The sequence below is a fragment of the Thermobia domestica genome, unplaced genomic scaffold, assembly GCF_964235325.1.
Source record: "Thermobia domestica unplaced genomic scaffold, izTheDome1.hap1.1 HAP1_SCAFFOLD_271, whole genome shotgun sequence".
NCBI classification, from domain to species: domain Eukaryota; kingdom Metazoa; phylum Arthropoda; class Insecta; order Zygentoma; family Lepismatidae; genus Thermobia; species Thermobia domestica.
This window is the reverse complement of record NW_027655986.1, coordinates 98247-242425: the sequence shown is the minus strand read 5'-3', so window position 1 is coordinate 242425 and position 144179 is coordinate 98247. Positions and strand designations below refer to the sequence as shown.

General features: G+C 36.7%; 1 protein-coding gene across 1 annotated transcript; it reads right to left on the bottom strand.

Annotated features, from left to right (window-relative positions):
* Positions 1 to 38253: 38253 nt before the first annotated feature.
* On the bottom strand, positions 38254 to 94911 carry LOC145676653 (protein tiptop-like). The gene is made up of 3 exons (XM_081747497.1): positions 94577 to 94911; positions 56567 to 56915; positions 38254 to 43613 (listed from the first exon to the last, which is right to left on the bottom strand). The coding sequence occupies exons 1-3, from the start codon at positions 94602 to 94604 to the stop codon at positions 40421 to 40423; spliced, it is 3570 nt and encodes a 1189-aa protein (XP_081603623.1). The 5' UTR covers positions 94605 to 94911; the 3' UTR covers positions 38254 to 40420.
* Positions 94912 to 144179: the final 49268 nt, after the last annotated feature.

Below are 144179 nucleotides of genomic sequence, written 5' to 3'. Positions count from 1 at the left end.
CTTTTGAAATCTTTTAAACAGCAGGCGGTCTATTGTTCCGACCCGCACCAAATACGCTCGAGCTGACGTTTTCTCAGCGATTTTATTGGTTTCGCGTTTATGATTAGCCATCTACATTTAAATACATGGTCAGCGTATTCCAAGAGTACGCATGAGCAATAAATACGCTTTGCGATCGCCTCAAATAGCCGGGTACTTATACGTCTGCTGTATCTTAGGTCCAAAAACTACATATGTAACCTACATTTTTTTCTCAGTGTACCCCTTTATTTTATGTTAGTCAGTTCATGTAGATTTATATATAGTTAGGATTTTGATAAGGATATTGTTTATTAATATATGAACTATGTCTTGTCTTGTTTCAGCTAGGAACAAAGATTATCATTTTGAATTCATCTTTCTCAACTTCATGCTCACGTCATTAATCCGACGTCATTATCACTTGGCCTCACACACATATTACCATTCTTGTATCACCTTAGTTGACTCTCAGGCTCACATCATTTCGAATTAGAAATTAGGATTTAGATTTCTGGGCTTTCTGCATCTATGGCCATTTAGCCCATCACGTATGAGGGATCACGTCTCTCGGCGATCACACTATCCGGGGAAAAGGGAAGGAAGGAAGCGGCTCTGGGTCCTATATGTTAAATACCATCCTGGAGAGGAAAATCCAGGAACCCCCCCCCCCTTCAGGATGGCTGGATTGGAAAAGCTTTTTATACTTTTTGGACACTGGGACACATTATTTTGAAATCAAGCTCATGAAAAAAAAAAGTTTTGGGTTGGAGGTTTCCCCTTCCCCATAGAAACCGACGTTATTTTTTTTTAAAAAAAAAAGACGAAAATTTTCGTTTTTTAATGATTTTTTTTTTTTTTTTGCTCAAGCGCTACTTTTGTTTCAATGTACTGTATTCAACAATTAAGGAAATAAGTTTACAACAACCAGTATTTGTGACTTTTATCCTCAGTCCAAGGACTGTCGGTGTTAATTGGTTTTCAAAACTAGCATTACAGTTGTCACCTGTAAGTCTAAGTTATACAACCCACATATCACAAGTGATGTTTTGTTTGCCTAAACATTTTCTCAAGTACGTAGAAGTTATATACCTTGATTTACGTATGTGAAAGGAAGCATTTGTGCACCCAGGTTGGTCTATACTTTTTGTCTTATCTTGGTGTCAGACAGGAATAACCTCCCAAACGTTGTCGGTGTTGTTTTGAAACACCCTGTATTTTCAAGATAATGTCATTTAAACGTTCTCTCTGCTTCGACGGGTGGAATGGATTACTCTGGATTTACTGATCGAAAAGCTCTCCCGAACGGAAACGGTGATGTGAACTGACCGTTCAGATTATGTGATCTCTGCGCCCCTGCCTCCTTGGATTATGATATTTCCTCTGGCAGAAGTATTGGCCGCGGTATACCAGTGAGCTAGCAACCTGTAAGAGGTAGCCTGCGGTTCTGTGTCATATTGTCTGTATTATTGTTAATGTCTTATGATGCTCCCTGCCGAGCTAACGGATAGATAAGTAGACCACCAGTGATTTTTGATGGGAAAAGTAGCTCCTTAAACCTATAAAGGTTGGCCACCATTGTTCAAGTCTCAGGCTTATGAAAATAAACCACAGACAATTACTGAACTGAAAGGGAATGTTGAACCAGGGGCGGATCCTGGGGGGGGGGGCGATCGGGGCTATTGCCTTTCCAGAAGATTAAACTTTTATTTTAGATATAAATAAAACCCATCCCAGAGTTTGGAGCTCTTAAAAGTAGCTCTAAGCAGCAGTATTACAACCCACCGCCCTGCCCAGAAGTCCGTCCTGGATCCGTCCCTGTGTTGAACGCGGCATTGCGAATTTACCACGCAATATGTTTGGGAAAAAAAAGTGATACAAAATTGCATTTTCAGATTTCATTCCACCTACCGAAATAGAGGGGGTCATTTGAAATGAAATATTTCAGTTCAACGTCCCACGATTATGCTCTTTTAGGCTAACGGAGACAATGATTAAAGAAGGCAATGATAACGGAAGAACTGGTGGAATGAGAAAGTGGAAGGAAACGGAAGTATCTCGAGAAAACCCACGGACACGATGTTGTGCACCACAAACTTACTTGATCGGGAAACGAACCAGGAACCCCATGCACCAGAGGTAAGCGTTTCATCACTAAACCACCGTATCCCCTAGAAGGACATTTGAACATTGTCTTCAAAACATAAGTGTCATCGATTGCTTTTCACAATAAAAGAAAAAGATTTCATTATCATTTATACTTTACTTTCTGACTCATTTTAAAGTTCTGATGATTTTTTTTAGATTGGCAAAAATATGTACATGTTTGTGCTTATGGTAAACAATAATTCAAACAAAATACAGAAAACTTTTGTATAAGAAAAGAAGCCGACAAAAGACTTATATTTACATACATACATAACACACGCAAACATATTTGTTTCTCTGCTGTTGATTAGTCTCTTTTATGTATTGTGTCCATTCACAGAAGGCGTTCTTCAACTGTTTTGCGCGCTAAGCGACGGACATCGCGATTGCTTTTAATGCAGCGCCATCTGGTCGTGTTATCTTCTTGACTAGTCAGTAAATCATAGGCAAAGTTAGACAGGCTGTTATTAGTTATTATGAGGCCAGAAAGGTTGTCATATGGCTCTTGTCATTTTCAAACATGGAGTCTTGACAGACCAGAAGAAATATATTTAAAAACGGGAGGAGAGAGAAATAAATGCTCCGCCCACGAGAAATAATAGTAATAAAAAACGAAAATGGAAATTCCAAGTTATAGTTTTGTGTCGATTGTTCTTTACCCCAAAAAAATAAAAAACTATTTGGATGTCTGATTGTGCAAGAAAAAAGTTTTATTTTCTTTTTAACTTTCAAAGTATACAAAACATTACAAAATTTTTATACTAGTTTATGTCCTGTTTTGTTATGCACAGTCAGCAGCAAAAATGAGGGAAAAAGAGTCACGTAAGAGTGACAAATTCATTAGAAATTAGAACCAATCTATACTTCCGGTCTACTAGTACCTCTATCGTTAGACGAAAGTCTTTGGTTTCAATTCCGTCAGCTCTTCAATCAATATTCTGTTTTTCCATTAAATCATCGAATTGGTCTTGTCTTATTCAAATGTTTTCTCAAAGAAAAGTTTTAGCTCACACTGTAAAAATTATACGCAGAAGGCGGATCTAGAAGGTGAACACTGGAAGGGCCAGTCAGAATCCAGACTGGCAGGTATATCATAAGTTTACTATAAACTTCCAAAAATATGCAGAGGGGTTGGACAAAAAAGTCTAAAACGTTTGCAAAAGTGTGAAAATCATACCTAGTATGATGTGGGGCCTCCTTTTGCATTCAAAACAGCTTGGATCCGACGTGGAATGGAGGTATACAGCTCCTGAATCGTGGTGTGTGGAATTTAGTACTATTGTTCCTCCAAAACATGCTCCAGTTCCTTAAGGGATGCTGGTGGAGGGTAATGAGACCAAACACGCCTTTCTAACTCAGACCACAATGGCTCAATATTGTTCAGACCTTGTGATTGTGGAACCCAGGGGAGGTGTGATAGCTCCTGGTCATGCTCCTCGAACCATGATTTCACCGATTTTGCAGCGTGACAGGGTGCCAAATCATCTTGGTAGATGCCATCACCATCAGGGAACAATATTTGGGCCATGGGTAGAACCTGTTTCCCCAAAATGGCCTCATACGTCTTAGCGTTCATCATTCCATGCAGGTCTATGATGGGACCTGCAGAAAACCACGATATCACTGCCCATACTATAACAGAATCAACACCATGCTTTACAGTTCGGAGCAGACAGTCTGTATTATAGGCCTGCGACGGTGTTTTCTATACGTAAACACGACCGGTTGTTGGAAACAAGGTGAAGGTTGTGAAAGGCCCTATAACAGTAAATGGCCAAACTGTATGTGAAGAGCCCCTAAAGAGGATTTACTTGAGTAGAGTATGACCTAGTTTACTATTTTATTGTGTTAGTGGGATGTATTTTAGAGCCACCACTACACAATGCTAAATTAATTAATACTTAGTTTATATTTTTTTTATTGAATATAGGGCTGAGTACTGAATTTTGAGAATAAGCTAAAAGATAGAATGCAGGAGCTGTGGAGCTGATATTTGATCATTAGAAGCAAGAGAGTAGCGTTAATGGTTACATAAAATTTTAAAAGAAAATAAAAATAAAAGAATATACTGTACTGCCAATGATACCGAAAAGGTACACACTTTCTATTTTTTTTTTTATTTTCGTTATTACATTGCTCCTGTGTCAGTACTTGGGTTTTAATTTTTCTTCCTGTGCACCGTTAGGAAGTGACAATACATACAGGAAACATTGAGAAGTCCTTTATACAATTTTAGCTGAAAAAAAACATGATATGGTACATTTAAAAATTAGTGTACTTACCAGTTCCAGAACCATGGACAATTTAGGTATGAACTAGCCATTTGTGTTTTGAGAGTATTTAATAGCAATATTTGAAGATAAAAAAATGGTATAATTTTGTTTGAATGACTTGAACACATTTTATTTTACACCTTTTTACTGTGCACAGGGATAATTTCCAACCTTGTGTATGTTTATGCATATATTTATATATATATATATATATAACTAGAGAAGTTTTACTTAATAAAATGTTTATCCAGTTGATGTTGATATTAGTTTTTAAGCGATTTTAGTATAAAGTTCGATTAACTAGGATTTCCACACAATTTTAATATTTTTATGTTACTGTTTTTTAAAAGGAAAAGTCAAAGTTCACTAAAAACTACATATATTTTAAAGTCAGGATTATAGTCCGTTTTTAGTCCTCTGCAAACACTGTTTATTTGGTACAAGATGTTCTTAGAACTTTTAATTGTTGATGATTAACCAACAGCTTCATTTTTCTTGACGTTAACGATTTTTTTTTTTACACTGTGTGTGATCCGCCAAAGATGTGTTATGTAAAGCAACACATTATCCTCCCCAAAACCAAGGGAGCTACATTGCCCTGACAATGTCTGGTAGGTGCTAGTCTTTCAACTCCCAGCAAGGTTGAGCACTTTTTTTTATATTTTTTTTTAAAGAAAAAAATGTTAATAATACTTTGATAATACACACTGAACTTGTAAAAATATAGCACTGGTTTACTGTATTTAGTTTATGTTTATCGTTCTTATCTTGCAGAAGCGGCGATTTAATATTTTAGAACACATATTGTTTTTTTTTCACGAATTATCTTACTTTACGTGTTAACTATTCTCTGGCTCAAGCACCTCCCTCCTCGAAGACTTCTTTTTTCAGATTTTACCCTATTTTTTTTAGTTTAAAACCGGAGAAGTGCTTTGCCTCTTATGTTCACTCCAACCGTTTTTTTCTCCCCTTCCAAAGAATTTGTTCAGAGCCGCTCCACAGGCAGATTCCACCCTCGCTTCCGATGGTCACTGTCCTTGAGGCGCTGTTAACGAATTTAGTTTTTGATGTGGTATATATATTTTTTTTTAAAATAAAGCAAACACTTTCAAGTTTGTATAGATATATAACATACTTCAATTTATGTTTTAATTTTCTTTTCCTTAACCATAATAATATTAAACACTCATTTAAGTTTTACTATATAAATTAAAACAATATTAAAAATAATAATTACAAAAAAGAAAAAAAAACGGCTGGTTCGGTTAACTCCCTTTTGCCTCTCCTTTTACATGATTAAACAAAAACTTCGCTCTTTCAGCTATGTGTGTGTGTGTGTTTGCTCTGTTAGCAGTCTGTTAAAACAGAACCAAGAGAGTTTTCAAAAATTATTTGGACACATACTAATAGCATAAAAAAATGAAAAAAGAATGATATATTAACAATAAGGTATGGTGTTCCTATAAGGTAAATTACCTGACGTCAATATTTATTGTTCAAAATTGAGAAAATTTCCCAACGTGCGGTAAGCACATGATTTTTTTCTGCACCAAAATCTGCTCCCCCTTCCGCCGAATTCGCATGAAGGGCTCTATATAGAGATTTTGAAGAAATAGCGAGATAAACTGCTTTTGTTGTAGGGAGTTGCTTTTAAATTTCAATTTTAATTTTATTCGGAAATATTTCCAAGAATAATGTTTTATATTTACTTTATACAAAATTAACACATTACCTTAAACTTGTTCTGTGATTACATAATAAACAAAAATACAAATTTAAATATAGATATGCAAATAAGATAATTTACATATTAAAATATAACAAAAAACTACTGAGCACAAACTGCCCTTCACAATTCCCCCCTTGGTAATGTGGAATGTGTTTACTAACACAGAACACATTTCCAGAGAAGTGCACATTTGTTAGATGATAAACGTGCTCCACACTCCATATAGATTACTAATTGTTACATAAGAAAAACACAATTAACAAATCAGAGAAGCACTAGAAGAGTACTTCACTATTTCTATCCTTACTAATATACTAACAATACATAACGAATTAATGATATACAAGAATTATTCAAGGAAATGCGTAAACGATTTTATTTTATAAATACAAAGCTATTTTCAGGCATTTTACACCTAATTTGACTTTAGGATACATTATAATATAATTATGTTACAATATGCGATAATACTATATAGATTCTTGTCACTCTTAATAGTTTTGTAATTACATCACATTTTCGGTATTTCCCACCACCTGATTTACTATTGTTTCTTTTCTTTTAATGAATTTTTTTAATAGGTAGGCATTTTTCTTCATTTTGACTTTATTTGAAACTGGGTCAGCCAGTGTGTACATATTTTTCCCTGACGTGCCTACAATACGCCAGGGCCCCGAAAACAGCATCATGAGCTTTTTGGAAACACCTGCTATAGCATTTGACCTAGGAAAAATTTTGGCCAGTACAAGTTCACCCACTTGGTACATGATGGTACGATGTGACTTGTCAAAGTACTTTTTTCGTGCAGTTGCATTCTTTGCTAGGTTCCTACCTGCAATTTTAATATAGTACTGCACATTATGGCGTCTTTCCATTTCAGGAATTTCGAAGATTTTTGCGATGTTTCTGGACATGGATTGTCCAAAATGACATTCGTACGCAGAGACGCCAGTGGTCAGGTGTTTCGCTGAGTTTAGGCATTTTTTAACTTTATCCAGATATTTGGGCCACATTTTTTGATTTTCATGACAGTATTTCCGGAGTAGATGAACTGTTGCCTTTATTGCCACTTTTGCCATTTCTCCCTGTGGATAATAGGGAGTGGACATGATGTGCTTGATGCCCAAACTGGATATTTCTCGCTTCCACTGCTCTGCGGTGAACTGAGAGCCTCTGTCCGTGAGGACTAGTTTTACACCGGGACTCAGTTTTAAGAACTTCTTAAGTTTTCTTATTGCTGTGGCAGTGTTTGCCTTCCGGCAAGCATACAACGCTACTAGTTTTGAGAATGCATTATAGAACACTAGTATATAGTTGACACTGCCTATGCCTTGTGTCAAAGGACCACACCAGTTGATACACACTAGGAAACTTGGGCGGTTTACTACCACAGGATTGAGTGGTCCTGGAAGATAGCAGTGTGGTGGGTTTGCTTTCTGGCAGACGATGCAGGATGCACAGAACTTCCTCACAAATGCACGCATTTTTGGCCATACAAAATACTCTGACAGAAGTGGTAGTAGCTTACTGGCCGACATGTGCCCCCGATCTGAATGATAATAATCGAGTAGAGGAGCTACTAACACTTCTGGAATGCAAATACGGACTTCCTCTTTGTTCCGTTTACACAGACGGCCGCTTAAAAGCTCGTAATGGTGACGATTTTCTCTCACTCTGGGTGAGTCTGTGTTTTTTTTTCAGATCCTTTTTAATCTTCCCATAAGTGGGATTTGAGGATTGCATTTTTGGCAGAATTGTGATGAGTTTTCGCAATTCGCACGGAACCTTCGTAAGAATCGCCATTAGGGATTCTTGTAAAACTGGTTTTTTACACACCCTCAGATTTTCCTGCAAGTGCGGAGGGTATCTGGAATGATAGTTACTAATGTTCTTACTTGATTTTACGAACTTGAATTCGAAGTCCAGGTTTGAGAGCGTTAGAACCCATTGTGAGATTCTCTGGTTTGTAAGTTGACAGAGCAGGATGAATTTAAGGGCCTGATGGTTGGAATGAATTTTGAACTTGTGACCAATCAAGTATTGTTTGAATTTTACTACTTCATCAATAAGACCTGCAAACTCCTTCTCGGTGATGCAATAGTTCCGTTCAGCGGCGTTGAATACGCGCGACGAAAACCCAATAATCCTTATATCATCATTTTTATCTCGTTGATATAGGAGTGACGAACACGCAAAGTCGCAGGCATTACACTCCAGAATGAGCTGCTTGTTTGGCAGAGGTCGTTTTAACACCACTTCCTCCTGGAATATATTTTTTATTTGTTTCATGGTTTCCTGATGACAAGGTTCCCACTTAAACTTCACGTTTTTTTTAGTAGGCCGAATAACGGAAAAAGAACTTCTGAGTACCTTTGATTGAAGCAGCGGTAGTACTGACAATATCCAATAAATGATCGTAATTTTTTAACGTTCTTAGGTGTTTTGAAATCGATTACCCGCTTCACTTCCTCCGGATTTTTTCCGATACCGTGCTGAGAAAGTTGGTACCCAAGTATGTTAATCTTTTGACGAGCAAATTCGCATTTTTTTAGTTTGAGAGTTAGGCCACCTGCTGTTAATAAAGCGAGCACTTCGTCAAGATGACGCATGTGCTCATTAAATGACGTATCTCCTATTACAATGTCATTTACATACTGACCACAAAATTCTTTCACATTTGGTTCAAGAATTGAATCAAGAGCACGTACACACGAGGCTAAACTCTGTTTAGTGCCAAACGGTAACTTTTGGAAAACATAAGATATTCCTTCGTGAAGAAAGCCCAGATACTTCTGATCACTTTTTTGCACCTTGATCTGAAGGAACATTTTTACCCCATCAACAGAGCTAAACCACGACTTATTATACATGTTTTGCAGTATAGACAGAGGTGGAATTGGGCGATTACATTTTGAACTCGATATTTTCCCTAACGAACGTCCATTAATGCACACCCTCACTTTACCGTTGCTCTTAGGCGTTACTATTAATGGATTGGCAAACGATGTGGCTTGTTTTTGGATGATTCCCCAGGCTAGCCATCGATTAATTTCGTTAGCTACCTGGTTTTTGTACTTCACTGGGTATGGATACATTTTAGCTTTCACAGGATGTTTGTCCGTTATCTCGATTTTGTGCTCATAATTGGATATGCACCCAGGCTTGATATTGAAAAGTGCCTGATGCTTTATTAACACTGCTTTTAATTTTCTTCTTTCTCTTTCTGTGAGATCAGTGTACTTGTTGACGTAGTCTTCTATTTCTGAGATGGATGCACGGGTTTGGATTTGCCTTCAATTGGATGGCGAAAACACATAAGTTGCCAGCTCTTGTGTGGTTGGGTATCTTCCCTCCAACCTAAGCGTTCGAATGACCGTGTCTCTTACGGGCTTACTTTCCTCTAGGGCTGCTATGTACATAGGCATGGCCTTCCGTCTTTTGTCTGACGGGTAATTTTCATTTAAATACACATCCCCTAACTCCCCAACTGGAACCCAGGTGCTTTGGCAATCCATCTCCCACTCCAGACAGCGTACGACTAAGTCCTTTGAGTGACAGTTTATTGATTTAAATTGTATTTCTACATCATGTGGATTGGTAAGATGTAGAGTCCCTTTGTTATAATCCAATATGGCACGTGAATCGTTGAAGAAGTTCGAACCCAGAATAAGCGAATGATTTAGACTGGACACAATTATTTCCACAGTATGAAATATTTTTCCTTGAATAACAAGCTCTAGCATCGTCTGTCCCACTAACGCAGCAGCTTTACTGCCAAAAGCAGAGGTTACTCTAATATTATTTGCGGGCAAAAATGCAGGGGGAGGGTGGTTATCCTTTACTTTATTCCACAGTTTTTGGGAAATTGCGCACACGCTGGCTCCTGAGTCTAGTAGTGCGTTTACTGCTTGTGCAAATACTACTATGTGAATCTCGGGGAGCGATATTACATTATTTGTAGGCATAGGTTTATGGCTCGTATCTAACAAATCTTTAAAAATAGAGTTCGCTTCTTCAAAAATATTCCTATCAATGTCGACATTTTTGCCATTCCTACTTAATAATGAAATTTTACTAGAACTAGCCTTTCTAAAGTGTGTACGATTGATAATCTTTACACAAGTTTTACAATTTTTCTTCTCATTTAAATTTTCATTTACGGAAATTTCCTTCACGGCGGTTTCTGGCTCGTCAATCTCAATTTCTCTCTCATACACATTTTCTCTGTTATGCACATACTTGGGATCTGTTTTTGAAGACTCAGTCGGGGTATACACGCACGCATTTGACCTACCGTCCCCACAAGCATGTGCAGTTACACCTCATTGACGAGTCGACGGTGATGCTCGACTATTTATATCTGGGTTGTTATTTTGGTTGTGGGTAACAGTTTCTTTGCTTTGGTCATATGTCTTTAACACATGCAGAGACTCGTCCCCCCTGAAGGCAGTTCTCTGCTGGCCGGGAACAGGTCTAACATTACCCCTCTGACCTCTTGCGCGACGTGTTGCATTCCTTCTGTTACCATTCTCTCTACCTCGTGGGTGTGATACACCTCCACTCTCGTTGCCACGGTTACGAGATGGGCTGTTTCTTAAATGATGTTTTTTTGGTTGTCTCTGGTAAGGATTCCGGTTGTTTCGCCTTCGCCTGTTTTGCCTTTGAGACGAATGCGAATGCGTACCACTTGGGCCTGGGGAGTTTTGTGACCTGCTTTCATAATTGATTTTTAACATGTTTACTCCCTTCCTATTATAAGTGAATGACTCGCGGTCTCGCATTGAGGTTTCTAACTCCTGCACGAGAGTCAGCAGGTCAGAGATATTTTTAGGCCGGGACGAGACGACTGACTTGAACAACCAAGGTGGTAATTGCCGTGGGAGAACCTTGAGGAGGGTTGATTTGCACATACTAGGAGACAAAATACTGTTTTTGTGTAACAGGTTGAGCAGATAGTTGGATGGGGATTTATGCAATCGTGAGTTATAGTGAGACGTAAGAATGGTTGCACGCAAGTTTGCGAGACGTTCCTCGCTCAAATACGTCTCGCGGAAGAGGGCAACAAACTCGTTATAACTTTTTATCTTTGCTGCAGTGACCTGATACCAAAGTGCTGCCGAGTTTCTTAAGCATTTTGACACTAGACTAAGCCTCAACTCATTAGGTACACCACTAATCTCGAAGTAGCGGTTTAGATCCACGAGGAAGTTATGAGTAGAAGTTTCGTTTTTATTTCCTTGATAAATTGGTAGTGTAAGGTCCCTATGGAGGAATCCTAACGCGGTTGCCATATTTACACCCTGTGCCTGGTTGCTAGGAATGGTTCTTGACGTAGAAGGTTGCGCGTTGGTGTTAGTCTCGCGGGCGTCTACTACGTTCCCAGGTTGAGAACCCAGCAAGTCGCGTCCTGAAGAGATCTGCTGGGTTAACGATGGCGAGATGGCTCTGGGTGACCCAGCTGACAATGTGGCGATTCTCCCATCCACAAGTTTAGCTGTTTCACGCTGCACTGACTCTTTCCACTGAGCCATTTTTTTTCCAGCTTTTTACAAACATCATTTACAGTTTCTTGCATTCGTTGAATGCTCCCATTGCATTCAGACCTAATCTCTTCCAGAGGCGTCTCCTGCTGGAATTTTCCCCTTATTCTCGCTATCTGTGAGGTGAAGTTCACCTCAACTCTCTTCACTTCCTGGCTTATTCTTGTCACTGAGTGTTCTACACCTGCCACTCTCTCTGTGACACTGACAGTGGTCTGCTTTACCCGGGACGAAACCTGCTGCAACGCTTCCGTTAGTTCACTGTAATTTTCATCTACTAAATTGGCAACCCTGTCTGAGTTTTCTTGTACTTGACCTATCTTAACGTTAGTCTCATTGATGTGGGAATTTAACTCCCCCTTGGTGGATTCTAACTGCGATCGCAATTTGTTAGATGTGTTCTCAATGCGCTGAACGAGTTGGCGTTCACTACTTTCAAGCTGTTCTTGAACCATATTTAACCTGCGCTCAAGCCTGAAGTTGTTAGTCTCGATTTTTTCTTCGAGACGCTGATTGCTTTCACGAGACTCCCTTCGCACCTGCTCTAAACCTGATTCTAGTTTCTTTGTACTAGATTCTAATTTCTCCTCAAGTTTCTGGTTACTCTTTTCCAGGCTCTTGGTATCCTGCTTAACCTGTTCAATTCCTGCTTCTAATTTTTTTTGACCAAGAAGAATTTGTTCTAAAATTGCTGTTAAATTTAGTTTCCCTGGATCGCTCGCCCCTACGTCTGAGCCATTAGTTTCTTTTGACTTTCCCCTGGGTTTGAATCCAAGACCACCAGTGACGTATTACTGATACTGGGAGGGGGGTTGTTGTCTCTGAGCTCGGACACGTCAGTCTCGACATCAGAGTTTGCGTCACCTCTTTGCGCAAACTCTTCGTTTTTTAGTTCATCCATTCTTTTAGCAATCGAACGAGTGACTACCATTAAACTAATAAAATTTGCAACAAATTTAACCTCCCCCCAAAATGTATGCCTGAAACTCTAATTACACAGAATAAACTATTACAAAATATACACCAAATAAACAAAATAACTCTATTTCTTCAATATTCTTGGAATCGTTATGGGAAACATCAAACACACCGAAAATTTTAAGCCAAATAGTGTTGATAAAGCTGACTTTTTATTCAATGTCACCGTAGTATAAGATGAACATTGAATTGCCCCACGCTGGGCGCCAAAATATTGTGAAAGGCCCTATAACAGTAAATGGCCAAACTGTATGTGAAGAGCCCCTAAAGAGGATTTACTTGAGTAGAGCATGACCTAGTCTACTATTTTATTGTGTTAGTGGGATGTACTTTAGAGCCACCACTACACAATGCTAAATTAATTAATACTTAGTTTATATTTCTTTTATTGAATATAGGGCTGAGTACTGAATTTTGAGAATAAGCTAAAAGATAGAATGCAGGAGCTGTGGAGCTGATATTTGATCATTAGAAGCAAGAGAGTAGCGTTAATGGTTACATAAAATTTTAAAAGAAAATAAAAATAAAAGAATATACTGTACTGCCAATGATACCGAAAAGGTACACACTCTCTATTTTTTTTTTTTATCTCCGTTACTATATTGCTCCTGTGTCAGTACTTGGGTTCTAATTTTTCTTCCTGTGCACCGTTAGGAAGTGACAATACATACAGGAAACATTGAGAAGTCCTTTATACAATTTTAGCTGAAAAAAAACATGATATGGTACATTTAAAAATCAGTGTACTTACCAGTTCCAGAACCATGGACAATTTAGGTATGAACCAGCCATTTGTGTTTTGAGAGTATTTAATAGCAATATTTGAAGATAAAAAAATGGTATAATTTTGTTTGAATGACTTGAACACATTTTATTTTACACCTTTCCACTGTGCACAGGGATAATTTCCAACCTTGTGTATGTCTATGCATATATTTATATATATATATATAACTAGAGAAGTTTTACTTAATAAAATGTTTATCCAGTTGATGTTGATATTAGTTTTTAAGCGATTTTAGTATAAAGTTCGATTAACTAGGATTTCCACACAATCTTAATATTTTTATGTTACTGTTTCTCAAAAGGAAAAGTCAAAGTTCACTAAAAACTACATATATTTTAAAGTCAGGATTATAGTCCGTTTTTAGTCCTCTGCAAACACTGTTTATTTGGTACAAGATGTTCTTAGAACTTTTAATTGTTGATGATCAACCAACAGCTTCATTCTCCTTGACGTTAACGATTTTTTTTTTTTTTACACTGTGTGTGATCCGCCAAAGATGTGTTATGTAAAGCAACACATTATCCTCCCCAAAACCAAGGGAGCTACATTGCCCTGACAATGTCTGGTAGGCGCTAGTCTTCCAACTCCCAGCAAGGTTGAGCACTTTTTTTTATATTTTTTTTTAAAGAAAAAAATGTTAATAATACTTTGATAATACACACTGAACTTGTAAAAATATAGCACTGGTTTACTGTATTTAGTTTATGTTTATCGTTCTTATCTTGCAGAAGCGGCGATTTAATATTTCAGAACACATATTGTTTTTTTTTTCACGAATTATCTTACTTTACGTGTTAACTATTCTCTGGCTCAAGCACCTCCCTCCTCGAAGACTTCCTTCTCCAGATTTCATCCTATTTTTTTTAGTTCAAAACCGGAGAAGTGCTCCGCCTCTCATGTTCACTCCAACCGTTTTTTTCTCCCCTTCCAAAGAATTTGTCCAGAGCCGCTCCACAGGCAGATTCCACCCTCGCTTCCGATGGTCACTGTCCTTGAGGCGCTGTTAACGAATTTAGTTTCTGATGTGGTATATATATTTTTTTTTTTAAAATAAAGCAAACACTTTCAAGTTCGTATAGATATATAACATACTTCAATTTATGTTCTAATTCTCTTTTCCTTGACCATAATAATATTAAACACTCATTTAAGTTTTACTATATAAATTAAAACAATATTAAAAATAATAATTACAAAAAAGAAAAAAAAACGGCTGGTTCGGTTAACTCCCTTCTGCCTCTCCTTCTACATGATCAAACAAAAACTTCGCTCTTTCAGCTATGTGTGTGTGTGTGTTTGCTCTGTTAGCAGTCTGTTAAAACAGAACCAAGAGAGTTTTCAAAAATTATTTGGACACATACTAATAGCATAAAAAAATGAAAAAAGAATGATATATTAACAATAAGGTATGGTGTTCCTATAAGGTAAATTACCTGACGTCAATATTTATTGTTCAAAATTGAGAAAATTTCCCAACGTGCGGTAAGCACATGATTTTTTTCTGCACCAAAATCTGCTCCCCCTTCCGCCGAATTCGCATGAAGGGCTCTATATAGAGATTTTGAAGAAATAGCGAGATAAACTGCTTTTGTTGTAGGGAGTCGCTTTTAAATTCCAATTTTAATTTTATTCGGAAATATTTCCAAGAATAATGTTTTATATTTACTTTATACAAAATTAACACATTACCTTAAACTTGTTCTGTGATTACATAATAAACAAAAATACAAATTTAAATATAGATATGCAAATAAGATAATTTACATATTAAAATATAACAAAAAACTACTGAGCACAAACTGCCCTTCACAAGGTCGATTCATCGGACCACATTACGTGTTTCCACTGCTCATGAGTTCACGCCTTGTGATCCTTGCACCACTGGATACGCCTCTTCGCATTTACTGCTGTGACCAGCACTGGCGCAAATCCCGGGGGGGACGAGGGGGACATGTCCCCTCCAATCTTGGACCTGGAGGGGACTGTCCCCCCCCCCAATAATCTGATTTAAAAAGTGCTTTTTCGGATAAGTGTCATGATTTGTGTCCGACTGCCCCAAAGGAATATAAGATGAAATTGATTTCTCTTGGCTTTTCCATTAAAAAAAAAAAAAAAGAATCGTATTCTGTAGCATTTCAAACTGAACTTCGTGCTGTAGTGAGTTCAGTAGTCTCATCAATATGTATTAATTCCACTTCCGCTATTTGGGCACAAATTGCAATAAATGCCAGAGGAGGATATGCCCCTCTCCTCATGCTGGAAAGTTGTCTCAGCTGTAGGTACGGGCACAAATTCCGGGGAAATAGGGAGACATGCCCCCCCCAACATTGGAACTGGAGGCTCTCCCAATAATCCGATTTGAAAAGTGCTTTTTGCAGCTAACTGTGATGAGTTGTGTCCGACTGCCACAAAGGAAAGTGAGATGAAATTTATTTCTCTTGGCTTTTCCATTTTTAATGAAAATGAAGGCGTGCGACTGTGCGTGACGTAACCTGATATGAAATCTTATCTCCTCCTCTCCCCTAGGCTCTAGCACACGAAGAGTATATAGACTATCTAATGCCAGTAGAACCCATCTTTTCAGTAAATGCGCATTTAATCTATTTGTAGTATCAGCCTAGGCATCTACTCATGCTTCGTAAGCTAACTAACTCTATAGTCTATGGAACCCGGAGGTTCAATGCCGCGTTCACAAAAGCTCTCCACTGACTTCTATTCTTAGCAAACTGGATCCAGTTTCTACTTTGTATTCCTATCTCTGCGAGATCCATCTTAATATTGTCTTCCCATCTGCGCCTAGGTCTTCTTAATAGTCGTTTTCCGATTGGTCTTACCGCTAACACTTTGAAAGCGTTCCTACTTTCTTCCATCCTGGCTACATGTCCTGCCCACCTAAGCCTCCTAGACTTGATGACCTTAACAATGTTTGGTAAGCCGTATAATTTACGTAGTTCGTCGTTATGAAGTTTCCACCATTCCCCATTCCCGTTCCTCTTGGTCCGAATATTTCTCTCGAGATCTTGTTCTCAAATACTTTCAGTCTATGTTCCTCCCTCAGAGTAAGCGACCATGTTTCGAAACCATACAGAACAACAGGTATGATTATCGTTTTATACATTTTAAGCTTAAAATCCCTCGACAGAATTCGCGACGACAAGAGGTTTTGAACTGAATAATAACACGAATTCCCTGTTTTTAGTCGACATTTAATTTCTTCGTGAATATGGTTTTCGTCTGTTAATATTGATCCTAGATATTTGAAAGAATCCACTTTATCAAAAGTATTATTTAATATTTTAACACATACATAATTTGCCGTATTACGGTCCCGACGCACTTCCATGTATTTAGTTTTCTCTGCATTTACTTCTAAACCCATGTCCATGCAAGCGCGTCTAATAAGACGTCTGCATTTCTTTCTATTTTTCTCCTATCATCCCCTACTAAATTTACATAATCAGCGTACGCATAACCTGGTGAACACCGTTCAGCTCTAGGTCCTGGTTGCTATCTTTGATTGTCCTTATAGCGTATTCCAGGACAAAGTTGAATAATAATGGCGACAACGCATCTTCTTGTTTCAGGCCATTCTTAACGTGAAACCTCGTGGCCAAAAATTTTCCTACCCGGACTTTACTTTGGGATTCATATAACATGCCTTAATTGGTCTAATTAGCTTTTTCGGTATTCCAAATTTTGTAAGAACGTTGTACAATGTTTCTCTCCTAACCGAGTTATAAGCCTTTCTAAAATCAATAAATAGTTGATGTATCAGACTATTGTATTCCCGCTTGTTTTCGAGTATTTGGCGAATGGTAAATATTTGGTCGATAGTTGATCGATTTCGTCTAAATCCACACTGATAATCTCCAAAAATTTCATCTGCGTTTGGGGTCAATCTTGCTAATAGAATGTTTGAAAGGATTTTATAGGATGTTAACAGAAGAGATATGCCTCGATAATTATTACAGTCAGTTTTGTCGTCTTTCTTGTGGATTGGAACAATGATTGATTCTTCCCACTCTTGTGGCAATTCTTCCTTGTTGTAGATAAGGAGAATGAGTTTGTGTATCTTGTTCCACAATTTTTTGCTTCCAGCTAAAATTAACTCAGCCGGAATTTAATCTAAACCCGGAGATTTGTGTTTCTTTAATTTCTTCATAGCGGTTTCTACTTCTATTCAATTGGCTTCTGGAATATGTGGTTCTGCGGTGTGTATCTTCCTTTCTCCACGCAGATTAGTTTTTGTCTGCGTGTTAAGCAAATCGTCAAAGAAATCTTTCCATCTATTTAAAATGCTATCTGTATCAGTGAGAACTGTTCCAATCAGCTTTCTTTCATATATAAGAACGAGGTTGATAGCCTTTCTTAAATTCGTTGATCCCTTTATACATGTCCCGAATGTTTTTATTTTTACTATTATCTTCAAGTTCCTAAATTTTAGCTTTCAAAATATCGCGTTTCTTTGTTCTAAAAGTTTTGGAAGTTCCTCGCCTGATGTCTACGAAATTTTGTGTAGTTATTTCATTCGGATTTTGTAACCAACGTAATTTTGCCTGTTTTCTCTTCTCTGCTAGTTCGAACCATGGTTTGTTCCTACGTATTTCCGCGTGTCCCAATTTTTCTTTTGAGAGAGGATGTTTCGTAAGCAAAGAAAAGAATTCAATTGCTGGAATATTTTTCTCTATAATCTTAAGGTTACATCTGTTAAGTAAAGAGTATGACATGCGTCAGATTTCTGAAACGATTTCTGTAATGTTATTGAGATTATAATCATTTTGCTCAAAGAGTATTGTTGCGTCATACATAATTGATATTCTTTCTTCATAGTTTTGGGGAAGTCGTCATTTATATTATTATATTACTATAAAACAATTTTAACGTGGATCTTTGTGGATGCCTAATTAGAAACATACCAATTATAAATATGCATGTATTCAGATTTCAGAATGTTTTCACGGCATTGATTTGTAATACTGATATGTACTACTACTTCATCTACATCACCTAATATATAATATACTCTACAACAGTTGATCAGATTCATCTACCGTAATATGAGTTTCATCTCCCTTATCTAGAATAAGCCTCAAATCTGCCCACCTTCCAATGTTGAAGACAACCAATGGCATATTTAGGATTTTCTTTCGAGGGCTATGCCCAACACAAGGAAGTGGGCAATTGCCCACCTGAGTTTGAGAATTAAATATATTTTAATTTATGCATAAATTGAAGTTATAATGGCCAGATCTACAGATCGATAAATCCTATATGATATGATACAAAAATTTAGAAGTGAATCAACCCTTTATGCTATTCATACAAGAAAAAGAAAGCATCCTCTTGGCCGTCCTAATTTCCCGGGCTAATTATTCCCCCGTTTTGATTTTCTTTAATTCAAACATTTCCTTCTTTTAAAAATAACTAAACGATATAATTGTTCCTTTGTTATAATAACTAAAGTCCTGTTATGATATCCGCGCAAGTTGGTGTGGAACACTAGTTTCGCTTATCAACTCCTCTTAGTTTTGGTGTTACTGATGACGGCCAACTTGAATCACAACTGACAACGGTCGATAAAGTATGATAGGCGAAATGAAAGTAGTAACGTCAAGAAAAAGAAACAGAAAAATAGAAAGGATGACAGAAAGAACAATTAAGGACGCAGTTCTTACATGGAATGAAATTTGACAAATACAGTATTATTTGTGAACAAAAAGCATAAGAAAATGGAAAGTCAATGACATTCTTAGAAATAGTAAGAAGGATTATTGTTGTACGTGGAATGCGTAAAACTAACAAATTATTTCGAGGGGAGAATGATCCCGATAGCCTGCTAAATACGTCACTGAAGACAGTTCTGCTCCCCTGATCCTTCACAGAATTGTTTTTCAACTTCATAAATATTTTGAACATCGCTTATATATATATATATATATATATATATATATATATATATATATATATATATATATATATATATATATATGGGAACGTCTTACCCGTCCCCCCCAATGTTGAAGACAGATTTGCGCCTATGGTGACCAGGGGTTTGGCGATACCGGCCCTGCCATGAATTTTCATTTTATGAAGTTCCCGTCACACTGTTTTCGATGAAACCGGGTTTTGTAGGCCGGAATTGAGTTCAGACATGATTTTGATTGCAATGGACTTCTTTTTAGCTGCTACAATCCGTTTTAATGCCCTTCGGTCACTGTCTGACAGGATTGTCTTTCGACCACTGTTGTGCTTTGGAGACGTCGTTTGTCCATGAGTTGTGTATACCCTCGTGACATTGGACACAGTGCCTTTCGATACCCCCACAATGTTCGACACTGTTGCCACTGAAGCTCCAACCAGACGGGCACCAACGATCATGCCTCTTTGGAAGTCTGTCAGGTTGCCCATTTTACCGCACCACTTTCACACCACGACACTCACAGGTGAACTGGTTAATGCTGACGGAAGAGGATGGTCTACATGACACATTGAAAACAAAAACAAAAACAAAAACAAAACAAAAAAAAAAGATCGGCAACCGCAACACGTGTTGTACAGTGGAGGGCCAAACTTACGTGTCCTGTATGAATTGTTTTTAGCTTTTTTGGTCTATCCCCTGTATATAATAGCTTTAATTATCTTTGTTACCCAAAAAAACTGAGGGGAAAGGGACTAGACCGCCCGGTTCCAGGCTAGATCTCACTGATTATATGGTTACATTTACTGACCGATTACTGTCAATTCTAGCTGCCAAACGATTACTCTGAAATTTACGTTATTACTGTAAAATTAAATGGTTATAGGTCATAAAAGGCCATATTTATGCCCTATTACCATAAGTTTAACATTAATACCGTAAATTTTAGGGTAATCGTTTGGTAGCCAGAATTGACGGTAATCTGTCAGTAAATGTGACCGTAATTGTTTACAATGCACTTATATATACATATTGGGTGAGCTAGAAACATGGCTCACCTCTAAGTTAAGTGAAGGATCTTATTGTGTATTGTAGACAGTAGAAGTAGATAATCACAAGTGATACAGGAACACAATTGCACCATCAGCATGTGCAATAAGCCACTACATTTTTGGAACCATGTTGAATTCTCTGATGAACGGGCTGACTTCTTTTTTTTTTTTTTTTTTTTTTTTTTTGCCTATTGTCGGACAGTGGTCGATAGTGATTCTGGAAGCGACTTTTAGACCATGATTAACCACAATTCTACCATTCTAGGATAAAATAAGATGACGTAAGTGTCATGGTGTAGGGGAGGGAAGTTTAGAAAGATACTCTTGAGTAGATTCAGCTTTTGCAATGGACACATCATTGCTGCGAAATATATGAATTGTAAGATGGATTGCAATCATCCTCTCAAACAGGTTAATTGTTACGGTATGCCATCATGGATGACTGGCCACCATATCATAGGGCAAAGCTAACCATCTACTAGAAGGGAGGGAAATAAATTTCAAGCTTCTGCTGCGCCCCGACAATACCCGGACTTCAATCCTATAGAAAAAATGTTCTGCTTATGGGCACACAGACTTGAGATTAAGTAGTACTTATTTGACGTACTCAGTGACGAGAAACAGTAGTCGTCATAAGATATTGTCGGTGATTCTGTGAACCGGAACGTAGTAATGGCCACAGACTCATTTTGCGGGTGCCTGTTAGCTCATATCAGCTCAGTCTATGCATTTCGTTTTTATATTACCTTGGTCGTAGCTGTAGACAAAATGCCAACCCTGGCAACATTCAGGTTTTGCGCCTAGTCTTTATTTATCAAATTCCAAACAATATGAATATAATGGCATAGTAAAACATAGTTGACCCCTGGTTCTATTCAAAGGTGCCCGAACTCATGAGGTCGGCTCTCATGAGTCCGGAACTCACACTTACTTGACCTCACCCTCGCGAAGTAAGCGTGAGGTTGAATGACTAAGAGTTTAAAATCATAATGTGAGCATGATGTTGGGATTGGCGAAATGAGCCTGAGGTCGAGTGAGCGTGATGGTGAAAAGGTGTTGTGAGTGTGAGTGTTCGAGTGAGCATAAGGTCGGAAGGATGTTCTGAGCGTGAGTTCAAAGTGAGATTAGTTCAAAGTGGTGGTATTTGTCCTGACCCACACTATCTATCAGTCCCGCCTCCATGTTTTCTAAGTTTCAAAATTCTGAAAGTTCAAAGTAATAGTACTAAAATTTCTTTGTGTCAATTGTTTAGAATTTACAAAGAAGATAGTACCTACAGAAATAGTGGTTATGGTTAATGGAAGAATAATTCCCACCCGGAAAGAATACGTCTTCAAATCAATTATGACGTTCATAGGATGGGGTGAAGTACTGCACAAGAATAAAGATAATTCAATAAACATTGGTTAGTTTACAAATTGTATTTTGTATTTTTCTTTTAATTACGCAAAAGAATTGTAACATTATTTCATTAATTTGTACAATATTAAAAATATTGCAGGGTAGCACAATTAGTACCTTAACATTTAAACGCCCATTGACGCAACTGCTGCGTCAAGGCTTTAAGGTTGGTGTAAAGGGACAAGTTTTGCCAATAGATGTCACTACAGTCTTCGTATCTCTCTCATGTATTTTTTATCTTTCACGAAAATTTACAATTTCTGTCACAAATTTCAACCTAGAGCCTTCAAATTTTTCGACAAGGAACTTCATAACCTATCGAAGGCAACAATCCGTGCCGATTTCCTTATTTAGAATTTTCTTCATTGTTGAAAGAGTTATATTGTTAAAGGTTTGGATATCCCTTTCAATAAACAAGCCATTTCAACAATGAAGAAAATTCTAAATAAGAAATCGGCACGGATTGTTGTCTTCGATGGGTTACGAAGTTCCTTGTCGAAAAATTTCAAATCTCTAGGTTGAAATTTGTAGGAGAAATTGTGAAATTTCGTGAAAGTTAAAAAATACATGAGACAGATATGAAGACTGTAGTGTCATCTATCTGCAAAACTTGTACCTTTAAATTAACCTTAAACCATGTCAGCTCAGCTACTAATTAAGATAGGAACATAATTTTAATATCAATGTGTTCCTGAAAAACGAAGCTTTCTGGCGATGTGTATTTATATGTGTGTGAGGTACGGTCACCCACATAAGTACCTGGACCCCAAGTAATGGAATTATAATAGTTTCAGGGGTCCAGGTACTTATGTGGGTGACTGTACAACCGGCAGGGGGGGTAAAGTTCGTGTTTAACTCTTTTGCATCAGTTTTTTTTGGGGGGAACATGGTGGTTCAGTGGTAGAGCGCTTATCTCTGGTGCACGGGGTTCCTGGTTCGATCTTAGGTTAAGTTTGTGGTCAACATCGGTTTTCTCGAGTACTCCCCTTTCCTCTCACACTCTCATTCCACCAGTCCTTCCGTCATCATTCATTTCCTTTAACCATCGTCTCTCTGAGCCTAAAGAGCATAATCGTGCAACGTTAAACTAAAAGATCTCAGATAATCTTTATCAATATCCAATACATCCTTAAAATTTTATAATGTTAGCTATCATAGCTGCTCAGGTAATCTTGACCAATATGCAACACATTCTGAAATTTTCATAAACTTGTTCAACATAGCATCTAGTTAATATTCACCAATATCCAATTCATCCAGAAAGTTTTACAATGTTATCTGTCATAGCAATGCGGGCAATGCTCACTAACATCCATAACATTCTGAAAGCGTTACAATGTTATCTGTGTAGCTCTGGGAATTTCATTAATATGCAACATATCCTGAAAGTTTCATAGTATCTTCTGTCATAATACCTTAGGTAATATTTACCAATATCCGATTCATCCAGGAAGTTTTACAATGTTATCTGACATAGCAGTGCGGGTAATGCTCACTAACATCCATAACATCCTGAAAGCGTTACAATGTTATCTGTGTAGCTCTGGGAATTTCATTAATATGCAACATATCCTGAAAGTTTCATAGTATCTTCTGTCATAATACCTTAGGTAATATTTACCAATATCCAATTCATCCAGGAAGTTTTACAATGTTATCTGACATAGCAATGCGGGTAATGGTCACTAACATCCATAACATTCTGAAAGCGTTACAATGTTATCTGTGTAGCTCTGGGAATTTCATTAATATGCAACATATCCTGAAAGTTTCATAGTATCTTCTGTCATAATACCTTAGGTAATATTTACCAATATCCAATTCATCCAGGAAGTTTTACAATGTTATCTGACATAGCAGTGCGGGTAATGCTCACTAACATCCATAACATCCTGAAAGCGTTACAATGTTATCTGTGTAGCTCTGGGAATTTCATTAATATGCAACATATCCTGAAAGTTTCATAGTATCTTCTGTCATAATACCTTAGGTAATATTTACCAATATCCAATTCATCCAGGAAGTTTTACAATGTTATCTGACATAGCAATGCGGGTAATGGTCACTAACATCCATAACATTCTGAAAGCGTTACAATGTTATCTGTGTAGCTCTGGGAATTTCATTAATATGCAACATATCCTGAAAGTTTCATAGTATCTTCTGTCATAATACCTTAGGTAATATTTACCAATATCCAATTCATCCAGGAAGTTTTACAATGTTATCTGACATAGCAATGCGGGTAATGCTCACTAACATCCATAACATCCTGAAAGCGTTACAATGTTATCTGTGTAGCTCTGGGAATTTCATTAATATGCAACATATCCTGAAAGTTTCATAGTATCTTCTGTCATAATACCTTAGGTAATATTTACCAATATCCAATTCATCCAGGAAGTTTTACAATGTTATCTGACATAGCAGTGCGGGTAATGCTCACTAACATCCATAACATCCTGAAAGCGTTACAATGTTATCTGTGTAGCTCTGGGAATTTCATTAATATGCAACATATCCTGAAAGTTTCATAGTATCTTCTGTCATAATACCTTAGGTAATATTTACCAATATCCAATTCATCCAGGAAGTTTTACAATGTTATCTGACATAGCAATGCGGGTAATGCTCACTAACATCCATAACATTCTGAAAGCGTTACAATGTTATCTGTGTAGCTCTGGGAATTTCATTAATATGCAACATATCCTGAAAGTTTCATAGTATCTTCTGTCATAATACCTTAGGTAATATTTACCAATATCCAATTCATCCAGGAAGTTTTACAATGTTATCTGACATAGCAGTGCGGGTAATGCTCACTAACATCCATAACATCCTGAAAGCGTTACAATGTTATATGTGTAGCTCTGGGAATTTCATTGATATGCAACACATCCTGAAAGTTGCATAGTATCTTCTGTCATAATACCTTAGGTAATCTTGACCAATATTCAATACATCCTGAAAGTTTCATGTTACCTGTCATAGAATTTCATGTTACCTGTCATACATCTTGTAAGTTTCTTATTGTTATCTCTCAAAGCAGCTCAGCTGCTCAAGTAATCTTCACTAATAGTCAATACACCCTGAGAGTTTTATAACGTTTTCTGTCCTAGCACCTCGAGTAATCTGCACCAATATACAATTCATCCTGAAAATTTTACAATTTTATGCCATAGAAGTTTCGATAATCTTCACCAATATATATAATACATCCTGCAAGTTTCATATAGGTATACACACGAGCGTCTCTGGCGGGGGCCACGAGGGAGACGCGTCCCCCCAATATTTTGATGTAAAAAATATTCAATATTCTATTCTAATTTAAATTTTAATATTGACAGAATAACATATAAATAATAATAATTATATTTATTTGGAATATAATGTTCAGGCTGTGAAACGATTATAACAGACTTCTTGATATATCTTAGGGGGTCCGTAAAAGTAAGCAGAAAGGTAACAAATGAAATCGAAGATAATAAACAGGGTTGGGCTAGGTAGTACCATTTAAATCACTTTCTTTGGTGCCCCCCCCCCCAAATTTTACATGCCAGAGACGCCAATGGGTATACAAATCTGTAAATTTGGTTATTTGCTTAATTTTACTCTTTTCTTTTAGATCCTGTACCTTCCCATAAGACTTGTATTACCTATCACTCTGCAAGTTGGCTACCTGCCTAATTGTACCACTTCATCTAGTGTTCAAAATACTTCCAAAAATTCCTGAGTGATAAATTGAAAATTTAAACGCACCTTATCCAAAACTTCATGATACGAGATCTTGCTGAAAGTAAAATTCGAACCTCTACTTTTGGATTTGTATCCCAGAGGTATATCTTCAATTTTTTTTAACATTCATATTTTTTTTTTTAGATAATGTAGTAATTGTATATACAATTATTAAAATAGTAATACTTTATCTAGGAGTAGGAATAATTTAATTATTCCAAATCCTGTTTTTTTAGGTAGTAAATTATATTAGTTATAGTTATAATTGTTTATTGATCAACGTAAATAATTTCGATATTGTCCCTTCTCAGGTAATAAGGAATATGTTGTATGACGTGTTTTGTTTTTAACTGTACATAATGACGAATTGGAACCGTATTCATGTGAGCATGAATAACTGTATAACTTCGTTTGAGTATTGGCTTGTTATATGATGGTATTAAGCCCAATCGAACTAGCACGATGGCTCAGTGCTAGAGCGTTTACTTGTGGTACGAAGGCTCCCTGGTTCGAACCCAGGTCCTTCGAGTATATGGTGGACAACATCGTGTCCGTTGATTTTTTCGGGGTTCTCCTGCACCTTCCCCCTTACATATCATTCCATCAGTTCGTTTCATTATAATTCATTTTCATTAATTCAACCGGCTCCGTGATATACAGGCATAACATGGAACGTAAAACTCAAAGATTTAACTTATAATTCGAGCATTCTACTGAATAACGTTGAATATCACATTTTGGAATGTGCTGCGTTAACAGTGGAATAAGTGTTTTACGGAATATGACTGACATATACCGAAAGATTTTGTTTTCCATTGCACAAGCGACGACACAAGTTCTGTACAGAGCATAACTCACATAAAAGGCTTGTTTCTTCATTGCTCAAGTGATGGTAAGTTCTGTGCGGAATATGATTGACATGAAAGGTTTATTTCTCCGTTGCCCAAATAATGACACAAGTTCTGTACAGAATACGACTATTATCAAAGGTTTGTTTCTCCATTGCACAAGTGATGACACAAGTTCTGTACGGAACTGACTGATATGAAATGTTTGTTTCTCCATTGCCCAAATGGTGACACAAGTTCTGTGCTGAAGCATAATTGACATGAAAGGTTTGTTTCTCCATTGTCCGTGGAATTACACAAGTTCTTTGCGGAACAACAAAAAATTATTTCTCCGTTGCCCAACTGAAAACACAAGTTCTGTTCGGAACATGAGTGATATGAAAGGTTTGTTTCTCCATTGCCCACGTGATTATACAAGTTCTTTGTGGAACACGGCTGACAGGAAAGAATTGTTTCACCGTTGCCCAAGTGATGACACAAGTTCTGTACGGAACATCACTGATATGAAAGGTTTGTTTCTCCATTGACCACGTGATTATACAAGTTCTTTGCGGAACACGGCTGACAGGAAAGGATTGTTTCACCGTTGCCCAAATGATGACACAAGTTCTGTACGGAACATCACTGATATGAAAGGTTTGTTTCTCCATTGACCACGTGATTATACAAGTTCTGTGAGGAACATGACAGATATGAAAGGTTTGTTTCTCCATTGCCCACGTGATTATACAAGTTCTTTGCGGAACACGGCTGACAGGAAAGGATTGTTTCACCGTTGCCCAAATGATGACACAAGTTCTGTACGGAACATCACTGATATGAAAGGTTTGTTTCTCCATTGACCACGTGATTATACAAGTTCTGTGAGGAACATGACAGATATGAAAGGTTTGTTTCTCCATTGCCCACGTGATTATACAAGTTCTTTGCGGAACACGGCTGACAGGAAAGGATTGTTTCACCGTTGCCCAAATGATGACACAAGTTCTGTACGGAACATCACTGATATGAAATGTTTGTTTCTCCATTGCCCAAATGGTGACACATGTTCTGTGCTGAAACATGATTGACATGATAGGTTTGTTTCACCATTGTCCGTGGGATTACACAAGTTCTTTGCGGAACAGCAAAGGATTATTTTTCGTTGCTCAAGTGATAACAGAAGTTCTGTACGGAACATGAGTGATATGAAATGTTTGTTTCTCCACTGCCCAAATAATGACACAAGTTCTGTGTGGAACATGACTGACACGTAAGGCTGTTTTCTTCATTGCCCAGAGTGATGACACAAGTTCTGTGCGGAACATAGCTGACAGGAAAGGATGGTTTCTCCGTTGCCCAAGTGATTACATAAGTTACGTGCGAAACACGACTAAAATGGAAGGCTTAACTGGCAAACTGGTCTCTGAGCAGAACAATGCTGTAGTCCAAGAACATACGTTAGATTTTCACCGTTTTTTTTCGAACTGTCTTAAATGTGTCATACTGTATTCGGTAGAATGCTTCAATTGGAGAAAAAATACTGTATTTTCCAAACTTTTATGTCCTCAAAAAACTTACTTATCATCCTAAATTTTTGTGATGAACAAATACAATTTAAAGATTGTAAATAGACATCAAGCAACGGATATTGCATACCACGGACGATTTTTGGAATCAAATTAACTGCATTATGAAAGATGTTCTTTGAAATGAAATGAAACCTTTAAGTTTAACGTCTCACGATTATCTCCATTAGGCTAAGGAAGACGGATGATTGAAGCTAGTGAATGATAATGGAAGAATTGATGGAATGAGAACATGGGAGGAGACGGGAAAACTCCAAAAAAACTCACGAACACCATGTTGTCCACCACAAATTTATTTAGTCAGGGATCGAACCACTGCCCAGAACCGTAGCCGGCTCCCTAAATTTTTAGTGGCCCCCTCTAAAATTTTCACAGTAGGCTTGCAAATGAACTATATTTTTTGATCGGGTCCCCCTAACTTTCACCGGCCCCCCTACATTTTCGGGCTGGCTACGGGCCTGCCACGGCCCCAGGCAACAGGAGTAAGCGCTCTATCACTGAGCCACCGTGCCCTTTCCCCCACGTAGAAGCTTCAAATTTTGTATAAATATTCTCTATTTACGCTAGGCTTACAATAAGAGTGTTACAAAAATATCAACTTGTATTCTAAGCCAGTGATTTCCAACCTTTTTTGAGTGACGGTACACTTTAACTGAACGCCCATGGCATAGCGACATATTTGTTTGACTTTTATTATTAATAATATAATATTACAATAGCATAAGTCTATAAGTTTCTAAAAAAACTAATGATTATCAAGTAATACTAAGTATTGTTCCTGCCACTGCACTGACGGCGTTAACTGGCATATTTTGTCTCCGCAACACCCTCTACAGGACGGCGCAACATACCGCTCTAAGTTACAGATGATAAGACAGTATTTTGCGAGATAAAGGAAAAAGAGACTGGATTTTTATTTATTTAGGGTAACTGAGGGGAAGTTCGCCATCAAAATGTCATTTTTTTTTTGTCTTCTAAATGAATTAGGCGAGAAGGACAAAATTTATCCTATACATGAAGTAGTCATTGTACAACAGTATGTTGTATATTTTTACTTGTAAATTTGGGCCATAATGCATTTTAAATAGGTACTAGGCTGAATCGGCTATTAGAAGAAGAGAAAGAAAAAGAAATAATATAGTTATAAGGTTAATATATAAAAAGATTATTCAAATGTTTTTATGTAATCAAAAATCTCTATGTCGTCGTCATGACAACAAAAATAAATAGAATTATTCAGTTAAGAAGACAGACATCTTGAAAAAGTGTGTATAAGTAAAACGTACACTTCTTCATCACATTTATTAAACTAAGTGTATAAAAGGTAATTGATGTGTTTTAATGCCTCAAAATTAAGGTGAATAAGAACCAGTATCGTTATAATTGTAGATTATGAGGAAAATAAAATAAACACTGTCTTACTCATATTTATGCCGTAATATTAAAAATATATGAAAATGAGGAAAAGTTGCGAACTTCCCATCACATGCTGAGAAAATGGCCATATAACCTATATGTCATGTTATCGTCACTTTGAGTGTATGTAGGCCTATGTATAAAAGCAGTTACCAAAGACAACAAAGCGTAGAAGAGCCACAATTACTACGAAAGATAAACGACTACTGAAACATACAATATAAGGATATATAATTACCATGTTTCAAAGGATACAATTGAAACATATTACAAAGGTAAGCGTAATTCTACAAATGTATGCGACCTTAATAAAACGCTCTTTTAATAAGATTCTGAATCGGAAGCAAATGCGTTACCATTATCGCACATTGTGCACAAACCACACCATTTTATTGAACCTTAGTCGAAGTCCGCATGAAACCAACTAACCGAAATTAAGCATTGGTACCAATCCATTTTTATATACCTTTGAAATTGAAGTAATCATCTCCATAGTCACCGCAAAATGTTGACTTGATCCGTTTAGCTTTCCCCACTCTCTTCTTTATTCCACTACATTCTGGTTGCTGAAAAGCCATTGTACTTTGATTTCTGTCTTGATATTTTTTACTCCGTACTGTTGTTATCATTGGAGTCTAGTTTTCCCCCACACCTTTCTTATTACTGGATTTTGTCGCCGTACACATGTTCTTCCGAGTTAAAAGAACAGCAGGCAAATTTCTTAACTTCCACATTCGCCATAAACTCCATATTCGCCACATTGTACGTTACTCTGGCAAGGGCGCCCATGTTGTGGTTTCTAAGGGGAAGGGGGCAAGTATAAGCGACGTTTCAAAAATAGTTTCAAATTTTGCTGTAACTAATGTAAAAATTCTATTGGATTTTCGATATTCTGAAGTACAATTTCCTCTAGGGGGACGAGCGCCCCACCTTGCCCCCAATAATGGGCGCCCTTGTACTCTGGCGAACTTACCTGCAAATGCATAGTCGAAAGAACACAACGTTTGTTTACTTGTACAGTACATGCACGCTTTCCTAAGCAAATCTTTTCACAACATTATTACAGTTTATTGTTACGATATTAATAATTACCAGGACTGCATATAATTCTTATGTTACAAACAAAAAAGAAAAGAAAAAGAAAAAGAAAAAAGAAAGAGAGAATTTTCAACGTACTACTGTAATTCTGCGACTTTCTTTGCCATCCGTTTCGACGTAACTGCGCATTAGAAACTGTACTGTTTGCTTGTTAATTTGCTCAACACCTTGTAGATGTCAATGCAAACAAGGCACACGTTACTCGATTTTTTTTAGCAGCATAAGTGAGTGTTTCCAACACATAGGTTTTATTTACGACTACAAAAACCACAATTACGGCGAATTTCCCAGCATGGCGAACATCCCTTCATTTGCCCTATATATTTTTTCCCACGTTTTGCAAACCGTTAGTGTATCATCTTGAAATTCTGTATAAATGTTCCCCCATGTTATATCATAGGTTGGCGATAAGTTAAAATTATACACAATCTGAATTCTAATCAGGAAAATGTGGGTAAGGTTGAAGCAGTAGCGGACCCAGAAGTATTGTTTGGAGGGGGGGCAAATCGACTTCTGGACGATTAATATGCGCTTGAAAAAACGGAGTTTTGCATCAAATTGAAATATGAAGTTAGTACAATAATTTATATTATAGGTCTATAGAAAGGTAGTCTTTGGGGGGGGGGGGGGGAAGTGATCGTTCCTACCTTCCTTCCCGTGGATCCGCCAGTGGGTGTAAGTAACTTCAGTGCATCAACAAGTTTTGTCAAACAAGACCCGTGAACTTTTTCTTTTCTCCGAGGAATGTGTATTCTGTTAGTTAAAATTATAATTCTTCGTTACTTACCAGTAGGGACAATTTTATTATTATTGATTGATTGTTCTTAGATCATAATCTTGAAAATACTAAACTTATTTGCAGTGCTTTGTTTAATATTATAGCTGGCTGTTTAATATTGACTTTTAGTCAAGTGATGTGAGGTTGATCGATGCTATGAATCCAGATCCAATCATAGTTACTCTCAGCTTTCTAGTCTGAAGTCACCAATTTCTTTATCGAAAAATTCAACTTGCCTTCCAACACTAATCTACACTGAAAATTTTACCCCTCCTGAAAACGAGGATCAAATCGAACCCAGGACCACTTCCGTTACACCGCTAGCCGTGGGAATAATTTCAATGTTTTTGATTGTTCTGTGTCAGATAGTTGAGTTGAGTTTAGTTTAGCGTCCCTTTCAGCAGCGAGGCTATATGAGACGTGGACCTACTGATTAACGTGGAATCCGAACCACATGAGCTCCCGCCGGGAATCGAACCCGGGTCTCCCACGCCATCTGTGTCAGATAGTATATGTATGTATTGAATATATTACATTTTACATATATATGTGTAAATACATTTTCTATGTATTTACACATATTTTACACATCATCCTTATTAGTTCTTTTCTACTTTTTGTATTCCTAGCATCATTTTCTTTGTATTATATTCTTGTATTCACATATCTTTCTTATAATTTGTCTTGTATTTGTAGATTGTCCTTAGAATTTTGCATACTTTCTTTTATTGTAATTTCGCTCATGTATTCTTTTATTTGCCACTTGTTAAATGGAACATATAGCTCTGTCAAGGGCATTGAAATAAATTAAATAATCATTTAACATAGATTGTCTTCTCTTGGGTCTATTTCTAGTTTCAAAGGTATTAAACATATTAGGCCTTATGCAGAGTCGTTTCGACATGATTAGCGTTGTACTAAAGGCCTGACTACTGCAGGAAACATATGTTAGTCGAACTGTTTAGTACGGCACTAATTACCCGTCAGAAGGACTCTACATAATGCCAAATGTGTTAAAAAAATATTTCATTATTCTCTCACGAGCATCAGCGTCTTGATTGTTCCTTTTTAATAATATATTAGTCAATAAATAATTTTAAAATTCATGTGTTTGTTGTGTAATTTTAATATTATATTACTTATCGTCTTTTTAAAAAATATTTTGCCTTATGCAGAGTCGTTCTGACGTGTGATTAGTGCCATACTAAAGCGTTCGACTAACATATGTTCCCTGCAGTAATTAGGCCTTAAGTATGACGCTAATCATACGTCAAAACGACTCTGTATAAGGTCTATTATCTTCATTTCTGAACATATGCAACATTTTATTGGATTAGAGTTCAGTGTCCGCTTCGGTAGTGAGGCTATATGAGATGTGGACATACAAGTTCGTAGGATCCGAACGACAAGAAAAGTGAGCTTTGTGGTGGACAAACACCGCGTGCATGGGTTTTCTCAGGATTCTGCCGTTTCCTTCTACTTTCTTCATTCTACCATTTCATTCATTTCTCATAATCGTCTCCTTTAGCCTAGCCGGCATAACCATGGGATGTAAAACTTACAGATTTCATTTTCTTTTCCGAACCACAAGAGCCAGAGGCGCATACGCTAATCACATACCTACGCAAGGGCGCCCATCAGGAGGGGGGCAAGATTGGGCGCTCGCCCCCCACTACAGGAAATTGTACTTCAGAATATCGAAAATCCAATAGAATTTTTACATTAGTTACAGCAAAATTTGAAACCATTTTTGAAACGTCGCTAATATTCGCCCCTTCCCCTTGGAAACCACAACATGGGCGCCCTTGTACCTACGAGGGAGATCTTTAAATATTTTATGTTATTGCCAAATATGATCAACTTTCTTAAGCACCTTTTCTAAGCTAATTAATTACCAACAAATTATTAAACATTTGAATACTTTTGTCAGGACCACCGATTGCTTCCTCTTATGTTATTTGACTGATTTACGAAATATTAAGGTAATATATTTGAGTATTTTGTCAGCATTATTAATTGTTAAGTTCCTCTTTCTTTACTAATTTATTTACAACTGAAATACTAAATATACATAATATTTTATCAGCATTGTTGATAACTCTTCCTATTCCATTTGATTGATTTATGAAGTATTAAATAAATTTGAATTTTTAAAAAATCAATTTCTTGATTTTGCCCTTTCTTAGCTAATTTACTAATCTACAAAACAGTACACATTTTAATATTTTTTTTCAGACTCTTGATGATTTTCTTGGCTAATTTATTAATCTACTAAATATTTGAATACTTTCATCAACAGTCATGGCTGTCATTCCCTTTTAGCTCACTTACTAATCTACTACATATTTACAATATTTGGATATTTTTGTTGGGACTTTTTTTATTGATTTATAAACTATTATTTAAATAAATGTGATTAATTTATCGGCAATTTTAGTCAATTTACTACTAACTTACGAAATATGAAATACGGTATATGTTAATAATTCTGTTGGTGTCCTTGAATGTTTACTAACTTATATTAAGTATTTTGTAGCTCAATAAATTAGCTAAGAAAAATCAATGAAGAATGCAGATAAAAATATTCAAATACAATAGGACCGTAGTTCGTTTGGCACTAGCAGTTAGTCAGTTCTCAATTGTCTAGAGTAGTAATTAATCAGTTCCTAATTGACTAGAGTAGCAGTTATTCAGTTCCTAATTGAATAGAGTAGCAGTTATTCAGTTCCTAATTGAATAGAGTAGCAGTCATTCAGTTCCTAATTGAATAGAGTAGCAGTTATTCAGTTCCTAATTGAATAGAGTAGCAGTTATTCAGTTCCTAATTGAATAGAATAGCAGTTATTCAGTTCCCAAATGACTAGAGTAGCAGTAATTGATCGATGTAAACAATATGTTATGGTGTGATCCGTGAACAATACGTTCTAAGAAGAGATTTCATTTGTAAAAGATTTAGACCTTTATATATTTATCTCAGTGGTAGAGCGTTCACCTCTGGTGCTAGGGATCTCGGGTTCAAACCCTCCTCACGCCAAGTGAACTTTGTGGCGGACAAACACCGTGTTCGTGGGTTTTCTCGGGGTTCTCCCGTTTCCTCCCACTTTCTTCATTCCACCATTTCATTCATCTCTCATCATCACCGTCTCCTTTAGCCTAACCGGCATAACCGTGGGACGTAAAACTAAAAAAAAATTATATATTTATAATGAAGTAAGCTTACAATGAACATTTTCATACTTCTTAAGTAGTACATACATATCATCGGATCTCACTTCGATGGGCTTTTCCATCTGACGAATAATGAAGGATTAACAAAATCTAAAGGATTAAACAAGAATTTTAGGAATGATCCGAAAAATGGATCAAAAGATTGGAATCTTGACCAATAATTAGTTTTTGGATCAGGGCCCAGAAAATTTTTGAACGGCCCCTAAATAGAGTTTTCGTAGTTTTTTACGGAATAAACACATCATGCTGAGTTAATTGACAGTTTAAGTTTGGCTACACTATATGTAGTTCCCCAGAGATAAGGACAATTTCCTACAAGAAAATTTTTGACTGAAACATAATGGATCTTTTGATTAAAATAAATACGTTGATAAATTATCAACTTACAACATTAGTTATGTAATTTATATGTTATTCTGTGCTTGAAACATGTTTTTACGCATTGAAAATGACGTAGGATACTTTGAACATCTGAATTAGGTAAATAATTCATTTGAAATGCACTTTTGGCTAGTTACTTATGATCCACCTTGTGAGTTTAATAATTTGTGTATCAATAAATTAACGAAAAAAGCGTCACCATCAAGAATGCTGACAAAAATATTCAAATATATTCAATATTTCGAAGACTGACAAAGCTGGAAAGAAATAACAATGAAGAATGCTGACAAAACTATTGAAATACGTATATTACAAATGCTAATCTAAAAAATAGTAAGTATATTTGAATTCTGTCAACATTCTTGATTGCATTGATTTACGAAATCTATTCAATACATTTGAATATTTTATCAGTATTCTTAATTGAGACTTCCTCGGAAACATATTAATCAACCAAAGATTAAATATTTCATTACTTTTATCAGCATGCTTGGTTATTTTGTTAGTTAATTTATCACCAAAATTATTGCAATATATTTGAATGTTTTATCAGCGTTCTTGATTGCCCTCTCTTCGTTAATTTATTAATCTACAAAATATTGCAATATATTTGAATGTTTTATCAGCGTTCTTGATTGCCCTCTCTTCGTTAATTTATTAATCTACAAAATATTGCAATATATTTGAATGTTTTATCAGCGCTCTTGATTGCCCTCTCTTCGTTAATTTATTAATCTACAAAATATTGCAATATATTTGAATGTTTTATCAGCGTTCTTGATTGCCCTCTCTTCACTAATTTATTAATCTACAAAATATTGCAATTTATTTGAATGTTTTTCAGCGTTCATGATTACCCTCTCTTTGCTTTATTAATCTACAAAATATTGCAATATATTTGAATGTTTTATCAGCGTTCTTGATTGCCCTCTCTTCACTAATTTATTAATCTACAAAATATTGCAATTTATTTGAATGTTTTTCAGCGTTCATGATTACCCTCTCTTTGCTTTATTAATCTACAAAATATTGCAATATATTTGAATGTTTTATCAGCGTTCTTGATTGCCCTCTCTTTGCTAATTTATTAATCTACAAAATATTGCAATATATTTGAATGTTTTATCAGCGTTCTTGATTGCCCTCTCTTCGCTAATTTATTAATCTACAAAATATTGCAATTTATTTGAATGTTTTTCAGCGTTCATGATTACCCTCTCTTTGCTTTATTAATCTACAAAATATTGCAATATATTTGAATGTTTTATCAGCGTTCTTGATTGCCCTCTCTTTGCTAATTTATTAATCTACAAAATATTGCAATATATTTGAATGTTTTATCAGCGTTCTTGATTGCCCTCTCTTCGCTAATTTATTAATCTACAAAATATTGCAATTTATTTGAATGTTTTTCAGCGTTCATGATTACCCTCTCTTTGCTTTATTAATCTACAAAATATTGCAATTTATTTGAATGTTTTTCAGCGTTCATGATTACCCTCTCTTTGCTTTATTAATCTACAAAATATTGCAATATATTTGAATGTTTTATCAGCGTTCTTGATTGCCCTCTCTTTGCTAATTTATTAATCTACAAAATATTGCAATATATTTGAATGTTTTATCAGCGTTCTTGATTGCCCTCTCTTCGCTAATTTATTAATCTACAAAATATCGCAATATATTTGAATGTTTGATTGGCATTCTTGATTGCCCTGTCTTCGCTAATTTATTGAACAACAAAATACTAAATATATTTGATTTTTTTTAAGTTCTTGACTGTCCTTTCTTAGCTAATTTATTAATCTACAAAATATTAGTTGTACAAAATTTAATTTTTTTAGTACGATAAGTGATCGTTCTTTACTAACTATGTTATCCTTGAGCCTTGTTTCTTTTCTTTCTTTTTTTTTTAAGTACACTACCTCTTTATTAAAAGTTTTCTACTCACACCCGTAGACGCAAATTTTATTAATGAGGTTGGGACAAAAGTCTACATGAGAGAAAGAAAGTAGGCGTTTATTTGGAGCAAAACATTTTCCATATATGTATAAAGAAGTTTTCAGAGTGAGATGGGGTTTTAGGGGCTGTTCAAAAGTTTTCTTGTAGGTCTTATATCTGGAGAACTACATATGCTGTAGCCAAACTCAAACTATCAGTTGAGCTCCTTCGTGGCTAAACGGTTAACGTACGCGCCTATCGCGTGGGAGACCCGGGTTCGATTCCCGGCGGGAGTTCATGTGGTTCGGATTCCACGTTAATCAAGTAGGTCCACGTCTCGTATAGCCTCGCTGCTGAACGGGACGTTAAACTCAAAATCAACTCAACTCAAACTATCAGTTAACTCAGTATGATGTGCTTATTCCGCAGAAAAGGCGAAAACTCGATTTAGGAGCCGTTCAAAAAATTTTTAACCCCTGATCCTAAAACTAGTTATTGGCCAACCAAGATCGCAATCTTTTGATACATTTTAAGTCTTCCTGAACTTCTTCTTATCTATTGAATAATGAACTTATCTATTATCTATCATAAATTGAAATGCTGAAGGGGGATATGCTAGATATCAGAAACAGTTACAAATTATAATTTAAAATAAAGTGGGTTTTAAGCTTTGTTAAAATAAATAGAAAGTTTTAAATATTTTATAACACCTAGGCTTCTCATTAAGAAAAGGCCAATCCCCGAGGTTTCGAAGTATTATACAAAGATCTTTAGATTTTTATCATTTTCTAAAAAGTAAGAAATTATTCCCACCAGGCAGAATTTTAATGATCGATAATACAAGAAAGGGAAGATACTTGCATCCAATGGCGGCTTTTGATAGAGGTAAAACAAATTAAATTTTATAACTAACATTTAACGAAAGAAAACTTCATACAACTTCACAAAGCTGAATACAATAACTACGGGGCGGCGGTAGCTCAGTGGAAAAGCGTTCACCTCTGGTACTTGGGCTCCCTGGTTCGATCCCAGCTCGCGCAAGGTGGACTTTGTGATGAACAAACACCGTGTGCATGTTTTTTTTCAAGGTACTTCCACTTTCTTCATTCCACCATTTCATTCATTTCTTATCACCACCGTCTCCTTCAGCCCGTAACCGTGAGACGTAAAACTCAAAAATTTCATTTCATTTTTTTTCTGAACGCAATAAGTCGTACATTTATTTAGCTTTCTTTCCTTAGATTTTCATGACTTTTTTTTTTTTTGTCGATCTTACGCACCCTTCCTCCCAACAGCCGCCACCACTTCTATTGAAGCTTCCCACTTGATAACTTTCGTTGTGATTTCAAAAGGCTATATATAGTATCCGCGTGACGGGATCAATAAATAGTCTCTGTTAAATAAAACCACAAGGTTATGTAACAAAAAGGAAGCATACCTATTCAAGTTTGATCAAAAGTGACAATGCGATTTCATTTGTTTTTGATTTTTTTTTACAATAAGATTCTTGCATATGTATATATTTATATATATATATATTTTTACATAAAAAACAACGTTTTCCAAAACATAAAAAGCATTAAATATTAGATTAGAATAAAATATTGACAAGAATTGAGCAGGGGGAAAAATTACATTTGAGGACATTTTTTTTACACATCTTATTGAATTAATTTTACAAAAAAAGGGGATGTATGTATAATCATAGAATAGTAATAATAAAAAATGAAGATTTTTTTTATAATTATAGATATATTTTTCCAGTTTTGTTGCTGTTGTAAAAGTTGTTGACACACAGTGGTAATTATTACTGTTAAAACACTGATCCAGATTCGTAAATTGATAAATACCTTTCTTTTTCTATCTTCTGCACGCTTTCTTGTGAAATGTCCTTTTTCATTTGTTCAAAGTCTTTTGTGATTGTTCATAAAATGGACTAAAGATTATTAATTTAACACAGTAATTTTGTTTTTGTTCGTCGACAATTTTAAAAATTTTACAATTTGATTTTTGTTTGTTTGTTTTGTTCTTTGTTGTTGTTGTGAATTTTGTTCTGCTTGATTTTTTTGTTTGTTTTTGTTTTGAGAAGTATAAACAAACAATACCACTTTGTCTGAAGAGATCAACGTTTGTAATAAATACCTGTTTTTTTATAATCGTAATGATTTCTTTTACAATGTTCTTTGTATACATGATGTATATATTTTTAAATAACATTATAGTTTTAAAAATGCACAGCCACTATAATGTATAAGTATACGTCTTTTACATTGTATACATCTGTTGAAGCAGTATCACCCTTTTGTTTACAATAATACTGCTTTTTGTTTATTCTTCTTATTATTAATAATAATACATTTTATCTCTTTTTTAAATATATATTTCAACTATCGAAGAGGAAGATTTTTTTATTGATTTATTTAGAAGATAAATTCAGAAGGATAAAAAGAAAAAAGATATATATATATAGATCAGTATTTTTTTACCTTGTAGATTTTTTTTACATTTTCTTACACATGAGCGAACGTTTTTTTTTACAAAAAAAGAAATCACCGGGAATTCTTTAATATATTTATATATGTATAATAGATAAAACATTCACACGCTTTTTTTTCTTAAAATCCTTTCATACTAACAAAACAATCGCGTTATCACGAAAAAAAAAATACAATCAATCACACGTAAAACAATCAGTACATACAGAATCAAAAAATGTTTTTTTTTTCATACACACATGCATACGCGGACAGGCACGCACTAATAATAATAATAATTATTATAATAATATTAACACACGTGAGCAGTTCGTCAGTGATGATATTTTTTTTAATGCGTCAATTTTTCGTTTATATATATATATATAATATTTATATATAACAAACATTATATTTGGAAACAAAAAAAGAAAAATGGAAAAATTGTTTTGAGAACTTGGTTCCAGCACATTATATCACTACATACAATTTTTTATATATATATTTTTTTCTTTTTCATTAGACTATTTTAACAAGGAAAAAATGTTGCAAATTACTCACAAAGATTTTTTGGTTGTAATTTTTGTTTCACCTTATTTATTTTGTTTTTTCTAATGACGTCATCACGTTCTTACTTTTGTTTGTTCGTTTCTTTTTTTTACTAGCAAGATATGATAGAATCACATGATACCATGCGCAGAGGACCACAACTGCTATGCTTTTAGTCCTTGCACAATCACATATTTTTTTTGTTAATTATTACAATATATATATATATATATATTTTATACATATGTACTTATACACCATCCAGAAGGAAGTATTATTATTATTATTACTTTTTCCGGTGTTGTTTGTTTTTGTTTGTTTTAAAACATTGGGCGGGGAAACATGATTTGTTTTTTTGTTGGATACACTGGGATACGTGGCACACATACAGAAGAAATGAATATTTCACAATCAATCAATCTCACTTTGCGGGGGGAGGAATCACTCAAATACGCACACATTTCTGGATTGTTTTTTTAAATTTTTTTGGCCTATTTACACCACACACACATATATATATAGTTTTTGATATAAGTTCTAAGTACACATACGCTTTCTCTATACATATTTACTTGATAACTGTTTAGCAAGTTCAGTATACTTAAGAAACTTTGAATGCGGACTTTCTTCAAAGTTACCTTGCTGCTGGGGACTCTTGCTACTCGAACTTTTGGTACCTGGCTGAGCTTTGAGCGTTAAAGGGTCAGGAATTGCGCCATCTTTGACGAAATGCATCTTAGAGAGGTGATGACGGTACGCTCCCTTAGAGATGAACGGAGTATCACAAAATGCACACTTCATTATTGAGTCTGTCATCACAGCGTCATTGCATGCCCAACTAAACGCAAGAATGGCCCCCGGGGTACCTTGATTTGCTGGGTAATTCGTCGCTGATGTACCCGGTCGACTGGCATGAGTTTCAGTCTTGTCACAGAGTTTCTGCAGCGCTGCTAAAGGATGACTACTACCCTCTGACGTTGCGCCCGAGAGATTATCGAACATAGATGACAACGCATTAAGACTGCTGGTTGAACCTTCTGCACCACTTCCTCTTGCAGGAGATTCACTTTTAATTTTATCGCTACGTGGAGTCCCTGTAGATCTTTCACTTCCCGTACTGTGGCATGGACTAGGTATACTTGATTCACCCCCTCCACCTCCTCCCCCACCACCGCCCCCATCACCTGCTGACGACGGCTGCTGTAGAGATGGACTTGGAGCTGCTGAAGACGTCGTTGGTGCATCGACTGCGGCGCTGGAAGTGGCTTCTATCGTCGGTTCTTCGTCGACGTCACGACCACCAGCTGCGTCATCATCATCGTCGGTTGTCACTTGAGGTTCTGACAGACCATCCACTGCATTTACACTTCTTCTCTCTCCTCCTCCTCCTCCTCCTCGACTCGTCCCATTGCTGTGGAAGCTGCCTCTGTCATCATCATCGTCATCGGCTACAACCTCTTCTTTTATAGACACCATTTCTGGTTGACTCCGTCTATCGCATCCGTCCGCGGCGCTTTCCGCATCTTCACCAACTGCACTACTACTACCGCTCCCGACAACAGTTTCTTTTTCAACTTTGATCACTGGAGAGTCCCGTTTTTCAGGAGTTACACGAGGAGTTAAAGGGCCTTCTGGTGGTAACGGTTTGAGGTCTATTGGCTCTGGTTTTTTCTCTGGTGTTAGCACTTCCCCCCTTCCCCTGTCGGATACTGAACTAGATTCACTACCGCTTCTCTCCCGCCGATAGTGATGCTGGTAACTTCGAAGGAGATTCATCGTTTGAGGATCGACAAGAGGCTTTGTATAGTCCACACTTTCATCAATACCTAGTCTTTTCAATATACTTGATCCCATAGGGGCACCTCCGAAGGTTTGTCTTGCGCGAGAATCAAAACTTTTCTCTATTAACTTCTCAATGGCATTGAGTACTGACGGAGAGCTCTCACTGTCCGATGCAGCACCTTCGGATCGAACCTCTTTGCCTGTTTCTCCTCCAGAGATCACCGGCCGAGACACCAGTTCTCCAAGATCTTCGTTTCGACTACCACCGCCTTCGGAATTCACAACATTTTCCACGCCACTGGAAAGCAAAGCGTTCTTTAAGAGGTTTCTTTGGTTCCCCACACACTGACGGATGTGTTCCACAAAGATTGGAGTTTCGATCTTCTCTCCGCATTTCTCGCAGGTAATTCTACCCGTGTTCTCCCTCCCTTTACCTTCCCCGTTCTTTAACTCGTTTTGCGCCCTCTCAAGTTCCAGTAGCTTTCGAACGGGCAGTGATTTCTTTCGTTTTTCCCTTGTTTGTCGTCGTCTACCGCCACTCTCTGTTATTGATCTCATGATGTGTTCTTTGTAATGGGAGTTCTTCACCATGTGATTACTAAGTTCTTTGAGGGAGCTGAAAGCCTGGTCACACACTTTACAGGTCAACACTGCGCTTACATGACTTTGGTTAGAGGCTTTGTCGTCGGCAGACTTCCAAGAAATAATCTGCTCCTGAGATATAATGTTCGTGTAGTGTTGTGTCTGTTGCATATGCGCCGTCATTTCTGCTAGACTTCTAAAACTCTGTCCGCACCACATACACTTAAGTATTTGCCTCGTCTGTTCAGCACCTTTTCCTAACCACACATCCTGTCCTCGCACTAATTTTCGCGGTAGCGGCATTGTCTCTTTAATGAGGAGGTTCAAGTCTGCTGGACTGGGTTTCGAGGTAGCGGGGGTTGGAGGTTGAGACGTCGGGGTCGGCGTAGAAGAGGTAGTTGGGGGCGGGACATTCACGCCACAGTGCTTCGCTTCTTTCATATGAGCTGTCATTGCGGCTAAACTGGGGAAACTTTGTTTACACCACACACACTTAAGAACATCTTTGGCCTGTTCCGCTCCTTTGTTCAGCCAATGGCTTTGCCACGCGCTATGTCGCCCGGCCAATGAAGATCGGAAGACATCACTTGCTTCGCCACCCAACTTACTTAGTTCACTCATTTTCTCTAGCGCTTTCGTTGCATCACTGGGGGTTGGAGGGGTTGGGGTATAATGGCTGGAACTGGGACTCTTTTCTAGTTTAATTTTACCATTCCAAACTGGAATATCAACATTGCTGCTCGCTACATTTCCTGTCGAACCACCACCAGAATTGACAGAACCGCTACCGCCGCTGCTTATGCTAGTTGAACCAGAATTATTTGCAGTGTTCTTAGGTGACAAGTTCGGGGGTGTGAAGTATGGGAAATGTGGTGTAGAGGCGGACGTCCCCCAGGGGGAAAGAGGCTTAAAAGCCGGGTCAACTCGCGGCGTTTTTCTAGCCAAAGGGCTTTGAGATGAGTCCTCCACGAAGCCTCTTTTTCTTGGCACAGATAGGTCCAGAGGAATTTCTCCCGTGGGACCAGGTGTTTGTGGCACTGGGGTCGCTGGTTTGCTGAGATTTAACACTCCCATCTCTTCTTCGCTCTTCTTTTTTGTGCTGAAATCCAGGACGGTCTCAGTCGTCGGGACCAAGGCTAGGGGCAGCACCGGTGGAGACGAGGAGGTCACCAACGGCGAAACTGAACCACGTGAAAGGGCCGGCAACGGTGACGTCAGCGGCCGCAGGTAGGTCGGGGGCGGAGCTACTGGGCTGCCAAGCGTTACGGAAGGCGTGGCGCGGGAAAGGACGCCCCGCCCAGACTCAGAACCCAGCGAGTCCCGCGAAGGACAGCGAGGTAAGGAGTCTCTGGATTCCCTTGACGGACAGCGGGGACTACCAGCTTCCCTGAAACGAAACGGAGAAATAAACGAGAAAATTAATCAATACAATACACAGATAATTAGCACGTCAGAATATATATACATTAATACAAAGTACGTACTAAAATATTATCTTAAATAATATAAGAAAAAATTAAACAATAAAAATGACATATGAAAGAATACAAGGCACATAATCTTTCTCATACATTATGTCTTGACATTCGCCACTCAAATTATAAATTAGGTCTTTTCCTAATTAAGCAGTCCTGGTAAATTATATTACTGGAATAGCATTGTGAATACGTGTTCTATTCATTTAAATATATTATTATTACATTACGTTTAACCTTACAATTAATATTCTATTCTTTCGTTATACCATTTATTTTCAGACCTTTTTAGGCAACATATAATTAAGGGAAGAAATAGTGCAATATATATATTTTTCAAATGTATATTACGTTTCTTTGTTAGTGCAAATTTATTGCTTTTATCTGTACTGCTTATGCTGTCATGACGCACTGCAGAAAATATATATATTTATATAATATATAACAGAATATACGGCGTTATTTACTAAATCCTGCGTCTTTCAACGTGTGGGTCGCGAACCACTTGTTGAGTCTGTTTGTCGTGTCCGCATACCGAACGAGGGGGAGGGAGATAATAAGATTTCCTAGTAAAATTACGTTACGTAAACGAATGTTAGAAATTTTCCTTTATCTTGTGTAAAAATTATACGAAGTTCGCAAATTGCTTTGTTTCTCTTTACAAGATAAATATGGAACTATTCTAATACGAAATAAGACCTATGTGTTTTTGTAAGTATCAACTAAAATACAATTGTGATAACATATATGTGCGTAGGACATTGTAATGCATATAATATGAAATATCAAACGATTGAGCCATTGTGCCTTCTGTGGACTACCAGAGTTTCTCCAAAAATTTAGGAAATTATCCATTTTTAGAAAGGGGAACTTTATACACATTGTCCTAGCTTGGACTCTCGGTGGGGCACAAATATAAATTTGGTGTTCATAAAGCATTGACGAAAAATTCAGGGGCGAGATGAACGAGTGAATAATGAGCTCTCGTGTAAAAAGAAGGTCGAGTTTAACAGCTCCTACACTATATTATATAAAGGGGTAAAAATGGATCTGAAAAGTAGGGGACGCATGACGTCACAATTTTCCCCGTGCCTATCTTTGCCCATTGTAATTAATTTAGAAAGCGGAGGACACTACAGATATTTTCTGGAAACGGAAGGACATATATATGCACAGTTTCCTGTTTTCAGGGATGTATACTTGTTTGTTTCACAGAGCGACAATCTTCTGAATAGTTCAGTCGAATAGTAACAATAGACTGAATCAATCTTCAGAGAACAATCCGTGTAATTTTCGATCATTATTGAGAATAATTTTATTTATATACTGATATCGTGTTTCCACTAACAAACCCTCTCACCAACATACGGGATGAAATATCTATTAAAGGAATAGACGGGATTAGTGAATACTAGTTGTTAGTTCATTAGAGGAGGCTACCGTGGCTCAGTGGTGATAACAGTTCACTTCTGGTGTGTGAGATCCCTGGTTCAACCCCAACTCGTACCAAGTGAGCTTTGTGGAGGACAAACATCGTGTGCGTGAGTTTTCTCCCGTTTCTTCCCCACTTTCTTCACTCCACCATTTTATTCTTTATCATATCACGTCTCCTTTTTGCCGACACCGCATAACTGCGAGACAAAAAACAAAGATTTCATTATGTCCTACATTGGAAAGATAAAGGAAATGCATTGCTATTTATTTACATAGACCCATCTTTACGGCTCAGTTTAATTGTGATGGGAGCTCGATGGGCAGCCCAACACATTCTCACAGACATCCATCCGGTAAGATTTTGGATTCTTTAAAAAATTATTTTATTTAGAGATACCAGTACCGAACAAAAGGAATTTACTAAACTGAGGAGGAAAAAAAAAAAACGGATATTACAATCCTTCAGCAAAAAGTAAATTTTGCCCTGTCTTCAGCGATCTGGTCTAACGTAAATTCTAACTCATGTATACAGGGTGTTTCAAAACAACACCGACAACGTTTGAGAGGAGATTCCTGACACCAAGATAAGACGAAAAGTATAGATCAAACTGGGTGCACAAATGTTTCCTTTCGGAGTTATAGGCTGGCGAAAACATGAAAAAATGAACTTCTATAGCTCAAAAACTATGGGACCTACCGTAGTCGGGTCAAGACTTCACTTGAGAACTACTATATGTACCCTAACCAAATACCCAAGTGTCAGAACCCTGTGGTACTTATACAACAATTTTTATGGAGGGAGTTTGGCTACGGGCATTTAATCTGAAGTACTCACCAACTACCTCTATAAAAATCAGTGCAGAAGTACCGGAGGATACTAAAACTTCGATATTTGGTTGGCCACATATTAGTTCCTAAGTGAAATCTTGACCCGACTACGATAGGTCCCACAGTTTTGGAACTATGGACCTTTAAAGTTTAATTTTTCATGATTTCGACATTCTATAACTCCGAAAGGAAGCATTTGTGCATTATGTTGGTCTATAGTACTTTTTGTATTATTTTGGTGTCAGGAATCACCTCCAAAGCAGCACTGTTTTGAAACACCCTGTATAAAGTGTTACGCAGGGAATATTAAGTTAGCAGGGCTAAGGTGGACAGTCTTTTTATTTCAAGTTTTAAATACATAGGAAAGAGCTAAAAGATACAAAAACCAAAAATCTACAAATAGTATTTCCAGGAGACAAAGAGGCTTGCTTACGAGACGAAACGAGACAATATATAAAGTTTTCTCGTCTCGTCTCGATTCTTGCAAAATTATTTCTCGTCTCGTTCTGTAAATTTATGCTCTGATTTTTTTCTTAATTTCAAGCAGAAGTTTTCAGTATTTCCGCACCACCAGAGGTCCACGAAATGTGTGATATAATAACATTTAAACTATATGTATTATTTGAATATAATATTTAATGATTTCCACATCTAAGAAACGTTGATAAATGCTCTTCACTGTGTTCGTTTGTGCATCATTTATCAATTCATAGTCTCTATGCCAGCGTTTCTCAATCTTTTTTTCCCTTTGGACCACACCAAAGTACGTTTCAAATTTTCGCGACAACCCTGATTTTGTGACTTTTTTTTCCCTATATGTAAAAAAGCAAACACATAAAAATACATGCAATGCATTTTTTCTTTTTGTTGTTGTGGAACGACTATGAGATACAAATCTCACAAACAAATTACATAAAACTCTTGAATACAAACATGTTAGCATAAAAGAAACTTATGACTCTTAAGAGTCTTCATCCCGGCGAAATTAAAATACCGCTAATTTTACAGTAATTATGTGATATCTTCAAATAGATAAAAGGTAATCGAAATGTGGAACAAGAGCGCCCTAGCCAATATTATTTTACATGAGAAACCGTTATCACGACTCACTTATCTGCTTTCGATTTCGAGCCATTTTGAAAATCGGAATTTATTTTCGCGTTTCTAAACAGCGGAAAACGGAAAGCCACTAGGTGACTTGTGATAACGGTACTTCACGCAAAATAATATTGTCTCGGGCGCTCTTGTTTCACATTTCGATTATCTTTCATCTATTTGAAGTTATCACATAATTACTGTAAAATTAGCGGTATTTTAATTTCGCCGGGATGAAGACTCTTAAGCAGGAATATGAGAATGAAGTATTACCATTAGAAATATAAATAGACTTCATACTAGCGAGATATTTGTCCCCGGCGATTTTATTTTGGACGAACTCTTGATAGACACATTCTCATTTCCAGTGTTTCTTTCCAAAGCAAAATGAATTGCGTTAAAAGCAAAGTTTCCAGCTTTAAACTTGGAAGACAAGGGTGACATCAAGTCGATCTGGCGATAATTTTTTATATTCTTCTAAAGATAATTTCTTTGCGGAAGATCTTATAAAGACATTAAAAATCTCGCGACCACACTAATATGTCACGACACAGAGGTTGAGAAACGCTGCTCTATGCTATGAATCATATAACACCAACACCGTGTTTGAAGTCTAAGACGTGGGTGATCAAGTCTTGCCCAGGAAACAAGAAAAAAAATCTAATCTTGGAAAAAGGAGACGAGAAATGTGATATCTCTCGTCTCGTCTCGAATTTTTAAAAAAGTAGTTTTGAGACGAGACAATAAAACTTCTCGTTTCGTGCGGGGCAACGGTTGAAACAAGTGCTGTAAGGCTGCCACATCTTGAGGTGTTGTGAAAGTGACAGCTCGTCTAGGAAGGTCTCTGTTTCTAATGGAAGAGCTCTGTTACGTCTCGTCTCGTCTCGTCTCGTTTTCATGACAACATCACCTTACAAACGTCTTGCTCACACATAACTATAAAACAGCAATCATCGAATTTTAAGTTCTCATCAATTTTGCTCACACTGTTTCTTGTAATACTCTTGATTCGATTTGATTTTGACTTTAGCGTCCCGTTCAGCAGCGAGGCTATATGAGGCGCAGATCTACAGTTTAACATGGGATCCGAGCTATATAAGCTCGCGCCGGGGAATCGAACTCGGGTTTCCCCACGCCAAAGGTGCGTATGCTAACCGCTTAGCCACGAGGGACGTCTCTCTTGGAATACTTTACGTAAATGGTCTCATGTAAATTGGTAAGTATAAATTTGAAAAAAAAGCAATTAAATCGTTGGTTAGACATTCGTTTCCAGTACCGATGCTATATGAGACGGGACCCATTCTGTTTAATTACAGTCCCCCAAGTCAAGTAAACCTAGTGTTACCCACGAAGCAAAAAGTATCTTTTTAATTCGAAAATAGACGAAAAATTACTTTAGTCTTGATGGCAATGCTGCTTTAGTGTTATTACACGATTCATAATATAAAAAACATAAAAAGATAAAGTGATCATATGAACGTAATGAAGAGAATTTATCAAAGTTTGAAGATACTCAAATCATTACACAATATAGTTCAATAGTAAATATTACTTCGTGTACATCTTGTAGAGACCTGCACGGGCCGAATTTTTCGGCCCGAGCCCAATCCAACCCGAATGTACGTAGGCCTGGCCCAGCCCGGGCCCGAAAAGGTCTGGAGATTTTCGGCCCGAGCCCGGCTCGGCCCGATAGGTTTTTTAAAATTCATGGCCCAAGCCCGACCCGGGCCCGATAAATTTTCGAAGTTTCATTTTGTAACATTTTCCTAGACCAGCGTAGGCGCACGGGAGAGACATACATTAGAAACTAGATCAGGGGAGAGAGAATCGAAAGGGCGTACACTAGCCAGTAGACCAGTGGGGAGAGCTTTAGTTGGGTTCTTATGTATCACGAAGGTAACGAAAGATGTGATCCACTCTATCAATCTGGCTTTCGAAGTCAGAACAATAACCCAGACTTTAATCATGTAGAATTAGCGGGTGAACAGATAATTATGCAAGGGGGCATTCCTCACCGCACCATTTGCCTATAAGAGAACGGTATTATAGATCCCTACTCGAAAAATTCTGTTGGTGTTAGTATATAGCAAATACTATTTTCTATAATAATAATAATAATAATAATAATAATAATAATAATAATAATAATAATAATAATAATAATAATAATAATAATAATAATAATAATAATAATAGAAACTTAGGCACCCGTCAGATTTTTTTAAAAACATAAAACAATCAATACCTTTTCGTAAAAGTTATTTATTGATGTATGTTTCGTGAACAAAATGTTTTTTTTTTAAATTTATTACTCCTAACATGAAGAGGAGAAAGAGAGTGGGGAAATCGTTTGAAAAATTCCCTTCAGCATACTCCTACAATCATTCAAGACAGGGATACATAATAAAAATGACTATAATATATATATATATATAAACCTACAATGTCTTTCGAGAGACCGGCCATTACAGAGGAATACCATCACGACAGAACAAAAATAATTTCCACCTATTACTCGGAGACGCTACATACACACAGTTTTGTTTTTTCCGAATCGGTGGGATGAGTATCTTTTTTGCTTCTTCTCTGCACCCTGAATTACTTACTTATTTTTACGACTCCATATCTTTTCTTCTTTTCTTGACTCTTTCTGTACCTTAAAAAAAAAAAAAAAAATGGTCGCTTCAAGAACTCGAAAGAGCTATGTAGCAATCTAAGTCTGCTCATATATGCCTTTTATAGATGTTTCTCCCCTGTTTTTTTCTCCTCACGATGCCTTTTGCATTGCTTCAGCTTTGATTTTTATGGGGTCTTTCAACTGCATTTAAACTGTCGCCGGAAGTAGCTACTGCACATTCTTAAAAAGCATCCAAAAAGATTCACAGTGTTGTTTTTATATATATATATACAAGTATCATCATAGTTGTTAGCTATATATTATTGCAGACCCTCACTTGTCATCAGCTATCTTTCTTTTTTTTTTTTTTTTTTTTTTTTAATCTTCAAAATAACAATGGCCAATAATATCAATCTTGTTGTTTATTTATATCCATCCGTATTTCCATAAAACTTCCTGTACGTTATGTATTATACTTTACAATGTACCGGTATATTAAATGAAAATATTAACTATATTAATATACCAACGCCTAGAGATGCCCACGGGACAAAAGTTGAAACCATCTCGTCTCGAAACGAGTTGAGTTGAGTTTAACATCCCGTTCAGCAGCGAGGCTATATGAGACGGGAGCTACTGATTAATGTGGAATCCGAACCACATGAGCTCCTACTGGGAATCCAACCTGGGACTCTCACGTAAAAGGCGCGTACGCTAACCGCTTAGCCACGGAGGAGCTCTCATCTCGCCTCGTAGGCAATTTGATAAACGTAATTTTCTTTTCTCTTTTTTCTCTTTCTAATAGGAAACGGTTATTTTAATAGATGCCACTACGTTCGTTACCAGTTGCTTGCCTAATGCTAATTTAGATGCTGCTACGTGCGTTATTAGTTGCTTGCCTAATACTAAATTAGATGCAACTGCGTTCGTTATCAGTTGGTTACCTAATGATAATACTCGTAGATGCCGCTACGTTCGTTACCAGTTGCTTGCCTAATACTAAATTAGATGCCGCTACGTTCGTTATCAGTTGCTTGCCTAATGCTAATTTAGATGCTGCTACGTGCGTTATTAGTTGCTTGCCTAATATTAAATTAGATGCCGCTACGTTCGTTATCAGTTGCTTGCCTAATGCTAATTTAGATGTTGCTACGTGCGTTATTAGTTGCTTGCCTAATACTAAATTAGATGCCGCTACGTTCGTTATCAGTTGCTTCCCTAATGCTAATTTAGATGCCGCTACGATCGTTACCAGTTGCTTGCCTAATGCTAATTTAGATGCCGCTATGTTCGTTATCATTGCTTGCCTAATGCTAATTTAGATGCCGCTACATGCGTTATTAGTTGCTTGCCTAATGCTAATTTAGATGCCGCTACGTTCGTTATCATTTGCTTGCCTAATGCTAATTTAGATGCTGCTACATGCGCTATTAGTTGCTTGCCTAATGCTAATTTAGATGCTGCTACATGCGTTATTAGTTGCTTGCCTAATGCTAATTTAGATGCCGATACGTTCGTTATCATTTGCTTGCCTAATGCTAATTTAGATGCTGCTACATGCGTTATTAGTTGCTTGCCTAATGCTAATTTAGATGCCGATACGTTCGTTATCAGTTGCCTGCCTAATGCTACTAGATGCCGCTACGTCTCATATAGGTAGATCCACGTTTCACATAGCCTCGCTGCTGAAAGGAAAACTAAGCTGAAAATCAAATTAAACCGTTCTTAATTTAGGACCTGGATAAAAGAAAGGAAGAAGAAAGTTTCCATAACTACTCCATTGTCATGCCGTATGGTTATCCTTTGCTGTTATGTGAACCCGCAACACCGAAAGGTAATGCTGATTGTGTACATATTAGGCATGTTTAGAAAAGCCAAAAGTGTGGATACATTTTCACCCTCTGGAATCCCTCCCCCAAGACGAAAACGAAAAGAAAAGGCTTCGTATCCGAGCAGATCGGATGATGCTCTACACGGGTACCAGATATGGTGCCTTCAGGCCACTCCTTGCTATGTGAAAGGCTGATGACAGACAGACACACTATTTTATTTTTTTATTAAAGATTTCATAAATCAACACGCTACTGTAATTGTACGCTTGGCAGCACGATATAAGTTTTAAAAAAAGATGGAGCGATATTTTGATGCAAATACACTGTATGTAGTATTCTACGTATATTGCTATTTCATTTTACGTAACACTACCTACGATTGAAACAATTTTGCTTCGGAGTCGAAAGCTCTGAAGCACGTGTCAGAAATGGCATTCCCTTTTATTCCGCACATTGTTGGAAGAAAAGATAGAAAACGAAAAGAAATAAAGAAGAAATAGTTCCCCCCATTTTCATATCTTTTTACCCTACTTCACTGCCCCGCCCGGCCATTCTGCCCCCGTCTTCGCCTATCACAAAGAAACAAAACGTGAAGGAAAAAGGAAGAGAAACTGTTTTAGTTTTTTAACTTGTGTCTGAGAGAAAGACGTCTGTGCATACTATAATATTTAACTCTTCCTCAGGGCCATTATCGTAAATCAACACAAACATTCCGTTTTGAATTTGCAACGAAAGAAAGGGGGCAAAACAAAAGGGAATGAATGAAGGAGAGAAAAGAAAAAAACACCCGTCGCTAAGTTGGGTGAATATGGTGGAGGAACCTCTTATACGATCAATTTAACGCGAAATTCACAATATTTCATCAGAATGACGTCAGATGTCACTCCTATCTGCATCCAAACAATGGCGGAGAGAGTTCAAAAAGTTATTCTTCTCTAGAATAAAAATTACATCGCAAACATACCTACGTTTTATCTACACCCAAGCCATATATGAGAAATTAGAACTAGTTTAGATTTTTTTAAAGTTTGTTTACCTGTGTTTTTGCTGTGTATTTACTGAAACATTAGTGAAATTTAAAAAGCATCTATTTTGGCTGTAGATAAATTTTTGATCTCGGATTCCACAAACACGCCTCATCTAGTGATGTGCCAAATCCTTCTGAAACCTAAAAATCGCTGTTTGGAACGAAGGCATAACCTTCTTTAACGTTCGCTCAATTAATATCGGCAAAAATATCGTCCTTAAAACAAAGTTTCCACAAGCCTTCAGCTTGTCTCTAAATTGTCTACACACTTATTGACATCTCTTGGCATCAAGTAGGAAGCAGTACAGACAGCGACAACTATTAGCCTGACTACGAACTATTGCGAATTAGCTTGACTGCGAACTATTGCGAATTAGCTTGACTGACAACTATCGCGAATTAGCGTGACAGAACTATTGCGAATTAGCGTGACTGAAAACTATTACGATTTAGAGTGACTGAGAACTATAGTGAATTAGCGTGACTGGGAACTATTGCAGATTAGCGTGACTGACAGGCTGAGACATCTTGCGTTTGTAACAAGAATTAAAACATATCTACATGTTTTCGTCCATAGATGTTTATGCAACCCGCAACTCTTAAATATTTTGCAGTTTGCATAATAGCGCTACTCAAATAATTTTGTAATAAAAATATACTTTTCACATCTCATCCACTTTACATTCCAAACGAAAGATTCTATGATATATTAAAATATTAATTCATATTGCATTCGAAGAGATGATGTAAACATCTAATCAAATTTTAAAGAAGCGCTAGTATATAGTGGCAGCACGTACCCCTTATTTTTCCCATGTATTTTGTACGTAGCTGGAATATTCAAAAAGGTTTAATCAAATTCAAGAGAAGAATACTGAAAATTTATCGACAAGGGCAAGTTGAATAAATAATCAGAGTATAATTCAAAACATTTTTTTGTTTATATCTTGTTTCTTTCATTGTTGACATTATTGGGATCATGTTTCTGAAGAGGAAAGTGCACGGATCAACAAAAAAACATCCAGAAACTACACGGATTATTCGCTGATCACTTATTCAACTTGCCTTTCGGACAAAATTTGAATATTGATCTCTTGAATTTCATTGCATCGTTTGGAGTATTGTCGCTTTGAAACATAGGGGATTGATTATTCTTTGATTCTTGATTCAAATTGTCTTTGGAAAACATTTGAATATTGATCTCTTGAATTTGATTGAATTATTGTGAATATTTGTCACGCTCTACAAGATACATTGAAAGACAGAAGATTAATCTCTGATTCTTTATTCAAATTGTCTTTGGAAAATGTCTGAATATTGATCTCTTGAATTTGATTGAATTATTGTGAATATTTGTCACGCTCTACAAGATACATTGAAAGACAGAAGATTAATCTCTGATTCTTTATTCAAATTGTCTTTGGAAAATGTCTGAATATTGATCTCTTGAATTTGATTGAATTATTGTGAATATTTGTCACGCTCTACAAGATACATTGAAAGACAGAAGATTATTCTCTGATTCTTTATTCAAATTGTCTTTGGAAAACGTCTGAATATTGATCTCTTGAATTTGATTGAGTTATTGTGAGTATTTGTCACGCTCTACAAGATACATTGAAAGATTCTTTGATTCTTGATTCAAATTGTCTTTCGAAAACATCTGAATATTGATCTCTTGAATTTGATTGATCGTTTTGAATATCGTCGCTCCCTAGAAAAATACATTAGAAAGATAAAAGGTACAATGTTGCCATCTATTAATCTAGTCAAGTCTTTACACTTACCTTAAGAGTCTTCATCCCGGCGAAATTAAAATACCGCTAATTTTACAGTAATTATGTGATATCTTCAAATAGATAAAAGATAATCGAAATGTGGAACAAGAGCGCCCTAGACAATAATATTTTACATAAGAAACCATTATCATGACTCACTTATCTGCTTCGGCATTTATTTTCGCGTTTCTAAACAGCTGAAAACGGAAAGCCACTAGGTGATTTGTGATAACGGTACCTCACGAAAAATAATATTATCTAGGGCGCTCTTGTTCCATATTTCAATTATCTTTTTATCTATTTGAAGATATCACATAATTACTGTAAAATTAGCGGTATTTTAATTTCGCCGGGATGAAGACTCTTAATTTTAAACAGAGGTTCCAGAAATAATTAAGATTGAAATATGCTATTTGTTTAGCACTATCATTAAGAACAGATCTTAAATCTAATTTCCCGCCGTATGTTCTTATAAATATAACAGAGTATTTTCGTGTTATACGGGAGTAAATGTACAGGCAGACTTCTGATCAGCATAAATATACCACACAGAATTCTGCTTTTTAAATGGAATATGTGAGACAGGGTACACAGATCAAATGAACCATTGATAATATTATAACATGGATCATTGTTAAGTTACGTATCACTTGTCAAGAAATTCAATTGATACTAAAATACCAATGACGTTGTCGTTGTTAATAATAATAATAATAATAATAATAATAATAATAATAATAATAATAATAATAATAATAATAATAAACTCATGACTAAAGACTGTAAAGAGGACCATGCAAAACGTACGTGGAACGAATGGCCTTACGTTTACGATCGTATACTAAGGATTAAGGTCGTATAATAAGTACTAACTTCGTATAATAATTGAATCGTTTTAATACGGATTATGATCGTATAATAAGGATTAAGATCACATAATAAGAATTAGAATCGTTTTAATAAGGATTACGTTCGTATATTAAGAATTAAGTTCATATATTAAGTATTAAGCTCCTATAATAAGAATTAGAATCGTTTTAATAAGGATTACGGTCCTATAGTAAGAATTAAGTTCATATAATAAGGATTAAGTTCATATAATAAGTATTGAACTCGTATATTAAGAATTAGAATTGTTTTAATAAGGAATAGATCATATAATAAGGATTAAGCTCATATAATAATTATTAAGCTCGTATAATAAGAATTAGAATAGTTTTAATAAGAATTACGATCGTATAATAAGGATTAAGCTCATATAATAATAATGAGAATCATTTTAATAAGTATTACCGTAGTATAATAAGAATTAAGTTCATATAATAAGGATTAACCTTATATAATAAGAATTACGATCGTATAATAAGAATTAAGTTCATATAATAAGGATTAAGTTCATATAATACGTATTAACTTCATATAATAAAAAATTACGATCGTTATAATAAGGAGTACGATTATATAATAAGGATTAAGCTCATATTGTAAGTATTAGAATCGTTTTAATAAGGATTACGATCGTATAGTAAGAATTAAGTTCATATAATAAGGATTAAGCTCATATAACAAGTATTAAGCTCGTATAATAAGAATTAGACTCGTTTTAATAAGGATTACAATTGTATAGTAAGAATTAAGTTTAAATAATAAGGCTTAAGCTCATATAGTAAGTATTAAGCTCGTATAAGAATTAGAATAGTTTTAATAAGGATTACGATCGTATACTAGTAATAAAAATTAAGTTCATATAATAAGGATTAAGCTCATATAATAAGTATTAAGCTCGTATAATAAGAATTAGAATCGTTTTAATAAGGATTACGATCGTATAGTAAGAATTAAGTTCATATAATAAGGATTAAGCTCATATAACAAGTATTAAGCTCGTATAATAAGAATTAGACTCGTTTTAATAAGGATTACAATCGTATAGTAAGAATTAAGTTTAAATAATAAGGCTTAATCCTATAGTAAGTATCGTATAGTGAGAATTAAGTTCATATAATAAGGATTAAGCTCATACAATAAGTATTAAACTCGTATATTAAGAATTAGAATTGTTTTAATAAGGATTCCGATCATATAATACGGATTAAGCTCATATAATAAGTATTAAACTCAAATAACAAGAATTACGATCGTTATAATAAGGATTAAGTTAGCTCGAAAAATCCAAGGATCAAGAAAAAAGTCAAAGTGTATATTGTGCTGTACAAACACATACAATGGATTAATAATAATAATAATCACTCACCTTACTGGTAAAGAATCCGGAAGAATCACTGGAATAGGTGTCAAAGGAATTCCGTTTATGCTTGGACTACTCGCTCGATTGTTACTGGTACTATTGTTACTGGCAATGGTGCTACAATTGTTGATAGTAGTAATGATAGTAGTAGTAGTGGTAGTAGTAGTACTAGTATTGTTGATTGTGGTAATAACGTTGCTGGCTGTAGTAGTGCAAGGAGCCACTTCACTCTCCTGTTCTCCGCTATCATCTAGTGGCGCTGGTGTTTCTTCACTAGGTTCCACTTCACCTTCGCCCGGAGTCAACGCAGCTTCGTCACCAAGTTTTGGACTAGCGGGTGAACCCTCTCCTTCGCCTGAAAAATACAAAAAAGAGAAGAAAAAGCATTAGAACTAAACTCTCACACCTTTATTCATGTACCCTCCCTGACTATACGCCCCTGCCAACCCGTTCTCCTCTCTATCTATATTTTTTTGTTCTTTCTTTCTTATTCTTGTCTGTGGTAGTTTCCCTTCATTTCCTGTTCACAAAGAACCAAACGATGCGAACCAACCTTGTAATTACCCTACGGGAGGGGTTAATTTTAATTAGGAGAACGGTATCAACGCCTTCACCGCGTCTATTTCTGCTTGAACAGATAGCGAACGCTCTCTCAAGATGGCGACGCGATCTGCAAAATGCTTTCTGAGTCATTTTTTGTCACTGCACAGTTTAGCAAGCCAAGTTTTAAACCTAATTTATTTTAACTAATGAGAATGTGAAGAAAAAAAAAGCGAACAATCACATCTAAGAATAGTGGGGATTATTTATCGAGTAAATCATACAATATTCACATAATTTGTTAAAGGAAAGATGTGGTTATAAATGGCAGTAATATTGTATTTAGTGTATAGATAAGTGTATGACATATGAAGATATCTTCTGAAACTCAGACGTATACTGCTAGTAACAAAAACAGTGTAAACTTCTAAGGGTCGTCCGAATTTAGGGAACAGCACCGAGGCTATATAAAACATGGACCTAGAGTTTAAAGAGGAATCATTGCGGGAATCGAATCTGTAACCACGCTCACCAAATGTAGCTGTGAATTGATTTATGCGGCGTATTACGTAAGTCGGTGAACGGAAACACTGTTGCTGTGCTACGCAGTGACGTAAGAAAGGGGAGAAAACGAGGTTTGTGCCTCGGGCGCCGGATAAGGGGGCGCAAAACTGGACAAATATGTATTTTTACTATAAGGCAAGGAAAGGAGTTTTAGCAAACTATAGATAATAAAAAATTACCTCAGGAACTTAACAGGACAACAACGACTCACCAACCTTAGGATCATATCCATAGAGCATAAATTAGCTTCAAAGCTATCTTTTGAGGGCATGGTAGAAACCTTTGCAGCTAAAAGAGACGGCAAAGTTAAACTTTAGTTCCAGCTTTTTGTGTTTTCATTTAACTTACATCGATTTAAGAGATTTCTAAAATGTCCGAATACAGGGCCGGATCCAGGATTCTCAGACGGGGGTACACCAATAACTACCAGTACATTTGAATTAAATTTATTTATTTTATTTTATTTTATTTTATTTTATTTAATGCCTTTAGGCATCTGTGATGTGAATGAAGAATTCCTTTGGAAATTCTGTGTGTCTGCTCTAGATGAATTCTTTTTCTTCAACCTTCAGAAAATCGGCTTAAACTATTGATTTTGCAAAACTCACTGCTAGCTTCTCCCTTTAGGTAGTGTATATTTACAACGAAGGGGGGGTGCACGTGTACCTTTTCACCCCGCCCCCCTAAATCTGGCCGTGTCCGAATATAATACTCGAGACAACAGCTTGACAGTTTGTCGTAAGTATTCTGTTCTGAAGTAACAGACTGTTGATTATTCTACACATATGCACATCCCGATATAATTCCAAAAACATTGTGATTTGCAGTTATTATGATCAGACTATAAGAATATGTCAAACACATGATATTCTCAGATTATTTGGCAATCAAATACTACCTTGTATTAAAAGTTAAATTATGTATTGCAATTTTGAAATCAAGCTTTACCACTTGAAGAAATAGAACAATTACTGTGTGATGCTAATGTCAGGTGGGGTCGAGGAGCCTTTTTGGTTTTGTTGTTCAGAGGGCTGGGGGGGGGGGGGGGCTAAGGCGAGTTCTTGCCCCGAGCGACAACTCACATAGTTGCAACGCTGGTGCTACGTTCGTAACTATCGACACTGTTTTCACCATGCACACTTATTAAAATAAAGCGTAAACTCCAACTCTGGATGCTGTTAAAATTCGAATATTCCAACAGTATTAATTTTTCGAACAGAGAAAAAAGTTTCAAATAACTTTTAACAGCACTATCTGGACCAGTAACGTTTATTACCGACAGTAGCGACACCGTACGATGTGGGTGTTAAGCTTTTGATTCGCCATAGTCGGAGACGCCTTTGTAGTGCTTGGCGTATAGGCTAACATAGAAAATAAAATGTCAAGGAATCTTAATATTTTAATGTCATTATTGGAAATATTGTGTATGTTAACTTTCAGTTTTGAAAGGTTATCCAAGTTTGTTTTTGTTTCGATTTTGGTATTTCACTTTTGGACGATTATTCAAGTTTGTTTTTTGTTTTGGTATTTCAGTTTTATAAAAATTAGTTTTCCGTTTTAATTCAAGTTTTCTCTGTGAATGTTGTTACTGTTAAATGTCTGAAAGGTTTTCTGTTAATGTAAGCATTTTGTAATTGTGTTTTATTGTTAACAAAAACACATTGCATCGGACCAAGGATCAGGGCCGTGCCGTGGAAAATCAGCTCCCGGGGCGAGAGTATACGACGGCGCCCCCATACATATATTCCAAGCAATATTTCCTATCTTTTTCCTTTTATCTCTCCAATTTTTCGCCCCCTTTACTTCGGCGCCGGGGCCGTTACCCCGCTCGCCCCCCTCCCGACACGGCACGGCCCTGTCAAGGATGTTCCAAAGTCTCAATTTCAAAGTCAATTTTAAAGAAGTACCAATCCCGGTTGACAATATAATAAATAACAAAAGAAAATAGAAAGATAGAAACCAAAACCCATTGTAAAAAAAAGAAGAAAAAGAAAAAAAACCTGAGAGAAAACAATTGTTCACAAAACCGAAAAACGAAACGAACACAAACATTCAATGCACACGGAAAGAAAAAGGGGAAACACGAGAAAATCCTACAATATAATATAAAAAAATAAAAAAACAGAATTTTCATTTTATTGGCGTATATTTTTCTTAAAAGAAAATGATAATAATAATAATAATAATAATAATAATAATAATAATAATAATAATAATAATAATAATATAATAATAATACTGTCATGACAAGAGAGAGAGGAAATAATAGTAAAAAAAGTAATGCTACCACCAGACCGGAGAAAAAACTCCCGCGCGCGCCTCCAGGCGTATTCTAATTGGCGTGAAAGACCATTTCCGTCACGTGTTTAACGTTACAAGACGCAAAAAGGGACTAGAAACAAGAGATGGCGCTGACAATGATTTTGATTGACAAGTGAAAAGAGCACCCATCAACATTTGAAGACATCGCACTATCTTGACGCTATTTAATGAATCTAGATAATTTTTTTTTCTTTGACGCTCTTTTATTTCGCGCCTTTTCCTTTGTGTCTTTTTTCTTAATAGTTTTCTAAAATAATAACGTCTCTCCTTTTGTTAAACATGAGTCTTTTTTTCTCTCTCTCTTTATATATTTGTCTGAAATTCTATTTTGTAACGGTGGGCTTAATTTTGAAATTTCACACTAGAATGACAGCAAAATATTGCACAATCATAGTATTTTGACATACTTCACTGAACAACAGAAGCTTTTATTCTTTTCAACAACCTTAAAATAAATAAGGAATGACATATAAATTACAAAAACACTAAATAAATCTGCTTATTTGATGAAGTTTGGCTTCCATTTTCAGTGCCGAGGCTAAATAAGACGTGAGCTTACACTTTAAAGTGGAAATTGAACCAATAAGTGCGATCAAATTTCAATGTTCTTCCACCGGAAATTGAACCCAGCACATCGTGCAGGAAAGGGGTAAGCACTAGCTAGTAGATTAGCGTGGGGGGAGGTCTCAAATATAGTTCACTATACACACACACACACACACGTGTAAGGCACACACAAGTCTTGTTCAAGAGCTTCCTTGTGGCTATGTGGATAGCACAGTTTCTCAAAGTGTGGGTCGCAGGTTGTTTCTTTGGTAGGTCGCGAGAAGTTTTTCCTTTTAATTGTGAAAATTTTATTTTGATGCAGAAACATATGTTGTAAAGTTAAGTACCATTCAGGAAGGGAAAACTGAAAGCGTTTGTTAATGACGTGAAGAGTAAGTGGTTATTTAGAGCCCTGCCCTGTTGTACAGTCAGTAGAGATGCTGGGTTAGGATGGAAAGAGAATGGGCGAGTCAAAATCTGTCACGGGGTAGGGCATTGCGTTGAGAATAGTGTGGGCTCTGTGTTACCTTTATATGGAAAAATTAGAAATATGATTTACAAAATTTAATGGGTTTGAAATACACCACCATTGCGTAGAATGACAATGTGTACTTGAATAAAAGTAAGTGGGCCACAAAGTACTTTTTAATATTTTTAATGTGGGTCGCGGTAACAACAAGTTTGAGAACCACTGAGATAGCGTAATGAAGGCGCGAGAGAAGCGGGTTCGCTTTCCGGTGGGAGATCACATGGTTTGGATTTAACGTTAAGCTGTAGTTCCACGTCTCATATAGCCTCGCTGCTGAAAGGGACGCTAAAATCAAATCAATCAATCAATGTTGCCAAGTTCGATGCAAAGGAGGTTGAGTCATTCAATCTCTTCCTTGTGCACAATCTAGAAGAGTAATGTCGAAAAAAAAATCATACACGTGTATGACGATGCGATGTTTCGTTGTCTCCGGGTCATATTGGGTCTGGTGGGTCATGGGTCCGTCTACTCCCCTGTCTTCCAGGTCACGGGTTACTCACTCAGTTTCATAACTGATAGGGGATCTATCCTTAATGTTACTGGATGTCAATAGAATACTTACGCAACTATAAACGTACATACAGTAGTTGTTTTTCAGCACTTTCTTAAAACATGATTTCTTGAGAGAGGCATTAATATTGTCATGTGTTCAAGAGTAAAATTTTTACTTTTCCCCCAAACCACTTTAAAAACCATTTCTTCAGCTTAAAATGAAATGAAATGAAATCTTTTTGGTCTATGCTTTTTGTCTTATCTTGGTGCCAGGAATCACCTCCCAAACGTTGTCGGTGTTGTTTTTGAAACACCCTGTACAAACAGATACTGAAAGGAAAAGAGGAAAATAAAATATTCATTACGTTTCGGAAAATAGCAAAACAATATATCTTTCCTCGTCAGGAATTCTTTTTTTTTATCTACAGAACTGAAACACGAAGCACGTTCTTTTCTATCTTTACGCTCACTACGTTGCCTATTATGTAACCTAAACACTTTTTTTTTAACTTCTTTTATATCCCGCGCCCTGCAACCTTATGCACAAGTCTTTTCTTTCCCCCATTCTCAAACTTAACTGTTGAACTTGGGAGGTTCTTTCACTTTTTTTTTATTATTTTTATTATTTTCTTTATTTCTTTTACTTCATTCAAGAATAGAAAACGAAGACTGAGAAAAGGAAAAAGAAGGAAAAGGGAAGTGAAGAAAAGATACCCTTTCTCTCTCTCTCTCTTCCTCCTTCTCTATACCGCTTCGACCAAGATGTTCCAATACAGTAGCCGAAAGTCGAGTCGAAGTCACTGGCAAAAGTAAACGAAAACGTGAAGCAAAATGAACGTGGAACGTGGATCGTGCACACATACACACACACGAACATCGACTATCCTTTTCTCTCTCTTGCTTCCTTTTCTACCACTACAACAGAGTTGCCAGCACATCTATTTTTATCATATAAATTAAAACAAAACTATACATTCACGTAACTGTATGGCTATTTTGCAGGTAGGATTTACTCGGGAGCTCGCTTGTTATTCTCACTTGCGGCTCAACTCGCTCAAGACTCGCGCTCTGGTTCGCTATCCAAAGACTCACGCAAATACAGGCTCGATTACTGGATTCGAGTCCAAGAGATAGTTTCGCGAGTTTGCACATCTCTGTTGTACAGTCATATTCAATTAAACTGACCAGTGTTGAGAAACGGTAACCGTTTTCAATCTAATCAATTAGAAGTTAGTGGAATAGTAGATAGTGCACAGGTAAATTACTGTCATCTGCTAAAATGATTAGGTGCGAGCGGTCCCGGGTTCGATTCCCGGTGGGTGCACTCAGTCGAAAACGTGTAAAGTGCTTTATCAAGCCAGCTATCCTGAATGAAGTTTTCCTGGGTTTTTTCCTCATTCACACCAGGCAAATGCCGGGGTGGTACCTAACTTATAGGTCCCAGTACGCTTCCTTCCTTCCCTTTGCCCGGATAGTGTGCTCGCAGACGGACGTCATCCTTCATACATGACGAGCTGATATGGCCATAGAATTCTAAATTCTAAATCCTGTTTTCAGTGATAACTCCCGAGTTCGATATTCAACACTCGCGTAGTTTCTAATAATGTACAAAAGATAATTGGGACTAAGAAACCAAGTGTTCTTCTTCGTTTCCGAACCGAAGATAATTGGAACTAACTGTAAGAAATCAAGTATTCTGTTTTTCGTTTTTTAAGTCCTAGTGATATTAGAAACATTTACCCCAGTTTCATTTCTCAAAGTGGCGGCCAAGTCATGAGTTTACAAGCATCCCCCAGGCACCTCCAAAGAGGAGGGCTTCCTCGCAAACAAGAGCGTAAGACAGTGTATTAAACCTTTTCCTTTCGTGTCCCCTTAACAATATATTTCCATTCAAGCGTGTACCAACAGATTTAAATTATCCTTAAATTCATATTATAGGTAACGATATCGCAAATAAATTATAGAATTTATTACTTATTAATTACATAACCCAATTTTACTGTAAAATTTAGAACTATAAATTTAACGTTTCAGGTAGCATGGTATCAATACAAGATGGGTCACACATTAAACACAGTCAGCACCTGCTTAGAGCAACAAGGGAAGGGCGCACCACAGAAATTTTCCATAGTCGAATATACCATGGACCAAATGGTTCACCTGAGCCAATATTCGCCAAAGAGGCATCCATATTAAGTGAGAAAATTACACACACACACACACATACATACACACACACACACACCCATACAGCCTAAATAAAAGAAGGCAAAACTTTGTATACGGTCTGTGAAATGAAATTTGTATACTTTCTGTACAAGGCCAATGAAACACATATACAGCCACACACTTCGTCAAAAACATAACCTTCTTGGCGAAAATAAAAATAATACTAACGGCAGTGACGTAACTTCAAGCTTAAGCGCCCCACTTGCCGCCGCAACCCTTAGTTGTGTGCCCCTATTTTCTGTATATTTTGCGCCCCTGGAGCTCGTGCGCCAAGCCGTGCCGCAAGGTTGCGGGGGTGCTATTTACGCCTAAGAGAGGTAATGAATAACAATAGTAATTTGAAGATCTGATAAAGGACTTTGCAATTAAAAAAAAAGTCACATATAAATAAAATGGAATTACAGAAAAGCAAACATTATTTTTCATTTCAATGTGAATTTTATTCAATTTCGAAAAGTAACACTTTATTTAATATGGGTACCAACATCTTTTAAGTGCTTAGATCAGGGATGCAAATAACCACTCGCCCACTCGTCCGGGGCCAGTGGTTCATCGGTGCGGGAAAGTATTTAACATTATACTGAAGGTAAGTAAATGCTTTCTATTGTAGGATGTGGGCTAGTACTTTTTTTTCTTGGGCTAGTAAAATTTTGTAGGTTATTTGCATCCCTGGCTTAGAGCCTCTGAGGCTTTTAATCCGGCCCTGGATAAATATTATCGTACTATCAGGGGTAAAAGTGGATCCAAAAGGGTAGGGGGGACGCATGACGTCATGCCATCTTCCGAGCCTACCTTTACCCATTGTATTCTTTTTAAGAACTTGAGGCACGCCATAGATACTTTCTGGAAGTAAAGGAACGACGTCCTCCCGCGTTTCCCCTCACTTTTACCCCTATATACTATAGTATAATATACTATTTTCGTACATTTACGTACCCCGTAAGAAGTCATCGCACTGAGAATTCCCATCGCATACACCTGGCAACCCTGCACGGAGAGTTTAGTTGAGCAAGTGAACCGAAAGACCGACCGAACGAACGAACGAGAACCGAGAGAACCTCCGAAAAAAAAAAAGAACGAGAAGAAAAAAGGTTCCTCTAGAGACTAATGCATTAACAATGTCAATTTTGATTCACCGCTGTCACTCAAAATCAAAACTTCATTAAAAGCTGAAAGGAGTCTGGAAATGCAGGCTATTGTTTCCTTGATGAAAGTGATAAATTAGAATAAACAGCAAAGCGTCCTCGACGTTTGATTACACATTGTTCACTCGGGAGCATAGGGACTATACGGACGGAACAGACGAGAGAAGTTTTTCGTTGTTGGGAAAACTCCTACTGATTTCATTTGAGCGGTTAACGTTTTCTTGCTACCTCAATTTCTCACTTCAATTCCTTTTATATTTTTGCTACTTTTCTTACGCTGCCAATAGTATGTTTTTTGTCCGTCTTTCAATTAGTTTTTTTTTTTAACGAAGTCGTCTCCGATTTATACTATTCTTTTCTCCTCCACAATTAAAAAAAGGTGAAAGAGAAACTAAACGAACTGTAAAAGCAACTAATGAACAAGGATAAAATTGATAAAATAGCAGCCCTTCTCGCTGGTTAGGGTACGCATACTTTCGGTACACGAGACCCCGGGCTCGATTCCAGATGGAAAGGCACTACAGAGACTCAGATCCCAATTTAAAAACTGTAGGCCTCGCTGCCAACAAAGGATGTATCTATCAAGCAGTAAAGAGTTCCCATGTGCCATTCCTGATCAAACCCCACACTTACTTAGTAGAATATGACCACGAGATGTTTCACCATGCAAGTTCAGGAACATTCCAGCTCGCAGCACAGACTTTAAGGATAATGGAAATATCTATGGGATTTCCTTTGGTTTTCAATGGGATGTACGTCACAATAGAAACTTAAGGGTAATGGAAATATCCGTGGGATTTCCTTTGGACTTCAATGGGATGTACGTCACAATAGAAACTTAAGGGTAATGGAAATATCCATGGGATTTCCTTTGGTTTTCAATGGGATGTACGTCACAGTAGAAACTTAAGGGAATGGAAATATCCGTGGGATTTCCTTTGGATTTCAATAGGATGTACGTCACAATAGAAACTTAAGGGTAATGGAAATATCCATGGGATTTCCTTTGGTTTTCAATGGGATGTACGTCACAGTAGAAACTTAAGGGAATGGAAATATCCGTGGGATTTCCTTTGGATTTCAATGGGATGTACGTCACAATAGAAACTTAAGGGTAATGGAAATATCCATGGGATTTCCTTTGGTTTTCAATGGGATGTACGTCACAGTAGAAACTTAAGGGAATGGAAATATCCGTGGGATTTCCTTTGGATTTCAATGGGATGTACGTCACAATAGAAACTTAAGGGTAATGGAAATATCCATGGGATTTCCTTTGGTTTTCAATGGGATGTACGTCACAGTAGAAACTTAAGGGAATGGAAATATCCGTGGGATTTCCTTTGGATTTCAATGGGATGTACGTCACAATAGAAACTTAAGGGTAATGGAAATATCCATGGGATTTCCTTTGGTTTTCAATGGGATGTACGTCACAGTAGAAACTTAAGGGAATGGAAATATCCGTGGGATTTCCTTTGGATTTCAATGGGATGTACGTCACAATAGAAACTTAAGGGTAATGGAAATATCCATGGGATTTCCTTTGGTTTTCAATGGGATGTACGTCACAGTAGAAACTTAAGGGAATGGAAATATCCGTGGGATTTCCTTTGGATTTCAATGGGATGTACGTCACAATAGAAACTTAAGGGTAATGGAAATATCCGTGGGATTTCCTTTGGATTTCAATGGGATGTACGTCACAATAGAAACTTAAGGGTAATGGAAATATCCGTGGGATTTCCTTTGGATTTCAATGGGATGTACATCACAATAGAAAAAAAAAGCAATGAACATATCCATGGGATTTCCTTTGGATTTCAATGGGATGTGCCTGTTATGGGACAACATTTGCGTGTCCAAACGGCATATTGTAATTGACCAGCATAAAGGCCAGAAATGTCCCATGATCATCCCGATAGCCCATCCCTTGGACGTTCTACGAATGTTTCTGTGCTATCGGGGGGATCTCATGTGGTTCAGATTCTACGTAAAGTTGTAAATTCCTTTCTCATGCAGCGTTCGTGCTGAAAAGATCGCATATTTACATCAATCAGCCTATCAATTAAGGTAGGTCAGTGACACAGTACTCAACTTTCGACACAAAGGTTCGCTAGTTCGATCCCTAGTCACGTAAGTTAATAGTGGACAACGTTATGTTCTTTGTTCTCCTTTCTTTAAGATCCTCATTCTTTATCGCACCAAGAAATACTTAATTATTTACATTTAAAACTGTCACCTTTAACCTAAGTGGCGTAACTGTGGAATGTTTAATTACAAATATGTATGAATAGAAGAATGTAAAGAATTCACTTGTTCAACTATCACGCTCGCTTAACAGAGATTAAAACCTGCTGGAACTAGTACAATACCTCTGATACAAACCAAAGTAGTGGCTAGCAGTCAACATTCTGTTCTTCATAACCTCGGTATTACATCTGGTAAAGTTTCAGGACCACATCACTTTTAAAAAAATGTGATCAGCACCACATTTTGGGGACAATCGTCTCGTGGGTGACTCTAACTTTGAACCAGAGATAAGTGGTTCATCACTGAGATACCGTCCTTGCATGAGGTCCAAACCATATTTCTACCTCTGTGAGGTAAAACCGACTCCACACACCAAAAAGAATGCAAGCAAGCTATGTTGATCTCGATATTCAAAACTTCAAAGACTTTCATATCCTTTACGGTATATAAAGCTTTTCTAATGGCTCCCACATAATTTTTTCTAGCAGTCTGTATAACACAACCCTCTCCAATGTATTTAAGAGAGGAACAGATAACCTACGAAAATTGTATGTACTGAGAGTAGATTTTGTTTGAAACGGACAAGGCCTCTCGACGTAATTGAATTTCACATGTTTTTTAGCTGATAAATTATTATCCTTTGGGTTAAAATGTATATAAATCTCAAACTCAGGGGGTTGGACAATCGCACCACCTTGGAGCCTCAAAATGATGCCTCTGTCTGTAGGCAATTGCAGACTATGTTTATAGGGGGAATTCGATCCCAGGACCACAAGCACCAAATCTGTTATTTCTCCACTAGTCTGGCTCCCTACTCCTTAGAACTAAATGAAAAATGAAATGAAATCTTAAGTTTTACGTTCCACGGTTAGGCTAAAGGAGACGGTGATGACGAGAAATGAATGAAGTGCGAGGGAACAGGAGAACCCCGAGAAAACCCACGAGCAAGGTGTTTGTCCATCACAAAGTCCACCCGGCGTGAGCTGGGATCGAACCAGGGACCCCAAGCACGGGAGGTGATATTCTACCACTGAGCCACCGCGCCCTCTTCTTTAGAACTTCAGGATGGTAACAGTGATACTGAACGAAAGAGAGAGAGGGGGAGGAAGAGTGAGAGAAAGGGGGACGGGAGGAAACCAGGAAGAAAGTGTCAAAATTCTTCTCTAATACCGGCAGATTGAGTGTTGTGTATAATCAGAAAGCAGAGGCTAATAATAATCTGACGCAAGAATGAGGCCATGGAAACATAAATGATGGAGAAGGGGGGGGGGGGTAGACAGGAGAACATCATCAACTATACAGATCCCATCATCACTGGATGATCAGTGATGAGCTTATCACAAGCAGTGATTTCGTCATAATTGAGTACGAAGAGGGAGTGATGATGTCGTGGAAGCAAATCTACTATGAGTGGCTTTTCAGTGCAATCTTGGTTGGGTACGCCAGGCAACACCCATCAGCAAATACTGCTTATGTCTGCTTCGTGGATATTATATATATATATATATATATATATATATATATATATATCGCTCTCACACATCTAGAGCAGGATTGTGATGGGTTTCAGGCAAGCTATCTGTACGCAAATGAACTTGTTTAATTCAGTAGATAGACCCTGTTATCTAATGAAATGCTAAAACATAAAGGCATTGACTTTTCATTGCAAATCCGAAGACTGTAATCTTTAAGATTCTGATATTACCACCATATCTTGTTTTACGAACGCCGTAATAAATGGTCACAGTTTTTCCAGCTCCCTTTAAACAAAAAAAGAATTATGAAAAGGATTTTCTTATGTCTGAAGTAGTGAGATTGTTCGCAAATTTTTCTAGCTCGTGACACACAAAACAGAATATGATAAGTGAATTCTGATTTTTTTTGGGGGGGGGGGGCGGGGGGAGTATTACTGTAACAGTTATTGTAACCTTTCAAGTTTGTAGCAAACAAAAGGGAACGCGTGATAAGTGTAGATTTTGCTGTTAGTTTCGCAATACTGTAACTTCGTTTAAAATTTCTCAAGTTCATGGCAAACAAAGTAGAAACGTATACACGCCGATTTTGTCGCTTTTAGGATTACTGTAACTTTTGTTGTGGTTTTACAGCTTACGGTAAAAAAAATGAAATGAAATCATTGAGTTTTACGTCCCACTGTTATGCCGGTTAGGCTAAAGGAGACGGTGATTATGAGAAATGAAGAAAGTGGGAGGAAACGGGAAAGCCCCGAGAAAACCCACGCACACGGTGTTTGACCACCACAAAGTTCACTTGGCGGGGGCTGGGATCGAACCCGGGACCCCAAGCACCAGAGGTGAACGCTCTACCACTGAGCCACCGCGGCCTCTACGGTAAACAAAAGGAGAAACATGGTAAGTGTAGATTTTGTAGTTTTTGAATACAGTAACTATATCACTTTTTTCCAGTTTGTGTTAGATAAAGCAAAAAACATGATAAAGTAGATTGTAGCTGCTCTTGGCTTGACTAATTGTTGTTGTGGATTTATCAATTCATAATACGCGTAAATAAACGAGAAACGTGATAAATGTAAAAGTTTGTCGTTGTTTTTGCAATAGACACTAATACTATAGTTTTCCCATCTCATGGTAAGCAAGAAATATTGATAAATCCAGATTTTGTTATTGATGTTTCAGATTACTGTAACTGTTCTAAATTGCTTTCCAGTTCCAGTAAGTAACGAAAAAATATAACAAGATAAATATTTATTGTTGTTTATAAAAATATAATTACTCCCGAAGGCTTTCTAGTTTTTTAGTAAACAGACAAGAAGGTGGATACAGAATAATTTATTCTTGTTTCTGGGAACTGTACCACTTCTGATTTGATTTGATTTTTAGTTTTAGTGTCTCTTTCAGCAGCGAGGCTAAATGAGACGTGAACCTACAGCTTAACGTGGGATTCGAACGACATGAGCTTCAACTGGGAATCGAACCCGGGTTTCCCATGCTAAATGTGCGTATGCAAACTGTTTAGCTACGATGAAGCTCTGCTATTACACTAGCAGGATTGATTTTATGAGTCAGTTTGCATGAACAATTAAGAAAATTGGTAAGTGTAGATGTTATCAGTACTGTGACTACAGCTAATATGCATAAATGTTGTTAGCACTATAACTAACACTGGTAAGTGTAAATTTGATCAGTACTATAAATACTGCCGATAAGTGTAGATTTAATACTACAAATGTGGTGATAAGTGTAGATTTTATTAGTACCATAACTGGTAAGTGTAGATGTTATTAGTATTATAACTGGTAAGTGTGGATTTTATCAGTACCATAACTGGTAAGTGTAGATGTTATTAGTACCATAACTGGTAAGTGTAGATGTTATTAGTATTATAACTGGTAAGTGTAGATTTTATCAGTACCATAACTGGTAAGTGTAGATTTTATCAGTACCATAACTGGTAAGTGTAGATTTTATTAGTATTATAACTGGTAAGTGTAGATTTTACCAGTACCATAACTGGTAAGTGTAGATTTTATTAGTATTATAACTGGTAAGTGTAGATTTTATCAGTACTGTAACTATCCTCCAGTTACAGTAGTATCACAGTTTTAGTTTTTAAAAAATGGGACGTGATAATCTAAATTTTATTATTGTTTATGAATATGTGATTGCTGCGGTAGTTTTCCAAGCTAGTTCTGAATACATGATCTAAACTTAAGTGATTCTATAGATTCGGATGTGTTTCTTCTATAGATAAATCAAATGTACCTTCCACATCATCAAGTTAGTCGTTTATTCAGATGTTGCTAGGTTCATTTCTCATTGTTATACTACAAAAGCCAAAATCCTGAGAGCACTGCCGCGCCAGTAGTAAAGCGTATTTCATTTTGTTCTCAATTCATTGAGCACGTCCATTTTAGATCACTTTCTCCATCAATTTCCCAATAGTCTTTTGTATAATCATCAATCACTTAATGCTATTCATTCGTGTCTTTTAATGTCCTCCCCTTTTTTTTGATATATACCAAACAGCGTCAGCTGAATAGTGCCCGTCCGACCCTTCGAAAGATCGAAAGCTGATGGAAATTGGAATGACGAAAAAGAAAAAAAAAAGGTAAAATTTATGACCAATCAAGATAGCTTCGAACTTGCTGTGTGTGTCGTCTCCTCGGCGACCCAACCAATGATCTCACACGCGAGACATTGTAACTAATTACATTGATTTATATCCCATTGTTCATGTGTATAGATACAGAGCGTAAAGAAAATAAGGGGGTGGGGACAGAGCGGAGAATGTTCACCCTCTATACTTTCCAGCTATATATTTTTTCCCCTCACTCGAACTATAGGTATTAAATAAAAGAATCTAAAAGAAGCGCCACTACCATATAATCCTGATGCAAGCAGGTGCAGTTTGAGTTAGCAAGACGAGTATGGAAAAAAAAAAGGCGAAGCGGAGGACATCAGTGTTACCAACTACCATAAAATATTACTGTTAATTAAAATTTTAATGGCTATTTCTTACAGGACTTAAAATAATAAAGTAAATATATATATTTTTTTTAAAAAAAATGGATAAACCTGGTCTTGAATGCACAGCTGGTACTGGACATATTGATTTGCAGTGGAAAAGGGATCTTCCCTTTCCTAAAAAATAACTACTCATTTTTTTACGATAGTATCTATAATACAGTAACTAAAATGTGGTGCTGAAACCTGTAAAGGACTTTCGCCTGCTTCCTAAACTTACATCACACCTTGATAGGATGTTTAAATTTCTAATAGTGCGATGTGTATCCTTCTTTAATTGATCCTCTACTTCTTTGTAGTAGTGGTAGTAACATAGTAATAGTAATAGTAGTAGTAGAAACAGTAGTAGTAACACCAGTAGCAGTAGTAGTAGTAGAAACAGTAGTAGTAACAACAGTAGCAGTAGTAGTAGTAGTAGTAGTAACAGCAGCAGCAGTAGTACAGTAGTAACAGCAGCAGCAGTGGCACAGTGGTAGCGCGTTCACCTCTGATGCATGGGGTCCTTGGTTCGATCCCAGCTCACGCCAAGTGAACTTTGTGGTGGACAAACACCGTGTGCATGAGTTTTCTCGGGGTTCTACTGCTTCCTCCCCTTTATTTATTCTACCATTTTCCTTCACTTCTTATCATCACCGTCTCCTTTGGCCTGGCCGGCATACTCGTGGGACGTAAAAATTAGAAAGGCTTTCACGTAAACTTATGCTCGCGCCGTCAATTCCGACATCACGTTCATAACATAATTTCGACATCTAGTTTACGGAACCTCACACTCACAAATACTTTCAACGTTCCGCTCACTCAATCTCACAGTTACAATACCATTTAGAGTTCGGACACTTCTGCCAAACTTGGTCCTACATAACACAAATCGTCCCTTGCTTCATTCTTCTCTTAATCTGCTCATGAGTTCGAGCACCTTCACTTCTAGTCCATCATTGCCACGTTCTTCCCTCGCCTTTCATGCTAATACACCAATCAACATTGAGCTCCTCCGTGGCTAAGTGGTTAGCGTACGCGCCTTTGGCGTGGGAGACTCGGGTTCGATTTCCGGCGGGAGCTCATGTGATTCGGATTCCACGTTCATCAGTAGGTCCACGTCTCATATAGCCTCGCTGCTGAACGGGACGTTAAACTCAAAACTCAACTCTGGTGCTTGGAGTCTCGGGTTCAAACCCTGCTCCCGCCAAGTGAACTTTGTGGTGGACAAACACCGTGTGAGTGGGTTTTCTCGGGGTTCTCCCGTTTCCTCGCACTTTCTTCATTCCACCATTTCATTCATCTCTCATCATCACCGTCTCCTTTTGCCTAACCGGCATAATCGTGGATCGTAAAACTCAAAAATGTCATTTCATTTTCAAAACTCAACTCAACTCAACCAATTATATACACCGACAATAAGAATTGAAATCGGGCTAGTCTTTGAAGATTATATATATACTGTATATACAGTGGCGGATCCAGGATATGATCAAGGGAGGGGCTAAACCATAGTTTGGCGTTTTATCCAGTGTAAAGCAGGATTGAAGCTCATTTTATCCAGCGTATACCTGAGTGACAAGGGGGGCTATAGCCCCTATAGCCCCCTTGGATCCGCCACGGATATATATGACGAGTGTTTACTTTTGCTGACGACTGTACAAAGATTTGTGACGGAATTAGGTACGTGTACTATACATCTATACGTCCAAACTAAGAAGAAACGCTAAGAAAAGCTGGAAAACAAGCAGAATTAGAACAAAAGCAGGGGAACTGTAACGTTTCTAGAGTCTCTGCAAAAGCATTAAGGAAGTCACTTGTCGTCCTAATGTATGTGGCGGAAGACACAAAAGTCGTTGGGTTTCCCCTCCCCCCTCCGTTCCGCCACTACTCCACCAATCGTTCTTGCTCTATCTATGTCACACACTCTCTCTCTATGTCTCTTGACGGAATGTAAGAGTCCGTCTTCCTCGTCGTTCTCGAAGTGGTGTTTTGGTGGCCTCCGTAGGCAGGCAAACGTCCCAATCCTTTCACATACATCACGCGAAAATTTATGGACCCCGAATAGTGTGGGCAGGAAGAATGGATTAGAAACACCGTTGGAACATGACGAAACATTCGATTGCCGAATTTCGTACGCGAACAGACATACATACACATACACATATATAACTTACGTATATCTACACACACACACACACACACACACACAACACACATACACAGGCGAAACAAACAAAAAAAATTAAAAGAAGGAAATCGAATGAAAGAAACAAGATAGACAGACTGACAAGTCAAAATATGTCAGGATAGGCGACAGTCGAACTGTTTTAAGCAATGTTGCAATCTACAAACTTGAAAAAATCACTATTCTTTTCACTTTGAAAACTACTGATGAATTTTTGTGTTTTAGTCCTTACAAAAACACCGAGAATACGATGGGCAGGATCTACGATTTTCAATCTGATGCAGTCGGCGGGTATACATACAATTATGCAAAAAGATCGAGTCTAATAATATAAGCCGTTCCCCACCATATTTTATTGCCTCCAAGACAGCGCATTACATGACTTGACACGGCTAAAGTACTTTCAAGTACATATTTTGAGTTAATATTACATTAAATCACCTAAAATTGGCTACCTCAGAAGGGGCGGATCCAGGACCGACTTCTGGGGGGGCGGTGGGTTGTGGTACTGTTACTTAGAGCTACTTTTAAGAGCTTCAAACTCTGGGATAGGTTTTATTTATATATATAAAATAGGAAAGTTTCCTTTTCTGGTGGGGGGAAGGAACGATTGCCCCGATCGCCCTCCCCTGGATCCGCCCCTGTACCTCAGTAACTTCACAACTGTTTTCAGGCTTGCCTCACTTTCATGAAAGTTTGTCATTCTTTTTTTTTTTTTTAACGAACTTACAAATTTCGTTACTGAATTCTCTGTCTGTCTGTTATTTGCTATTTTTTTTCTTTTTTTTAAATTTTGAGGCCTCTATTCGATAGAGCATCAGAAACTACCTGAGAAAATGACGGGATTTTCCGCGTCACTCTTACCGTTCCCGAGATATTGGGGGGGGGGGGGAATGGCCGATTTCCAGAGATTTAAGGAATCATATCTCGAGAACCATAAGTTAGAGAGAGAGGATATTGGTGTTCATCAATACTTAAGAGGATGATAAACATTTTGGTACTAAAACCAATTAATATTGGCACAAAAATATTTACCATCCTCTTACGTATTAATTAACACCAATATCATCTCTCTGTAACTTACCGTTTGAGAGATATTGGTCAAAAAGTAGTTCCGATTTCGGGTGATTTAAGGAGCCATATCTTGGGAACTGTAAGTCATAGAAAGATCATATTGGTGTTGATCAATACCTAAGAGGATAGTGAACATTTTGGTACCAAATAGTAACCGGTAATAGTAGTTGTAGCATAGTAGTAGTAGTAGTAGTAGTAGTAGTAGTAGTAGTAGTAGTAGTAGTAGAAGTAGTAGCAGTAGTAGTAGTAGCAGTAGCAGCAGCCCCCACAGGTATATTCACTTTCACGTAGCCTTACGCTCACGCCATCAATTAGACACGCTCACGCTCACGCGCTCTCAACCTTACACTCACAACACCATTTAGTCGCCTAAGGTTTGAGGGATGACAGGAATGGAATGGAATGATTAGGCGGTAATGGGGACGTCAGCATCGAGGTTATATGTCCCCGTCACAATAAGAGGGATGATATGAGCAGTAACGTACGCAGGAATTTATTTCGGGGGGGTCCAAACTTAATATGAGGGTATTTTATATTAAAATTCCTAACATTGCCCCTAAAATTAGACTAAATTTACACAAAAGTCGAAATTTCGGGGGGTAAGGGGTCCGGACCCCCAGGACCCTAACCCCTGCGTACGTCCATGGATATGAGTACCGCAAGAAATCATAACTAATTCATGGGTGGGGGGGACACTGTGGCTCAGTATTAGAGCACTTACCTTTGGTGCGTGGCGCCCTTGGTTCTATCCCCGGCCAAGTAGGTTTGGGACGGACAACATCTTGTCAGCGGGTTTTCTCATGCTACTCCCGTACCCTCCTACATTCCCATACCACCAATTGCATCAATGTGTCTCCCTTAGCCTAGAGAGCATAATCCCGCGAATGTTAAAGTGAAAGAGATCATTTTCATTTCATGATTCGTGGCTAACTTCAGCTTTGCAGTAAGCAAACAATAACGTTTAGACTTTCTAAAAACCGAAAAAAAGAAACCAAAATATCACACCAGCCAATTATTTTTTCACAAAACAAAAGAAAGATGTAAGAAAAATAAGAGAAATGTGTTCTATAAAGTATAACGCTATTTGTACTAATCCGGAGCTAACTTCAGCTAGCGCCCCTTATTAGGGTCATTTTCCCAGCAAAGCAAACAGTATAAATATGTTTCGATGAAATACTTTCTAGCGAGGAGGTGGAATAAGGGGGTGGGGGATAAAACGTAAGAAATGAAACGAGTATAACATAGCTTAAGCTGCGAAAAATTAAGAGGAGGGGGAACGGAAAAGAGGTTGAAGTGAGCATTGGCAGAAACAGGAACATTTTGTCGTCTCCCCCTCCATCTATTTGGCACACACACACACATACGTTTACACATATACGTAAGCGTCCGAAAGGACCACCACCATTACGGACTTTATATGCGGACATGACGCAGAATATATTCGAATCAAAGACAATGGTCTATAAATCAGCATAAAAGAGCCTTCGAATGAGACAAGCCAAAGACGATATTGCCGTAGACCCCCCTCAACCAATTAACGAAATTACCCAGAGGCAACCGCGACACAGAATAGGGAATAGTGAAACGTGGACCTGCGATATAACGAGGGAATTTTGTGAACGTAAAAAAGAAAAGAAATAGTTTATTTTCTGGGGGGGGGGGGAGGCGGAGGGCGCTGCATGTCAAAATGAAGGTTCTTTATTTTTGTTTTTTCGTGATGTGTCATTGTCTTCTTTATTTCTGTACCCGTTAATTATAAAAGATCTGTTAATGAGTACATCTCTAAAAATGTAGAATAAAAACGCAAGTACCGTATTATATCTTACAAACGCATTCGTTTATTTATTCAGATCTGACTGTGCTCAATTTGCACAATAGGTTCCATTCTAAAAGCAATGATGGATTTAAAAAAAAGGCCGCAGTGGTTCACTGGTACAGCGTTCACCTCTGGTTCATAGGGTCTCTGGTTTGATCCCAGCCAAGTGAACTTTGTGGTGGACAAACACCATGTGCGTGAGTTTCCTCGGAGTTCTTCCGTTTCCTCCCACTTTCTTCATTCCACCATTTCATTCATTACTCATCATCACCGTCTTCTTTAGTCTAGCCGGCATAATCGTGGGACGTATAACTTAACGATTTCACAAACATTAAGTTTAATTATGTTTATTAACAAAGCAAACAGCGTTCTTTTGTTCAGGAATATCAGAATGTCTGTATGGTCTATGCTTGGTTTGATTCTTAATACAGGCAAATAGATTTCCAGGAATAGATTTCAATTGTTTTTATTTTCCATTTGAAACCGGAAGTGGTAGGAGTGTGGCGGAACTATGGTTTCAATATTGATTATCATAAAGCAGAATTGTAAGAGATAGCGATAAACTTTTCTTAAGAGTCTTCATCCCGGCGAAATTAAAATACCGCTAATTTTACAGTAATTATGTGATATCTTCAAATAGATACAAGATAATGGAAAGGTGGAACAAGAGCGCCCTAGACAATATTATTTTACATGAGAAACCGTTATCACGACTCACTTATCTGCTTTCGATTTCAAGCCATTTTGAAAATCGGCATTTATTTTCGCGTTTCTAAACAGCTGAAAACATAAAGCCACTAGGTGACTTGTAATAATGGTACCTCACGCAAAATAATATTGTCTAGGGCGCTCTTGTTCCATATTTCAATTATCTTTTATCTATTTGAAGATATCACATAATTACTATAAAATTAGCGGTATTTTAATTTCGCCGGGATGAAGACTCTTAAAAGAAAAAATACCAATTCAGTGTCTGAAGAACCGGTTCTATCTTATCTTCCTATCTTCGGTTGAATTCTCATATTCCGGAGCTTTTATATAGTAATATACAGGAGTTTTACAGTGTGAAATGAAACAAATTTGTTCGAAGATATGAAATTGAAAAAAAAAAAAAGAAAAAAACTACTGCAGATAGAAAACGTTAAGTACTTTTATAATACATGATAATTAGGTCATGTTAATGTTGATTCTCTCCAAGATAATTATCATAATTAACAGAAAATTACAATTATTGCCAAATAGTGTATTGTAAGTAGAAAAACGATAGTGTTTCTCACCTTACTGAGAAACCCGATATGAAATTGTACCTTTGAGGAAATCCACGACAACTTTGTGTATTGCTGTCCCAAGAACGAGGAGGAAAACGGTTGTTTGAACGATCAAAAACTAAACCACTTACATGTATTATATAGTGATTTATCCTTCAGATTAATCCAATCCAAAACTTCATTTTGCATCTACAGTATTATAAAGTTAAACATTTTTAGAACGAACCCACGGCATAAAAGAGAAATCAAAGCTAAACATTATCCTATACATATGCAACCAACAACACGTATCAACTTTGTGGTCGTATAACTTACAGGATACACAAATACTTAAAAACTGACGGAAACCAATTGCAACAAATGAGGAAACGTGGTGGAAGACAACATTCACTTACAGAATACGAGGGAACTTTAAAGGGTGTCATCATTACTAATTGATATTCAATATTCAACGTAGATACTTCGCGCTGACAATCACAGGACGGAGCAGAAAACGGGGAGAGTCTTTTGCTTCTACGCACGTGCCCATTTATCATTATCCCTTCATATTGTCAGTCGAAAGTTTAATTTTGTGAAAATTTCCAGTATTTTCCTGTAGCAAAATAATGTTACAAAAAAAAAAAAATACGTGTTATTCTGTATCAATGAAATTACCGCTAATAAGGTTATTCTTTTGTTTGTGTCAGTTCAATAGTTTATAACTTACGTTCAACTAACTGCCAATATAAGCTAACGGTACTGGTTTTCTATGTATTTCGTGTGTTTTTGGTTTCAATTCTCAATAGCAATTTTCATTCATGAATGTATTTTTTTTTAATACTATTATTCCTAATAAAGTGTTCCACTGTTGAAAGTTTTTCAATCTGAAAGCGGGCAATTCGCACATCTTCGGTAAACGTCTTCCGTTTTAGGCTTACCGAAAAGTGGCAACTTTTAAAAACTATACAGGCCTCCACAAACGTTGTTTGGCTCACCCTGTATAAACATAAATTAGTATACAGAACTATAATTTAAAAACACAGCACGAAAAATAGAAAAAATAAATTACATGTAATGCAACAAAAACAGAGAGAGAAAAAGAGAAGCAGTATACTTGTTTCAAAACGTAGGTAAGTACATCAAATGATTAAAAAGGACTCCTTTTCTTCCACTAAAAAGAAAAAAAGAAAGAAGCAAAACACATAAAAATAAGAAAAATAAAGCCGCAATAGCTTTTGAGTATACAGTATGTGAACGTGCTCAACAAGCAGGTGAAAATTCCATCCAAGAACATTTAAATGACTCAATAGCGCTCATTTTCCACAATAAAGAGGTTATTGTCTCCCATGAAATAGTGGAGAACGACAGTGGCGCCTCTCACGACTTTGATGAGAAGCTCAATTTTGTAGATGCTCATCTTTTTTTTAAGTAACATACATACAACATAACAATCTCTATCATCTTATCATTTTCTTCCCCTCTTGCTTCTCCCTCCGAAGAAGCCGCCCCTGAACCTATACCAGCTTTTTAACATGTAAATGATCCCCTAGTAATATGAATATTACTCACAGCAGCCGAGAATTTGAAAACCCATTTCTCCCTCTCACTCATACACACATGTGTACACACCCACAGAAGATACGCATCCCGAAACACACAGTACTGTATATTACCTAGTATTACACATTTATTACAAGTATTGCAACATCCTACAACCAAAAACAATCGTTTGTGTAAAATATACTTCTTTCGATCTATTGCTAACACAATACCTTACCATTCTTTTTCATAATGTCTATGTTATTCAATGTAGATTCGAAAGTGGTTACGCGAATTTTCTTTACAAAATGCATTTACTGTTGTTTAAAATAATATGGTTTGTAATTTTATAGTTATTTTCTGTTGTCTATCTACCATAAGAATCAACCACAAAGCAACTCTTAAAATTGGAATTTTCCGTCTAATGCACATCTACCCTCAAATTTCATTACCGGATACTTCTTTCAACACCTTACTAGGATAATGGGACAAATAAAAGACTGTTCATATCAACAGAGAAATCTGAAAATACTCCTAAATAAGTATAAAAGGACTTAGTGCCTTGTTCATAATTTATTACTGTTGTTACCTTCATTATGTATTTACTTCCATGAGCTTATATCTCACGTTTTCTTCATTTCTATTTTTTTGTTATCTTAATTAATTTATCTAACTTTCTTATTTACGTTCTTGTTTACTTGTTTACTTTTCTCTGTTCACTTCAATTTGGTTGCATTTCTACTATTATTTCATTATTTCTTTATTTCTTTATTACTATCAACTTCTTTTCTTTTTTATTTTCTATGAACTTCATTTGAATGCTTTTTTCCTATCGTTATTTCCAATTTATTTCCTTTTTACAATTAACTTATTTTCTTTTCATTATTTTCTGTTAACTTCAACTTCTGTTTCTATTTCAATTAGTATCATTTTCACTTTTATTTCCTTGTTACAATCAACTTATTTAAATTACTTTTACTTCTTTATTCACTTCAATTTTTATTTCTTCTGTTGTCATTCCCATTTCTTTATGCTTTTTGATTTCTCTCTTCCTTCATTGCTTGTCGATTACCTTTACACTATATCTATTTTATTTCTATTATATATCTTATATACTTTCCATTACTATTTTCTCTGCTTAGTATACTATTAAGATCTATTTAATTATTTCTTGCTTTAAGTTTCCTGTTCATGTATAGCACCTGTTTGTAACTCTCTTCAACTTCATTTCTTTATCTGTGTTAATTTGTTTCTTTGTTATCATTTTCATTATTAACATCTATTTAACTATTTCTTGCTCCATATTTCCTGTTTGTGTAATAGCACCTGTTTGTAACTCTCCTAACTGCATTTCTTTATTTATATTGATCTGTTTCTTTCTTATCATTTTCACTATTAAGATCTATTTAACTATTTTTTGTTCTAAATTTCCTGCTTGTATAGTAGCACCTGTTTGTAACTCTCTTAACTTCATTTCTTTAACTGTGTTAATTTGTTTCTTTGTTATCATTTTCATTATTACGATCTATTTAACTATTTCTTGTTCCATATTTCCTGTTTGTGTAATAGCACCTGTTTGTAACTCTCCTAACTGCATTTCTTTATCTATGTTGATCTGTTTCTTTCTTATCATTTTCACTATTAAGATCTATTTAACTATTTTTTGTTCTAAATTTCCTGCTTGTATAATAGCACCTGTTTGTAACTCTCTTAAATTCATTTCTTTAACTGTGTTAATTTGTTTCTTTGTTATCATTTTCATTATTAAGATCTATTTAACTATTTCTTGTTCCAAATTTCCTGTTCGTGTAATAGTACCTGTTTGTAACTCTCCTAACTGCATTTCTTTATCTATGTTGATCTGTTTCTTTCTTATCATTTTCACTATTAAGATCTATTTAACCATTTCTTGTTGTAAATTTATTCTTCATTGCACCGTTTCATTCGTTTCTCATCATCACCGTCTTCTTTTGCCTAGGTGATATAATAGTGGGACATAAAACTTAAAAGATTTCGTTTCATTTCTTAAAGATGTCAAAAACAGCTCTAACAATCTTGCTCATTTCCCATTAATAAATAATTCAGTTACGCTCAAATTTAGTGCAGGGACTCGTACACGTTATTTTTAATGATTTATCATCTCTTACCATTGTTTGTTTGGAGCCATTTATTTATATAGTTAGTTGGTAATGCTATCTATTTTATCCTTTTTAATCTGCCTTGCTACATCAGAGACAGTAAGCTAGCCTATTTATTTTCCTTACTGTTGATTTACTAGTAGTACTAATAGCAGTAGTAGTACGTTTAACATACAAAACAAAAATTAATAAAAAACAAGTAAACAACAGAGAAAATGGTGTCCAAAAATAGTAGCTAGATGATACATTCTACAAATCAATGTCTACTGGGAGTTCCGGTATGTTAGGTAGGTTGGTAGATGCGTGTGTGTGTGTTTATATATATATATATATATATATATATATATATATATATATATATATATATATATATATATATATATATATATATATATATATATATATGAATATGTGTGTGTGTATTAGCTGTTCACATTGAAGCATCTCCTGCCGTGACAATGTCAACTAGTCTGCAAAATCCAGTCACTTGTGTCAACAGGATGTATTCTCTTTCAATCAACAGATTACACACCATGACATCACTCTGTCATGGAAACATTAAAACATCACTGAACTGCGAGCATGTATGACCGAATGAAATATACATGGAAGGGTATGGGGGAATGAATTACCTAGATTTCCATGCGTTACAGGTTGATAGAAAGCAAAGACATTAAAATGAAAATATTAACCGTTGACACACACAACATCACAGGCATATAGAGAGAAGTGGCAAAAATTCAATAAAATTCAATATATATAGAGTTACATTTATGGGTGCTGTAACGCATCTGTGTATATTTCACATTTAAGTTATGTAACTCCAAGGCATATTGACATTAAGAAACTCCTCATGCTGATTCTTATATACTAATATATTTACATTAATTCCAATTGTATTTGCCCATTTGGGCAATATTGTAAAATGAAATGTAAACAATACTATGTTTACATTCATCGTTTCAATGTTAGAAGCTTGAGGTGATCAAGTAATTTCGCCCATATACGTATACAGTCAATGTGTATATAAGAGGTAACCGATGCTTCCTTATATTGACTGGAATACTTTAATGTATATACCACAGCACGATAGTGGCCACTACAAAAGTACATATACAATGCATCCGAGTGACTCACGCCCAAATTCCAAAAAATCATAAGGTCACCCTCCTATAATTAGTAGCTGATAGTAAAAGGTGATTTGCCTCAAAGAAATATTGGTACAACTCTGAAAACATCAAGTGAAAAAATATTTACAAATTTAAAGTTTAAAGAGTTAATGATGCGTTTCAGGTTATTATATTTCTTTAACCATAGAAGTGCACAGTTATCTGGCTGGTATTATGCTCCAAAGGTTAATGTGGTATATGCCATATTTGATAGACAGTGTTATACTCAAAAGAGTGATGCAGTATATACGATATTGGACCAAATATGGTATACGCCGTCCTCGCATATAAATTGCATTCTAGGTGCTAGGGGTCCCGGGTTCAATCCCAGCCCCCGCCAAGTGAACTTTGTGGTGGACACACACCGTGTGCGTGGGTTTTCTCGGGGTTCTCCCGTTTCCTCCCACTTTCTTCATTCCACCATTTCATGCATTACTCATCATCACCGTCTTCTTTAGCCTAACCGGCATAATCGTGGGACGTAAAACTCAAAGATTTCATTTCATTTTCAAATTGCATTCTAAAATTTGAAGAACCGGAAAAGAGAAAATGCTTGAATATAAGAAAAATGAAATGAAATCTTTAAGGTTAGTGTAAAGGGACAAGTTCTGTCAGTAGATGTCACTACAGTCTTCGTATATCTTCCGTGTATTTTTTACCTTTCACGAAAATTTACAATTTCTTTTATAATTTCAACCTAGAGACTTCAAATTTTCAGAGAAGGAACTTCATAACCTATTAAAGGGAACAATCCGTGCCGATTTTTTATTTAGAATTTTCTTCATTGTTGAAACAGCTCCATTGTTAAAGGTTTGGATATCCATTTCAACAATGAAGAAAATTCTAAATAAAAAATCGGCACGGATTATTGCCTTCGATAGCTTATGAAGTTCCTTTTCTGAAAATTTGAAGTCTGTAGGTTGAAATTTGGAAGAGAAATCGTGAGTTTTCGTGAAAGATAAAAAATACATGGGAGAGATACGAAGACAGTAGTGCCATCTATCGGCAGAACTTGTCCCTTTAAACCAACCTTAAGTTTTATGTTCAACGTTTATGCCGGCTAGGCTAAAGGCTAGGCTAAAAGCTAGACTAGGCTGAACGTGATGATGAGAAATGAATGAAATACGGAATGAAGAAAGCGAGAGGAAACAGGAGAACCCCGAGGAAGCCCACACACACGGTGTTTGTCCACCACAAAGTTCACTTGGCGCAAGTCAGAATTGAACCAAAGACCTCCTTCATAAGAGGTGAATACTCTACCACTGAGCCACCGCGGTCACACCTGAACATAAGGTACGTTCTTGATATTTTTAAATGAAATAAAACGAAAACATGCCTTTTAATAAGTCTTATGATAAAACTCAATTTAATTTAAACAAGCATAAAATGTTGAAATTTATGTTTATATTTTTCTTTTTTCTTTTTTTTAAAAAGAAGAAAACAAATGTAAGAAAATAATAAAATTTAATCCGTTTTTCAGTAAAGAAAAGTTTTATTTGACTCACCTTTTAATTTAGTGAAAATTTGCTCTGTTTTGCAGTGGTACATAAAATCAGGAATCAAAAAGTACGTAGCAGAATATTCATTTTGCCATGGGGTCATGATAACATAACAATGACACGATATTCTTCTTTTTCTCTTCTTGTGGTTATGGGATATAACGCAGAACGATATATATATATATATATATAGTGAGAGAGAGAGAATCATATAAGATAAGGAAAACCTTAACTGGTAACAGAGAGTTTGGAGAAAAAGAAAAACTAAGGGAGAACGGGAGATATTACTGTCAGCGAGGAGAACGTGAGAATGGGCATCATCATGCAGAAAATTTTGGGTAAATACTCTATCTCGCTTCCTTTCTCACTTATATTATATCTCTCTCAATGTTCATTCCTTTTGTTTCAAAAGCCTTCTCTTACTGTCTCTCTTTCTCGTTTCTACGTGGACACACGCGAAGAGGAAGTACAAGCAGAAACAGAGATTAGAATAAAGCCATTATTGATCGAGCGTCCTTACAAAATCGGACACTTTGTTCAAATTATGGGACCCATTAAGCGGTGTGGAATTAGATCGCGATAACAACAGCTATAATAAGCATCTTCGTTTTCTCTCCTACGCCCTCCAGCAGCGTCTAACAACAAACCTTTCTCTTCCCTCCCCCCCTCTGGTTTCACCCTTCGCTTCTCCCCCAAGTGGCCCCGTAAAATTGTACCCCCCTATCTCTTTCTATACTTACCCCCACACCCTCTTCAGCCCTTACATCACTTCTCTAACCTTTTCTAAAATTCCCATTTTCAGTAATATAACTTACACACACATATATATATATAAACTACATGGAGAGAGTATCCTTGAGATATTTCTCAGCGAATAGGGTCCAGAACGGTCTGATGAGGAAATACCACAAAACGACGTATAAAAATGATATGGAAACGAAGGCGGAATGTGGGCTCAGGACTACAAAGTACTTTTTCTACAGTGACCACATATAGCTCCGCCTATCCGTTCAACTCATCCAGAAAAATAATACTAACTACTACAACTTACTCCCCGTAACAGTTTCCATTATTCTCATGTATTATGTTAGTGTTAAACCATTGTTACCTCATTTATTTTAAATCCATTATTCTGTTCACTAATGGCAAGACGTGGGAGCACGCTGGCTTAGTGGTACAGCACTTACATCTGATGTGTGGGGTCGATGAATCGATCCCCGGACAAGTAAGTTTGTGGCGGACAATATAGGGTTTTCTCGGTGTACTTTCCTCCCAATTTTTATTTCATCAATTCTTCCATCATCATTTTAATGTAAGATGCGTTACCACGGTTTCCAAGTACATTTCGTCTCTGGACTATCTGTAAAGACACCATTCCAGCATTCCCTGGCGGAACTGAGAAAAAGTGGTGAGAAACCTAAGCTGGAAAAATTCTTCGACAATCGAGATGAAACAGGACAAAGTTCTTCGAGAACTGACACGAGACAGGACAGAATTCTTCGTGAATTGAGACGAGACGAGACAAATTTTTCGACAATAGAGACGAAACAGGACAAAATGCTTCGAGAATTGAGACGAGACCTGACAGAATTCTTCGAGAATTGACACAACACGAGAAAGAGTTTAGTTGATTTTGAGTTTAACGTCCCGTTCAGCAGCGACGCTATATGAGACGTGGACCTACTAATTAACATGGAATCAAAACCACATGAGCTCCTGCCGAGAATAGAACCCGGGCCTCCCACGCCAAAGGCTCGTACGCTAACCGCTTAGCCACGGAAGAGCTCACAAGACGAGAAAGAATTCTCCAAGAATCGAGACAAGACAGGACAGAATATTTCGGGAATTGAGACGAGACGAGACCAAATTCTTCGACAATCGAGATGAAACAGGACAAAATTCTTCGAAAATTGAGACGAGACGACATAGAATTTTCCAAGAATCAAGAGGAGACAAAATTCTTGGAGAATCGAGACAAGAGAGGAGAGAATTCTTGGAGAATTGAGACGAGGCTTTTACAGATATGCAAAGTTAGTGAGAGACGAAAAAATATTTCTCGTCTCGTCTCATATTCAACACTAACGAGAACAATACTCTCACTCGAATACAATAGAAGTTCAGTGAGCAGTGGTAAAGTACTTATGTCTTGATACTCTACATTGCAGTTTCGATTCCAGGTTCTATGAGTATTATAGTGGACTAGCAAATGGCCCCACGTTCCCAAGAAACGAGCATACTCTCGCACGAAACACGAACGCCTCTCTTAGTAAACAACTCAAACTCCTTTCCAGAATCCAGGGGGGGGATAAGGGGCAATCTCCCCACCCGAAGAGAAAACTTTCTTATTTTATATATAAATAAAACCCATCTCAGAGAGTTTGGAGCTCTTAAAAGCAGCTCAAAGTAGCAGTATTTCAACCCACCGCCCTCCAGAAGTCCGTCCTGGATCCACCCCTTCGTCCTTTCTCTTCCATTCTAGGACTGACGTGTGTTTATAATTATTTTAAATGAGAAGTCTACATACGAAATTAATATTTCTGATCTTATGGGATTCTGAAGTATATGGGTATTATTATACAAATTGTAAACCCCATTTTACCCTTTTCCAAGTCGAATTTTCAAAAATCCTTCCTAGTGGCGCCTAACATCACAAATCTTATGTACTGTCCGAATTTCAAGTTTCTAGCTTCAAGCTTAAGCGGTTTGGACTAGGCTCTGATCAGTTATTCAGGATTTCTTCTTCTGTACATGAGCGTCTGAGACTAACATAAATCGTAAACGCCACTTCCGGTGTAATTGAGTATTACATGGAATTGGTTGGGATTGAACCACGTAAGAGTATGTAGGTAGTTTACTTTTGGACTTCCAAATTGCAGGGGAAGTTTGTATGGTATGTGTCATTGCCGTGGCTATATACTGTACGACAAGACCTACAGTTTAAAGTGCGATTTTAGTCACTGTAGTGGGTTCAACGTTCTCTCCAACCGGGTATTCAACCCGAGCCCTCGTGCATCGAAGACACGCGATGCAGCCACTAGCCTAAAGAGATTCTTTATTTGGATTATACATGATCCTTCCATCTTTACCTCTACGACATTATGAAGAAGACAATTTCTTCGCAAGATGTGTCCAAGCCAATTGACTTTCCTACGAAGGATGCTGGCTAGAAGTGTTCTCTTCTCTCCTATCCGTTTTAAAACATCTTCGTTTGTTACTCTCTTCGTCCATTTTATCTTCTCCATCTTCCTCCAACACCACATTTTGATGTTTTCTAAATATTTCTTCTCTTACTTCCGTAACGTCCAAGTCTCTTAGCTATACAGTTCTTTACTCCTTATAAACTTTTTCCTTAGTCCAATATTGAACCTGCTAGTTAAGGGTCTTCACTACAGCGAAATTAAACTACCGCTAATTTTAGAGTTTTTCTGTAATATCTTCAAAACAAATAAAAATATTCAAAAAGCAGAAACGTAGTGAACTAGATATAGTCTAGTCCCTGTCCATAAGACCCGTAGGAAAGTCATGTCTGACGGCTGTTCTCTTCAAATCCTGTTAGTACATGTCTAAACAAGTGTAAATCTCGAGGGTAGACTTTTTGACTTATGGGTAGTTTTCTTCTACAGGGGCGTAATCCTAGGGTGGCGGCGCCCCTTTTGAGTTGTTGCCGACTTTTCCTAAAATGATTGTAGCTGCCATTCTGATTGTAGCAAAACAATGAATACGGGTTGTTTGCTTTCTAAATAGTCAAAGGACTAAACCTAGATATAGATTTTTGGCGTAGCCGTACAAATAGAGGGAGAAGAGGGTGGCAAAGTCCAATTTCGGCTAATTTTTTAAAAAGTCTGTTTTTATTTTCTTTCCATAATATTCGAACGGTGATCTCTTATGTAACAACGATTTTTTGGCCAAGACTTACAACAATCCTCTATACAAGGACGCAATTTTTGACAAAAATCTTCCAATAGTTATCTCCACAAAAAAAAAAAAAAGTAATTAGTCAGATGCGCGAAATTTTTCAGAATGTAAACTCCCGTGGTTTCGTGTTTGCTTCACTACACACGTTGCAATTCTAATAGAAGAAGAAAATGATTAACACATCGTTGTATTATTATTCACGATTCTTAGATTATACAGCACTGATAATTTTCTGTGTGATATTCCTGCTTCAAAAAGTACGTGATGTACAAGAATATTTCTTGGTACTCGTATTAATTGGCTTTATTTATGAACCTTTTGCTAACTGTGGGTAACTTTGTTTCCATTCTGTGGACTAATAATAAGTTTCAATGTAAAATGTCTCGAATTTTACCTCTAAGATAGAAATTTTGTCGTATGCGAATTTTTCCAGGTTTTCTCTACAGCAGCTGCTAGGATAGAGATAAACGTACTAATTTAGTGTGCGTTACTGACTGCTATCTCCACTTAAAAAAAATTGTTTATGCACTTCAGATGGTGATGTTACTTTCGCTGCAGGAATAATTTGGAATGTATTCATGTCTAGTCTAGTATAATGGACTATCTTCATTCTTGCAAATCACAGATGTAATAATTTTCTGACAGGATTTGAAGTTATTCTGGTGAAGTAGTTATGGCATCAAGTGTGGAAAGATCTTTACGTGGAGTGAAATTAACACAAGGAACTAGTAGTGATTTTGATCTTACAAAATGTGTGATTTACCAAAAGATAGACAAAGATCATAAGACTACAACTTCAGCAATTGGTAGAAATAATATAAAAAATGCTGCTGAAATCAGGGAAGATGAAGTGTTGCAGAGACTTCGTTCAGTGGATTATGAAGTGGAATTTGTGGACCATTGCAATAATACCTGCTACAAGTTTTACACACTAAAAATTAAATAATCTACAAAAAAGCTACGTTCATATATAATGTACTACCCCGTACAGAACCATCATGTCAAAAAAAATCCAGTATACGAAGTAACATGCGTAGGGTGTGGTCTCAATAAACACGCTGGTGTCAGGGAGAAGCACAGGATTTGTGAAAGTATCCGAGCTCTTGTCTTCCGCGAGACAGTAATGTTTTTTAAGGACGATGTATATACGAGAACTTTTGATCTAGAAGATGAGTCATCAGTTTTTGGAGCAGACTTATACCATCATGAACTATGCCTAGAAACATACCATACTAAATTCAGAAGAAGTTCACAGGAAAACAAAAGCGCTGAAAGAAAGTCGCCTAAAGAAGAAATGATGACAGAACTTTCACCAGTAATCAAACAGTTTCTGGAAGATGGGTGCGGTGCGATTTTGTTAGAAATGCGAGATTACTTAAACGGTAAAGGGACAAGAATCGTGATAAGCAGCAAAGAGGTCAAGCATTTTTTACTGAAGATTTTTGAAACTACGATTAAATTTTCTAAACATACTAAAACCAACGAGTCTCTTATTGCCTATTCATCACATTTGACTACCGAGAGACTAACACAGATCTTCTGGAATCACAATGCTATAAGAGATGCCGGAAGATTAATAAGAAACCCCTTAAAAGCTGCAACAAAACAGTTGCTGATGCTCAGGATCTGAAGAAGTCATGGATCACTACCCCTGTTCCATAAGCATTGCTTGATTTTTTATGAGAACTTTCCCAAGTAGGACGATGTCAAGCTCCACGAAAGACATGGATTTACTTGAAGACGATTGAGTCGTTGATTAGTGAGACCATTGATAAAGCTGAAGATGACGTACTGACAAAAATTCTCTTCTTGTAGAATTAAGTCAATTTTTCAGATAGAGGCAAAAAAAAAAAAAAAACCTTTACATCTCATGACAGCCCATGTTATATATGAAAAATGTAAAAATAAAAGTTTGATAACATCTTTCAATAAACTTGGTGTGTCTGCAATCAACAACCAAGTTATGCATGCACGTGTCAAATTAGCCCAATACACTGTCAAGTCTTGTTCTGACGGTATTTCACTTCCAAGTCACTTTGTTAGTAATGAATTTACAGTGGGTGCGATGGATAACTTCGACCACAAAGAAGCTATACTTTCAGGTTTGCAAGGAAGTCATAACACTGTTCTGGTAGTATTTCAAGAGAAACCTAAAGAGGCAACAAAAAAGTCCTATTCACTGGATATTGTTGAGAAGAATTTCTCCGAACGTGTGACGTCTCAATTCTCATGTCAAAGCCCAAAGCATTATCGCAAGCAATCGCTGCCTTTGATGGTATCTCAGAATTTAAAAACGTTTGAAGATTTATTTGATATGGATGTAAGTGAAGTGACATTAAGGGAATCTGCGATCAGCATGATGAAAACTTTGCATTTACTTAGTGATAGGGACATTAACGTAACCTGGGGGAGCTGTCAGCGCAGTCATATCGAAATCTGAAGTTCCTCTTCACCAAGTTGGGTTCTTACCTATATTGCCATACCCTATTACAGCTACGACAGAGTCTATTCTGCAATGAAAAACTTCCAGTACCTTCATCATCTTCATCAACCCGCTTTACCTATAGCTTGCGACGAGGCAGTTTACCACAACGCTCCAAAAATCCAAATTACTTCAAACAAGTTCCCAGACATCGTCCTGATGATGGGATCTTTCCATACGACCAAAGCACTATTGGCTTGCATAGGTAAATATATATCAGGAAGTGGTTTGAAAACATCCTTATTGAAAACTCAGTATTCGGACCAAGAGCAGTCGAAAGTGTACTGAAAGGGAGTAACTACATTCGTTCTACAAAATCAATATTCATGCTTGCTGAAGTAATTGAAAGGCTGAAATGAAAAACATTTTTGAAAGGTAATGTCAATGCACCTAGTAAAATAGCCACCAACACATTGAGAGCAATTAAAGATAAAGGTATTGAAAAAGCACAACTCCTGTTTCAAGATCTTACTAACAATTTCATAAGCTTAATCCAAGACATGAAAGCGTTCTCTCAGATGAATACGGAGCGATCAGAAACGTGTCAGTACTTGGAAGGTTTTTTGTTTCTCGTGTCTCTTCTGAAGAATCTTATTCGAGCAGACAGAGAAGGCAATTGGCTTCTTCATTTGAATACCGTTCAACAACTCTTTCCAGTGTTTCCAGTTTTTGATAAAATCAATTACTTGAGGTGGGCATTCGTGTATTTAGAGCAGATGCGAAACTTGGAATTGCAACATCCACAAGTTTTTGAAAAATTAATAAAAGGATTCTTTGTAGTCCCAGGAACCACAGGGAAATTCAATGCGGTTGGATTGGGCATGGCACTGGAGCAGACGATAAATAGATTCCAAAAACCACAAGGAGGAATAATCGGCCAAACAAAAAGAAAAGAGTACGTTGTTGAATGGTAGTTAATCTACCCCGAGATTCTTGTAATAAGAAATGCCTCTCGGTCATTAATAGGTGTTGCAGTGGTGATTACGATCTTCATATACATCACGAATTAGTAGGGAAACAGAGTGAGGAGCTTGAAGGAAGCATCTAGATGATGTGCTTGTATATTGAGGAAGACAAAATCCTTATGATACCACTGGAACAATGAAACTCCAAAATCTATCGACAAATTAACTTGTACCGCCACATAATGCAAAATCAATACTTTCCCTTCCTGCAAAAGGGAATGCACTTTATCTTGAATTTAGGAATGAGAGGTTTGTTTCCAAATCAAAAGCAATATCTGTCCCATGCACAAAGTGAAGTTGCCACCTTTCAATTCTGTTGGTTCACAGGATACAAAAAACGATAGGTATAATTCAGTTACAAATATCATCCATGCGCAAAGACTTGTTAATATTTGTATGGAGAAAGGCATGTTATTGAGCGAGATTCTAAATTATGACATTTTACCAGTTACAACATTGGTGGTTAAAAACAGTGCAGCCACTAAATTGCAGAAATCGGATTTGATGACTGCTTTGATAAAGAAATTAGACGATTCCGAGTGCAGTTCTACTTTTGAAAAAATCTACCGACGTGTTTGATAGTGGATGTTACCACGAAACCACGGAACTTTACATTCTGAAAAATTTCGCGCATCTGACTATATTATATATATTGTGGAGATAACTATTGGAAGATTTTTGTCAAAAATTGCGTTCTTGTATAGAGGATTGTTGTAAGTCTTGGCCAAAAAATCGTTGTTACACAATATATCACTATTCGGACATTATGGGATGAAAATAATAACACATTTCAAAAAATTAGCCGAAATTGAAATTTGCCCCCCTCTTCTCCCTCTATTTGTACGGCTACGCCAAAAATCTATATCTAGGTTTAGTTCGTTGACTATTTAGAAAGCAAACAACCCTCATTCATTGTTCTGCTACAATCACAATGGTAGCTACAATCATTTTAGGAAAAGTCGGCAACAACTCAAAAGGGGCGCCGCCACCCTAGGATTACGCCCCTGTAGAAGAAAACTGCCCATAAGTCAAAAAGTCTACCCTCGTGATTTACACTTGTTTAGACATGTACTAACAGGATTTGAAGAGAACAGCCGTCAGACATGACTTTCCTACGGGTCTTATGGACAGGGACTGTATTAATAACACAATTTCGCAACTGATACCGTTATCACAACTCATCTGCTTTCAATTTGCAACTGTAGACAGATTTAGCATTTTTTGCGGGTTCTGTAAATAGTGGCATATCAAAAGCAGATAGATAAATTGTGGTAAAGGTATCACATGCAAAATCGTATAGTCTAATTCACTACGCTTCTGCTTTTCGAATATTTTTATTTGTTTTGAAGATACTACAGAAAAACTCTAAAATTAGCGGTAGTTTAATTTCGCTGTAGTGAAGATTCTTAGGAGTGACCTTTTCTTGCTGAATGCTTCTTTGGCTTTGGCAATTCTTGATCTAATATCTTGTTTGCAGTAAGCGTCTTTCCTATTAAAAAAAAAAAAAAAAAAAAAAAAAAAAACTACCGACCTCTTCAAGTTCTTTTTGTTTTACTCTGACCCGTAAAGGCGCGTTTCCACGGGACATTCTCACGACTTTCGATTTTTCGACATCTAGTTCATTTCATATGGTTTTCCAGTGTCAATCATCTCCTGTAGTCCTTCTTCCATCCATCAGAAACACACACAGAGAGTAGGTCCTGGAGGTCCGGACACTTCTTGCACCCCCTCCCCCCGAAATCCTGACTTTCCTGTAAACTGAATCTATTTCTAGAGGTGATTTTACAAATTTTAATATAATTTATCCTCGTTTTGAATTTGGACAACCCCCGAAATATATTCCTGTGTACGTGCCCAGGCGCAGATCTAAGGGGGGGCTATAGCCCTTTGACGCTCAGGTATACACTGGATAAAATTGGCTTCTATCCTGCTTTACACTGGATAAAGCAGCAAACTATGGTTTAGCCCCTCCCGGGCTAAACCATAGTTTGCTGCTTTATCCAGTGTAAGCAGGATAGAAGCCAATTTTATCCAGTGTTATACCTGAGCGTCAAAGGGCTTATAGCCCCCCTTAGATCTGCGCCTGGGCACGTACACAGGAATATATTTCGGGGGCTTGTCCAAATTCAAAACGAGGACCCTAAATTATCATCTAAACAATTTGTAAAATCACCTCTAGAACTAGATTCAGTTTAACAGTAAAGTCCATGAAGGCCTATAAGAGTTGGATCTAGAGAAAAGGACACCACACTTCCAATTGGATGATTGACTGAAATTTGGCACCTTTTTCAAGACTGGGGCCATATGAATCAAGAACTTATAGTTTACGATGGAATCCAAATGACCTTTGTAATACCTACACATGCAAAACGTCTCCACTGGGAATCGAACCCGGGATCTCGTGGAGCACCAAAGGTGCCCACGCCACTAACCCAGCGGAGAGAGCATTACACTTTCGAGGTTTCGGCTCTCCTTCAGCACCTCGCTCCGGCCCCTTTACTTCCCAAGTTTTTCGCAGGCACTCATTTATAATATGTAAAACTATTTTTTTTTAATCCATTTATAAGAAGCTGCATAAACTTCAGGGTAGCATTGGAACAAGGGAGGGGGAAATAAAAAATCCAACTTCACCAGGAATCGAAGTCCGGTTGCCCAGCTCGCAGTCAGGCGCGTTACCGACTACACTTTCGCGAATCTTACATCAAGTTTAACACAATTCTTTATGTATTTTCAACATAACATTCGCAAAATGAAACAAAAAGAATCAATTAACTTTCCAATGCACGACACGAAAGGAGAGAAAAACTAGAAGTTAAAAAGAAAAATGCAAAATCAAATGCTGAAAGACAGAAGGAAAAAAAAAACACCATAAGCAAACACAGCACTTACCTGAAACGATCCTGACTGCGAGAGTCATCTAGCGGCAGAAGTGGAGAAACCAATTCGGAGCAAATAGTGACTTCCGATTTGCGGTGAGCTTACGCTCTCCCGAAGCGGGCAAGTGGCAACGGGAAGCACGGCGAAAACGCGGAGGCGATCCGGCGGTGGTGCTCACACATGGAAGCAGCAGCATACATGCTCGTCGCTTTTTACTCACACAAACACGTTACACGTTCTCTCGACACACACATACGTCAGACAGGAACTAAACTGTAGTACGCTTTTTTCCTCCTCTCTCTCTCCCTCTGTGCTCTCTGACTCTTCAGCGCTTGCTCTACAATTCTCTGGACCAAACTGACTGACGGTGTGCTTTTTTCTTCCGCGCTACTTTTCCACACAATCTTCTACCCCTCCAGCGTTGCCAACCTGAGCAGAAGATACTATCGTACGTAAAACTGAAAATTATCGTTTTTGTCGTAAAATTATCGTATTTTTTTTTTCATTACCAAGCATTACCTTTAGTCTCATTACTAAGTATTATTATGATTATTATTATTATTATTACTAGCAAGAAACTAACATTAACATTTACAGTTAAAACTATATTTAACAATCTGCATAGTAAACAAGATCGAAGCTCAATTCTTTACTAATCTATCGAAAAAGAATCTGATTTTCCTTCAAGACTTTATACGTTTACCTGTGAAAACTTATCCACGCCTTTTTGACTGGTTTTCTGTGTGCGTGGTAGTGATTCCCGGTTTGATTACAGATGGGATCACGTTTTTGCGGTATACTAGTAGTGGTTTGAATCAATTTTACAGTATGTTCCATCTTATACAGTCTAAATAGCTAACTGTAACATAAAAATATTCAAATTAATGTCTGATTAATTTTCCTGTGTTATTTACTTTCTCGAGACGTTCGTCGTCTTTGTAATGTTTTAATGATCAGGATGTTAAATTATCGTACATTTTCCTGTTATCGTACAGCACCTATCGTACATTGTATTTGGGTCAAAATTATCGTATGATTCGATAATTATCGTACATGTTGGCAACACTGTACCCCTCTTTCTTTTTCCTTTTTTGGTCCCTCCAACCCTCTTTTTAGTTTCAAACAACTAGTGTTGCCATCTGAATGGCTTAAAATATGTTTTAAAAAAGTAAATTATTTGTAACTCAAAAAGAAAGGCGCAAAGTGTGCATAACTAAACAATAGTAAACTTCTGGTGCAACAGTTCTTAGAGAGGGACAGGACCTGTCAATTGGTTTGTGGGTTTGAGGGTGATGTGTGATCACCCCATCAGTTTTCCGCTGTTAATGATTGTGTTCTATCTAGTAGCTCCCTAATTCTCCTCACGACGCAGAGTGGAAGCCGTACAACACCATTTAAAGAAATACAAACGACCACCCCTCTCTGTTCTGACCACATCCCACACTTCTTGACTCCGTTGATCATTAAAAAAAGTGGTTTTCCAATGCAGCTTAGTTACGTACGCTTTTTTCATGTAAATAATAATCAATACAGAAATTTTAGAAACTAGAATACAAATAAGATTTTTTTTTGCATAGGTGGTACCTATAATCCCAATTCTCGATCTGTCCGTCTTCTCCAGGTCTTAAAAATTTACAAGTTTCCCTAATTCTTCTTGATCTACGGGGAAAGAAACTGGCTTTCTACTCATATTGTACCTGCTGAGTTGCTCCTGCCTAGCTAAGTTTCGGTAAATTGGCTGGAACCTGCCTTCGGGTAGAACATTTATACAACAAACTTATCACTGTGTTTATTCTTCTTCTTCTTCTTCTTCTTCTTCTTCTTCTTATTATTATTATTATTATTATTATTATTATTATTATTATTATTATTATTATTATTATTATTATTATTATTATTATTATTATTATTATCAAATCCTCTTCTTATGTATTACGTTTATACGTTAATCAAAGTGAATTCATGTAAATGAATGGCCGAATCGTATTTTCTGAAATTATTCCCATATTCCGTGTTTATATGTCCCAAAGATTTCGAACTTTCGAGGACTCAAAAGTCGAATTTACTCGGTAAGCTCTCGAGCTCAATAAAAGATCGTATGACTCCATATGGGCACGATATATCTCTGTGAGTTAATAGCAAGCAAGCCCCAGTCCAAGTTCGAGCAATTGCAAGGTCCCAATGAAGCTAGAGTGCAATCACGAGCGAACAGAAAGTTCATTGATAGCTCATAGTGATCGCGAGCCCAATGCGTAGTGCTGCCCACATAACGAGACGAGATCGATAAATTTTGAAGTAGACGTCGACTCTCGAAAAGTTTTTTTTTTCTGATCTCGTTTTGTGAAATTTATATATAAAATTTATGCCCTAATTATTTTCTTTAATTCATCTAGAATCCTTTCTATCATGAAAGATCCACGAAGATTGTGAAATATAACATTTAAACCATGTTTATCATTATTATTATTGGGCTACACTGTCTAATGACTTGCACATCTTTAAACTTTGATAAATGCATTCTGTTCGAACAATCACTGTATCTGCCTATAGATTTTATACTATAAATTAAGGTTAGTTTAAAGGGACAAGTTTTGCATTGTTGAAATGGCTTGTTTGTTGAATGGGATATCCAAACCTTTAACAATATAACTGCTTGAACAATGAAGACAATTCTAAATAAGAAATCGGTATGGATTGTTGCCTTCGATAGGTTATGAAGTTCCTTCTCCAAAAATTTGAAGTCTGTACGTTAAAATTTGTAAGAGAAATTGTCAATTTTCGTGAAAGGCAAAAAATACATGAGGGAGATACGAAGACTGTAGTGACATCTATTGGCAAAACTTGCTCCTTTACACCAACCTTAAGTAACACTGAAACAATGTTTAAGACTAAGATTTGAGAGAACTACTGTAGCCGATGAGACTTGTGAAAATTTTTGTCCCTAAAACGAGTCGAGACGAGACGATATACTTCTCATCTCAGTGGTAACAATACCAATGAGTTTAATGAACGTGAGGGATCATTGAACATAAATGTCCCGAGTTCGAACGAGTGTGAGTCGGAACTAGTGTGAGTCTTAGAGTGGTTAGCCCACGTGATCCCGAAATGAATCCGATTCCAGAATCTAGTACGACCAGAGGATCAACAGAAACGTAGTAATGGTCAAATCTTCGATTCTCTCCTTCTCTCGGGATCAAAAAGTTCCGATTCCGTTGATTTTCAAAAATTGGTCACGATTAAACAAACCGAATTCAAATAATAACTTGTCATAACATCAAAAATTACCGGAACTAACAGAAAAAAAGTAGCTAAGTAGTACATGATCATACAGTCCACAAATTGACATTATAAATAATAAATCATATTTTCTAGTTGTAACTTGAGCTGTCGTCAGTGGTAAAGTGCTTATATTTGGTGCATGGGTCCCAGGTTCGATCTCCGGATATAATAAGTTTGTGGTGGACAATATCGTGTCAATGGTGTTTTCTCGGAGTAACTCCCGTTTCCTCCCACAATATCATTCCACCAATTCGTCCATCATCATTCACTTGCCTTAATCAGCCGTCTCTTAGAACCTAAAAGGCATAATCATGTAATGTTACACTGAAAGATTTAATTTTCATTTATTTCATTTCTAGTAACTTTTACTTCTAGTTAGCAACATTGAAACCTCCAAAAAAGTTTATTTTTTTTCTCTCCATTTTTTTTTCTCGCACACATCCTATACAAAACCATATACTCAACACACGTGATTTTCTTTTTCTTCGCGATATGTTCACACATTTTTACTCTGATTCTTCACGGACTACGCATATCTTCTTCCTTTTTTTTCACACACACACACACATATATACACGTACTATCTTACACATACGCGCATCTCTCGCTGGCTACAATGTTCTCTGCTTACATCTCCCGGCAAACACTCTTCTGGTCACCATCAGTTATAGCTAACTTGCGCTGACTGTACACAGCAGACACGAGACAATTAACCACCATCCAGAATATTAAAAGGGGGAGAAAAATCACTTTTTTTAAAAGAAAATTCTTTTGCTGTACCGTGGTCTAAAGCTACTACTACTACTATTACTACTAGCAGTAGTGGAGAGTTTGTGTGTGTGTATGAGGTAACGTTCCTTTTTTTTTTTTCGTTTGTAGCTCACGCGGTCGTCGCGAAATTAATTGACGAGCTGTCGCGTTTGACTACATCATTAAAGTGTATTTGGGAATCAGCCTCCACTAACACCCCCTTGACAATTTGTCACACGTTTCCCTCCCCCACTTGTTCTCTCTTTCTCTGGTTTTCACTCAGTACTTTGCTGGTAAAAGAGACAGCGATAGTAATTTCCTGTATTTTTTTTAAGTTATAAAAATAGTTTTCTTTTTACGCAATAGCCGAGTAGTATATGTCTTTTGAACTCTTGATTTTATTATTATTATTATTATTAACTCCGATTTTAATGAAACATTAAGGCCATCTACAGGAGTCTGTGAGTTTTCTTTAACCATTAACTCCAAATAGAATATTAAGAGCTTCTGGTTGCATGTTAATCTTTAACTCTTGATTTCGAAAGACATTCTAAACACACAGATAAGGAGTTGTTCAACCTTTAACACTGATCTGCATGAAATATTGACCATCACACAGATAAGGAGTTGTTCAACCTTTAACACTGATCTGCATGGAATATTGACCATCACACAGATAAGGAGTTGTTCAACTTTTAACACTGATCTGCATGGAATATTGACCATCACACAGATAACGAGTTGTTCAACCTTTAACACTGATCTGCATGGAATATTGACCATCACACAGATAAGGAGTTGTTCAACCTTTAACACTGATCTGCATGGAATATTGACCATCACACAGATAAGGAGTTGTTCAACCTTTAACACTAATCTGCATGGAATATTGACCATCACATAGATAAGGAGTTGTTCAACCTTTAACACTGATCTGCATGGAATATTGACCATCTTGGAGGGTTTTCGGTAAACTTTAACCATTATCTCTGAATTTAATAAAATATTAAGGGCTTCTGGTCCAATAAAAGTTTTAACTCACTCTGTCGAAACTTTTCTGAATACAGAGGAATTGTTTAACCATTAACTTGGATTTTAATGAAATATTAAACTTATATAGGAGATTGAGAGTTTCTTTAACCATTGATTTCGAATTTAACAAAATAATGTTTTTCTTTTTTGGCCACTAAAAAAATTAATGTGGCCTTCCGTTTGACATAAGGAATAAGTGGATTATATTAACTCTTAATTAACACAATTCTAATGATAACTCATCCTAGGTTTGAGAGTCTAATGTAAATTGGTAACGATAGAATATTATAATTTTGATTTAGTAGGTCAGCATATTGTCCGTTGTATATATATATATTAAAAGAACACTAAATCACGTTATTTTGCTAGTGAAATCATATAATTACTACTACATGTTAAATTACGAATTGCTTTGTAGTGTGTACTAAGAATAGCCATATCATACAATTTTATTCGGGCAAAATCCGTCATTTAAGATCAAATATTGAGAGGTTATCCGTAATCCGTTATCAGATGTCTGCAAGTTTTGGTCATCTCTCATATGTAAGAAAATATGAGTAAACTTGTTTATTTAGTGAGGTATCAGATTATCATATTTATTTAATGAGAAAATATATAATCCTGCTTAGTTCGTAAGATACTAGGTACTCCAGTTTAGTTAATGAGATAATATACAATGCTGTTTTGAGTTAATGAAATAATAGATAATCCTGTTTTCTTAATGAAATAATAGCATTTTGGATTTATCACTGAGATAATAGATAATTCTATTTATTAATTGAAATAGCAAATAAGATAATAGCATCCTCTACTTGTCAGTAAGATAATAGATAATTCTATTTATTCATTGAAATAGTAAATGAGATAATAGCATTCTCGATTTGTCAGTAAGATAATAGATAATTCTATTTATTCATTGAAATAGTAAATGAGATAATAGCATTCTCGATTTGTCAGTAAGATAACAGATAATCCTATTTATTCATTGAAATAGCAAATGAGATAATAGCATTCTCGATTTGTCAGTGAGATAATAGATAATCCTATTTATTCATTGAAATAGTAAATGAGATAATAGCATTCTCGGTTTGTCAGTGAGATAATAGATAATTCTGTTTATTCACTGAAATAGTAAATGAGATAATAGCATTTTCGATTTGTCAGTGAGATAATAGATAATTCTGTTTATTCACTGAAATAGTAAATGAGATAATAGCATTCTCGATTTGTCAGTGAGATAATAGATGATCCTATTTATTCATTGAAATAGTAAATGAGATAATAGCATTCTCGATTTGTCAGTGAGATAATAGATAATCCTATTTATTCAATGAAATAGTATATTAACCTCCGTAGGTAGAAACGTTGCAAATAATTTTGCTAAAATAGTACGTTAGATCAACTTGTTTATTAGTGAAATAACAAATCATTTGCTTAGTAACGAGATATAACGTACTGCTTAGATTTTAATTAGTAGATCACTTTGATTAACTTGTAAGTCTGCTGAGTGAGAAAAATAGCTCAACCTATTTAGTTTGTGAGATAGTTATCCTGATTTTAGAGTGAGTCCGAATCAAAAAACAGTACAGATTTTTCCTAGGGATGATAGCTCACATCAGTAATGAAATAATCATTCCGCCCGTGTTCTCACATTTTGTGGTCCTGCCATTTTCGAGAGAGTGAGAGAGCGTGAGGAAGCCTTCTGGAAACGTTAAGAAGGAAAGGCGGGCGGGGTTCCTGACAATCTATAAAGGAAGAAAACTAGAGCCAGGTCACGTGATTAGAAGAAAAAGAAAATGAAGAGAAGAAAGGATGATGATATTGGTATGCTAGAGACCTCACACTGATTATCACCTCGGAGGCGTCCTTCCCTTTTCCGATGTGATGAGCAGTCCGCGAAGAAGAAATCTTATTTTTCCATCGTGCTAATCGAGGCAGTCAGCACTTCCCAGTTGCTGAGATGACCATCAACTAATGAAGTTTGGTTGGTCGCTAGCGTTTTTCTTCTTTCTTTTTTCCCCTTTTACAGTGTGGAATGGCAGCCCTCTATATTCGGATCCTCTTCCTCACTACATTCGCCCACTCTCATCCTAACGCAGTATATATACACACAGAAAATACGGTGGAATGGGGGATGAGGTTTTACCCGATGCATCACTGAAGCAAAGAGTTCGATGTAGAAGAGGTAAAAGGCAAGCATCATGGAGTGAGGGTTTGTCCAATCTATTGTATTTCTAGCGGTTCACACACACATACACACATACAATGTATTCTCACTTCTTTCCCCTCCGGAAATTAAGAGACAGACCTCTAGAAAAGGAAGGAGAGGTGCCTTTACGGAAGAAAATGGAAAATTTTTGATCGTGATCACCATTACAATTGATTTGGCATGAAGTTTCGGAAGAATATAACCATTTTTTTCTCTGTCAATCAGGGAGTCCTGTTTTTTTTTTAATGTCCCTTTTCATAGTCATATTTGGAAGTGGAAGTTTTTTGGTTGGGCATATGTAGCCTCGGCGTTGAAAAGAGACATCTAAGAGTCCTCAAATTTCATCACTAAAGATCACCTGATAGAAGTTTGAACTCACGTTTGCTCGATAACGGGTTTAATCTTCCGCACCATTCGGCTGGTAGAGATATACCTCATTGACTTGACACCTAGTCTTCCGTTACAGGCGCTGCTATCGGCTGAAGGAATTCCACTCCCTTTTCGCCAAAGCTCTTTCACTTAGCAACAGCTGGACCCTTATTGGCTCAACGTGTTGGTGTGTCGAGGGTGTGAGCTTTAGTTCGCATTTTTTCCCACGGCTCAAGACATTTTGACAGCACTATAGCATGCTAGCTAAACCTATGATACTCGTTCTGGTCTCGCTAGGGACAAATCTTTTCGCCCCATCAAACAATGCAAAATGAACTTCAAAATTACGAAACAGAAAAAAATAGTTTTTTTTTTCTATTTCCGAACAAAGTAAAGCCCATCAAATATGATGGTTACAATACGAAATTTTGACAATTTGAGTAGGTTTGGACTGATCTGAATCAGTTTCAGTTTCCACATTTGATGAAAAACCGTGCTGTACAGCAATATGTATAGCAGCATAGCAACAAGCTCTCTACTTGATGAAAACATTGAACACGTTAAGCAAAAGAAACTAGTCATGTTCTGCATATTTTGAATATCACCCTAAAACAGAATATACGTAAGAAATACTCTTCTACCATAGTTGGTAAGATTTTTGTTTGCTTGATGGAAAAAATAACAATTAAATTTGTTTGGTTTGGTTATTAAAATGGCCAATATTTTATTTAGGTAGTAATTGCTGTAAATAAATTATTGAAATAAGTGAGACAAACAAATCAACAACTTGTTTACTTAGTGAGATAATAGGTAATCCTGAAAGACAGAAATCAAGTTGATATTCGTTATAAGTGAGATAACAAGTCACTAATCCTGAAATCTGTTTAGATTGATCTTCGTTAAAGTTACTTAGCCATCTTTTCGAATTAGTAATAACATTCTTGATTCCAGAAGGAAGTAGCAAGTAACAGCCTGCCTTACTAAAATCATACAAAATTTACCATTTTTCCTTTTGCTTGTTTTTCATAAGTGAAAGGAGATAATGAAATGCAAGTTGCCACAATCATAGATAATGTTATTCTACAACAGAAAATATGAGCCTGAAGAATGTTCAGTGTTGCCATCCATAGAAATTACAGTGTTGTCAGAATATCAACGTCCCTAAAATGTAAGTTAATGCAGCGGCTAGAGGAACAATCTCAACTGCATTTGGTTATATCATGTTGTTTTGGTTTCTTATGAACTACTTTTTAAATAATAGTTGTATTTAATTTGTAATAAACAAAATAGTTTTAACATACAGTTATTAAAATTAAATAATAATGTTATTTAAAAAGTAGTTCACAAGAAACCAAAATAATATGATACGTAACCAAAGGTAGTTTAGATTGTTCCTCTAGTCGCTGCCTTAGCTTTAGGGACGTTGTTATTAGGGATGGTACCGAGACCGAGACTAGTCTCGGTCTCGTCTCGGTCTCGTCTCGAATTATCGAGACGAGACCGAGACCGAGACGGACTTTTATATACCGAGACGAGACCGAGACCGAGACGGACTTTTAAATACCGAGACGAGACCGAGACCGAGACAGACCTCTATAAATCGAGACGAGACCGAGACGAGACTTAGGTCAGTCTCGAAAGTCTCGGTCTCGTCTCGAATATTGATATAGATAAATACTAAAATTTCCTTCACTCAAAATTTGTTTCGTTGCTGTGTTAGATAATATGAGAACGGTTGACTGGTGTACAGTAGCGTATTTAGGGGGTGGTTATCGGGCTCAAACCCCTCCCGAAATAAATTTGTGATAATTTTTTGCATTGCACGTACAACGCAAATGTTTCTCACTCGTTCCTCAAGCCTCTCCCGAAACAAAATCCACTGCTGATGCGAATAGAATTTTCTCTGCCTCTTTCCCTCCCTCTCCCTTTCTCTCTCTCTCTCTCTCTCTCTCTGATATAAATAATTACTGTATCTGATATATATATATGGTCGCGGTGCCACCCAGGTCCGCCCTGCATGGGTTCCCAGGGCCCAACTTTAATTTTAAATGGAAGCAAGGAGTGAGTGGTACCTCGTTCGATAGATCTTGAAAAACTAAAAAGCATTGTGGCAAAAGATCTTTCATATCGGGCACTGTATTCAAAATGGCCGCCAAGACATGTTGCTTCTATCAGATACAGTAAAACGTGCAGTACCACTAATATGAAAACGGTTGAACATAAATGAACTGAACAGAAACTCAAACAGAAAATGTCATGTGGCACATCGATTGATATTGTCGCGGAGACTCCCAGGGCCACCCTTCATGGGGGCCCAGGGCGAAACTTCAAAATTGTAAATGGAAACATGGGGTGAATGATGCCTCGTTCGACATATCTTTAAAAACTAGAGTGCTGTTGCAAAAGATTGTTCATATAGGTCACCGTTTTCAAAATGACCACCAAGACATGGTACCTGTATCAGGTAAAACGTCCAGTATCACTAATATGAAAACACCAGAACAAATATTCGAATAGGAAACCACAGAGGGTATTTATCATTCTATAGCTCGGGAATGTAGCAACAGTCGAAAAGATGATTAGAGTGAAAGTGCCATAATGGAAAGAAACAAATCTAACTCCTAGAAAATAATCGCTCCAACCTCGCTCCGTAAGTGAGTGAAGCGCGAAGGATCAGTGAAATTGCAAATGAGAGCCTTAGTTTTTGCAAATTGTATCTGCGAAACAAAGTTATTTGAAATGTGTTTTTATAAGAGATAAATGTCTCTGTAATGGGATAAAGTGTGAAAAATTCTTGTTAAATGTTGTTGTTCTTGTTACGTTCCATTTTGATTGCAGGCAATAGTTTGATGCAAAAATGAATCAACTAAAATGCAATACCAATTTGTCGATCAATGCAATTTTAGAACAATGTTTACAAACGTTGGTTTTGTTCAACAGTCGTCTGCATGATATTGGTTCGCTTCTTTTCCTTTTATGTCTTCTTGCATGTGATAGAATATGAGTTTCATTGAGATGTCCACAGTTACATTCCGAATAACTTTCAACGGTAATTTCAGTTGTGATCCTTAGTAACGAAACTGTACAGTACATACTGATGCATATATGAAAGTAGGATTGAAGCCCATTTTATCCAGTGCATACCTGAGCGTTAAGGGGGCTATAGTCCCTATAGCCCTCCCCTAGGATCTGCTATATATATATATATATATATATATATATATATATATATTAAAAATGCTGAAATTTTGTACCAAGTTGGGAAATTCTTCTTGATACTCTGCAATATCACTAGATAAACAAGCAATGTTGCTAAAGCAAAATAAAGTTGTATTTTCTCAAATTGCGATACGTAAAGTATTACATATTTAGTTATTTAACAAAACCACAATAGCCCATACATTATTTATGTAGCTTGGAAATCTCTAATAACTCAAATGGCATGGACGGTGCAATGCGCAACTCAACTGTACCTTAGCGTCAAATACTGTGATATTTCGAATGAATGAAGGAACAAAATTACAAGAAACGGAAAATTTAAATGTTTCTAAAGATTTTACTTCGAAAACGCGCTGACATATCACGTCTCATCATGCAGATGCTTCCAAAAGACTTAAATGCTTATAACGCCATTTACAGCAATTGTTATTTCAAATCGTTTCAGAGATACCAAACACATTGGTAGTGCTTGTTATACTGCTTAAAATGACGCATTTTTATTAAATTTTTATAATGATTATTGCTTTCCTTTGCTTCTATAACATTACAACAGTTTTTGGTGGTTGTAATTACAACAAGTCGCAGTTACATTATTTTAAGTAGTGTTGCCCACTTAAATAGATAGCTAAATGTTATTCTAAATATGTGCAAATAACGTAGATAAACTGCAAAATATTTTAAAATTACTCGTAATTTGTTTTATGGTGCAAGAATGCTTTCAAGAGACGATGTTTTTCATAGTATTTGGGCTACTTATAATGTTAATGTTTAAATCTTCGTTCCAGCAATACATGTAAATGCAAATTGTAACTGAGATTAAATGTAACTGATACATTTTCAGTAACACTAGTTGTTCCCCTTAAGCCTTAGGCCTGGTGTACACTTTAGATTAAGATCGTGCTTAATTAAAAGTTCTAATTGCACCCTAATTACATTTCACTTGCTTTAGTTTGACCACCGACCACCTCAAACTCGATCCATGCCATACAGCTATATGCAATTATTCAAGAACTTACAGTTAGTAATACACAGTGTTCACTTTTGTTTTGTTTTGTTTTAGTTTAACGTCCTACAGTTATGCTAGGGCGGCTACAGGAGACGTGGAGCTAATGATTATAGTGGAATCCGAACCACTTAGGTCGTTCAACTTTACCCCTACCGAAAATCGAACTCGGGACCACGCGAACCGAAATCAAGAGTTCTAGCCGCTGGACCAATGGGGGTCCTCACATTGTGTTGATTTAAATCATTCAGTCAGTGTTGTCAGATCCGATGTTTAAAAAGTATTGTGTCTGTACTCCGAAAGTAGCGAATTCGAACTATTTGTAGCCCAAATATATAGAAATGAATACTGATGGTGCTAATGAAATAATTTAATATGAGCTGGAAAGTGTGCTGGACGTATTGCAAGAAGAAATTATGATCGACGGACGAAAACAATTCTAGACTGGATACCACGAGACAAAAACAGCTTAGGAAACCTCCGCATACAAGAAGGTGTGACGAAATTAAGAGCCACTGGAGGAGTAACCTGAAAAAGAATTGCCCATTAGATAGTTGTGGAGAAGACTTGGAAAAACCTTTATCCAGCAATGGATTGATAATGGTTGATTATGATGATGGTGATATTTTATTATATCTGGACCTCGGAGGTAAACTAAACCAAGTCATAATTTCGTAATTTTACAGAAGCGAAAAACTGGTTCCTCAACTAAGACTATATATATAACTTTTACTAGGTAAGGTAGGGTAAAAATGGATCCAAAATTTAATGAACATCATAGAGAGAAAAAAGTATTTTTGACTATTCATTCCATCATGTTGCAGCAAAACTACGAAAATTAATACAAAAGAAAACTAGAAAGTTAAGAATCACTTGTTTTGGCGAGTGAGAAAAATAGATACAGATAACTCGAATTACTTATATATTTATATAATATGTATATATTATAAAATTTCAACGTAATAAACGCAAGATTAGTTTTCTCAAATAAAGATTGCATGCACCGTTGAGAGCTCAAGAATAATCTATGTTACGGCACTGGATATGTGCTTACGTAATGCATTACGACCTTATGAACTAGTATAAGAACAGAATGCACTTAAAATGAGACGCGAACTATGCGAAACATCGGACTTTGAATCTAACTTGTTTTGTGATCCAACTCGAGACCTCACATAGCAAAGATGAGTGTAATAGCTCCCACCACAAGGTTCAGGACGTTCGTGTTATAAAGTGTCAATGAAACATGGAGATGTGAAACGGTAATAAAGCATTTCATCAATTTCAAACAAAATACGTATATTGTAGTAATACTTTACCCTATGTGTTAAGATAATGAACGTTATATTCTGTTTTTAAAATTACAGTCAAAGCAGAATGTACTGAATAATGAGAAATTCTAAAGTTTCAATTTCGGTACGATTAAATACATTCGTGCTGCTATGTGTTGCGTTATCCGTTAGAAGGTATTGAACAATTCTGATTCAAAGGAAGGAAATAAACTACTGTATAGTACTGGAGTTAATTTAATAGAGTTTAATTGTATAGGCAGTTCTGAGGCTATATGAGACAAAGTCTATTGCTGAAAGTGAAATATGGGTTCTATTAGGGTTTTAGGGTGATATACACACTGATCATTGAACCTGGAATAAAAGCATTAGCACTAGCAAATTAGCTATGAAGAGGTACACCATACCATAATTCTAAGTCAAAATGAAAGGAAAAAATAAGCGGAAACGACAGACTGTACGAGAATAATACTTTCTCTATTTTAATTTCACACTATTTATTTCGAGACTTTCGAGACTTTCGAGACGAGACCGAGATTTGGTACTCGAGACCGAGACCGAGATCGAGACAAGCATCTGTCGACCGAGACGAGACCGAGACCGAGACTGTGATTTTTTACTCGAGACGAGACCGAGACCGAGACCGTTATTTATCAACCGAGACGAGACCGAGACTGTACAAAGTCTCGTCTCGTCTCGTCTCGATACCATCCCTAGTTGTTATTCTGACAACACTTGAATTTCTATAGATGGCAACACTGAAAATTCTTCAGGTTCATATTTTCTGTTGTAGAATAACATTGTCTATGATTGTGGTAAGTTGCAATTCATTATCTCCTTTCACTTATGAATACACAAGCAAAAGAAAAATGGTAAATTTTGTATTATTGTTAGTAAGTCAGGATCTTACTTGCTACTTCCTTCTGGAATCAAGAATGTTATTACTAATTCGAAAAGATGGCTAAGTAACTTTAACGAAGATTAATCTAAACAGATTTCAGGATTAGTGACTTGTTATCTCACTTATAACGAATATCAACTTGATTTCTCTCTTTCAGGATTACCTATTATCTCACTAAGTAAACAAGTTGATTTGTTATCTCATTTGAAACTAAGATGAACGCAGATTTCTGTCTTTCAGGATTACCTATTATCTCACTAAGTAAACAAGTTGATTTGTTTATCTCACTTAAAACGAAGATCAACGTAAACAGATTTCTGGTTTTTACTATATACACTTCCAAAACTTCTGGTCTGTGTCCAGTATAGTTTTCGTATTTTAATCTAACCAATGATAGAGTGGAATGGAACTGCTCTTAAAGAAAATCTTAGTGGTAATATTTTGCATTGATGATCGAGTCCAGAACCTCTATATAATAAGGCTACAGCATTATCTGCTTCACATGCCTAAAAAAGAACTCGAATACATTACGAAGCTTATGAAGATGGGCAGCAGAGGGGTATGAAAAGAACATATATAGGAATGACGGTGATCCAAGAGTGGAGAGCAGGGGTAGGGGGGTATAGAATGAAAATTGCGGGAGACGGGCGTAAGATGAGCGCTGATGAGCCTAAGAACAAAGGCACCGAGGCTGAAAGCTTGGGATACAGGTGGGAGGAGGACGAAGAGAAGGATGCTGAACGTTGGCAGACAGACAGGCTTCATTGTGATGCCGGAATATGAGTGGCAGCTGAATCGCCCAGGTCTTGTTTCGCGGGTATTCGCCGGGTTGCTGTCAGCGCAAATAATACGAAAGGATTATTTCCGTGGCAGTATATCCAACTAATGAAGCTAAGAAGTAACAATACATTTAGCAGCAAACACCGATCTCTTATTTGGTCAACTTATGTCTCTCAATAATTTGAAGATACAATGGGCATAAAATTAACGTATTTTACTAACATAACGGCTCAGAAATAGAAAAGTATTCTCGTACGGTAGTCACCCAACATCAACACAGAATAACCACTTACCTTCCACTTTATATTAGGCCTAAATAATCTATTTGTCATCGTATCCACAAGCTTCATGTTATATTATATATATATATATATATATATATATATATATATATATATATATATATATATATACAAGGGCGCCGATTTCTCTGTAAATTTGGGGGGCATTCAGATGCAGAAGGTATACATATGAGGATTTTAAGACAAATTGCATTCAAATTATGCCAAATATTGTATATTCATAAATACAATAGGGTACCCACATCAGCTTTGGGGGGCCCAGGCCCCCCGGCCCCCTAGGATCGGTGCCATTGTATATATATATAGCCTGCCTAAAACCTATGTAAATCCCTTAGAGAACTTACAATTCGGTACAAAGAAAGAAATTATTCTAGAAATCAATCCATATGTAGCCAAATAAATATTACTTAAAATGGCTCAACTTCAGATTCGAATTTGGTATTATTCAACTGTAAAATCAAAATGTTATCATTTACTTTTACACAAATTTGTACAGAAATTATCATGAAAATCATACTACGTGTGCGGGTTATCCTCGGTTCAGTAATTGGAATTTAAATCTTAATTAATATTAACCAGTCTTTCTCAGTACTGCTAATAAGAGATTCGTGATATGGTATAAGAATATAAGTACTCAAATTCCAGAGGTATTTTCATTTTATTAAGAATTGTCAATAACTTTAATGATACAGGGGAACCGAAGACCAACTAAGCATCCAACTAAATGTAATATTCCACCCTATGTTCCTTATGGTCTATATCTCCAAGAAATAGTTTTCAGTAATAGAATTCACTGTTGTTTAGAAATTAATTTCTATCCATATCTTCCTGTTATCGTGACTTGAGATAGTTTGGAGAGTATCCAAAATAATATCTCACATTCTAGGAGCACTAGCAGAGTGTCAATTTCGCATATAGCCAAGAGGGTGCAAGATTGTTCATTGACACAAGACTTTCACGTTTTTTATTAGTATACAGGGTAACTGCCCTCTGTCCTCCTAAAATGACGCCCCTGACTACTAGCTTAACAAGCTAGAAGACTTCTTACTCTAATTCAACATAATTATCTATAAACTAATGTCTGGATAGAAAGATTACTTTATCAAGCAGGACAATCTATTATCTGTATTATCTTACTAAATTAATTTGCAATAATACTACTAGCTTGCTACAGGATTATCTATAAGCTATTATCTAGACAGAATGTTTACTGTTTTATCGAGAAGGATGATCTATTATCTCACTAAATTAATTTGCAATAGTACTACTAGCTTGTTACAGGGTTATCTATAAACTATTATCTAGACAGAATGTTTACTGTCTTATCGAGAAGGATGATCTGTTATCTCGCTTGATTAATTTGCAATAGTACTACTAGCTTGTTACAGGATTATCTATAAACTATTATCTAGACAGAATGTTTGTTATCTTATCAAGCTGGATGATCTATTATCTCGCTAAGTTAACTTGCGATAATACTACGCAATCAAACTTGACTTTCTAGATTAAGAAACTCCGTTTTATGTTTAAAACGATTGCATTTTGAATTTCAAACTGCTTGGAACCATGCATCCTTTACAGAGCTTAGCTGTATTTATGAACGGTTGGCTACGATGATAAGAGATTTCTTTTCAAGTAAATTCAACTCATTCTTCGATTTGATTTTTATCCCATTGTCTATCTGTGACCTGAATCAACTCATCCGCCACAGACGATGTTAAACGAACGTAAAGTCTTTGAATGCATTGTCCCAAGAGGATGAATCCTAATTGACCAACCTCCCTCCATTGCCTGTCACTTGTAAAAAATATATTGATTTGAAAAAAAAATAATAAAGCAACAAGAAAGCGAACTAGAAGATCTCGTAGCATCGTGACAAGGCGTTTCTTGTTTTGTATTTTTTTTTATTTAAAAAAATAATTTTTCTTCTTCTTCTTTGCTGTTTCCTTCTTGTACTCCGGTTGAAATTCCCGTCACTCAAAGTCCGTATAAGTGTCCGCCCGAAACTGTTACATTCTATCAAGGTTGCTAAGCCTGTAATTATTTCCACATAGGCGTGAAGAAGACACTCTTGGTGAGGTCCCAGCTCTTCTTAAAAACCTTTGACAGTTCATATGCTTCATCTTCACATTTGCCACAGAGAAAGAGAGTGAGAGAGAATGAGAGAGAGAGAAAAGAGTAATCATATTGTTATGAGAGCTATACAACTGTTGCAGACCCGTTTTTCTAGAAGTTCTTGTAGGTAGCGTGGTTTGAAATCATCAGGTCCAAATTCGAATCACAAAGCTAATCATCCTGGGATGTTTACAAATTAACTCCCTTCTTAGCAACATTCTAGATCAGAAGCTGACCATTTTGACCTAATGTCACAATCACGCCATCAATCCGAACTCACACTCACATCCTTTCGACATTACGCTCACTAGACCTAACAATTTCATCATTTTGACATCATGGTTACTTGACCTCACACGCGGGTTCAGTTTATAACTTGCTTCCCAGTAATTATTGACATATGAGGTAATTGTCGGCAAAGGAAATCAGATTCATTTCCTGGGAGGAGTGCATGCCACATTACTCTCTTAAGAGTCTTCATCCCGGCGAAATTAAAATACCGCTAATTTTACACTAAATATCTTCAAATAGATAAAAGATAATTGAAATATGGAACAAGAGCGCACTAGATAATATTATTTTGCGTGAGGTACCGTTATCACAAGTCACCTAGTGGCTTTCCGTTTTCAGCTGTTTAGAAACGCGAAAATAAATGCCGATTTTAAAAATGGCTCGAAATCGAAAGCACATAAGTTGAGTTGTGATAACGGTTTCTCATGTAAAATAATATTGTCTAGAGCGCTCTTGTTCCACATTTCGATTATCTTTTATCTATTTGAAGATATCACATAATTACTGTAAAATTAGCGGTATTTTAATTTCGCCGGGATGAAGACTCTTAATTCCGCCTCTTAATAATAAAAAAATGACATGAAATCTCTGAGTTTAACGTCCCACGATTATGCCCGTTAGGCTGAGGGAGAGGATGATTAAGTGAAGTGAATGGTGATAGAAGAATTGGTGGAATGAGAATGTGGGAGTAAACGGGAGTCCCGCGAGAAAACCCACGGACTCGATGTTGTCCACCACAAACTTACTTGGCCAAAGATCGACCTAGGAACCCCACGCTCCAGAGGTAAGCACAGTACCTCTGAACCACTGTGTTCCCCTCCGCCTCTTAATGAGATAGGTTTTACAAGATGACAAACTCCGAAAGACTGCGTTAAATGTATTGTGATTTAAGAAATAATGCCAGATCAAAAATCAACCACGTGAATACCAAGCTCGAGTAATGAGCATAATTTAACCAAAATATAAAATTTTACAATAATGCTGCCCTCGTCACCGGGGTCAGTCTGGATCACTGGGTCAGACCGGCTCTGAGAAGAGACCCAGATCTGGGTGACCCGTAAACCAGCGATCCGTGCCATCAGTTGCATACATCAACTTTCAATCCTTTGATATAAGAAACTGATATGTTAAAGTATCAAAAAGAAAAGTTTAACAGAGAAGTAATTTATCATTCTCCACATCCACATTTCAGAAGTCTTTTTTTTTTTTTTTTTTTTTTTTTTACGTCGCTTTAAGTTAAGTGTCCGCATTTCTGCTCCATAGAGTAAATACACCATGTGTATCATTTTATAAGTTATTTTCTCTTAGCTCTTCCAAGACAGTTTTCTTATTCCTAAATTTATCTTTTTAATTCCTATCCTTGCTTTTTATTTCACGCTCACATTTTATGTCTCCGGTAATAATACTACCCAAATACTGAAAACTTAGTCATTATTTTCTCCTTTCCTACTTCTATGGATGTCCAAAATCGTGAGCCCGGCTGACGGGTCGATCAACTTTGAGTTCAATAACTAAGCGTGAGCATGTGAGCACGAGCACCATTAGTGAACAGCGAGCCACGGTCTGAGTCCGAGCACACGAGAGCTCCAATGACGTCAGTCAGTCAGAGCACGAGCCTCATTGAGGATAATGCGGCCAAGCCCTTGGCGAACGCGAGTTCAACGAGCTAAATGAGCATTAGATCGAGTTAGCGCGCGTCTGAGCTAGCTACTTGAGCTTCACTGAGAACAGCGAGCCCAAGCTCGAGTGAGTGCGACTCGGGGCTAGTTTGCCTTATTGAGCATGAGACTCATTGAAAATAGTGAGCCTAAGCTCGAGTTAGTGCGAGGCTCAGCTAGCTTCAACCTCATAGAGAATAGCAAGTTTAAGCTCGAGTGAGTGCGAGGTTGAGCGAGCTTAGGCCTCATTAAAAATAGCAAGTTTAAGCTTGAGTGAGTGTGAGGTTGAGGTAGTTTAAGCCTCATTGAGAATAGAAAGTATAAGCTTGAATGAGTGCGAGACTGAGATAACTTAAGCCTCGTTGAGAATAGCAAGTTTAAGCTCGAATGAATGCGAGGCTGAGCTAGCTTAAGGCTCATTGAGAATAGCGAGCTCAAACTCGAGTCACTGCGAGTCGGATCTAGCTTAAGTCTTCTTGAGCGTGAGCGTTATTGAAAATAGCGAGGCTAAGCTCGAGTGAGTGCGTAGCTGAGCTAATTCGACTCTCAGGAGAATAGCAAGTTTAAGCTCGAGTGAGTGCGAATCGCAGTTAGCTTAAGCGTTATTGAGCGTAATCCTAATTGAAAATAGCGAGTCTAAGCTCGAGTGAGTGCGAGGCTAAGCTAGCTTGAGCCTTATTGAGAACAGCGAGCCCAAGTTCGAGTGAATGCGAGTATACACTGGTTTGAAGCTCATTGAGCGCGAGCCCCTTTGAGCAAGCGAGCCAGACTGGGCCCTATCCACCTCATTCCAATACTCTTATTTAACTAACGTTTATTTCCATTCCATATGCTTGTCAGGTTTGCTCAACTTTTCTTTTTTCGAACAATTTGACTCCAAAATTTTTGTTATCACATACGCCTTGCAACACTGGTATCTGCACTCAAGTACATCCTCCACTTGTCTTGGAGAGATGAGGCCGGTCTCAAGACATACATAATCTCCCGTCTACTCATCTTATTCCGTATCTTCTTTCTCCAAACCGTCACCACTTTGAAACCAAGAAAACGATCCTAAAGGAGAGGAGAGGGAAGAGAAATGTGAGACAAAAGACGCTGACGGGGAGGGAAAGCGGGAGGGGGAAAGGAATGGATGGATATACCATACCCCCCAGTCGGTGCTTCAGCTAATGGGATGACTTGCAGGAGTACCTCTACCGGTAAATGGGTGCTTGTTTACCTCCAACTATGAAGTCTGCCACTCATTTGAAAAAGGCGGCGGAATCCCCAAAGATTAAAGGTGGTTGGCTTAAGTACTGGAAGATGCGACAGAAGCATCTTCAAAAAGAGAGAAAGAGGATGAGATGATCACGAATTTACCTTTGTGTCCTGTCATCCATTTCCATAAAACTTTATTATGTCACAAACAGTATATTATGTGTTCTTATTTTGCTTTATCATTTAGTAATTTCATAATTATAATTTAAAATCGTCAATTCAGTATTACGATAATATCCAGTCACTTGTTCAAGTAAGAAGCATTTTTATTATTATTATTATTTCCTTTTTCAGTGTGACAGGACTGTTTTTACATAAAGGTCTCTCGTTTTCAGCTACATTTGCCACTTTATGTGTATATACACCAACATAATTCTCATTTTGGCAATTGTCCGCATTCCTAATACTAAATTCGGGAGACTGTTCTAACAACGCTCCTAGTGGCGGATCTAACCCGGGATCGAGGGGACCTAGCCCCCCCCCCCAGTGTTTTCAGTGACAAAAATAATTGAAGCTATTACGGTATTTACACAGGGTGTCCCATACAGTCGCGTACTGATCAACTCATTGCTTTTCATATCATTTCTTATTGTTATCCGTCAGGTAGACTTAGTTTCTTTATTATCTGTTCTTAATGTCTTTGTACTTATATCTTAAGCTCGGAACAGCCGAAGCAAATAAACCTATAAGCTAAACTAACTAACTAACTCTATGGCCTATGGAACCCGGAGGTTCAATGCCGCGTTCACAAAAGCTCTCCACTAACTTCTATCCTTAGCTAACTGCATCCAGTTTCTACTTTGTATTCCAATCTCTGCGAGATCCATCTTAATATTGTCCTCCCATCTGCGCCTAGGTCTTCCTAATGGTCGTTTTCCGATTGGTCTTCCAGTCAAGACTTTGAAAGAGTTTCTACTTTCTTCCATTCTAGATAACCTATAAGCTAGAATGTTATACTTTATCAATGCAGGAATGTATTCCTACTTTTGGGCAACCCTATATATTTTGAAAATGTATAGATAGTAAACTCATCATATACTTCTCATCGTCTGAGTTCTGATACCCTTCCCACTTTTTACCTTTTAGATCCGCCACTGAATCCGTCAGTAGTCACATTATTGAGTACTTACGTATTGTTTGGCATGTGGTTACTAAAGATCGACCCAATGAACTCTGCGTCGGTAGTTGGTGACTTGTAGTTTGGAGTGATTTTAGAATTATAACACACCATTGGTGTGATTTTGTGTGCAGCTGACAAACAACTATGTTTGCAAAAACATTATCTTTCTAATTAAACAGAAATAACTAATTAGTTGATATATCACTGATGTATCAACAAGTAATCACGATAAAAATATCTACAGAAAATGGCTATCTTGTCTGTAAAAATACAGTTGGACATCGATAACTTGAATTCCTTGATTACTCGAATTTCTTTCACATTCCCTTGAATTCTCCATAACACTGAATATTAAAATAACTTCTGTAAGTGGAATGTTTAAAAATTACAACCTCGATAATTCGAATTTTAAGGGTTTCATAATAATATTTAAAAACTTAGGTAACTCGGATGGAAATACTGTGTTTAAGTCGAGCCGAGTATTGGCTTGTGACATCATGATATTAGCTACAATTGATGAAAGTTAGAGGACGATTGTCTGATTATTGATTCAATTTGTCTTTGGCCAAAGCATGAATATCGATCTCTTGAATTTGATTGAATTATTTTGAAATATTGTTTCTCCATACAAAATACATTGGAAGAATAGGGGATGATTCTCTGATTATTGATTCAATTTTTCTTTGCCAGTTTGAATATTGGTCTCTTGGATTTGATTGAATGATTTTAAATATTCTCTCGATACAAAATACAATGGAAATATAAGGGATTATTCTCTGATTATTGATTCGCTTTGTATTTCGGCAAAGTATGAATATTGGTCTCTTGAATTTAATTGAATTATTTTGAATATTGTGTCTCCATACAAAATACATTGGAAAGATATGAGAGATTATTGATTTAATTTGTCTTTGGACAAAGTTTGATTTATTTACCTCTTGAATTTGATTCAATCATTGTGAATATCGTCGCGCCTTACAAAATGGGATACGTGCTGCCATCTGTTAGTAAATTAGCTCTAATCTAAAGTCACCTTAACCATGTTACGTAAGGTATTGCTGTACATTCCTAAATTCTCTTGAGAAGAAATTTGACGAATCATACCACATCAAATGGCATCATGTAACTAAGAGAAGTGCTTCTGCCATGTATACATTCATCGTAAAAGCCAACTTCTAACCTCCCGGTATATCAACCATACCTGGCAATCCTGCACCTGTCAGCTCTTCTCTCTTTCCTTCTCTTGTTCCCTTGAAAAGTGAAGCTAAGGTGATCGATGTAGATACTCTGAATGAGTCGACAATTTGTAGATGGCGTTCTGTTTGACTGACAAAGAGAAACCAATCACCACTGCTACACCTCTTCTCTTCAAAAAGCCTTCTCTTTTTGCTGCCATCAACTGCTTTGGCCTTGAAACTCTAAAGAGAGCCTGGAGTGGTCGCTTCGTTTGCTTCTACAACTGCTACTTATACCAAACCCCACTTGCGTTTTCCATTTCAGATCAGTCAGAACCAGAAATGTGCGTTTTTCTTTACACGCAGTTTTCCTCATCCTCAACATCACCGCCCTCAATTTGGTATTTAAACCCCACGTTCACTCACTCTCACCGTCAAGTAAACTTTATTACCTTTCATTTTCTCAAGAAAAACTCGCACTCACCGGTATTCGCTCTGATCTTGACGCACTGAAATGAGGGTCAGGGGTAAAAGAACCACTTTGGATTAACCTCACTCAAACTCACATCATTTCGACCTCACGCTCATAACGTAATATCAACATCATGCTCACAACATCCTTTTCACATCACGCTCTCTCGACCTCACCTCACAACATAATTTTGACATCACGCTCACTCAACCTCATGCTCACTTCGTGAGGGTGAGATCGAGTAAACGTGGGTTCCAAACTCATGAACTCGTGCACCCTTCGTCAGAGAAAAAGATATCCAAACATGCGGGCCCAGCACTCAGGCACAACCGAACTCAAGCGTAGTAATTGGGCACAACCCCCCCCCCCCAATTGCGGGGCTTAAGTTAGAGGGTATTAGAACTGTCACCAATCAACTTAGCGTGTGAACAGTGTAGCCCATGAGAAGAATGTTATAAAGGTCTCGTCTTATCCCGTTTCTCGGAAAGCTTTTCTCGTCTCGTTGTATACATACAGGGTGTTTTAAAATAACATCGACAAAGTTTGGGAGCTGATTCCTGACACCAAGATAAGACAAAAAGTATAGACCAATCTGGGTGCACAAATGGTTCCTTTCGGAGTTATAGGCTGCCGAAAACATGAAAAAAATGAACTTTAAAGATCCATAACACCAAAACTATGAGACGTACCGTAGTCGGGTCAGAACTTCACTTAGGAACTAATATGTGCCCAACCACATATTTAAGTTTTAGTACCCTGCGGTACTTCTGTACTAATTTTTATAGAGGTAGTTGGTGAGTACTTCAGATTATATGCCCGTAGTCAAACTCCCTCTATAAAAAAAATTTGTATAAGTACTACTGAATTCTGATACTTGGATATTTGGTTAGGGTACATATTAGTTCCTATGTGAAGTCTTATCTCGCCTACTGTACCTATGGATCTTCCAAGTTCATTTTTTCATGTTTTCGGCAGCCTATAACTCCGAAAGGAAGCATTTGTGCACCCAGGATGATCAATACTTTTTGTCTTGTCTTGGTGTCAGGAATCAGCTCCCAAACGTTGTCAGTGTTGTTTTGAAACACCCTGTATATAAATTTATGCCCTAACTTTTTCTTAATTTCATCTAAAGTCATCAGGATCATTCCGCGTCACAAGTAATCCACAATGGGTGTGATATAACAACATTTATTATTAGAGTACTTCTTTAAACCTTGATAAAAGCTCTTCATTGCGTTCGTATAATCGCTTCGTCAACTTATAGTTTTTATACAATGAATTTTGTAACACTACAACTGTGTTTGGAGATATATTAAGACTTGAGTGAACTAGTGTTAGCCGTGACAGTCCAAAAATTTCTCGTCTCGAAAAGAGAACGAAAATTGTCGTGTGTCTCGTCTCGTCTCGGGACGACACTGTTTCCCAGTTTGTAACCAGGACTTTATAAAATTTTGCATGTATTTTCTATGCAAAACTATATGTCCCGTTTCCCATCTTTTACCTTCCAAAATACGAGAGGGCGGGGGGGGGAGGGGAAGAAGTAATTTACAATACTGTCGAAAGGCCATCACTCTTGAACGACTACAAAACTTGTATTTTCAATACGATTAAATTTTCTAGGGTAGACTCTTGAAAAATTAAGTTCCTTGTAGATATGGTATGTACTTTATAAGAAAATACATGACAGGTGCTTATTTTCCTCTTACATTAGTAATAGCTGTAGCAGTAGTGACTGAGATGAAGAATTGAGTGTTTTGCATGTCAACACTTTTTTTTTTATTTTTTTAAGAACTCTGGGATTGCTTGACGGCAAGAAGGAAGATAAGGAAACACACTGAATTTGTGTGGGGGAGGTAGATATTTTTTGTCCCCCTCCGCTCTCTTTAGGTTTGCAAAAAGAAATCATCAACAAAAGAAAAAAGAAGAAGAAAAAAAGCCGCACACACCCAAACTGTAGCGGTGCCCCTAAACAGAAGTTAAGTTTTCGTACCACAAAAGCGCACAAGAAAAGAGAGTTGAAATAATTTTTCACTTCGACGTTTCAATTCAACGTTTCTATAACGAAATGCTCTGTCAGGGTGCAATATTACAATATGTGTGTGTGTATATATATATACACATTGATACCAGCAAAGTTCTTGGACGTTTTAAAAAGGAGGCGGCAAGAAAATGTCTTTATATGCAAGCTACCACCTTCTCAACAGTACTTTGTTATTCCATTCTGCTTTTTTTTTTTTTTTTTTTTTTTTTTTTTTTTAAGTTTATTCCCTATCAAAATTGAAGTATTTTTCTAGCATTCGTTTCGCCCAACACGATCTGATGTTACACTGACATTTTGTAAATTCCCCAAAGATGACAAAGCAATTATTGGAAGAACGACAATGCTACTCAAAATGGATAGCTATGTAGAGGATTCGTTATAGTATAACAGTTCCTTCTTTTCGTGTCTTTTAGCCTATTCTTCATTTCCTTGCCTTCTTTCCATCTTATTACAAATATATTTTTTTCTTTTTTTCTGTATCGTTCTACCTACGTGTGTATTCATTTTTATCCTGCTTCCTTAGATAGAAACTGAAGACTTTAAAAATTTGTTATGGAACTGTCTCGGGTTGGCCCCGATACGATACACAAAAACGAATAGAGTAAACAAAAGAATGTCGAAATGAAGGGATGCTACAGTATGATCACTGAACCGAAGTATCTAACCCCATAATGAAACGCGAAATGACAGAACTGAGTCCTTCCTAGCACATGGGCTGTGTACCATACGGTTGTTGCGAAGCACGAAACGTTTTTTCTAACGAATTTACTAGAGAAAAGTCATTGTAGTGATCTCTACTGCGAAAGTCACATAGGTAATATATACAGAGTGTTTCAAAACAACACCGACAACGTTTGAGACGTGATTCCTGACACCAAGATAAGACAAAAGGTATAGACCAACCTGGGTGCACAAATGCTTCCTTTCGGAGTTATAGGCTGTCAAAAATATGATAAAATGAAATTTGAAGGTCCATAGCTGAGCTTCAAACCTATGGGACCTATTGTAGTCGGGTCAAGACTTCACTTAGGATCTAGTTATGTACCCTATTCAAATATCCAAGTTTTCAGAATCCTGTGATACATCCGCAAACAATTTTTATAGAGGTAGTTGGTGGGTATTTAAAATTATATGCCTATAGCCAAACTCTCTCTATAAAAAATCTTGCGTCAGTGCCGTAGAATTCTGAAACATTTATTTTTGGATAGCGCAGATATTAGTTTCTAAGAGAAGTCTCGACTTGGTTACGGTAGGTTCCATATTTTTGGAGCTATGGACCTTTAAGGTTCATTTTTTCATGTTTTCGGCAGCCTATAACTTCGAAAGGAAGCATTTGTGCACCCAGGTTGGTCTATACTTTTTATCTTATCTTGGTGTTAGGAATCACCTCCCAAACGTTGTCGGTGTTATTTTGAAACACTCTGTATAGTTAGGAAAGTTTTCTTCCCGTAGTTTGTAGAGATAAAAAATATTCTGTACAGACATGACGTCTCCAAAGAGCCGCCACTGTATCAAGCATTAAATAAACTAGCGACATCTTTCGTCGTCAGCTGGAAACTAACTCAACTAGCGACAACTATTAGCCTGGTTGGGAACTACTAGGAGCGCTGACTGAGACTCAGTCGTCTTGCTCTTATATAATAAGGACTTGGCCTGTTTGAGTAGGTTGAATAATCATGTGTGGAACAACTACGACCAACACATTTAGTGTTTTAGATTAGTCTTCAAGTTTTGAGGCTACATTGAAGAACGACTGCTGGATCTTCTACACATGCGCGCGTTCTCAATTTGTATTCTAAGTCAAGAACATCACAGCGATCTAATTCTAATTGGGCTTGCCTGATTAGAAATCTCAGTTCATCATCCGCCTTTGACTGATTTGAGCGAAGAGAAATAGTCCTGGCTGACAGTGACAGACGCAAGATACCAACGTTACAAACTGTCTTGGTTCTTTTAGACATTGGTCCACTATACATCAAGCTGGTCTTTCCCCCCATTAAACTGCATCCAAGTTAAGCGCTATCAGACCACGTAAAAGCGATCTCTAACAGAAAGTGACACCTCATACGGTTTTATAGTCCCAGCAGATGAATACACGCCCTTGTACCTCCTTTTGCAGTCAAATGATGGCGTTGTGAAGAAAAGGGAAAGAGCGACTTTATAAAATATTTCTGGTCATTTGAGGCCTTGAGTTAAGAGGTCGAATGCTAAGATATCCTGCAAAGTTAACATGTAGTGACTGTGATGAAATGGCGACAAGGGCACGAGAAAGGAAGGCTAAATGACAACGAAGATGTGGACACGAAGATAGCCTCTTTTTTTTTCTCCTATCCTTTCCTCAGGACGAAAGAGTATTCATCAGTGGGAACAAATCAACCTGCGAACACTGGGCGACTTTGAATAGTGGCAATCTGTCACGTGATGTAAAGGCTTTGTCACACATGAGGATGTTTCCCATATGTACCTGTTTCTCTCCATCTCTCTTACCTTTTTTTTTTCCCTACCCATCCTAGTGGTTTACTTACCCAAGTTGAAGGATCCGGGTTCTCTGTGGAGGACACTTTTCTGGAAGGCTGCAGGCACCATTGCCAAAGCAAGCTAACCAAATCATCCAACCAAAACGCTTAATAACATTCTTCTACCCAACAAAGGAAAAAGATACAAATTGGAAGGATAAAACTAAAGGAGAAGGTGTCAAAAGACAAGGCGTGATGAAAGACAAGATGAAGGACAGACAAGAATTAACCGACATCTTGTCATCTTTTTTTTTTTTTTTTTTTTTTTTTTGTCATTAAATTTTTTATTCTGTTCTTCCAGTTCCTGAATCCTACAGAGCGAGCAAAGAAGGTGCAGAATGAAATGAAAAGGAATAAATGACCATTATTTAATCTTGACTTTCTGAAGCTTTCAACCGAAACGCTTGCATTTATCAAACTGTAAGAATTAAGATCTTGGAAAACACATTCTATTCTATAGGAAAACTTGTTCTGTGTATTTCTTACAACTGAACAGCGTTATCATTCAAATTCACACGTGAAAAAAAAAATGGACTATCAATGTTAGACGTAGAAAGCTACATTTTAACAGCAGTAGGGCCGTGCCGTGGAAAATCAGCGCCCGGGACGAGAGTATACGACGGTGCCCCCATACATATATTTGAAGCAATTTTTTTTCTATCTTTTTTTCTCCCGAATTTTTCGCCCCCTTACTTCGGTGCCTGCTCGCCCCCCCCCCCCGGCACGGCCCTGAACAGCAGTCATGTGTAAAGTTAATATTTTAATTATCCGCTAAACATATAAAATAACCTGCTATTCATAATTACTTAAATTAAATAAATAAATAATAAATAAATAAAAGGTTACGTATACAGGAAGCCTTTGGTAAATTCTTAACTCAGTATTTAGAGAATATTAACTTCACACAGCGAAAACTGAGGTGTTGAAACAACACAAAATGGCTACCACTTTAGGGTGTTACTTGTGCGCTAATTTAACCCCAAGGGCATCGCCTTCCGAGCATATCAGAAATAACAAGCAATTTTCAGTAAGAATTGACATTGGATTTTATTGTTTGCTATAAACAAATCTTTACGCAGTATATTTGACATTACTGTTAAGTAACGAGTAACGTATTATGTTTTCTGTAATCGGTTACGAAAATAGTTTTGTAAGCCTACGTATTGTCTGACAATAGTTACATGAATAGCAGTTCTGCAACCTGTTGTTCTTATTTCTAGCACAAGAAAAAGATATAAAAACAACAGATGGCAGAACTGCTACTCATGTAATTGTTGGCAAACAATTCAAAGGCTTACTTTCGCGAAGTAATTGACAAAACACCAGCTAACTGTTCATAGTAGGTATCGTTAAGCACGATATGAATAGGTTATATAAATCATATTAAAACTATAGTAGATACTGAAAAAAGCTTAGTTCGTTTGGAGTTCAAAGTCCCTTTTTAGCACTAAGGCTATAGAGAACAAGAACCTACAGTTTAAAGCAGAATTTTAGCCACATAAGCTTCTCCCAAGTTGAACCATCTAACCACAAACAACTATTGAAGAAAGGAAGAACGTAACGGTTTTTATATTGAGAGTTATATGTTTGAAAGGACAGACTGACTCCCTAACTACGTTACAGTAAGAAAAGAAATAACGTACAATTAAGAGTCTGCATCTCGGCGAAATTAAAATACCGCTAATTTTACAGTAACTATGTGATATCTTCAATTAGATAAAATATAATTGAAATATGGAACAAGAGCGCCCTAGACAATATTATTTTGCGTGAGGTACCGTTATCACAAGTCACCTAGTGGCTTTCCGTTTTCAGGCGTTTAGAAACGCGAAAATAAATGCCGATTTTCAAAATGGCTCGAAATCGAAAGCAGATAAGTGAGTCGTGATAACGGTTTCTCATATAAAATAATATTGTCTAGGGCGCTCTTGTTCCACATTTCGATTATCTTTTGTCTATTTGAAGATATCACATAATTACTGTAAAATTAGCGGCATTTTAATTTCGCCGGGATGAAGACTCTTAAGACAAAAGGAGAATTATATAGTGTGCTAATAAAAAGACAACTTACATAACGCACGCTGATAGAAAAAGAACGTTACAGAACGTAACTAAAAGTAGAATGTTGTACAATGTGTACTAATAAAAGAGAGTTACATAATGAGTGCTTATAATTGGCGAACTTACACAATATGCGCTAATAACGGAAGAACGTTACAAATCCGAACCGAATTGTTAGCACGTATAATAAGTTACCAGAAACTGTAGACGTTTTTTTTTTTTTTTTCATATGAGCATACCTTCAGATCATCTATAAATAAACTATCTTTGTAATGTTGCCATTGTACTGTACTATCTTGATTTCAAATTGTTATTCTATTGTTATGTTACATAATTGTTAAAATGTTTCAGTGTAAAATGGCCTCGGAGACGAGATGGCGCTGTAAAGAATAAGTGTTTGGGAGCTTTGCTCTCGCTATTTTCTTTAAAAAATTTACTGTTTACAATTTTTACTTTTAACAGTTTAAATGTTTGATACACTGTGTTACATTTTCCATGAGTACATGCGCCGCTTCTCCCTTTTACATACAGTGACAGTGTGAAAAACATTTTTAGTTAAAACAGGCAATTTCCGCCATTTTCGTACATATATTTATTTAAGACAATTTATAGAGACATAGCCGACAAGGCTGTTAGAGCTGCGGCTTATAAATATAATAATGCCTCGCAAGAGGTTCAAGGCAAGGCAAAATGGCCTAGTGCTGTATCTGAAACCTATTATAAATAATAATAATAAAATGTGTGTTACTAAAAGTAGATCATTGTATAACGTGTACTAATACAATATCTCACGTAATATGAGCTGGTAATGGTAGAACGTTACACAATGTGTGTTACTAAAAGTAGAACTTGTATAATGTGTACTACCAAAAGGAGAACGTTACGTAGCGATTGCTAATGAAAGGAGAACTTACACATAACGCGCTGACTAAGGAAGGAAGAATACTACACAATATGTTACTAAAAACGTTATATAAAGTATACTAAGAAGAATATTGCTTAATGTAAGCTAATAAAAAAAAAGAACATTACTCATGAAGTGTATTGATAAACGATGGACGGTTATATAATTGCGCTGATAACGGGAAAACGTTGATAAATGCTATTTAAAAGGACACAGGTGAGTCTTTTGAATACAGAGACTGATTAAGTCTAGTGGGTTAAGAGAGTTATCTAGTGAGTTAAGAGAGTTATCGAGTGAGTTAAAAGTTATCTAGTGAGTTAAGAGAGTTATCTAGTGAGTTAAGAGAAAAAGACTGATAAAATGTTCTGTGAAACATGGATGTTACACAAAAGCGACGAAAAACAACTAAAGCCTTTCTGTTTCAACTGTGCCCTTACTGGCGCTGCTGTCGATGTGTATTTTCCCGTACCTCCCTCAAAAGAGGAGAGACAAGTTAATGCGGCCGATATCTTTCAATTGTTCGATGCAGAAGCGTTGCCAAAATGAATTATATCACGGACTTCCCTGTACTCTGTCTTGTTGGCCATTCTAAGAAGCCTACGATCTTCACTCGTCAAGACCAAACGACTGAATGACAAATTGGCAACGCACAGATGGAATATTTTCCGAGGGCACAGATGGAATAGACAGGCTCTAATACTTTCAAAATGTGGATGTAAAGAAGAATGAAAGAAAGTAGATGGATATAAAGGAAAACCAAAGAGAAAATGTTGGGAATACTAGGAGAGAATAGTTACAAATTTCGGTGTAAATTAAAAGACGAAGAAAAACTGGTTGGAACACTAGTTGAGAAGTAACTGTAACGTGAAGGGTGTAGTAGAAGATCTGGTGGAAACAGCAAGAAGAAAGGACGTAAAATGTTACAGTTTATGGGCAATATCAAGACAGAAAATTCTTCCTTGAAGACGCGGCAGTTGGGAGTGAACTGTGTGCATGCGGAAGCTTTAGCCTCCCAGTACATGACCCAATACCTATGATAGTGAATAGTCTCACAGAGTGTCAAACCCACGACAATGTGCATCAAAAGCACCACATTCGTCAGTTGATCATGAAGGGACACTAAATATCAGTATTTCTTAAGGAGTTTGGTTACCAAAACTCCTTTATAATATTAAGAGTCTTCATCCCGGCGAAATTAAAATACTGCTAATTTTTACAGTAATTATGTAACGTCTTCAAATAGATAAAAGATAATTGAAATGGGGAACAAGAGCGCCCTAGACAATATCATTTTACATGAGATACCGTTATCACGACTCACGACTTATCTGCTTTCGATTTGGAGCCATTTTGAAAATCGGCATTTATTTTCGCGTTTCTAAACGGCTGAAAACCGAAAGCCACTAGGTGACTTGTGATAATGGTACCTTACGCAAAATAATATTGTCTAGGGCGCTCTTGTTCCACATTTCGATTATCTTTTATCTATTTGAAGATATCACATAATTAGTGTAAAATTAGCGGTATTTTAATTTCGTCGGGATGAGGCCTCTTTAGCATATCAAGAATACATTTTGTTTCCATCCATAATTCTCCACTAAAACCGGAAGTAACAGAAATCCACTACACCCAGGGACGGATTCAGGGGGGCGATCGCCTCCTCCCAGAAGAGGAAACTTTCTTATTTTATACATAAATAAAACCATTCCCAGAGTTTGGAGCTCTTAAAAGTAGCTCTAAGTAGCAGTATTACAACCCACCGTCCCCCAGAAGTCCGTCCTTGATCCGCCCCTGACTATACAACTAACTTCCGGTTTCAATAATGATCTACACAGAGCAAAATCGATGAGAGATAGCGAGAAGTCGATCTACGGTACTAAGAACAGACACCATCTTCTCTCTTAACCACTTCCGGTTTTAATGTTCGTCACTATAGAGGAGAAACGGTAATAGAGAGCGAGTAGTGGTTTCCTGGAATCAGTTAAGCGTCCCAAGAACATATTCCATCTCTACTAAAACCGGAAATGGTAAAAAAAATCTACTACCACTTCCGGTTTCAATGTTAATTTGGAAAATATCACGGTACACAAACCAAAATTCTTTACGTGGAGTACACGAAACATTGGTATATATTTTTCTTTTATTTACGATGCACCGCGAATTGCATTTTAAAATAAGAATAGAAAAAGAAACATCTATTTACATGCTACACCGTCTACCCGTATCATTCACTTTAATAGAGTTGTACAGTAGTGTAATGCTCCGCCCACAACAATGCACTAAAATGGCTTTAATAGTTTTCCAACAAGTGTGTACACATACTACCTGGGTTTAGCGACAGCCAGAGAGGGAAAATACCAAACAGTAAACCGTTTTTATAGACTGTCAACCTATTATCAAATCGATCTTCAATTTCACGCTAAAGTACACAACACCAGAAACACCAGCTAAAGGAAGTTGACGGCATATCTCTTTGGCCTTTGTTTTCATTTACTCATCACATCCGCTGGTGAACAATAAGGAAGAGAAGAAACAAAATGTATATAAACAATAATACGATATTGTTGAGTGTGTGTGTGTTCCTCGTTCCTCATTATTTGGACAATATTTTCTCCCTCCACTTACTGTCCTATATAACTTCTATTTAAATGGTTCATTTGATTTCGCTTGTACAGAAGATATAATGGTACTTCGAGCGCCACATATGGCCAAATAAATGTTCTTTTTAGTACCACTTTCCAACTTTATGGGATCAATAACTCGGGAGAGTTTTAACACCACTCACAAGTGAGTCAGGTTCGGGGTTAATGGTCCCAAGAAATCGGACATTTTAACTCCTCTATAAAATGGGAAGTTAACTCCATCCAGTTGCGTGCTAACATTCTCTCTCTCTCTCTCTCTCTCTCTTTCTCTCTCTCTCTCTCTTTGTACCCTTGTTTTACACACACACTCATATATAAATTATATATAAAAAGTATCATCATTTCTCTCTCTCTCTCTCTTTAACGTGCATACAAACTGATTTTTCAGGTGTTTGTTCGCTTACCTTGGTTTTTACTGTTTATAGATTACAGTAAGTGTACTTTTTATTTTATTTTATTATTATTTTTTTTAAATAACGAAACTCGTCTATCTCTTATTCGAGACATTTCCCCTTCGAATCTCGTTTGCACTACCTTCAGTAAGTTTCTTTTAATATTTCACTTGTCCTTAGAATGTATTTAGGACCAGGGGCGGATTAAGACTTTTGGAACCCTGGAGCCGACTATTTTAAGGGGGACCTATGTTACGAATAATTCCAGCGCATAAATTTTCTTCGCTGCCTTCCACAGCCTCATAGGCTTATCGAAACTGTCAAATTGATTTGAATAGGTAAGTTTTATTGTTAAGGAGATTTGGAAAAATCTCCTAAAATTGCTCTAATTAATGACAGAGATATGTCAAAGGAATTGTCACCAACGACTAATTATTTGGTTTGTAATAGAGGCTCAAAATAGCTCACTCCCCAACAAAATAGGTATCGTGAAGACGCTGGTGGAAGAAGACTTAACTATAGCATGCCGCAAGCGTAGCGAGAGGGAAAAATATTAGCATGGGTCTGTAGCCTATAATTTAATAAGTTGATTGCTATATTTTAGTATTAAAGAGAGGGACTTTGAGGACCCCTGAGCCTAGGCTCCACTGGCTCCGCCCTTAATCCGCTCCTATTTAGGACACTTGGAGCTAATAAGTTCAATCTCTGGGAATTTTTAAAAATCTCTTGAAGGGTAAAGGCGGAGAAATGAAAAAAAAAAAATATTCCATTCAACGTCCCACGATGAAACCAGAGAACCACGATGAAACCACGGACACAATGTTTCGACCACATGGTCCGAGCTCGAACCACAACTTCTCACATCAGAGCTGAGTGTTGTACCACTGGGCCACCAACCGCCACAAAGGGTCAGAGAATATGGAAGAAAATTACCTGTATTCTATTATTATTATTATTATTATTATTATTATTATTATTATTATTATTGTACAGTCGGAAACAACATTAAGTATAGGTTGGAGCTGTCATTTCATACACCTCCAACCTATACTTAATATTCTTTCTGATTGTACAATTGTACAATGGACAGAGAGAGCAACAAAGGAAGATGTTTTAAAACGCATAGGAGAGAAGAGGATGGTTTTAGCCAGCATCCTTCGTAGAAAGGCCAATTGGATTGGACACATCTTGCAAAGAAATTGTCTTCTTCATACCGGCATAGAAAGAAAGATGGAAGGAAAGCGACGAATAGGAAGAAGAAGAACACAACTGATCAATGATTTGAAGGATAGAATAAAATATTGGGAATTAAAAGAGAAAGCTGAAGATCGAGAAACGCGGAAGTAGCATTTCCAGGCCCAAACCTAAAATGAATAAATAATAATGAAAAAGAAGCTTATTGGTCAATCCATGAATTATCCATAGTTTACAGATACATGTGTACCCATGTATGTATTTTTTAAAAAATGTATGGATAAATGTATTTATCACGTGTACATGTTAGTATTTTTGTTTTTCTCCATCTAATCTGTCCCAATCAGCACCCATATTACCAACATTCTGCGTCCGTTACTATCCCAGTTCTCACTTTTTTAAAGAGGTTTCATCCCGACGAAATTAAAATACCGCTAATTTTACAGTAATTATGTGATATCTTCAAATAGACAAAAGATAAATCGAAATGTGGAACAAGAGCTCCCTAGACAATATTATTTTACATGAGATACCGTTATCACGACTCACTTATCTGCTTTCGATTTCGATCCATTTTGAAAATCGGCATTAATTTTCGCGTTTCTAAACTGCTGAAAACAAAAAGCCACTAGATGGCTTGTGATAACGGTACCTAACGCAAAATAATATTGTCTAGGGCGCTCTTGTTCCACATTTTGATTTATCTTTTATCTATTTGAAGATATCAGATAATTACTGTAAAATTAGCGGTATTTTAATTTCACCTATCTGTCTGAGGATCTGTCCAATATTTAAAACTGCGGCTGTACAGGAGACGTGACAAAACAGAACTTTCCTGACGAGATTCGGGAGAGGACAGAACTTTACCAATAAAAATAGAAACACTTTTCGAGACGAGACGTCACTTTCACGATACATTTTCGAGACGAGACTCCTTCAATTCTTGTCTCGTTTTCATCCCTATCTAAGACTAAGAGACTGACCTTCAACCTCAATAGGAACGGAACCTTAATTTACGAGAACGAAAACTTGAAAGAAAAATAAAATCTATGATGCATATATTTGCAGTTTTAATTTTATATGCACATAAATACGCTCAAGAAAAGTATTATAAAAGAAGCATTAGTCGCAAAAATAATGTGTACTAATTATTATTATACACAATTTTAACAAGAGAACAGTTAAAACCAACAGTATCAACTCTATGCGATACACATGTGATTAACAGCCGACAGTGGGAGATGAACTAAAGTAATTTTAACACATCTCTTCTTTGATTTATGCCTCTGCAGGTGTTCTTAATAAAGCAAGCAACAGGTAAATAAAGCGTTGGGATCACAAGACAGGTCTTTCATTCTAATATCAGCTATTTGGAAGTTGCTCTTCTATTTGCATTCATCACCCCCTCCCCCCTCCTTTAAAGAGTTCTCTATATATTTTTAGGTCACCTCTTTTAGGCACACGAGGCGTTGACACTGCCACATGTTATATGAGCTACGTAGTAAAACCATTCCAGACACAACCTTCGTTGCCAAAGTTTTAAAAAACTTATTAGATCAACCGACGAATAAGATGGATAAACAACATTTCTAACATCAATTCACAGTATATATACATTTTTATAAATATACTTCAAAGAAGGGTAATTTGTACTGCTAAATTTTTTAAGAGGAACGCTGCCGAATAAGGGTACTGCCATGGGCGGAGTTAGGAATTGTCTCCTGGGGGGGAGCAGACCTTTTGTCTGCTGGGGGAAGCACGATAAATACAAATGAGAACTGAAAGATTTTTATTTCTTGTCAAAAAGTTGAGGGGGGGGGGGGCAATGACCCACTATGCCCCACCATAGCTCCGCCTATGGGTACTGCATACATATCATTGAATCTGTGCGAGCTAAAGTGCGAGAAATTTGAAATAGAATTAAAAATAAGAAAAATTTAAAAAAATAATAATATTTTGTATTTGTAACAAATGCATGCAAACCAAGAAAAAATTCGCAGAGTTTTCAGATAGACTGAAACTTGATTGAACAAGTAGGATTAAAATTTGAAGAATCGAATGTGGAGTAATGGATTACATATGTAATATTTGAATCATTGCTTTATCAACGTTTGCGAAATACGTAAATATTGATATATTTAAATAGTTAAGAAGAATTTTAGGAATGATCCAAAAAAATTGCATCAAAAGATTGCGATCTTGGCCAATAATCCGTTTTAGGATCAAGGGCCACAAAATTTTTGAACGGCCCTTAAATCGAGTTTTCGTATTTTCTACAGAATAAGCACATCATATTGATTTAAGAGTCTTCATCCCGGCGAAATTAAAATACCGATAATTTTACAGTAATTATGTGATATCTTCAAATAGATAAAAGATAATCGAAATATGGAACAAGAGCGCCCTAGACAATATTATTTTACATGAGCTACCGTTATCACGACTCACTTATCTGCTTTCGATTTCGAGCCATTTTGAAAATTGGCATTTATTTTCGCGTTTCTAAACAACTGAAAACGGAAAGCTGAAACTAGCCACAAGGATATTTCTTTCTTGAACTAAACATTTCTGTTTAGTTTCCGGTTATTACTGAAAGAATCTCCGGGTAAAATTAACGAAAGAGGATGTTGTTATATCGTGCTCATCTCATACCTAAAAAAAAAAAAAAAAAAAAAAAAGTGTACACATTCCAGGAAGGTCAGCACGTGTACGGCACGAATAAAAATATTTATGTACGAACTTAATCAAGTTTTTCATTTTTTTTTCTACTACTACTATTTTGGATAAAGAAAACACTAAGAAAAAGAAGTAATTTGTAACTAAATTTCTTCGTGCATGTAGGGATTTATAGGGAGAAAAACTACTAAGAAGAAACAGCCAGTTACTTCTTTATATACATCTACTAATATTAAGTAAAGTTACAAACACTTTCTAATAGTAATATATATATATATATATATATATATATATATATATATATATATATATATATATATATATATATATATATATCACTGATATTCACAATAAGTTCCACAAAATTATTTCTAACACATTTCCCTTGCTTTTCCTTCACATTTTTTTTTTTTAAATTTTAATTTCGCATTCTTGAATTTATTTTACCAAACATAAAAGTTTTCATCAAAGTGGAGCTTATGTATGAAAATTTATTCTTCGGTTTTTTTGTTTATTATTTTACACAAAAATACAAGCTAAAACTTTTATAAAACGTTTATAGACGGGAGGACGTTTCTAGAACCAATTTTAAATTTACCTTGTCATATTTGCTTTCCAATCGTCAATTTCAAGCAAAAATTGTCATTGATGTTCAAGAAAACTACCACAAATGGGGAAAATAAGTAATAATAATAATAATAATAATAATAATAATAATAATAATAATAAGAAGAAGAAGAAGAAGAAGAAGAAGAAGAAGAAGAAGGAGGAGGAGGAGGAGGAGGAGGAGGAGAGAACACGACATCAATATAATAAAGAAGTTGCGATGAAAAGTAGCTATTGAGATTATTTTTTAAGTAATCATACCCTAATCTGATGTCTTTCACTTAGTACATCAACGTTTTCTATCTTTTTCAAATTTCTTTTCAAATATGTTTTGGTGTGATGGTTCTCTTTACATTTTGAAAGATACTTCAAAAAGTCTTTTTTCTTTTTCTTTTTAAAGATAAATGTTATATTGTATCAGAAGATTAATTAAGGAGAATATTGAAGATTTAGTATGAAAATCCATGTTATAATAACTCCTTTATCATGTATCGTTTTATGTATGATTTTTTTGGTACTATTTTAGCGTTTTGTCAGGGGTGCCCACAAAGGGGGGCTATAACGCAAATTGCGTCATTGAAATATTTGGGGGGGGTTAAAATCTATATAAATATGTTTGAGGGGGTGTAAAAATTAATCGAAATTTTTTTCATGGAAAAGCACCTACGGATACACAATTGAGGGGGGGGGGTGCGTCATGGACATGAGGGGGGGAACCACCACTGGTTTTGTTACATTTTTGCTACTTGAGAAAGATGAACCATTTCTGGTTAAAACTGAAGATTATCAGCCAAAACATAATAAATAAGTTTGTCTTACTCGGGTACACTCAAAATTTCTTGGGTTTCCCAGCCCAACAGAAAACAACCTTATTAATTGTCAACACAACAGGCCATAGCCGAATTACAGTGTTGAAATTACATAATTACATATTCGTAATTCTTGATAACGGCATTCGTAAATTTCTTAGGCGACATAATACATAGGGCCTATATCCAATTCACTGTTATTTGCACAAGCAGTAGTTCTCCACATTGATGATTTCATCAATATATTAGTGTTTGATTTTTTTTTACAGTAACATAGTTTTTGCGTATTTTTAACGAAGGAACATGAAAATTTCAGGACAGTCCAAAATATTTTGAGTTACTTTCTGAATGAATAATAAATCAATCATATAGTTCATCTTAACTGATTGTAAATACGTATATTCTATAAATTAAATGTGTAACTCAGAGAGAACGTAAATAAAAATAACATTTGAAGATTTTCAAAACAAAATGAAAATACCAAGTACATCCATAATCTTGATTACATTCAAGTTCCAGTCGTAGGTTTGGAGTCCATGTTAAGAGTCTTCATCCCGATGAAATTAAAATACCGCTAATTTTACACTAATTATGTGATATCTTCAAATAGATAAAAGATAATTGAAATATGGAACAAGAGCGCCCTAGACAATATTATTTTAGACCGTTATCACAAGTCACCTAGTGATTTTCCGTTTTCAGCTGTTTAGAAACGCGAAAATAAATGCCGATTTTCAAAATGGCTCGAAATCGAAAGCAGATAAGTGAGTCGTAATAACGGTTTCTCATGTAAAATAATATTGTCTAGGACGCTCTTGTTCCACATTTCGATTATCTTTTATCTATTTGAAGATATCACATAATTACTGTAAAATTAGCGGTATTTTAATTTCGCCGGGATGAAGACTCTTAATAGCAGCAGGTTCAGTCCTTCAGTGTTGTGTAAGAATGAGAAAGACTTTAAAAAAATACCCTCAAAATTTTAAGCTGGACACGAAAGAAATTAAGAGTGATGTTTAAACAGTATCAAACAATACAACTGATTTTATGTTACAAATGTAAGTTAAAACTCATTGGGTGTTTTATATTTTAACTGAAGTTAAAACTTTTAAATTTTCCTTTTGCTTTTAGGTTTTTATTTGACTTGACAACATTCCAAACTATCTAAATGTTATTTTTGACTTCTTTACACATTGGTGTTACGAAAAGTGAATGACCAGCTTTTTCAAGGATAAGCACGCTATTAAATTCAAACCTAGTAAAAATCTGAGATTTATTAGTCTGGTTTGATTGATAATTTTTTTTCTCCGAAACATTGAATGAAAAACAAGAAAAAGAAGATCAAACTGTAGGGTTTTGTTCAGCGGGGGAGGGTGCGAGGTAGGTTGAGTACGTTGGAAGAAAATAAAAATGAAATCGCATAGCAGCATGTCTAATGTAATGACTTCAAACAATCAGTAATCTTTGATGTATAGGATATGTATGTTCTCAGCTTCGGAAATAGTTGCGGTTTGCAGAAGACCAAGAGGATAGAACATAAGGTTGATTGGCTATGTTGCATCCTGTAGAGCGACATCAGAAAAATAGAAGCAGGATTACATATATGTGTTTTTTTTCTTTTTCATTTATTATCAAACGTGTTTTTTGCTTTTCATTTCAAGAGAAGAGAACCAGAGCTGGTTTCGTCGCATCGCTAAAATATTCCTGCCTTCTTAGCAATTACGAGGACCTCTCACCCTAAAATCTGAACCCATCAAAGCAAATATAACCGCTTATTAGACCATCTTATAGGAAAGGCTGGTCAGATCTTCAATGAAGATAGTGGAATCGGCAATGCGGCACGTCGTGTATCTGAACATGGTCATTGTGTCGTCGTTACGTACGTCAAAACGACCCATAATTCCTAGTCTGAAAGGTGGACGAATTTGATGGATGGAAGATTGAGGTGGAGTGAGTGAGTTACCACCACGCTAGTCGTTAGTCTTCTTTTTTTATTGTTCTTTCTTTCTTCTCTTCATCTCTTTCTTATCATTTTTTTATTATTATTAAGGTTTCTTCTTTTTCTTAACCTTCTTTATTCGATGCAGCGCTCCACAATGATCGCCAAGGGAATTAAACTCATAGGCTCCGTAGGTTTTTTGATGGTAATACCTGCGTTCTCATCATAAGGGACATTTTTCTATACCCAAGATTCGTTGAAGGAGAAAATAAGACCTCTCTTCTCCTTGAAGAAGACGACCGGAGAGCCTGAAACCTCTTCACCACAACGTTCTCATTTCCCCTTTCCCCTGGGCTCTAAGTCTCCGTTCAGATGCTTACCATCAATTGGTTCCAATCATCTGTGGTTTGTTCTAAGGTAGTGAATTGTTTCACATTATCCAAGTCTTGAATTTATAGAAATAAGAAGAAGAAGAAGAAGAAGAAGAAGAAAATAATAATAAATAACAAAAACGTAATGATGACCAAAAATTATGATAGCTTCATATCTTATTATTACTATAAGCAGTTACTCAGAACAAGTTTCCTATAATGGTTCATCTTACGTTTTTACCATCTACTTCGCGATCGACAATTATTAAAGATATTTCATTCTTTGTATCGATATAAATATATATATAATGTGTGTGTGTTCGGGGAGACGAGAAGGGGTTATTTGTTTCAACCAGCTTTCAAATCATTTTTCGGGTCAAGAACAACTTTTAAAAAAATCAAAAAAAGGAATTGTTATCACATATAGTAAAGAGAAGGTTTACTCACGACATCGTTTAATAAGCAAGATAATTGTGTATTGTGTAGGAATATCTTTCCTCTTCCCCTCCCACCTCAAGACAAGGATAGCTTCCTTACTAGTCACTTTGATTATTTCTCTAACTACCACAAAGCTACGAATAACTACATTGTAACAATCTATATTTGTCAAGAATAAGTGAAGATAAAAAGTGAAAGTTCGCATATTTTCATTTCATACAGGGGGCCGCGGTGGCTCAATGGTAGAGCGTTCACCTCTGGTGCTTGGGGTCCCGGGTTCGATCCCAGCCCCCGCCAAGTGAACTTTGTGGTGGACAAACGCCGTGTGCGTGGGTTTTCTCGGGGTTCTCCCATTTCCTCCCACTTTCTTCATTCCACCATTTCATTCATTATTCATCATCACCGTCTCCTTTAGCCTAACCGGCATAACCGTGGGACATAAAACTCAGATTTCATTTCATTCATTTCATACATATTATATGTGTACAGATCTTATTTCCGATTCCAACTGGATTTCAGTTGCAATTGCATGTAAACGTTAATTTTTTTAAAAAAGTTTGACTAAAATGTTTGATCATTTAATTTGAAAAGTTTGATAAATTTCCTCAACAGTTTAAATGGTCGACTATAAAGTTAGAACATTGATTTAAAAAAGTTTAAACATTTACCAAAGAAGATCACGTACTAAAAAGTATAAACATTTGATAAAAATTGAAATTTTGCTAAAAATGAAAAATAAAATATACGTGCATTGAAAAAATACACGGTTCCCCAAATCGACGGAAAACGCTGTATGAAGCTGAAGCAACAAGAATATGGCTATGTTACCTCTGATGTTCAGGATTAAAGATTTGATTAAAAGTACATGTTGAACAAACAGGAAGTTTATACCATTTTATCCTTGCCTTTAATTTTGCAATTATAAATACATGGACGTTAACTTGCAGTTGTTACTCCATTTAGTCTAAAAAGGTATAAAGATTTAATAATAATTGTTCACGGATATCAATCAGGTGATGCGTTCGTTCCAACGTTTCGAGAACAAACATTATCCTCCTTAGGGTATCTGAAGATGAAAATGTCTGTTCTCGAAACGGTGGGCAACGAACACATCATCAGGTTGATGTGCCGAGAACAAATTATTATTGAATTGTGACGCCAAGAAATCTTCAGCTCCTATTTTAATTAAGATAAAGTTCTAATTTTAGTTTTGTTTATTTAGGTTAATAAGGATGGTGTACCACCATGAATGGAACCAGATGCCTAAAAAGGCACATTTTATGGAGATACATTTAATTAGTTTCCAAAGCCTTTGCACTCGCTTTATATGCCTTTAATGTATGGTACAGTGATGATGCTAGAAAGGGCGCACGAGGGCCGGTGCCCAATAGTGGCATCGTATGCTCCCTCTCAGACAAGTGTTGTAAGGTAGGTCAAGTAATATAAACCTATAAAACACAAAAAGTGACTGACAGGACCGGGACCTCCAGCATACCGTGCCGATGCATTAACCATTACGCCATCCTCAGTTTTATTGTACTTACAAAAACATACAGAAAATTAACAACAACCGGACAAATGTCGTAAGAAATTAACTCAAGAGAGCAGCTCTAACAATAGCTGGACTTATTAAGCACCAATATACAACAGAAACAAAACACAAAACAAAAGAAGATACACCGAAGGTGGCTCTTACATACCCGACTAGATTCAGATGCACGGGAAGGAGAGTCTATGACAACACTACCTCTAAAATCCGACTAAAAAGGCGTTGGTCCAACTCGAGAGGTAAGAGCTCTCTGCGAGTGCGTTTCAAGAAATCAAAATACGTACAGGCATCTAACAAAGGTATGTAGCGCTGAAAATAAATGATCGTACTGAAAATAAATTATCATATTGAAAATAAATTCTCGTACGCCATCCAATTCACTTCCCAGAGCATCCACTTACTCTATCTAACTCTAAAAACGGATTGGGCGGCGTAGTGACTAATGCATCGGTACGGTACGCCGGAGGTTCCGAGTTCGATTCCCGGTCCAGTCAGTCATTTTTACACTCTTAGTGCCTTATAGATATCGCACCTATAGAACATCTGGTGTGTAGAAAATAGGTTGTTTTCTTTTCATTAGTGTATATATATATATATATATATATATATATATATATATATATATATATATAATATATATATATATATATATATATATATATCTAAACCGGTTATTTTCGGTATAAAGAACAGCGTCTCCAAAAATATTTATCTCGTCCCCTCCATGAAATCAATACTGCCGTCGCCTCTGGTGCGGTACCAAGTTCGATTCTCGGGTAGAGCACAGTACTTATGACATTGATACAACGTAACTTGACAGATGAATAAAAAAGTAGTTGAATTGATAGATAACGAATCCTGGTATTAAAGTGTAAATGTGCTGACCATGTTACCTCCAGTTGAATGCACGCCACCTGACTGGGTCACCGCAGACTTTAAGCTTCAGGAAATTCGGTTTAAGTTTCGCGCAATTACACTAAATGCACACTGTGAACTATTACAATGTAAAGAAACATATTCCACACAGTTACTGTATATAGGATTCCTTGCCACACAAAGCGTACGTGAGCAGCTTGTATAGTGGAGAGAGATGTGATGCGGTGAGATACTAGGTTAAAAGGTTGGCGCTGGACATTACACAGGTGGGTGGGATAGGCGGGCGGGTGGAATTTCTGACCCTGAATAGTGATCACATGCCACATAAAAAACGACTTAAGTTATGCAGGTCATAGGATGAGGTCACTTCACATGGAGTCATTAATATACTTACATATGTCATCTCTTTTGAATACATAATTTATTTTTCAACTGCTTTGCCCACTTCCTTTTACCTAAATTCTCTTTCCTCATATTTTACTGATGCGTGTCCTATTAATTAGTAAGGATATATGACTGCATACAGCACGAAGGAATCTATCCATCAAAAAGGTCAACTGTTTTTTTTTTTTTTTTCATTATAATAAACTCAAAAGTGGAACTGGTCATACATACTAGCATATGAGGTAAAGATCCGTTCCAAGCGCTGCTATCGGCTGAAGGAATTCCACCCCCATTCGTCATCCGCTCTCTCGCTCAGCAACAGCTCAACCCTTATTGGCTCAACGCGTGGCTGTGAGCTTTAGTTTGCATTTTTGCTACGGATCAAGACATTTTGGCAGCACCTTTTTTAATAATATTCTTAGCTATACACACGTACAAAAATGTGCTTGCGTGGCCAGCGTTTGGCCACGTTATTTCAAGCAAACGAAAGCTCGAGTAACAGACAAGAAACTTCGGAAACACTGGCCACCTTTCTGTAATCTGGCCACCCTACTGGGTTAGTTGCAATTTTACGGAGTCAAATGTACCTTTGTTTACATTTGGCAACTAATATAAACGAGCACATTAATTTGTGGACTAATACAATCAAGCGATGACCAGTGGTGTTAACAAGCCAAATTTTTAAAGTTCACCAGTGACCACTTGTAGAAGTCATCTGAGGTCAGGAGCGTAAATAAGGGCCCCGCAAACCCCGCATTGTGGGGTGTCCAAACCATCAGGTCCCTCCAAGTCGTGAAATGGGACGTAGAGAAGGGGCCGCACTCCACGCTGTTTGCAGGGCCCCAAAGCCTTCAGTTACGCCAGTGTTCGAAGTGAAACTGTCACTAAAGGCTGGCCACTTGTATAAGCCAGTAAGTATAGGATGTCCGCAAGTATAGGAGGTCCTAAAGAACGCAAATTTTGAGTGCATAATAACATACAAATTTATTGAAATTAAGTAATTTACATATTTTGCAGTGTATGCTACCTGTGATTATTATCTCATTCTTTCCATGAAATTTTCCATAATTTTCCGGCATACTTACACATACAGTTCTGAAATTACACGCTGAATCTCGGACTTGAGCTCTGGAAGTGATCGTGGTTTGTTACCGTACACACAATCTTTCAAATATCCCTACAGACAGAAAGAAATCACATGGTGTCAAGCCACAAGAATCTGGATGGCCAATTCATGTCACCATTGCGAGAAATCACTCGGCCAGGGAACTTCTCTCGTAACAAGTCCATACAGTTTCTAGCTGTACAGAAAACAAACGACGATCATGCGCTATTCGGCGCTCCATGACTATTGTACTAACCACACGGATAACAGATGAAAATCGTGTAATGTTCAGTGTTGCCAACTTACTAGAACAGAAATGGCGGGCATTTCAAAAGTCGCGTTCTTTATGGGACACCCTTTATATTGTTTCAGAGGGTAGCCATTACTAAGTTAGTGATTTTTGGATATTTCATTTACCGCTTGTGTTTCAAAGTGGCGGATCAAAGGGGGCTATAGCCCCCCTTGACGCTCAGATATACACTGGATAAAATGGGCTTCAATTCTGCTTTACACTGGATAAAACGCCAAAACATGCTTTAGCCCCTCCCTTGATCTTATCCTGGATCCGCCACTGAATATATATATATATATATATATATAAAGATTGTACAGTCATTAGGAAAAATTACGGACATTTTCCTAGAGATATAACCAATGTATTCAAATCGATTCAAAAACAACTTCGAACTCTTTCAGAACGGACACTATGTAGGTGAATATTCTCTTTTGTAGGTGACTGCACAACCATGCCTGAAAGGGACCCATATACAGCTTTCTTTCCTTCTCCGCTCTTCACAATATAACAAAGATAAAATAAAAAAGATGCTGACAAATAAAGTTACCTAAAATGCACATCTATACTAAAAGATTTCTTTTCCACTTACTTTATCTTTTGACCTGGTTTTGAAGAATTTCAACAGGAAGCGAAATCGGAAAGAAAGCAAACAAAGAAAAATCCAGAGCTACAAAAAAAAAAAAAAAAAGCAGCAAGGTAATAAGACAACACAGCGTGTCCATCACTGAACTGTCAAAGCTGTCTCTTCATTACCTTATTTTCTTGATATTTTCACTCTTTTCACCCAGCTCATCCAACTTATTCCCCCAACCTAGATCCATCCCTTTCAGCACATTTTCAAATCCATTTTCTATCCTCCTGAAAAGGAAAAACTTTTTTTTTTTAAGTCCCTCTTCGTCTTAATATACATACCCTTACCCTTTCATATTCACGTAACCAGCGGGCAAATAGGGGCGGAGAGAAAAGGGGGAGATTCATTAAAAAAAAGGAAAAGAAAGAAGTATTCTATATTTTTAACGAAATTTCGAAGTTTGCAATTTTTCAGAAGTTAGGTATAATTTTATACTTCTATGAATAGACATTATAATACAGTAGTATATACAATAGGCGTATTAAACTCAGCACACCATGTACTCCAGATGTCAACCTAACATACTGGCAAGAAAACACTTTTTCCTGTTTCCCAGGTTAATACGATGTAGAATATAGTTACTTTTCGTTTCCCTACTTCCGTAATCTAGTTTTTTTTTTCTTTTCCCTTTCGCTTTCAGAAAAATGATGATTCCTCGATTTTGACAGCCGTCAGTTGCATTTCATGCATCTCGTCGGTACAATTTCTTCTGAAAGCTTTCTATTCTGTTGTTTAAAAGTCTTCCAATACGTTGTTATGTGTCTTTCTTTTTTTCTTGTTTCGTCTTTATATTCTTTTTTTAACGAAAAAATATGAAAAAAAAATTCAACCCCATCTACAAACAACACTCTTTTATATATATACTATTCGAATGTGCATAGAAGTTTTTTTTTCTTTCTTTCTTCAGAGTAAACAAAGAAGAAAAGAGCATACACATTGTCGTATGAAAGATTCTTTTAAAGTTTTCTTTTATAGGTTTGAAAAGCATCAAGATTTAAATGCAATGGAATTGACAGAGATGTCTTTTGGAAATGACGTGTTTCCTTTCTCTTGGTCTCTTTTCTTATCTCTTTTTACTTGTGTGTGTGTGTGTCTTTTGTCTTATAGAATCGTAACCTCTTGTTGGCCCCCCGCTCCTATATCTGCACGCTCCGCCACTGTAAGTACTTTTTTTTTTTTTTTACCCATTGCCATATTAACAGTCGTTTCTGCATCAGACACATTTAAGTGACAATTTATTATTTTTTAAAAAAATTAAAATAACACAACTGTATGGTATGAAATAGACCGGAAAAACCCAGAAAATTTCTCGACTTATTTTGTTTCCTCCTACTGCATCATCCTTACATAATTATTTTATCATTATGGTCACTTTACCCTACAGTTAATTCTAGAGCTTCAAACGTAAATATGAAATACTTTTAACACCGGTATTGTTAAAATGGTGAAAACAATGCCCATATGTTTGCCGCAGCCAAGCTAACTTCTGGAGTATTACAAAACTAACAAACTCTATACCAACTTCTGCCATACCCAAGTATTTACTTTCACTGGTATAACATTATGGGTATTATTGATGTCATGTAGTGTTAACAATACCCATATAACTGTACTAGCGATTCTTAATTCTGGGGTATTGCAAAAATAATGAAAAAGTAGGGGCTTAGTATAGCTGCGATGATTAACAATTTCATTTAGAGTGTATTTTAATTGAGCAAGTAAAAATAGTCATACTTTACCATTTCTAATTAGAAGTACAATGAACCAACCTAAGCTGGGTCACCCAGATGATGTCCAACTTACCCAAGTCACAAGTTAACGAGTAATAGTCGAATATTGGATGTGTCTAATAGTTTCACAGTGCACCCTTGGAATTGATCTAACAATATCGACCATATTTTCTTGAGATAACCTAAATCCTCTTACAATTTGGCTACTGACAATTCTGAAGTTATAGATTTTATACTTGTTGTCTAGATTCTCAGTGGGAAATCAGGTGGTTCGGAACCCACGTTCAGCTGTAGGTCCACGTTAGTGATGTCAACTGGCTCAGCTCGAGCCCTGAGCCACCGGTTCAGTCCGAGCTCCAGCTAGACTCGACTCGAGTCAACTGAGCCAACAGCTCGAGTCGGCTCGATTGGAATGAACCATCGGTTCCGTTCGACTCAACTCAGACGAGACATCGGCTCGAGCTGGCTCAGTTCGGTTCAACAGAGCCGAGGGCTCGAGCCGGCTCGGTTGAGTAAGCTCCTGTTGGCTCGGCTCACTTCTTGATTCGGCTAGGTGGTGACTGAGCCGTGAGTCAAGCCGTTGACAACACTAGTCCACGTCTCATATAGTCTCGCTGCTGAACGGGACACTACACTAAATCAACCAACCAATGACTGTTGTCCAATTCTTTCCTCCAGAAAGATCTTTTTTGAATGGTTACTTTCATTCCTAGTAACACCATCACTCTTGTAACCGCTAACATTAAATCTTCGTCACGTAATGCTGAGCTGAGGTTAGGCAAAATAGGAAGCGAAGTCAAATAAAAGGAGTAGGAATCCCCATTCATGTTTCCAACCCTTGCAAACTTGAGCGACTAACAGAGTCCTACCTCATCCTCCCTTCAGTTACCCCTTTTCATCTATCCAACCATCTCTTTCGTCCAAGTCAAATTGTTACAACCTCAATGAACAACGGACAGATCTGTTCCCACTCCACCCTTCTTCTTCTTCCTTTAGAGAAAAAAAACTCCACTTCGTTTCCCTAAGTGGATGGACAAGGAATGGACAGATTGTGTTATTTAGTGGACATTACAGACTCTCTCAACAATCCCTCGGGAACTCGTGTTTCGAGAGGCTGACTAAAGAGGGTTGAGAACAACGGAGAGTTGCTGATGAACTCATGCTGTAGTAAGTTGACAGAGTGTCTCTAACTTTTCCAACAGCAGCAGCATAAAAGTTTTTCTCAGAGTACTGAC

Coding starts and splice junctions, on each gene's coding strand:
- LOC145676653 (XM_081747497.1), bottom strand. CDS start 94,604: ATGACTCTCGCAGTCAGGATCGTTTCAG. Junction 56,916..94,576: donor CGCAGTCAGGATCGTTTCAG/GTAAGTGCTGTG, acceptor TGTATTTTTCAG/GCGAAGGAGAGGGTTCACCC. Junction 43,614..56,566: donor CCGGATTCTTTACCAGTAAG/GTGAGTGATTAT, acceptor GTTTCGTTTCAG/GGAAGCTGGTAGTCCCCGCT.